The following is a 144,179-nucleotide window of genomic DNA, read 5'->3' on the forward strand; positions in this document are numbered from 1 at the left end:
CTCCCTTCCACTTTTACCGAAGTAGGCGTTGTCAACAGAACTTGGTATGGTCCGTCAAACCTTGGGTCCAAGGCCTTTCTTATGTGTCTTTATACGACCACCCAGTCTCCAGGCTGCAAGGAGTGAGTCCCCTCTTGGTTGTCAGGGTCTGGAATGAAGGAAAATACTAGATCGTGTGTTATTTTCAGTTTACGACATAGTTCTTGTACATATTCAATAACCTTATCACACCCCTGCTGCAGGGCCTGTGGATGGTACAGGCCTAATCTTGGCATAGAGCCAAACAACACTTCTTTTAACTTAAGCGTACCATTTTAGTTCTTTCAACTTTGTCTAAACTCTGCGGGTGATATGGAGTGTGAAACGCTTGTTCCACCCCAAGGGCTGACATCACCTCTCGCATCACTTCACCTGTAAAATGTGTACCTCTGTCACTCTCAATTGTCTCTAGTACCCCAAATCTACATACAAGTTCTGACACAAGTTTAGTCGCTGTACATTGTGCGGTGGCTTTGAACAGGTCCACGCACACAAGGACGTACTCATACCTGCCTGATTTGGGAAGCTGGATGTAATCGATTTGTAATCTCTGAAAAGGATACAGTGGTCTGGGTGTGCACTTCCGGGGGCAGGGTGCACACTTCACATGCCTTCACATATGCCTTCGCCAACCTGTCGAACCCTGGAGCATACCATACCTTGTCCACAACAGAAACCATGGTATTCCGAGAGGCATGCACTTTCCCGTGAGCTAGGATGGCGAGGTGGGGGTAGGCAGCCGCTAGTAAACACACTCTGTTTCCTAATTTCCATACATCATCTACGTACCTGGCTCCTGCCTTGGCCCACTGCTCCACTTCATCCTGTAGAACGCCAAATCCCACATCAACAAGAGTGGTGGGACCAAGATCCAACTTACAGCACAAGGGGTCTTGCGTCCTGTCCAGGAGAGCTGCAACCTTGGCTGCCCTATCCGCTCTATCATTTCCCTTGCTCTCCGGTGACTGCCCCTGTGTGTGTGCTTTAACCTTTATTATGGCCACCTGTTCTGGCAACATGATGGCCTGCATTTAATCTACCTACTAATACACCATTCTTAATGGGCTTGCCTTGTGCCGTGAGAAAGCTCCTGGACCGCCAGATGGGTCCATAATCGTGTGCAGTACCAAAGGCGTACCTGGAATTAGTGTAGATGTTAGCAGTGGTACCTTTTTCAATCGTACAGGCCTCAGTTAGAGCACGGAGCTCAGCCTCCTGTGCTGACATGTGTGGCGGCAGTGGTTTTTGTACAAGCATCTCATTCAGTGTGACTACTTCAAAACCTGTTACAAACCTTCCTTCGTCATTCAGGTATCTGGATCCATCCACAAAGATTTCAAGGTGGGGGTTTAGGAGAGGTTTGTCAGTGACATGTGCGAACCCAGCTGTCTCCTGCTCCATGAGCGCTGCACAATCATGCTGGTGTTCGGCGTCAAAGGCCTCCTCCTCATCAGTCAGGGAATTTGCAAAAAGCTGGTCCCCTGTACTTACTCCCCCATTTGAATCAGTGTCACCTAATGGTAATAAGGTGGCCGGATTCAAAGTGGTGCAACGTTGAAATGAGACGTTGGATGAAGAGTGTACTGCAAGTTCCATTTTGATCTGTCTAGCAAGGGACAGATGTCTACGGCTTACCTGTGTCAGGATACCATGTATGTCATGTGGGGTGTAGATCACCATGGTGTGATCTAAGACAACGTCAGAACTTTTTTCCAGTAGCGCCTGAACTGCTAGAACCGCTCGGACGCATGATGGAGACCCTCTAGCCACCGCGTCAAGATGGGCACTGTAGTATGCTACAGGTCGCTTTTTGTCACCATGCATTTGTGTCAGTACAGCGGTGGCGTGTCCCGCCATCTCAGTGACGTACATTTGGAAAGGTTTGTCATAGTCTGGCAGCCCCAGTGCGGGTGCACTGGTTATCTGTACTTTCAGCTGATGGAAGGCTGACTCAGCCTGCGGGGTCAGGGCAAATGGCCGTGAACCCAAACAGTCATACAAAGGCTGCATGGTCATGGAGGCAGAGCGTCCATGGCCAACAGTATGAAACCAGTCCCAAGAAGGTACGCAACTGGGTATAGGAGGTGGGAAGTTGCATGTCACTTACCACCTTCGTGCACTCCGGCGTCTGGTGTTTGGTACCTGGACCTAGGCAGTGGCCCAGGAACACTACGTGAGATTTACAGAACTGAAGTTTCTCTTTGTTGGCTTTGCAGCCATTCTACTCTGATGGAGGAAACACAAAAGGCTTAGTGATGCATTGAGGCAACTATTTGTGTCAGGAGTACATAAAAAGTAAATCATCAACATATTACAAGAGGGCGGTGCCCTCGGGAATTGGCCAGGCGTCCAATACCAGCTTCATGCATCTGGTGAACTGGTTTTGGGCTATTCTGAGCCCCTTTGTGGCAGCACTGTCCAACAGTACTGCTTTCCTCTGAAAGTAAATGCAAACAAATACTGAAAGTCTGGCTGGCCCTTTATACCCTTTTTCTTGATGGGGAACAAAGGGGTATTGGCTGGGGAGACACATTCCTTAAGGGCTTTAAGTTGACATAAAGAAAAGACGGTGTCTGCAGGTCCGTCTGACTGGTAACCCAAAGGCTCGAAGGAACGACACTAAGAGCTCGTGCCTCTGCGTGCGTAAGAGTGAAGACAGGGAGAGGTGTCGCTAGGTCTGCTGCCATCCGACAGAAGGTTGGGTGACTTTCAGACCCGGGGTGTATACGAGCCTCACCGGACGGGTGAAGTTTGATACAACATCCCAAGGGTCCCATCACGTCGGTTCCCAATATGCGTTCAGGACTTTCCAGAACAAGGAAGCGCATGAGGCATGGCAACCCTTTAAACATTACCTCTAGCGGTTCCGTTTCTGCCAGCTGAATCGGCACTCCTGAAACCCCTTGCACCGATTACTGCTAGACAATCAGGCTGGTATTCTATTTCAAATAGATCAGAACCTTGTTGCAAAAAAAAAATTAAAAAATTGCTGACCTGCAATACCTAGATCACCTATGTCAGATGTCCAGTTCCTTGGGCTAAGCAATGACCCAGGAGAACATCCTTTGTTTGGCAGAATTGGAGTTTGTCTTGGAGGTGGCTTACTATTTGTCAGGACCTGCAGAAAGCTGAGTTTCTGCAGTAGCTATCAAGACAAACACATGAGCCGGATCCACCAAGAGAGCAGTTAGTTTACAAACCTCTTCTGAACTGTCACCTGAGGTCTCAACCCGTACCGATCCATCTGGTGAGAATTTGATGGATGCAGATAAGGCTTGTAAGATATCAGTACAAATAACAGAGACATGAATTACAACAGGGCAGAATAATCCACAAACATCTAGCCACATTGGAATATGATATTCTTTAAGCAAATTCATTATTAATCTGATCCTGCCTGCAATGTCTCATCAAATTTGAGAAAAAAAAACTTTTCCTTACTGCCCAAGCTTCTCACCTCCTCCTTTGTAGACAAAAGAGGGATAAAACATTACGTACTTTTACATCATCTAGCTCCACCCCTTCGATACTGGTCGTTTGCATGTCTCTCCTACAGAACATTCTCTCAGCGACAGTACAGTACTAACAGCATTTAGCAGTGATACAGACGTCCAACCAATCACAGAACTGACATTTACACAGAAAGCAAAAATATACCTTAAAATCCCTATATGTTTTCTATTTTTAAGACCGTATAATTCACGTAATTCATTACAAGTTTCTTATTTCATCAGCATTTGTCCCTCTCTCTATGACCCTGAATTTTATCTCTCTATGAAACAGAACAATAGCTAAGATTTTAGAAAACGGCCAGAACATTCAGACTTTAAACAACCTTAATCATTAGTAATTACAAGAGGTATATTTCTCTGAGGATACGAATAGTTAAACACATAGAAAAGAAAACATGCTAAGCGCTTCTAACAGCGCAACATTTTCTGCATTTTTAACCCTTGTATTCTTAAAAGCCCCCACAGATGTGAGTGGGGTATAACTTTCTTACAGTTATATGAAGAAGACTAAGATGTACAACAAAGATTAGATAACATAACATCAAGACATACAAGACAAACAATAATGGTTATTTGTGGAAACATAATTGTCCACAGATTTTTGCATGGACTTGCTTTATGTCCCAAAGGAACACAAACTATAAGAGGATTCCCTTTCTCTGATAACTTTCATGTGTTTTTCCCGTCCCTTTTTAAGTCCTATCTGCTTGTATATTTTATAAGCTTTTCTGCAAACGTCTCCCCTTCCCGCCTTGATTATCTCCATGGGAGTCAGATAGGTCTTAGACTGTTCAGCCCCTATTTTGATTTGTCACACAGACCTTATTTTTATTATTTTTTTAAATTTTTTTATTTTTTCTCAACCATGAAGGTAATTTATTTCCCACTATTCATCACTACGTATACAGGACCTTATTTCACACAGTACACTAAGGGCACTTAGTCCCTGGTCCTGGAATAGTTTTACGGAACTACTACAGCAGTCAGACTACTTGGGGGGGGGGGGGGGTTTAGGGGAGACCAGACCTCTCTTCTAAGGGAACTTTTGGTGATATTATAACAGATCCAGTTAAAGCAAATTATGGCTAAAATGACACAGACTATCAATGTACAGATTTCAACAATTACTACAGGCAACATGGCATGAAAATATCCCAGTAGTGAGTTCTTCCGTCTAATACAGTTTCATGAACAAACTACACAAAGAGGCGGGGAACCTGAAAATAACACATGCAGCGACTAACCTTCTGTCAACAGTAGACACAAGTCAGGGGAGCCCAGAGCTGAAGATGGCAAGTAAAGGGCTTACCCTACATCGGTGTTTTGTAGATCTGGGGTCCCGTCATCCTGGTCCTGGGGTGTTGGCAGTTGGTGTCGTCAGGTATCGGCTGCAGGTGAAGAGGAGTCCCGCCCCACGTTTCAGGGCCAAATAAACTGTCGGGGGTCTTCAACGGAGACCACTGCTGATGTTGCCAAAGTCCTCGTTCCTTTGAGTCCAAATTCAAAGGAAAGCTATAACGAGTACTCAGAGAAGAACCATAAGAAGCCACTACACACACAGTCTAGTGAATCAAAATGAATTCTACTTTATTGTTGAACATTGCCAGTTCTTATACAAGATGAAAAGAAGGCGTATCCAAATGTTGCCTGGTACAAAGCTTAGTGTTACAAAAGGTCAAACTACTTTACATTCTAATATTGCTGACCAAGTCCTCATTCCAACAGATTACCATATGGCTGCAAACCAAGGCCTTCTAAACAAAGAGGTACCAGCACATTCCTGCGTGAAGTGGACATCAAACAGTTGCATATGGTCATAAATATTGACTCCACATTGTCTGAGTACAAACTTAATTACAACTCTTCCTAGACCAGGATGTAATCTTAAAAGTCCATCATGTTAAGTTCAACCTTGTCTCCAAGTCAATCGAATTTGCACATCAAAAGAGGGGACATCTCTTCTGATTTGCACATAGAACTGGTTTAGCCACCTACTCAGTATATTCTGGTCAAAGGCTAAAAATTGTAATCAAAATAGCTGAATGAAATCTAAATAATCATACATTTAGTATTTTAAAATCATCATCCAATTAAACGCTTGAATATACCTTTTGACATATGATTCTATATCCAAGTTCTATTAGCAACTTCCGAATGTTTTCCATATTTTTCATTTCCATAATACATAACATATACAACCAAATAACTGATGTCACATTTATTACACTGTTTCCTTATCTTTGTTATGTTGGGTTATTTAGAAATAGGATTAACCCCTAACAATGATACAGATCCTCCTATCTGATTAGGAGAGTGGTTGGGGTATCTATCACTTAGGGTGCATTCCCACGAACGTATATCGGCTCGGTTTTCATGCCGAGCCGATATACGTTGTCCTCGTGTGCAGGGAGGGGGGGTGGAAGAGCCAGGAGCAGGAACTGAGCTCCCGCCCCCTCTCTGCCTCCTCTCCGCCCCTCTGCACTATTTGTAACGAAAGGAGGCGGGATGGTGGCGGGGCTAAGTTCCGAGAATTAGCCCCGCCCCGCCTCTTCCCCTTGCAAATAGTGCAGAGGGGTGGAGAGAAGGCAGAGAGGGGAGCTCAGTTCCTGCTGCTGGCTCTTTCATCCTCCCCACCCTGCACACAAGAACAACGTATATCGGCTCGGCGTGAAAACCGAGCCGATATACGTTCGTGGGAATGCAGCCTAATGATGGTAAACGATAGTAGTAGCTGATTTGCTTCTGATTCTATAAGTCAGCCACTACAGAAGAAATTTCCGTCTAGGAGGGAACACTAGAAAGTGGTATACTCCTATAGGTAAAGGACTTATAATAATTATGTCGATCCCCCTATCTGATTAGGAGAGTTGTTGGAATATCTCTTACTTATGATTATGAACAATAATAGTAGCTGATTTATTTCTGGTTCATCTCTCACTTATGATTATAAAAAATAATGATAGCTAATTAGTTTCTGGTTCGACGCGTTTCAGTCATATAAGTGACTCATCGGGAACCCTAAATGCTTCTAGATTGATTTTAGTTTTAATAACACTTTGGATGTAGGTGAAGATGACTAGATACCGTCTTAAAATAACTAGAGCCGATAGAAAGATGCTAATCAGGAGAGTCTCATCGTGATTATTAACGAGACCGTCCTAATAAATTGGATTAGTGGATAACATGGAGGTCAATTATAACGATTACTGCGCTAAAGAGTGCTTAGATCGTTAGAGACCAAAGGTCCATCTAATCCAATGCACAGGTTAATAGGAAACCTTCCGGAATCTACCCTAAAGGGTTCATGGAGCAATGATGTAGTAGCTTCATAGGTTCCTAATTCAATCAAGCCAATACTTTTCGACCTTTTGGATCTATCTCTTGTTTTGTAGATGTCTTTTGTCTTATATGTTGTTTTAAGGCACTATATTTTAAGTTATCAATAAAGGTTAATTTTTAAGGGGTCAATACAGTGAATAAGTTTTAAATAAAAGTTATGATTTTTTTAAAAGGGGGGAAGAAAAATCGAAAATGGGGGAAAAAGAGGGCTGTGTCCTTAAGGCGGTAAGAAGCATTTATTTGGCTGCTATGGCTTTTTTATCCAACACTATGAATGTGGGAAAAGCAGTCAGGGATTCAGATTCTTCACTTATTCTCGGCCTCCGTCTTACTTAGAAAAGTGTCAGAAACTATAACGCCATATTTATTTAACAAAACACAAAAGTCCGCCCGGTCTTCGCACAGCAGCTGACAGAACTACAGCTCTGAGGTGACTGGTATGAAGCGGCTCCAGCCTACAAAGCTCAGTACTGAAGGGAATAGAGCCAGCAGGAAGTGGAACCGCTGCATGCCGGACGCGTCCTCTGCTTAACTACATCACTTGCCAGATACAAACATGGCGTCCGAGACGCTCTGAGTTCTCAGAACGTCACGTCTAGTGACGTCAGCACGCCGGCTGTCACGCTGTCAGGATGACGCGGTGCTGGAGGATGCCCAGGCCAAGCTCTGAACTAAACGTTTCCCGACACTGAGAGTGGCCAGCTCGGTGGTCGGGATGGCGGAAGCGGGGGGCGCTGCCCCTACGGACGGTAAGTGCAGCTCTGCCTCGGTCTCCGTAGGTCCGCTAGTGAGGGGCTTGAGCCGGGCCAGATAGTGCTGAGTGTCCGGTGCGGGAGGCGGCTGGAGGTGGGAGCCCCCGACCGGCTGGGCACAGACACATGTCAGCTGGGGAGCGGCTCCCAGCCTGTCGCTGTATAGTGGAGGGCAGCCCGTTATCTGTCACTTGTCGCCTGATCAGCTGAGTGGTGGCTGGTAGCCTGCAGCCCTAAGAAGCCACCAGTGCATGTGCTGGCCACACTGGTGCTACTGGGCATTGTGCCTTGTGTGTTCTGGGGTCCTTACGGGGCTTTTCTGGGGGCTTGAAAATGAGCTATAAGCAGGGAACAGTATAAATAATGGCTGCAGAATACATGTGCCCGCTGCAGCCCATCGCTGGCCTTGGGGATCATGTGCTCTACATGCTGGCCTCACCGCCGAGGCCAGCGATGGGCTGCAGCGGGCACATAAATGATGTACGGGACCTTTAACGGGCGAGTAATGTGTATTTTATACCTTTTCATTCTGATGGCTTTTCTTAAAATTATTTTTACATATCCCCAAAAAGCCCTCTAAAGCCACATCCACACGTTAGTGGCCGCCCGCTGTTCAGCTACATTCTGGTAGCCAAATTATGGCAAAAATAGAAGTGCTGGATGTGGCATGTGCCATGCCTGACCCGGGCAGAACGGCATCCATTAACTATAGTGGGTTCTGTTTGGCCCCATTATGTATTCTGGCATTCCCACGGATGGAATGGCGCTGCGCCGGGCCTCACTGTGGCCACTGAAATCTCAGATGCTGTTTTATTGATTTTTTTTTTTTTTTTTTTTTTTTAAGCCACACGATAAAATCTCTCTCGATGTCGATAGAATCGGCACCAAACTTAGTGCCCGCAGACTTAATGAAGGCGTTTTGGCGCCCGTCCAGGATGGTATCATTGGAATCAGTTTCCCCGTTACCCTACAGTACAGGTGCTGCTGCACAAGACTAGCGGCCACCAGTAGGAGTAGTCGGACCCGCAGAATATCTCCACCACGAAGCGAGGGGGAGCTCCGCTCAATACGGCCGGCAGCGGGACTTGCTCTGCTGTCTGAGTTGTTGAGTCCAGTTGCTGTCCGGCAATCAGCAGACCTCTGTGTTTTGCCAGGGGAAAACGCCGTATCGGCGCTGTAACATTTGGGTCTATCACTAATTGTCAAACTGATGCTGCTCGGCTATTGGCAGTAAATGCTGATCGTTAGCGATGGCCGCTGTCACTTGTGTAATGGCACCATAACAAATCTCAGACTATGGACGCCTCTAGGGCAATTTTACCTAAATGTGTATAGTTTGGGCTTTAAATCCTTTGCAGTAGGGTTCCATGACATGCTTTGTGCTGTGTGTCTTTTGTACCTGCTATAGTTATAGTGCCCCCTACAGGTGTTCACCTCTCCATTCATTGGATGGGTAATCCAGATCTCCTCTGGGCAGGCTAAACCTGTCCCCATGCCCGGTGGCAGTAAATAATACAGAATTATTGGAGGAGAATTGATGTTTTCAACGCCCGCTAAAACCACTGCACCAGGCCTCCATTTATTTCGATGGGGCCTCTTAGATGAATGTATTAACGCAGCATTTGTAGCACGCGCTTAATTGAACACTATGTTTTTACAGCATTGCAGGGCGTTTTTGATGCCCTGCATCGCCCATTAAAATGAATGGGGCGCGTTGCTTACAATGCAGCTGGGAGGGGATAAAAGTGGTGACATCATCAGCGTACTTCGCCTGCATTGTTACTGGACGAAATATGCAGTCAAACGCGGTGTGGGCGTGGCCTAAGGATATGTGCACGCAGTGAAATCCGCACAGATTCCGCATCTCGGAAGTGCCCCATAGCTGTCTATATGAATCCTCGCTGTCGTCTATACGCTGCAGATTTTTTCCGCACAGAGATTTCAAAAACAAAAAATGACACTTTTTGTCACGGGTTCCGTGCTGGGAATTCCGCATACAGATTTTCCTTTTGAAAAGGTGTAAATCGGCAGGTGTAGAAGTATATAGTGCATATGGTCTAATATTGAATGCTGCACCTCCTGTAATAAGTATATACCGGTAGTGCATATGGTCTAATACTGCGTGCTGCACCTCCTGTAATAAGTATATAGTGCATATGGTCTAATACTGCATGCTGCACCTCCTGTAATAAGTATATAGTGCATATGGTCTAATACTGCATGCTGCACCTCCTGTAATAAGTATATAGCGCATATGGTCTAATACTGTATGCTGCACCTCCTGTAATAAGTATATAGAGCATATGGTCTAATACTGCATGCTGCACCTCCTGTAATAAGTATATAGTGCATATGGTCTAATACTGCATGCTGCACCTCCTGTAATAAGTATATAGTGCATATGGTCTAATACTGCATGCTGCACCTCCTGTAATAAGTATATAGTGCATATGGTCTAATACTTCATGCTGCACCTCCTATAATAAGTATATAGTGCATATGGTCTAATAGTGCATGCTGCACCTCCTGTAATAAGTATATAGCGCATATGGTCTAATACTGCATGCTGCACCTCCTGTAATAAGTATATAGAGCATATGGTCTAATACTGCATGCTGCACCTCCTGTAATAAGTATATAGCGCATATGGTCTAATACTGTATTTTGCACCTCCTGTAATAAGTATATAGTGCATATGGTCACTGTATGCTGCACCTCCTGTAATAAGTATATAGTGCATATGGTCACTGTATGCTGCACCTCCTGTAATAAGTATATAGTGCATATGGTCTAATACTGCATGCTGCACCTCCTGTAATAAGTATATAGCGCATATGGTCTAATACTGCATGCTGCACCTCCTGTAATAAGTATATAGCGCATATGGTCACTGTATGCTGCACCTCCTGTAATAAGTATATAGCGCATATGGTCTAATACTGTATTTTGCACCTCCTGTAATAAGTATATAGTGCATATGGTCACTGTATGCTGCACCTCCTGTAATAAGTATATAGTGCATATGGTCACTGTATGCTGCACCTCCTGTAATAAGTATATAGTGTATATGGTCTAATACTGCATGCTGCACCTCCTGTAATAAGTATATAGCGCATATGGTCTAATACTGCATGCTGCACCTCCTGTAATAAGTATATAGCGCATATGGTCTAATACTGTATGCTGCACCTCCTGTAATAAGTATATAGAGCATATGGTCTAATACTGCATGCTGCACCTCCTGTAATAAGTATATAGCGCATATGGTCTAATACTGCATGCTGCACCTCCTGTAATAAGTATATAGCGCATATGGTCTAATACTGTTTGCTGCACCTCCTGTAATAAGTATATAGAGCATATGGTCTAATACTGCATGCTGCACCTCCTGTAATAAGTATATAGCGCATATGGTCTAATACTGTATGCTGCACCTCCTGTAATAAGTATATAGTGCATATGGTCTAATACTGCATGCTGCACCTCCTGTAATAAGTATATAGAGCATATGGTCTAATACTGCATGCTGCACCTCCTGTAATCAGTATATAGCGCATATGGTCTAATACTGTATGCTGCACCTCCTGTAATAAGTATATAGTGCATATGGTCACTGTATGCTGCACCTCCTGTAATAAGTATATAGTGCATATGGTCACTGTATGCTGCACCTCCTGTAATAAGTATATAGTGCATATGGTCTAATACTGCATGCTGCACCTCCTGTAATAAGTATATAGCGCATATGGTCTAATACTGCATGCTGCACCTCCTGTAATAAGTATATAGCGCATATGGTCACTGTATGCTGCACCTCCTGTAATAAGTATATAGCGCATATGGTCACTGTATGCTGCACCTCCTGTAATAAGTATATAGCGCATATGGTCACTGTATGCTGCACCTCCTGTAATAAGTATATAGCGCATATGGTCACTGTATGCTGTACCTCCTGTAATAAGTATATAGCGCATATGGTCACTGTATGCTGCACCTCCTGTAATAAGTATATAGTGCATATGGTCACTGTATGCTGCACCTCCTGTAATAAGTATATAGTGCATATGGTCACTGTATGCTGCACCTCCTGTAATAAGTATATAGTGCATATGGTCTAATACTGCATGCTGCACCTCCTGTAATAAGTATATAGTGCATATGGTCTAATACTGCATGCTGCACCTCCTGTAATAAGTATATAGCGCATATGGTCACTGTATGCTGCACCTCCTGTAATAAGTATATAGTGCATATGGTCTAATACTGCATGCTGCACCTCCTGTAATAAGTATATAGCGCATATGGTCACTGTATGCTGCACCTCCTGTAATAAGTATATAGTGCATATGGTCTAATACTGCATGCTGCACCTCCTGTAATAAGTATATAGTGCATATGGTCTAATGCTGCATGCTGCACCTCCCGTAATAAGTATATAGTGCATATGGTCACTGTATGCTGCACCTCCTGTAATAAGTATATAGTGCATATGGTCACTGTATGCTGCACCTCCTGTAATAAGTATATAGTGCATATGGTCTAATGCTGCATGCTGCACCTCCTGTAACAAGTATATAGTGCATATGGTCTAATGCTGCATGCTGCACCTACTGTAATAAGTATATAGTGCATATGGTCTAATGCTGCATGCTGCACCTCCTGTAATAAGTATATAGCGCATATGGTCTAATACTGTATGCTGCACCTCCTGTAATAAGTATATAGAGCATATGGTCTAATACTGCATGCTGCACCTCCTGTAATAAGTATATAGTGCATATGGTCTAATGCTGCATGCTGCACCTCCTGTAATAAGTATATAGTGCATATGGTCTAATACTGCATGCTGCACCTCCTGTAATAAGTATATAGTGCATATGGTCTAATACTGCATGCTGCACCTCCTGTAATAAGTATATAGTGCATATGGTCTAATGCTGCATGCTGCACCTCCTGTAACAAGTATATAGTGCATATGGTCTAATGCTGCATGCTGCACCTACTGTAATAAGTATATAGTGCATATGGTCTAATGCTGCATGCTGCACCTCCTGTAATAAGTATATAGCGCATATGGTCTAATACTGTATGCTGCACCTCCTGTAATAAGTATATAGAGCATATGGTCTAATACTGCATGCTGCACCTCCTGTAATAAGTATATAGTGCATATGGTCTAATGCTGCATGCTGCACCTCCTGTAATAGACCGTCTGCAGTGTCCTGTGTAGATTGATGGGAGCGGTCTGATAATAGTAGATGTTTTGCAGTGCCGGTGTGATAATTTCCCTGCCCACGTGTGGTGCAGACAGGAGATAATGACATATCTGGTAAACTCATTGACATTTTGTCTTCCACTCGCACACACAGATTTCCTTGTCTGTGACACGAAGCATGGCTCATCTAATTGTTGATCGCACCAAATGATAGACTGCGGATTGTTCTCCTAATTACTGCTTGGATGACGGCTTTATTTGTGACTAGAAATAGTTGACATTTCTTCTGGTTGGTGACATCTAGCACTGGTCTGACAGCTTGGTGTCGCTCCGGCTCCTGCTCACGTTGTAGGGGTTGGCCCAGCACAGGAGGAGCAGCGACAATAGTTACAATAGTAATTATTCTGCTGTTTTCCAAATAGAAGGCGATAACATTGTTTCACTCGTGTTTATGGTTTCTCATTTGCAAAGTCAGCAACAACTGAACACTAAACAGGAAGTGTAATCGGGCCGGGAATATATATTTTTTTAAAGTGTACTTTAGGGCCTTTTCACAGCAGCGTCTTCACTTCATTTTGCTGCCCTGTCGTTGGAACAACATAGAAAATGTTTCCGTTTTCAAAAGGTCTTCAGTTTCAATGTTTTTGTGTGTTTTCCACCTTCATTCCGTTTTTTACACAGGATCAAAAGCGCAGACTGATGCACTCTCGTTTCCAGTTTCAGAAAAGGAGTGCAGATGGATCCTCCTTTAACTCAATCTGTTTGTCATTTCCAGTTTTGGCTGTCTTCTATGTGGGGGTGTGGTGGCTCAGTGGTTAGCACTGTTGCCTTACAATGCTGGAGTTCTGTGTTCAAATTTTCATCGAGGGCAGCATCAACTTTAAGAAACTCCATACAGCCATCACCCATGGTCAGATTTGCACCTACAACTCCAGCAGTGCAGGGCAGTAGTGCTAACCACTGAGCCACCACACTCGTTCTTCAGTCAGATTTGAACCTATAATTCCAGCACTGAAAGGCAGCAGTACTAACAACTGAGTTATCGTGCTTGAGAAGAGAAGAATGAACACAATGAGAACCTACAACTTTCACACAGATGTTGTCCATAGTCGGGCATGAACTTAGAATAGTGCAACCTCACTAGCCAATGAGCATTAAACTGCTTCCTCCTTCTGCTTCTTCCTCATCTTCTTTCACTTCCTTCTTCTCTGAAGGAAGAGAAGGAAGAAGAAAGAAAACATATGGTGGCTTAGTCATTACCACTGTTGCCTTGCTGTACTGGGGTTCTAGGTTTCAAATTTGACATCTGCATGGACTTTGTATGTTCTCTTTGTGTTCTCGTCCAGAGAAAAAAGGAAGAGCATGCATGGTGGCTCAGTGGTTGGCACTACTGCCTTGCAGTGCTGTAGTTGTATGTTCCAATAAGGCCAACGATAATGGCTGTATGGAATTTTTCAAAGGCGATGTTGCCCTTGATGAGGCGAGGCAACAGTGCTAACCACTGAGCCACATTCATTCAAGAATCGCCAGCACTTAAAGGGGTTGTCCCGAGGCAGCAAGTGGGTCTATACACTTCTGTATGGCCATATTAATGCACTTTGTAATATACATTGTGCATTAATTATGAGCCATACAGAAGTTATAAAAAGTTTTATACTTACCTGCTCCGTTGCTAGCGTCCTCGTCTCCATGGTGCCGACTAATTTTCGGCCTCCGATGGCCAAATTAGCCGCGCTTGCGCAGTCCGGGTCTTCTGTAGTCTTCTATGGAGCCGCTCGTGCCAGAGAGCGGCTCCGTGTAGCTCCGCCCCGTCACGTGCCGATTCCAGCCAATCAGGAGGCTGGAATCGGCAGTGGACCGCACAGAAGAGCTGCGGTCCACGGAGCAAGAGGTTCCCGGCGGCCATCTTCACAGGTAAGTATAGAAGTCACCGGAGCGCGGGGATCAAGGTAAGCGCTCCGGTAAGCTGTCTGTACGTCCCTGCATCGGGGTTGTCTCGCGCCGAACGGGGGGGGGGGGTTGAAAAAAAAAAAAACCCGTTTCGGCGCGGGACAACCCCTTTAATTAGCTCATCAGTAGTGAACACCCTAATCTCTTATGGTTTTCAAGATCTGTTTTGCAGCAATGCAGTGGGAACAATTGTAGAAATTGAATTTAGTTTCTAGAATCCTAGAATAGTAGAGTTGGGAGGGACCTCCAGGGTCATGTGTTCCACCCCCTTGCTGAGTGCAGGATTCACTAAATCCTCTCTAGACAGATGTCCAGTCTTTGTTTGAAGACTTTCATTGAAGAACTCACCACCTCCCGTGGTAACCTGTTCCACTCATTGATCCCCCTCATTGTCAGAAAGTTTTTTTTCTAATATCTAATCTCTCTTCTCCCTTTCAGTTTCATCCCATTGCTTCTAGTCTTTCCTTGTACAAATGAGAATAGGGCTGATCCCTCGGCACTGTGACAGCCCTTCGGATATTAGTAGACCACTATTAAGTCTCCTCTCAGCCCCTAGGAGCAGGTCCAAAATCATACATGGGAGGGGGTGCTGAAGCAAGAAGCGAGGTTCTAACAAACTCTTATGTGCAGAACAATGCTATCAGCAGGCTGCGGGCACTACTTCTGGGACTTGCCAGGGCGACCGAGAGCGGCAATTCAGTGCGAAGTGATGCAGCCCAATGTATCCATGGATTCTGACTGGTGGTGGAGTTTGAGGAGAAGGTGTCAGCAGGTGCAGTGAGATGCAGCTGTGGAGTTCCTGTATAACTACTGTATAGTAGGTGGCCAGGAGGGACACGTTAGAGGAGGCTGCCCTGGACATTTCTAGTCTGCAAAATCTGGTAGATGGAGCACGGAGGTACTTCCTGTCCCATGTTAGCAGCCCAAACACTAAACTTGAAGTTTCTGGGGTACTGATTAGGCTGTGTGATTGAAATTAGGTTAAAACTAGAGATGAGCAAACGTACTCGGTAAGGCCGATTTCGCAATCGAGCACCGCGATTTTCGAGTACTTCACTACTCGGGTGAAAAGATTCGGGGGTTGCAGAGGGGAGTGGGGGGGAGAGAGAGCTCCCACCTGTTCCGCGCTGCTACCCCCCCGCTCCACCACGCCCCGCCCCCCGGCGACCCCCAAATTCTTTCACCCAAGTAGTGAAGTACTCGAAAATCGCGGTGCTCGATTGCGAAATCGGCCTTACTGAGTACGTTCGCTCATCTCTAGTTAAAACCCCTATCAGGAAAACCAAATCTTGTAAAAAAAAAAAAAAAAAAAAAAAACATTTTTTTTTTCTTTCTTTCTTTGTTTAGCAAAAAACAGTTTTTCATATTAAAATTGAAAAGAAAATCCAGACATTTTTTAGGCCTTACTTGAAGGGGATGGAAATCTACTGCCGGTCATGTGGTGTGCACACAGGACCAGGTACAATGCAGCATGTATGTCCAACTGAAGGCCCGAAATGTCATTTTATGTGGCCTGTCAGGTCCATACGCAGAAGAACCTCCACTAGATCTGAGGGTCCTGAGTTCTGCTGGGAAGCCCCCCTAGCACAGTGTGGACTTGTTTGCAGCCTGCTTTTGGGTACCAGAATTGCCATCTTGGTCCAACATTGCAAGAGCTGTGGCTGTTACTGCAGAACCCGGGGTCTTTGGTGTGCATCCCGTCTACTTCTCCCGCTGAATCTATCCTGCAGTACAGCACCGCTTGCCGAGGCTCAGACCATGAGGCGGGTTGTACATCCTGGCTGGTCCTTCCCACCATCCTGCAGAGGTCAGTTTGTTCCAGCCTGCCTGGCCATATACTTTGAGCATGTCGCATGAATCAGAGAACGTTGTGTAAGTGTACATGCACACAGTGACGTAAAAGTTGCACCCGAGAGTCGATGCGCCCGTCTGCTGTCCGATGTGCTGAACACCGCACATTGATATATAGGACATGCTAAAAAAAATTTTTGTCTGTACGAGTAAAAAAAAAAAAAAGCTCAGGTGCTTTTCAATGAACAAGTGCTATTTCTGTCCAATTCTCAGACCAAAGGTAGGACAAAAATATTGTCCATGCGCATGTACCCTTACGCCTCATGTCCATGGTTTTCTTTTTTTTTTACTTTACTGCGGAAACGCTGGCTGGCGCACATGCGCAGTAGAGATTTTTTTTTTTTCAAACTCCTGCAAATCAGACGGCTTCCATTGACTTCAATTGAAGCTGTCCATAGTGCATGCTGCGATTTGATTTCCGCATTCGAAGATCCGCAAATCAAATCTGCATGCTGTAATTCAGGTGTGGGCGCCTATGTTTCCCTATGGGCGGCCCGAACTACGGATCATCTGTGTGGTTGCCCCGCATGGATTCTGCAATTGAAATCTGCCCGTGGACATTGGGCCTTATACTGCTTTTTAACCCATTGATTAAAGGCTCTGACCTAAGGAGTTTTTAGGAACCTTCCTCCAGGTTCTACTAACACCTAGTCTTTCCTGTTCTCTGACTACCTGGCAGTTGGGGACTTGGGCTCCAATTTTTCTTGACTTGAACCTTACTTTGGTCTATTTATTCTCCCCTCCCTCTGTTTTTAATATATCCTTTTAAAATGCAGTTTAACAATTGCAAACTGCCCTTTTTGAATGCTGATGTGGCCCTTGGTGTAATGGCCATGCACCTGTATATCCATGGGGGTTATCCTCTAGGAGTGGACAAAGTACCAAATAAATGAGAAGCTGGGAGGAATTAATACAGAAAATATAGTGGAAAATTGTCTAACCTCATTACACAAAGAGTAACACTTGCAGAAAGCAGGATCTCCATGTAACATTACACTTACAGAACCTTCTCTTGTACTCCCTGCATTGCATCTACAGTGTTCATTCTGGAGATCAAACAATTACTTGTCTTCCTATTTCCGTGTCCATCATGTAGTAAGCGGAGAAGGGACAAGTAATGCAAAGTTCCTGTTCCAATTGCTAGGTGTGACGTTAATATGATCGCTTCTGCGCTCCGTTTTCCATCAGCTGTGGTTTGTGGGATTTGAATAAAGGTCAGAGTTGTTGCTTCCATTTAGATATAGTGAGTTGTGTACGTGGCTTACTGTGCTCGGTCCTTCATGGGACTCTGCTGAAATTGTCTGCAGCTCTCTCATGGTCATTGTGGAGGGACGATGCGTGTAGGATACGGAGGTCAGTCCCAGTAGGGGTGCGTTCTTATCACGCCGATTCGTTCAATTCTAATTTAACTGAAAGGGTTAAATCATCTACTGATCTGCAGCAAATCCGTGCCGTGGGAAGGCACCCCAAGACTGCCGGTGTCATGCTTGCCCTCTATAGTGGCATACATCACCCATTAGTCCCAATGTTTAGAGGGCACACGCTGCACATTATACACTTTGGTTTTTGTAATGACCCACTTATAGAAAAGAATGCTGAATATTTTTACCTATACAGTATATTGAAAGTGTGCCAACACATACCGGTCTGACAGAAGCCAGGACAACACCCTTGTGGCTATCGGGTGAACTGCAGACTATGGATGCATGTGATTGTATACAGTGGGAGCTTTAGTGCATATGCCGATCATAAATGTAAACCGCTATGTGAGCAGAGTATAGGAAGCACTGAGGAATGACACATGCAACCATACTATACAGTACAGTCAGTATTAGGTGTACCCATGAGCTGCCTTTTATTGATGCCCTAAAATAAAGGTGACTGCCCCTTAGAATTAGGCTGTATGCACATGGAGGGAGCCCTTTTTTTTTTTCTTTTGGTCGTGAAAAATCAGTCCAATTTCTTGTTTTGACTTTCATGTGTTATTTATTTTTTTTCACATGTGATTCCCATCCATTTTTCATGCACTCATCAATGTACAGGCTCCGTACGTTTTGGTTCTTTTTTTTTTTTTTTTTCCCCTTAATGGTCTCCATGGTTACATGCATTAAAAACAGATTGCACTTGCATCATATGAGTGCAGTTAGTATTTTTTTTTTTAACCCATTTAGGACCAGGCACTGTAAGGCCTCATGTCCACGGGGACAGATCCGCAGCGGGTCATCCGCACACGTAGTCTGTGCCCCATAGGGATGCATACACCCGCAGGTAACTAAATACCTGCGGATGTCATTTTCCCCTGAGGTGCGGATTGCGTGTGTGGGAAAACACCAGCAGCATGCTCCATTTTAGTGTGGGTCTCCCCCGAGGACGGCTCCCGCAGGCTTCTATCAAGGCCTATGGAAGCCTTCCGGATCTGCGGCACACCTGCAGCTGAATTCCTGCTCTCGGGCGCAGGAGTTAAAAAAAGAAAAAAAAAAAAGTGCACGGCACGCTGCCGGAGTGCCGAGCACATCCGCCGGGCTTTCTGCCTACTCCCTTCACTACACGTTGCTCAATGAGCAATATGTATTAAAAGTGGAAGTGTTTCTTCCACTCCGGAAGCCCAGGGGTCACGTGACCGCCGTGGTTCCCTGCTACAGCAGAGCTGTGGGGTCATACTAGACGCTGGCCACCTCTGCCAGTGACTAATGTCACTACAGGGGTTGTTTTCTCCTGTAACTGGGGATCCTATGGATGCCCCAGCTACAGTGGGAAAGTGTCAAACAAAAACATGTGACTGTCCCCCAGAGATCTTATATGACGTCATGGGGGACATAGATAGTAAAAAAACATAATTACCGTATAAGCCGTGTCAATAAGTTTTACCACAAAAAAACTGCTAAAACTTATTGACTCGAGTATAAGCCTAGCTATAATCGAGTGTATACTAGGTAAAAAAAAACGCAATACTCACCTCTCAGCCAGCGTCTGTGTCCCCTGTGCAATGCTCTCCCTGGCGGTGCGGCAGGCTGCTTCAGACTTCTCTCTGCTGTCATCTCCCTGGCCTGGTTTTGAATACCCTTGCCATCAGCACTATGTAACTAAGCACTGTGATTGGATCGAGCACCAGCCAATCACAGCCGGCGCTCGATAAACCAATCACAGCCATTCAGTGGTGTCCTTCACTGAATGGCTGTGAAATGATCAAGTGTTGGCTGTGATTGACTGGCACTCGATCCAGTCACAGCGCTTAGTTACACAGCGCTGATGGCTGGGGAATTCAAAACCAAGCCTGGGAGAAGTCTGAAGCAGCTTGCCGCACCGCCGGAGACACAGACACCGGCTAAGAGGTGAGTTGCGTTTTTTTTGTTTTGTTTTTGTTTTTGTTAACCTCACTAGAGCAAAAGTCTAGGAGGTTTTTCAGCACATTTTTTGTGCTAAAAAACTCGGCTCATACTCGCGTATATATGGTATAAGTGCATAAGTTTAAAAAAAAAAAACCAGTATAAATCAACAATATATACATAAGAAAGAAAATAACGCCAACCAGAACCTTCGCTACATGTAATCCGAAATCATACATATTATATATTGAAACGTCTGAACCAAAATGAGGAACCCGTTCCCATACTTTACTTTAGCATAAATATACTAATAAATAAAAAAAATACCTGGAAATGTTAAAAAAAAGCTTTCTTTAGTTTTTACCCCCCAATAAAACTTAAAAACAGAAAAAGTCAGTGAAAGAGATATTAAAAAATCACCCTATAGGTCATGGGGGGAAAAAAACGCAGCAAAAATAATTTTGGTAGCTAAAGGAAAAAAATAGGGCAGTAAAACAATCACATGGGTAAAATCTGTAAAAAGTGTCTGGTCTTTAAGGGGTTAATATATCCATTGGCTTTAGAAAATCACATGAAAATAGGACATTCTGAGTCTTTTGTACTCTGGATTGTTCATCTAATTAAAAAAAAAAACCAAAAAAAAAAAAAACCCCAAACCTGTAAATATCTCCATGCAGATAATGTGTTCTGTTTCTGTGTGATTTTAGATACCCCATGGAAGTCATCCGTATGACTATATACTGATACTCGGGGTTCTTATATGCTATAATCCTCTTATTTGTCACATCCTATAGCGAAGGGACATGTTGCCTTGTTCTTCAGTTCTCTTCTTATTAGTATCCGCTCTGTTGTGAGTATGCTCTACCAGGTTTTGTTTCCCCTGATCCATCTTTAGTCCTGTTACCTACTGAAGTCACATGAAGCTATTCTTGCTGCATTGCTCAAACTGGCCGTACCTGGTAAATACTCAGTTGGGCAGACATATCCATAGATGTGCTGGCAGCTCTGTATGCTAAACACCAGGGCCCCAGTTTTTAATCTTTATCTCCAAGTTAAATTGTGCTACAGACTTTTTTTTTTTGCTGTAAGAAGTGGTGTAAACTCTGGCCTTTCTGCGGTTTGATTCCACAGGAATCGTGGCAGCAACGACTAGATGAGACTGCACAGAAGCTTGCAGATTTTTCTGCAGAAGCCAACAAGGAGTAACTGATTGCAAAATCACTATATTACTGGGGAATCTCATTGCAAATATTTTATTCTACATTAATAGGGGAAAATCCTCACACTCAAGTATCTGAACTGAAATGGTCTGCAGAATGGGCCTTATATTTATGCAAATGTGCAAGGAAAACCCGCAGCAAGTCCATCCTGTTGGATTTACCCTAAAGCTACCATGGAGTTTTGTTTTTTTTTTCCAGCTTAATCTACATCTAGTTCAGCCTGTTACCCCTCCCCCTCTTCCTTCCCCAATGTTGATTCAGAGGAAGGCAAAAACTCCCATGAAGTAAGAGCCAGCTTTCCTTAGTTTAGGGAGAAAAATAAATTCCTTCCCAACTCCTACCTGGCAATCGGAATAATCCCTGGATCCTTCTGAAGTAATTGCTGACTATAACATGTAATATTGTTATACTCAAGAAAGGCATCCAGGCATCTCTTGTACTCTGATAAATCTTTTGATGCACCACATGGTACTATTTGCCTTGGGATTAAAGCCTTTACTGCACTTCCTGCCCTGACCACCGATGGCGATGTCCAGCTTTGCCGCAGTCACAGCCGATCAGAGGATCAGCTGGGATCCTGAGTGGCAGACTCCCACCGCTTAACTATTGATGACCTACCTATCCTTAGGTAAACGCCTGGAATATCCCTTTAAGTTTACAGTTAACGAAGATCTCCAAGTCCTTTTCCATGTCCGTTTTTCCCATTAAGCATGCAAAGGTGACATGTATTACCCATGTGCACAACCTTACATTTATCAGTATTAAATCTCATTTGCCACTTTTCTGCCTCGAGTTATCATTCACATGAGCGAGCCGGCGAACGATAAGAGTTCGCTTGCGCAGCCTGTTTATGCAAGCAGATTAATGGTTCACTCACAAATCGTTCTGTAGTTCACATTCACTGCACTAACGAATGAGAATGACACTTAGTGAATGAGCAGGGAATAAATTGTTCATCGATCGTTGGTCGTGTTTACACTGAACGATCATTCAAATTCGAACAATCCAACAATTTTGGAGTGATAACCTTATCCAGCAACCATATACTGTACACTGTTTGGTTAATTACTTCACCCCTTTTTAAATGTTGGCACCACATTGCTATGTGTCAGTCCTGTGGAGCAGTCCCCATCACTATTGTGTCCTTAAATATAAGAAGCAAGGGTCAATCTGTCACAATTCTTAATTGTCTTAGGACCTAGGGGTCTACACCATCAGGACCCCGCGATTTAATCCCCCCCCCCCCTTCCCCCTTATATTTATCTTTTTAAGAAAAATCTACGCTTTTCCTGGGTTAAGGCCTATTTAGTCGCAACAATTATCACTCAATTTGGTCAAACAACCGCAGATGAACGATCGTTGCGTATAAATGCTGCCATCGTTTACATTTCGGCTGATCGATGGTTTTAAGGTGAGCTTAAAATCGATCGCTCAGCCAGAGCGGATAACGCAGACCACACGCTGTGCTCTGCACGGGAGTCGGAGATTACATTGTGTTCTGCCGACAGCCCATGCAAGAGCAAAGGAGCTGTGTGCAGAGCTTAGACTGCATGCTGTGCTCTGCAAACAGTACCGGAGGCCCCTTTACACGCAAATGAAGCTAATAGTCTTAATGGACATTAGTGTCCATTAACACCTTATGCAAAATGATCGCTGAAACTGTCAATCGTTTGAAAGATTGTTATTGCGTGTAAATGGGCCATTAGGCTGGTGACTTTTAATGAAGAGTTTATTTTATCACTCTGCATTTCACTTGATATATCCTTCTCTTTTGGAATACAGTGGAGAAAAAAACTATTTAAAAGATTTGCTTTCGCTTCATAACCCCCTACAATTCTTCCCACTGAAGGGCTAATGCTCACGGACAGATTATCGCTGCAGAAATCGCGGTCAGGCACCCGCCGTGAATTCTGCAGCAATGTCTGTCCATGGACATGCTGTGTTAAATGATTCTCCCCTGTCCATGAGTGGAAAACAACTGTGATTTATTTATTTATTTTTTTCTTCCCACTTGCGGGGGGGAATCGCAGCATGTTCTATTTGCTGAAAAATGCACGAATGGCTTCCGTTGCAGTCAATAGACACGATACTTCCACAGTGTGAGCACAGAAGAATCGTGGGAATCCGCATCACAGTCCAGCGCTGGCGCGTCATACCCTGCCCTGTTCATGCGCGCTGACCCGCTGGATGAGACACTCGTGGCAGATCCGGAGAGGTGAGTATAGGGTCTGTGGGGGGCACCGGGTCTAATTTCCCTGCAATATTTTGCAAGCGGAATCCGACCCAGCCGTGTGCATGAAGTAGTCTAAAGTGACTTTTAAGTTGGGAGCTCAAAATTGATATGTAAACCAGTATGTACTAGTGATGATTAGCTGCTATTTATCTTTCAGCAGATCTTGCTCCTGGGTTATTTTTTAACCCAGTTCTATTAGGACAGAGTTGTAATATGTGACTATTTAGGTTAGCTACAGTTCAAATCTGAAGTAATCTGCAGGACCCACCTTCCCCAAATAGGTACTAACTTTACATATTGATTTCGAGTTCCTGAATGAAGATGAAGGGTCAATCTAAAAGGCCAACACTTCCAGTTTTTAAAATCATTTTACTATTTGTATAGTCGAACAGTTTAGGCCGCCTAAGAGAATTCTCGCAGCAGGACACGACCCGCGCCCCTGCAGAGACCAGTGCAGTGCTCACCTCTCCCGCGGCTCCAGCTCTGTGATGTGCCGGCCAGCCGGCGCATGCGCAGAGCGGAGTCGGCGGCCCGGGAGTGACATTTCTGTGTGGGCCTCTGCGAGACCTGCACAGAAATAGAACATGCCGTGATTTGTTTTCCGCCCGTGTTTTCACGCAGACAAATCGTGGCCGTCTGCATAGGATTGCGTATTGTAATGCAATCCTATGCAGGCGGGCAGGGGCGGAAATTCTGCCGCAGAATTTCCGCCCGTGTGCAGGGGGCCTTAGGCCTCATGTCCACGGGGAAAATCAGATCTGCTGCAGATTCTCCATGGAGAATCTGCAGCGGGTCCCTCCTGCCCCGCGGACATGAGGGCTGAAAATAGGAATAAATCAGAATTAACTTACCTCTCACACGCTCCGGATACTTCCTTCGCTGCCGCGTCATCTTCTCTCGTCGCGGCCGGATCTTCTTTCTTCGGCTCGGCGGATGTGCATGATGACGTCGGTGACGTGCCCCGCGCATGCGCCGGGCTGAAGCAAAATGATCCGGCCGCGACTGAGAGAAGATGGCGCCGCGGCGAAGAGAAGAACCGGAGCGGGTGAGTAAAATCAGATTTTTGTGTCCCGCGGATCCGGACGGCTTCCATAGGCTTCAATAGAAGCCCGCGGGAGCCGTCCCAGCGGGAGACCCGCATGAAAATGGAGCATGGTCCAGATTTTTTCATGCTCCATTTTTTTTAAAATCCCTTTTATTGACGATCCGCGGGTATTTATCTACCCGCGGGTGGTCACTGCATCCCTATGGGGTGCGGATCCGCGGGCAGGAGAAGAGTTAAAATCCGCTGCGGATTTTAATTCTTATTTTGCCCGTGGACATGAGGCCTTAGGGTTAGATTTGCTCTTTGTCAATTAGTCTCTCCTCTTCCACATTTGCTGCTTTTATTTGCTTTTTACATAGTTTTTTTTTTTTTTGTCTTTTATAGCTATTTAGTGCTTCTTCACTACCTGCCGATTTTAGTAGTTTAAAGCCGTCTGTTCACGGCCACGACTGAATATCGCTAGCGATATTAAGCCGCAGGGGAGGAGGGGGGAGCACTACAAGGTCTCCGCGATGAGCCTGCATTAACGATGGTCTCAATGTGGAGAATCGCAGCATAGCTGATTTTCCACTCGTGTGCAGTAGACCGCGCTTTCCACAGTTATCCTTACTGCAAGGTAGAAAAGTGTTGTCAGTGGCACTCCAAACGAATCCACACCGTATGGAAGCAATCAATATAGGTCCATGCTGAAATCAAGGCCTCAGATTCCTTGGCCCTTCATACATCATCCAGAATTAGTAAATAGATGCAGCACTCCCTAAAATGCATGCAGCATTTCGACCGTGAGGAAGGTCTCGCTCACGGTCGAAACGTTGCATGCATTTTAATGGAGTAAAATAAAGTCTACAACTTTTAAACTGCTTCACCTGGATTGAACTCCTGAGTCCTGCACCTATTTGCTGATTTTTGGATGTTCCATAGTTATCCTATGAAAAGCATGTCATGCGAGCTCCATGTGAAATTTATTGCTGCGGATCTCGCAATGACACCCGTGGGCAGCCTGCCTTAATGTTTTCTTTCTGATATTTATTGCCCTCCTTAACATTGTTTAAGCAACATTAGTTTTATTCTATTCCTTTAATCCCTTAAGGACCAAGCGCTAGTTCTGGGCATTAATCCCAGCAGGAGCAGATCAGATTTTCAGCTGTTAGTCATAGCGAAGAACCCGGAGGAGAAGGGAGAAGTGTTTTTAACCACTTCTGCCTTATCCTTTCCTGCGTACATGGCAACCAATGAGCGCTATGTACTAAAAAGTGGAATTGTAACTTCCACTATGCAACCCGGCTATCATGTGACCATGGGGTCTCCCTGTTACAGCACAGCTGCAGGGTCCTACCAGACACTGATCAGCTCTGTTAGTTGCTATCCCCTTGTCACTACAAGGGGATGTTTTCTCCTGTAACTGGGGCTCCTATGGATGTCCCAGCTACAGTGGAAAAATGTGAAATAAAAAAGCCCATATGAAAGTCCCCCAGAGGTCTTGTATGACATCATGGGGGTTATAGATGGCAAACAAAAATAGGTCAAAAGGAATTACAGAATAAAATAAAAATATATACATAAAGGAAATAACCGAAGGCCGATGCCAACCAAAACAGTCGCCATATGCTCCCTGTAATTCAAAACTATACATATTGTATATCAAAAGTCTGAAACAAAAATGACAAACCCATTCTTATACTTTACTTTAGCGTAAATATACTGCTTCACAGAAGGGGAAATCAAGAATTAAAAACAATCACAGAAAATGGCCGTTACTTACTGAGTGAGGAGTGCAGGACACCGATAAGACAGCCACTCACACTGCCTCCTGATAATGAGGATTGTGATGCTTGGCGTACACTCCCACACATAGTGGATACAGGGTGCCAGACCATTCTGATATATGTAGGTCACCATGCAGACCAGCAACCTATTAATGACGCCATGATAATTTGGCAGGTTACGCTGCATTTCCAACAGTGAACCACATTGGTACTGACACCCTGGGCTCCCCCTAGAGTCTTAAAGCCACACTGCATGTGAATGATAGATAATAAATGCAAGGCATTGGTTGGATGTTGGCCAAGATACATGAGCCCACTAACCACTTCACGGTTCCTTGCGTTGTAGTGGGTCCCTAAACTAATATAAATGCATCACAGAAGGGGGAAATCAATAATTAAAAACTATCACAGAAAAATGGCCGTTACTTACTGAGTGAGGAGTGCATATAGATGCATCCTCCTCTCACCATGCAGGTAGCTGACTACCAAATGGAGGAGCCAATAACACCTGTGCAGGACACCGATATAGCAACCACTCACACTGCCTCTTGATAATGAGGGGGGTGGATGCTTGGTGTATGCTCCCACACATAGTGGATACAGGGTACCAGACCATTCTGATATATGTAGTTCACCATGCAGACCAGCAACCTATTAATGACGCCATGATAATTTGGCGGGTTGCCCTGCATATCCATCAGTGAACCACATTGGTACTGCCAATAATTAAAAAAAAATAAAACTATAAATTACAGGGGGAAAAAAGCAGCAAAAATAATTTTGGCAGCTAAAGGAAAAAAACACTAGGGCAGGAAAACCACCACAGGGGTAAAATCCATAAAAAGTGTCTGGTTCTTAAGACCTCATGTCTACAAGCTTGTCGGAATCCAGCCCTGCTGTCCGCAGCCAGTGTCCCATGCTTACCAGTATTTTCCCGGCAGAGGTGTCCATGCGTGTCTCCATTTCTGGATTTGGAATTGAATGGCTGTGATAGGTTCCTCGAGTGCTGGCTTTGATTGGCTGAGCCGCACGCTCGGTAACCAATCACAGGCAGAGCTTCCTGGAGGCGGGGATTTTCAAAGTCCTGACCAAGAAGCTCCACAGGAGAACTTCAAGCACCTGCCAGAGAGCTTCAGGGGAGATGTGTTGGAAGATGACCGCGCCAGAGAGCTGATGTATTCTTTTTTTACGTTTTTTTTTTTTTGAGGGTCAGGCTTAGTTTAGGGCTTTTACGGTAGGATTTCCTACTGTAAAAGTTGCATCGCACAAAAACGCAGCAAGGTTCCATAGTAAAACAGGCTACAAAAAAATTGCAAATCGCGGCTGTATAGAGCATGCTGCGATTTTGTAGTCTCGCAGTGTCACAGGCTACAAAACCTCGCTTGTGTGGAAGAACCCATAGGAAAGTATGAGCTCCACATACATGTGAGAAAATTACCCGTGTGTAAGCGGCCTTAAGGTCTGCCGGGGCTGGTCACAGAACAGACTTTACAGACCATTTTAAGGGTATTTTCCTATTTCTGAAGAGTGTGGCATATCTAGTGCACAGTAGCCAGCTAGTAGGAATGCCTTTGCCAGGTTTTGATGATCGTTTTATATGTAATTCCAATAGATGCACCCCAGATGTTCCTTAAAGCTGATATAACATTAATAATACCTCACAAAGTCTGTGCCGAAATCTGTATCAAATCCAACATGTGCGAACAGGCCTTCAGTTTTCAACATGTGCAAGCCCTTTGCCTAGGCAGGAGAGAAGTCAATGACAGCAGCTTGTTTCACTCCCTATTTTACAGTACTGAAGTCTAGAAATGATGTATTGTCTGAATGCTGTGATTCAGAATACCAGTACAATTAACTTCTATCTGTCTTATCAGCCACTCTGCAGAAACGGGTGGAAGAACTGGAAAGAATGAATGCAGAATATCTTCAGATGAAGGCGCAACTAGAGCAAGAATTTAATCAGAAGAGAGCAAAATTTAAAGAGCTGTATTTGGCTAAAGAAGGTAAATGTGTAACTGGACTTTTGAAGTTGTTACAAGGCTGTCAGTCTTGTTTCTCGACTTCTAATTTATTTAATTTTTTTTAACAACATGACAAAAATCACATTTTTACAGTAAAACAAAACAAAGAATGCTCAACATAATGTACAGCATCTCGGACACTAATGTGAATAACATTGCCAAATATGCAACACATTCATGGCTTTTAATTTACCCTTTGAATCTTTACACAGCGGAAATGCTTTCTGCCGCACTTTTTATATATGTTGAGGATTTTGGATGCAGAGTTGCATCATAGACTTCAATGGTATGTGAACTTCTGTACCGAAAACAAGAACACAGATCCCTACCAAACTCCAACAGTAATTCCGCTTATGTTTACTGTGGAATTATGTTACAGGTTGTATGCCAAATGTGAATTCACCCTATGGCAAACAGAGTTTAAAGGGTCAGTTAATGTTGCTGACACATGTGCTGTCTAAGACTAGTAAATATAACTGTAGCGCCTTATCATCCTGGTATGCCAGTCGACTGACTGAGGGAGCCGCTTTCCATTGTCTCACCACTTAGATGCCACTGTCATTATTGGCTGTGGCATTCAGGGAGTTAAGCTGCCAATATCGATATCAGTGATCTCTAATTTTCTCAGTTCTAGCAGGACCCCGGCACTCCTGCCACTGAGCTCATGAGTACAGTAGCCGTATCCACAAGATCAGGATCATCCTTTCTCATGATGGATATAGACATCGTGTAATGCAATGGGGTTATCTTTTCCCCAAATTTGTGCTACAGTAGTTCTATGGCTTTGGTCCAGATGGGCAAGCCTTCGCCCTCCACACATAAGGAGCCTTGAGCATCTAGTATCTGGCATTTCTGCAGTGGAATAAAGTACTTACCACTAGATTACCCTGTGTTTCACTCTATTTTACTGGCCACTAATCAAAGGGGAAAAAAACACAAATCGGCCAAATTGAGGTAAATCACATACCAATTTAGAGAAGGAAAAGTTAAATTTTACTTTCATGTTATTGCTCAATTTCACTACTAAATAAGTAAGATATGTCTATTAATGTACTGAAGGTAAATGTGAGGAAACGTAACCTGTTGACTTTCTCCGATGTAGAGGACTTAAAACGGCAGCATGCTATTTTTCAAGCATCACAAGAAGACATAGCTCAGTTGAAACTCCAGCTATCAGAAGCACAAGCAGAGATGGAGAACATCAAAGCTATAGCTACAGTGTCTGAGAACACTAAGCAGGAAGCCATTGACGAAGTGAAGAAACAATGGCAGGAGGAGGTGGCTTCTCTCCAGGCTATCATGAAAGGTATGGTACATTTGGCGCATGATTTAAAGCGACCCTCCAGTTTCAAGACAAAATTTTGTCTCTAGACCAGGAAGAAGGAAGGTGTATTTCTTGCATCTGTTCTTCCCTTCTGTCTCTCCGAATTACCAGTTGCGGGCACTGTTTTTTCCATCCAAGATGGCCGACGCAATGTTCAAACTACCTAATCCCCACAGTGCATTGGTACTGTCTGATTGGGCATTGCTGCTCATGTGATCAGTGCTACCTAGTCAGAGATCAGTGTGTGTTAAGTAGATGGAAAATTGCAGCCGCCATCTTGGACAGTAGAAAACAGGGCCCAGAACTGGTGGATCTGAGGAGGAGCAGAGATGACAAACTGCAGGTAATATACCCCCTTCCTCCATTCTTGAGATAAACCAGAGAATTGTTTCAAACCCCAGGTTCCTAACTAGTGACTTGGGAGCTTCCGGTAGTGCATTGTCCTCACACTTGGGATTCCTCCACCGGTGGCAACTATAGATACTCTTCTGTATAGTTGTCCTCTTCATCTGTCATAACATTACTGAAGCTTGCCATCAGGGCCAGAACTATATAACCAGTAGTTGGCACCAGGATTATCCTACTCTTTGCTTCAGGGATCACTATTTTGTTGCAATGGCATAGTTCCTAAAATATGGCACTGGCACTTGACATCTTTCATATGGAAGTTTCCTGGTTGCTTGTTTAGTTGTTCTTATAAATAAATTAATACATTTTTCTTGATTTCAGTCATGCAGCTTTTTGAGCTAAATAAGATTGGAACTTAACCCCCCCCCCCCCTCCTAACAGCTACTCCACTGTTTCCTCTGCCATTCCTGATGTTTTTTCATCTGATGCTACACTTGACCTGCAAACTGCAGCAATTGTTGTATCTCCACCATTCCTCTACCCAAACCCGGAAGGGCCCTATAATTTGTTGCTTTTTCTTAACTTGAGTACTGGAAAAACTGCTACAGACTGGATAAAAGCAGTAATGACGAATATATCAACAAACCATTCGCTATATACACAGAGCTTCTCTATATAGTGCTTGAAGTACCACTTTAGTGAAAATATTTTTACATCTCTGCCTCCCCCTAATCTGATTGCCTGTCACACTCTGCATATTGCAGTGCAGCCCCCTGTCTTATACTTATTAGGCACCATTTTAATGTTTTCACTTTCACATTGATCCCATGATGCATCAGCACAGCATTACCTGATCAGCTACTAAATGTACCATCTCCGCAATACTGCCATGACTATCTGTATTCTATATTGCCTAAATAAAGTGCAGACCATAAGTATACAGTCAGGAGGATGAGCTGTGATCTCTGATATAATGATTTGACAGGAGCTGTGTGATCATCATCCGTAACTTTGATAGGAGTGTCTGTGCCCCCCTCTAAGCAGTTTCTGTGGTAGGGTCCATGTAAACAGTATCATGCAGGCTGAGAAACTGACTTGAAACTGAACATACAAATCTAAGTAGATCTCTGCTGGTCAAAACTGAGATCACATGACCACCTAAGGAAAGAGGCCGGGAGTTTCAGATGGGAAGGGATAACTAACCAAGGTAGCACTAGCTCACTTACATAGGCTGGGGATAACTACATCATGAATGAAGAAAAATCACCAGAGTTGCCCTTTAACATACAACTAATGGTACCAAAAGGCAAAATCTCATGCTGGGCATTAAAAGTCAAGTACCTGGACGTGTATGTGTCTTTTTTTTTTTTTTGGACTGACTTAAAATAGTGCATTATATTATAATGTTCAAGCACAACTTTCTCTCCAAGACCCCATCCTGCAAGATTCCACAAGCTTTTTCTGTTTTATTCATGTTTTCATCCTTACTGGTTGTATCATGCTTTATTCTATATGTTCAATATTGCTCTTAGAGACCCTGCGGGAGTATGAACTTCAGTTTCATCGCAGATTGGAACAGGAGCGAGGCCAGTGGGGACAGTACCGGGAGTCTGTTGAGCGGGAGATTGCAGAACTTAGGAGGCGACTTTCTGAAGGTCAGCAAGAGGAAAACCTGGAAAATGATATGAAAAAGGTATGCAAGTGTTACACACTTTAATTTCTTGCTTTTTCGTAAGCTTGTTAAAGTTTTGGTTTTCCTTTACAAGCATATGTAGGATACATCGCATTTGAATTGCGACATTTAACTTGGATTTCACATCCTAGCAATACCTCAAGTAAAGAACGGTTGTCTAAAGATAATACAGAACACTCTGTCCTACAGCTTAAAGTGGCTACATTTACCAAATATCAGGTTGTGTTTAAAAGAGAAATTATCAGCTGATTATGTCATTTTAGGTGACCACTAGTACCAGTGTTTCTGGTGGCGCAGTGCTCCACTTACTAATATAATGTAGTAAAGGGGATTGGAATTGGTCACAGGTTCTAAACCAGCAGAGCCGAACAGCTGCCGTGTGCTAACAGGACCTGTGATGATGTCACCATCATGTGATCAGTAAACAGATGAACTGGATCAGCACGTCATTCTTGACAAAGACCTACTAAAGGTGGAAACGTTGCAGCTTTTTTTTGACTGCTGGTGAAATAAAGATTGGTGACTTTTGCTTCCTGCGTGCTGGTCCACTTCATCTGTTTACTGGTATGTGAAGGGTCTTTAAGTCCAGACCTCTTTAAAGGAATCATGCACCGACTGTGTGCGTGGAAGGAAAGGGTGCTAAACTAGATGCTCATTGCCGGTCAGTAGAGATGAGCGAGCATACTCGATAAGGCAAACTACTCGAGCAAGTAGTGCCTTATTTGAGTACCTGCCCGCTCGTCTCTAAAGATTCGACTGCCGGCGCGGGTGACAGGTGAGTTGCGGGGGGGAGGGTGCGGGGTGGGAGAGGGAGAGAGAGATCTCCACGACCCCTGCCGGCACCCGAATCTTTAGAGACGGGCGGGCAGGTACTCGAATAAGGCACTACTCGCTCGAGTAGTTTGCCTTATCGAGTATGCTCGCTCATCTCTACCGGTCAGAAGTCCGTTGGCATGGACAGATTATCTGAGAAACTAGTCATTGGATCAGAAGTCACCAACTTAAAGCAACCCTCAAGACAAACAAAGATGGCCACATCGCTTCTCTAATCGCCTCAGGCACACTGTGCATTTTTGTGCATTGGTAATCTAAAGATCCTTTTACACGCAAAAATAATCTTTCAAACGACTGATAGATATAGCGATCTTTTTGCATGAAGTGTTAATGGCTATTAACACTTTTAATGCAAATAAAGAGAATAAAGGGCCTCCAGGAGCTGTTTGCAGAGCCCAGCATGTGATTAACAGCTGCATTGTTCTCGTCGGGGCTGCCAGCAGGTTACAATGTTATCTGCCGGCTCTCCACGGAGATAACAGCCTTTCGTCTACTGAGAGATAAATGTGTTTGCTTTATCTCCAGTGGCTGAAGGATGGATTTTAAGTTCACTTTAAAATCATCGTTCAAACGAAAAGTGCCTGGGTTTACATGTAACTGTTATCGCTCACTTTCAGTCGTTTGAACAAATTTTCAGCAATAATCATTGCGTGTAAATGGGTATTTAGACACTTTGTCCATCTTTGTTTGTCCTGGCCTGGAGGGTTTCTTTAACTCAAAATAAAAATAAGTAAAGATGAGGAAAATTAATTAAATAACTAATGTATGTAAGCAGTGACTTGCATATAGGAGCCAAAGCTGGTGAAAGCTGGTTTATCACTCTTTGCACAACCTGTACTGCATTTCTCAAATGGCTTGTGCCATCTTGGTAAATATGGCTCATGCTACACCACACAAGCTTGATAAGTGGATACAATCAACCATTGAGCACTTCATCGTGTGTTTTATCGTAACAATATAAATTATATATTTCCTTTTGAAAAACAGGCACAAGAAGATTCTGAAAAGCTGCGATCCGTAGTGATGCCGATGGAAATGGAGATCGGTGCATTAAAGGAGAAACTTTCTGAGGCTGAGGAGAAGATAAAGGAGCTTGAGGCATCCAAGGTTTCACAGCCACCATTGTTTAGATTGTATTTTAAGTAACAGCCCAGAAATACTTGTGAGGAAAATGGGTAAAGTCTATGCAAAAGCCTTATGGCGGTTTGTGCCCAAATCGTAGGGTATATCGGTGTATTACAAGGGCTTAGCAGATGAAGACAAGCTTTCTCTAAAGGCAGCTGCCCCAGCAATGAGACAATTGCTGTAGGTTTGAGCTGTTGCAATCCTGGCCATGGGTATTTGGCCATAAAATGTAGAAGTTAGAATAAAGAAAATGAAACTAGACTTAAGGGAAGCTTTTAACCAGCAGCTACTGCAGGTCCGCCCAGGTGAGTGTCTTTCACATAGGGACCTCACAGATCTTACTCATAGGGCGGCTTCACACAAGCGTAATTCACTGTGTGCTGCCTGTATGAGTCATGTGCACAGCAAGTATGCAATGACATCTTGGTGTATATGGTATATGCATGTGTAATACACACCATGAAAGAAAATGCTGCGATATTTATTGTCCGTGTATTTTGCGCAATATCTGTGTGGCAACATGAGAGCCTACAGCAGATTGGTACTGCATATTACGTGCTCAAAACACACACGTAATACGCGGTCACCACATATTTGTGTGAAGGAGCCCATAGAAGAGCGATCCTGAGTGTAGAATCCTTTTTATGACATCCAATAGGACATATGGATTCTGTGTATACCAATAGGTCATTAATAGCTGATCTGCAGGGTTCTGCCCCTAGTATCTCAGCTGACCAGCAGTTTGTCAGGCTGCTGTCAGTGTATCATGCAGTGGCCTGGCATGGTATTGCAGATATGCTTCCCATTGAAATGGGAGCTGTCTACTTCTGTTTCATACACAGTTACAGCGCGTGGTGAACTGAAAATCCGCTGAGGCTGAGCAGCGGAGCCACTAGTCAGCTATTGACCTATCCTGAAGATAAGTCATCAGTTTTCCAGACCTGAAAAACCCCCTTTAAATACAGCAAGTACAAAATTGTTGCAGGTTCTGCTCATCCGATATAACAAGTAGATCTGTCCTTGATTATAGATACTAAAACTTTTAATAAAGTCAATTAAAATATAACATCTAGATACAGATTCCAAGAAAGGCCTATTGTCTTATAAACGTAGATTGATTGCTGTTACTACTACATTTTGTTGCTTTAGTCCTTACAAATCAATGCTGATGACTATTCTCAGCAGTAGGGGAGGAAGTTAGAAGCAAGATCAAAGTCATGTTAACAATTGTTACCACATCTCATTTGCTAACAAATGTGTTATTCAAGGTATATTTTGCCAAAAGGTGCAATTATGCAATAAATATACAGTTACTCCCAAAAATTCAACTCCTGAAATCAGTGAGACTCTTCAAAGGAAAATTCCTCAAACGTGTATATTTGGCTCATATTGTATGTAGTGCACATCTATAATCAGATTTGCTTGTATGTACATTTCGTATGAAAGGCTCCAATGGCTTGGGACCCACAGGGGGTTTTTGCTAGTCTTTTTAAGCTGCACACATTTTAATCACCCGATGCCAGGTGGTTCTGTGAAAATGATTCATAAAGTTCTGGAAGAAGTTTGCAGTTTTGTATTTTTTTTTTCCCCTCACCAGATGAAGGAAATGAATCATTACCTTGAAGCTGAAAAGTCTTGCCGGACAGACTTAGAAATGTATGTAGCTGTTCTGAACACTCAGAAATCTGTCTTACAAGAGGATGCTGAGAAGTTGCGGAAAGAGTTACACGAAGGTATTTAACTTCTAGCTTTATCTTCTTTTCTAATGTAGTATTTGGTTCTTGTGCTGTACAAAAAGTTGGTTATTTTTCAAGAACTTTCAGGTTCTGTTGTGCATGCCATAGTGTGTGTTGCCCCAATACAGGCTATTTGTGGTTAGTTAGTGTGCTTCTTGGGTAAGGGGACCAGCTCTCATGTTGTGGAACCGATGCCTGCTCCCTACTTATTCAGGTGACTGGCTGTAAACTTTATTTTTTTAGCCAGTCAGGTAACCCAAATGGCTAGTGCAGCTAGTAGAATTCCATTGCTGAACTGTTAGGTACACTGAAGGCTATTTGCATAGAGATTCAGACTGCCATTGTTGCGGACTACCGAGGAGGGTATTATGTCTGCTGAGTTCCTGAAAGTGCTTTCACACTGCATTTCTAAGTGCCGATCGAAGGTATACATCAAGAGGGTTTCATAACTCCGATGGGTGCCCCTGCATAGGTTACCGTTGCATCAGTCACCCATGGGTTCTTGTGTTTAAAAGGGAAAATGTAAAGGTTTGTATTGTTTTTCTTTGCATTTCTCTGTGTGGAATGGCGCAACAGTAAAAAGGGTGTACAGATATATACCAGCCCAATAGAGGCCATGAGGGCACACTTTTGACTTCTGTAGAGTGAATAGGGCCCTTTGTGACATGCAATGTGAAAGCAGCCTGAGTAAATTTGATTTTCCATGAGCAAGGGGAGTCGTAATTTGTCTTATCTGCTAAAGCAATGAAATGTTGAGCATCAAATAATCTTTATGATCCAGGTTGCCTTGTACACCTCTAGTGACCTCTTGTTTTTTCCCAGTATGTCATCTCCTGGAGCAGGAGAGGCAGCAGCACAATCAGTTGAAACACACATGGCAGAAAGCAAATGATCAGTTTCTAGAGTCTCAGCGTTTGATGATGCAAGACATGAAACGTATGGAGGCTGTATTGACGACAGAGCAACTTCGGCAGGTTGAAGAGAGGAAAAAGAAAGATCAGGTTGGGTGCATTAGACATAATTTTTTATTTTTGCTTACAGTTGCAAGCCTATTTTCAGAAATGTAAGAATGCAGTCTTGTCAGAAATGCCATGTCTGTTTGCTTAGCTTTTCTGGCCCTTTGCAGGACTGGCTTATTCAGAGTATTTGGGGGTCACCGTCCCTAGACAGCCTAGATATTTCACTGTTAAAGGGCTTGTCTGGTTACCGGATACCATTTCAGCTATAGCTCAAACTGTTAAAATAACCAACTGAGCTGTACCCATTCTCTGCCATGGGGATCCAGCGATGTTGCCCTACCGTTCTCTCTGTGATTCTCGTGGAAGATGTCGGTGGAAGTCAACTGACCGCTGCAGCATTTCCATTCTGAACTCCTGACATCATGGCACCCAGGGTGTTGGCGCAGATGCCAGGAGAATGAGCCATTGCATTGATTGGACATGTTTATGTGGAACTATTGTTTGCTTTTGGTTTTTCCAGCAATTGTTTGGAAGATGGTTGTCCCGTGTAAAGCCATCCCAACTCGGTCATCACTTCCTGCTGCTTTTCCGCACAGCAAAAACCAGTTGCTGCTGAGACCCTGCCCATCTGCAGTAGCCAATGTTCACAGGATTTTTCCGATAATTTGTCCGCATGATTGTGCGGCTGGGCAGGGATTCGGCTCCAAGTGCTTTCTGTTGTGTGGGCACGCAGCTTCAGACTGACTGCAGGCTTTTCAAATCTATACAGGTGCCCTCTTATCAAAGACCAGTGTTTCCCAACTCCAGTCCTCAAGTATCCCCCATGATTTGAGGATATCCTATAGAGAATACCTGCGGTTTTGCCGTGATCTCCTAATATAATGGCAAAAAATGTACCATGGCTGCGACATGTGACCCCATAGAGGAAATCCTGAAAGTTTGCAATGTTGGTTAGACTGCTTTACATCTGCGCTGGGGCTGTTTTCAGGGTTTCAATCTGTCTGCTCCGTTTTTAGAGAAAAACTGAAAGCCAATGGAAAGGCTTCCATTTTCTCAGGTCTCCGTTCTGAATAATGTTGCAGACTGCGCTATTTTCTCGTCAAAAAAAAAGGGACTCTAATGCAACGGAAGGCTTTCTGTTTTTTTTTTTTGTTTTTTGAACCTCATTGAAATGAATTGGAGGGGTGTAGAGTGGGGGAAAAGAGAGAGGGGATCCTTTTTCCTTTTTTCTCTCTTTTCCTGTCTTTCCTTTTCTCCAAAAACAAAGCGGGATGGAGACCATGTGAAGGCAGCCTTACTTTAGGACTGTAGTTGAGAAATGCTGTTGTAGACAAGTGAAACAGAAAATGTAAGACAAAAATTCAGGTGCACATATTAGAATGCCAAAAATGTTCCTGTATCTTGTCTCTATTTGAGCAGAGTGTGTCTGTCTCTGGTAGAAGTGTTATAGAGAGTGTCATTTGCATTAAATTAAGCACAAATTCCTTTTCATAGCAAGCTCTGCCTTCTGTGATGTTTTTTCTTTTGTACTGTGAAGAATACATATTTGTGAAGTCCCTTTTCCACCACATTGTAAAGCTGAATTTCCACTTGGTATATGCAGAGTGGTAGTGTGCCGCACGACAGAACTGCACAGACTTTACCAAGAAGCATGATGGTTTCCTGGCAAGTACAGATGAAGCATAGTAATGTGCTTTATCTGTACTTGCTGTGATACCATGGCAATTTGCAGTAAATATATTTGCAGGATATAAGAATAATTATGCTGGCTGAATTATTAGGCTATCTTTATTTTTAGGAGGAAGACGAGCAAAGAAATCGTAACATAAAAGAAGTAACTCAAAAGGAGGAAGAAGAGACTAAAGTGCTTGGAACAGTAACTCACAATGAAACGCTTCCACACCTCCACAGCCAAGAGGTGGCTCTTTACATTTCGTCAGTCTCTCATTATTATAGATGTCTGAACAGAGGGCAACTTGTTACAATGAAGTAGCTTGTTTTTTATATATATATATAAAATATATATATATAGTTGGGCATCTGTCTTTTATGACAAATTTAAGATGCAAGAAAGTGCATAATTAAGGGTCCATTCACACAGACATATGCGAGTTGCAACCAAGGTTCTTGAGTGCAACTCTCATCGGACAGCGCACGGACATGTGTCCGTGCTCTGCCTGATACCGCAGGTAGGAGAGATTACATGTCTGATTTTGGTCTGTGAAACAGACCAGAATAGGACATGTGTTTTTGTTTTTTTTTGGGTTTTTTTTCAATAGTCCAGAATGCCTGTGTAAATGAGCCATTAGAGTGTATTTTTAAAGGAGCTCTGTCAGCAACTTTGAGCCCTGTCAGTTAAAATTATGGGCTCAAAGTAGCAGACCCGCCAAGTCCGGGGCTGTTTTCTATGTGTAGAGCGGGAGGACTACTTAGAGCGTGCCTCAATAGATTCAGCTGCGTGTTTAACTGCAGGGCATACTTACATCTCCAGACTCAGTGGATATAATCTTAAAGTTATTTTCTAAATACCTCGCTTTAATTATGTACAGATCCAGAATTAGGACCCTCTTACACAGAACGATTATTGTTCAAAAAATCGTTGGCTCATGTAAATTTGAACAATGATTGTTCAGTGTAAGCACGGCCAATGATTGAATGACTATCGAAGATTTGTGTCTTCGTCATTTTTTAAATTCAGGCATTCAAATAATTCATTCGCTCATCCATATGTTGTTGCATGTGATTAGCAATCGCTTAGTCATTCACATTCACTAATACAGAACCAAAGCGTTATGTATATTTGTAGGCATTCTCATGTTTCCCTACAGATGTTAAACTAATGTCTGGACGCAAAAAACCCTGCAAATATCAGCATTCAAAAACCTGTGTAAACTATCTGTGCTTTTATCTTTATGCAAACTTTAACTTGGATTGCATGCCAAATAAGTAAAGAAGTCTAAACTGTTTGAAGGAGGACATTTGCTTTAAGTTATGGTGATGCTCGAATGCTGCACAGGAATAAAATATGTTGTCTGCGGTTTTACAGGGATTCTTGAATTGTTCTCACGGCTCAGTCCATTCCTTAGATGCTGACTTGGCATTGCATGAAGGAGAAAGTTTTGGTAAGCAGGAGGACTTATTTAAAGATGGACTTCGGAGGGCACAGTCAACAGACAGTCTGGGAACATCTGGGCCACTGCAGGCAAAAACTCTGGGCTATAATAACAAAGCCAAATCGGCCGGGAATCTAGATGAATCTGATTTTGGCCCACTAGTTGGAGCGGATTCTGTGTCTGAGAATTTTGACACTTCTTCCCTTGGATCTTTGCACATGCCAAGCGGATTCATGTTAACCAAAGATCAGGAGAAAGCAATCAAAGCCATGACTCCTGAGCAAGAGGAGACCGCGTCCCTTCTTTCAAGTGTCACTCAGATTATGGAGAGTGCATACGTACCTCCTTCTGGTTATCGTCTGGTCAGCGAGACTGAATGGAACTTGCTGCAGAAAGAGGTAAAATTATTCTTAATATTTATTGTTCTATGCTCTACACTATTTACTAGCCTTCCATTACTAGTATAGTATATCCTGTATACTACAATTGTCACTATATGCTCAGTATCTATTGCGCTGAATTTGCAAATCGTAAAGTTTTGGCATTTCTAATTGTTTGAAGTATCTTTCTAGTTATGATCAAACTTGATGTGTCATAGAAACTTTTTTGGAGAGGTCACCCATTGGAGCCTGTACTTTAACTACATCAATAGCTGGAACAAAAGAGCTATGGTGCTGAGTGTGGAGCCTTTTTGGTTCTTAGCTAGTTAGCTGGATGAATTTTATGTAAACGGTACTCCTAGTCTGCTGGACACATACACCTCTCCTGAATGAAAGGGGCATGCTGCACTTAAGGGGCTGCAACCTTATTGTTTCTAGTTGGTAGGGATCATGGCTCCTGTACTTCCACCAATGACTTTTCCTGACATGTCACAATGACCCATCCGGCTTTTTATTTTTTGTGACTGAAATTGTATTTTTAAAGAAATTTGATAGTTATAAGCTATACTGCAGATCCAGAGTATTGAGCCACGAAGAATAAAAGCTGGTTGAACAGGTCCTTACTTACCCTAGAGGGCAGCAACCCTAGTCTCTAACTTTTTTTTTTTTCTTCTTTGCAGTTTTCAGAGCCCAGTATAATGAAAGGGCAAAGGATTACCCCCTATTGTTTACGGGTAAATCCAGCCTATAATTAAACATATTTTTTGCATATGCACTTATTTAAAAAGCTGCATCTTTCACCAGATATTCCAGGAATGTTAGAATAGTGCCAACTGCTGTTTCTATTGTGTCCACCTAAATCATTGTCCTAAGGTGGTCACACCTGCTCAGTTATTCTTTCTCTGCCCCATAGGGTATATGGAGGGATACCTGGTGTGCTGAGCAGAGGCTTAAGAAGCTACAACACTGCCTCAGGTATTGCTGTAACTTGCTCAGCATCTCTAATAGAGAAGATGCAGCAACTTTAGAAGCAGCCGCTCAGTACACCTCTACATATCCAGTGGAGCAGAGAGAGAAGACGGAGCATGTGCGACCACCTTGAAAGAATTACTGAGGTGGACACATAATAGAAACAGTAGATCGCACTATTTTATCATTTAGTTATGGAGTATCTAGAAATAAAAAAAAATAATAATAAAAATTTCTAATAAGTGTAAAAACAAAAAATGTATAATTTTTGGATGTAACCGTAAACCGTATTTTTCATGGGACCACCCATGTAAAGTCTAAATCGCTGAAATCCTCAAAATGTTAGTATGATTGTAGCTGGCACTTCCTTCTCATTGGTCCAGGGGGCTGTGACATTGAGAGTAGTTTGTTGAGCTCCTCATTACTTTAGAGACAACTGTACCTCTGTGTAGGGAACAGTGTGGTCATTGGTTATTCCACCTTTTATTAACAAAGTGACTGTGAATTTATTTCTTATTCTTAAACCCTACAGGAATTTGTGAAAACTTTCCAGTATTTCTTAGTTTTTCTTTCTGAATCTTGGCACAGGCAGAAATTTGCTGGTAGGAAGTTCATCTTAGAAATTCGAATATTGTAAGCAGGTCTGTCACGGTGACAGCAGATGGTTGAGCGGGCATTGCTGGACAGTGGGTTTGGCTATGAGGGGTAATCCAGGGATTGAAATGCTCCTGGGTTTGGGTGGCTCACCTATTGAATGATGGCCTTCAATGCTTGTATGCTGAAACCTGGAAGCATTGAGTAAGGAGCCGCCAGTCTCATAATCAGAGTGAAGAGATTTAATGTAATACTCTTCCCACCAAACTACATATGAATATGTGCGGCAGCACATACAGAATGACTGATCTACACTCTTAATTATAGACCATTTAGGTGGTTGTCCCTTTAAATATTGGATGTGTCAAAAATGTATGGGAAGTTCTGCATTCCAAGTAATGGTAAATCGCAGGCTGCACTATTGATGTCAAATTACTGTGTAATGTGTTTATTTCAGGACTGATGAGCTGAAAATTTTGCTTTAGGGTGAGAACACATATAGCGGCAGCCGCAAGCCATGCTACATGTGATCATGAATGGCCATACGGTTTTGTGGGCTCTAGCAGCGAAAGGGCCACCTGTTTGCTGCGGCATGAAGGCGTGCCTTGTGGCTGCCGCTACATGTGCCTTCAGCTTTACATTTGTAGCTGATAAATCAATATGAAAGCATTTTGCCATTTTCACATGTCAATAGTCTTATGCAATGTGTTCCAGGTGCAAACAGCAGGTAACAAGCTGGGAAGACGCTGTGATATGTGCTCGAATTATGAGAAGCAGCTGCAAGGGATCCAGACGCAGGAAGCAGAAACGAGGGATCAAGTGAGTTGATATGCGCTCACAACCACGCTTCAGTTTGCCAGTACACCCTTTTACTGACGTCACTAACGGGCTTTTAAGTTGCACATACATCTTTTATAAGGCAGTGACTTAGCTGACTACTGACCGCCAGGCTGCCATGATCTAAGCTTTCTTAACATCTGGTGCTTAAACCCTTTGCATGTCACCATTGATGGCAACTGCAGCATGTAAGCAGATGACACCCATCGGCACCACACCGTTTATTGTAAGGTACCAATGGGTTATCATGGCACCCGGAAGCCTGACAAAGGCCTCCATGTTTGCCTGTAAGTTAGCCTGTTAGACTCCGGCAGAGTCTAATGGGCTGCAGAGTCACATCTTTAAGTCCCCATGAGAAACTAAAAATTTGTGTAAATTGTTGCATCAAGTGTCTCAGGCGCAGCTCTGCGGAGTGTGCATATAGGCTAATGGGGAGGGCAGGGATTCTCATACCTTGCACTGGCCAGCCAGCCTTGATTCGTTTGCTGATGGAGCCCACAGAATTGATAGGGTAGGGAATGTATAATAGAAGCTATTTTGGGTTTCTATTTAAATAGCTTACATTTAATACATCAAACATTGTTCCATTTCCACAGTCCCAAACTGCGTTCTAGAAGCCAACGAGTCAGTTTGTGACCTTTATAACGTATGACTGCATTTTGTCAGGTTAAAAAACTCCAACTTATGCTGAGACAAGCCAATGACCAGTATGAGAGAACCGTGAAGGACAAGCAAGAACTGGAGGACTACATGAAGCAGAACACAGAGGAAACAACTAGTCAGGTAACTGGGAGGCCTAGAGGTTCCTATACATTAGATATGCCTTCATAGAACTATCAGAAGGGACATATAACAGACCAGCAAAAGGAGTGTTTAAGCAGGAATTGTTATCACCGCATACTATGCCTGCGATGCACGGCCACGTGATATGCAGTGAATGAATTTTCATTGATGCATGCACATGTGTGTAGATGAACATGAGACATAGATGGCAGCATGCTCTATTTCTCTGCGTACCCCGCAGCATGAGCCCTATACATTTGCATAGGCAGCGTATGCAAATGCTGTCCATATGCAATACATTGCGTTCGATGGCGGTTTCATACACAACCCTGCTATGAAACAGACCGGGGGGGAAAAAAAGAAGACAGTCACACTGTGCATGACTGCTTGTGTGTGATACGCAGGCATGCACAATACACTAACTACCCAGACGTCTCTGCCCGCAGAGTCGGTATTTTTAAATGCTGGTAAAACAATGTGGGGAGACCCGCAGCGTCTTGCCAATACGCCCGTGAGCATGAGACCTCAGGCTGTAAATCCACGCCAAAGCCTTAGCAAAATTCGCATTCCCTTCATAGGATTTTATTGTAGATTTGGTTCCAAATTCACTGTGGACTTCACTCTAAGCCAATGCAAAGGATGAACTCTGTAGGTTACTCTGATATTAAGGCGCTTTTTTTTCCCACTACAAAAAGATGGGGTGTTGAAGAGTCCACTTGTATTGTACTGTAAATTGCTATGGATTTGGGGTGCAGAATTAACACCACAAACCCGCCATATCTAGACCTACCGCTGCGGGATTCCACATGGGGAATCCAGCTCTGCAGTGCGCAGGCGGCCTTGGTTAGACATAAGTTTCGTCTCAAAGGTAAGGCATCGGACAAGGATCCTGTTATTTGTTACCTCTTCAGTGTAACTTTACTGCCTGTATTTTATTTAGATATCGACCCTTACGCAGAGGGCCCAGGATTCAGAAACCCTGCTTACAGACTTACAGCAAGCTTTCTCCCTGGCTAAGAGAAGTGTTCAAGAGCAAATGGTAATAGCATGAGATGGAAATTGATAGTGCAATATTGAAGTTAATGATTGTTCGAAAGTACAACATAGTATGTGTCATGTTGAAATGGGTCAGTAAATCCAATAACATGTCTCATTTTCAGGCCGTTCTTATGCAGTCACGGGAGCAGGTCTCTGAGGAGCTGACTAGGTTACAGAAGGACAATGAGAGTCTTCAAGGAAAGCATAGTCTACATGTGTCACTGCAACAAGCAGAAAACTTCATCCTTCCCGATACCATTGAGGTATTTTGATAGTTTTTTTTTTGTTGTTGTTGTTTTTTTCTCCAATAAATTTCTCTTAAGCCCCATTTACACGCAAAGATGATTGCTCAAAATTAGTTCCAAAGATGAAGCGAATGACAGTTTGAGCGATCACTTTGCATAAGCTGCTAATGGACACTAAGGCCCATTAGCAGCTTATTAGCGTCATTTGCATGTAAATGAGCCTCCCTTCGCTGTATGCAGATAACATCAGGTGGTCCATTATCTGCATACAGCCCCTTTGTTCTGCCATGGGACTGCAGCTGAAAACCATGTTATCAGCGCTCCCATGAAGAATCACCGTGTTCGGTCCCTGCTATCAGTTTTCCGGCTGAACAATGGAGTTTAAACTCCGCTTTCGGATGAATGATGATTATATGTTAACCATGGTAGCATTTACATGCAATGATTATCGCTCAAGACATCGTTTGAGTGATAATCGTCCCGTATAATGGGGCTTTACTTTTTTGGATTAACATAGTTGGGTTTTTTTTAACTCAAAATTGTATATACTTAATGATTTTAATTAACCAGAGGAAGGGATAGGATGGAGGACGGAGTGTAAAGAGGAAGGAGGAAGGGAACGGATTTTCCTTTTTGAATAGCTGTCTCATGAAGGTCTTTGGTAGACATGAATATTCTACCTTTTAACTGACCCTTCTTCCTGAAGGATATGTTCACCTCCAAGCATTTTTTTTTCTATTTTATACATTCTATTAATGCATATGTAAAAGGTGGCTTTACTTTAAATGCTCTACATTGCATTCCTTGCCTTGTGCTATTTAGAGCTAGAGCTTGTAATCTACTTTTAGTATTGCTGATTGTTGGAAACAGACAGGCCCATCTACAGACGCACATGTAGCTTACCTGTTAGAATACAATGGGGCCACTTACAATTCTAGTTTAGAACAATACCAAAAATCTGCTCCTTTTTTGGTCTGGATTGTAATGCGAATCCACAGCAGATTTTCCCCTTTTCAAATGAAAGGGTAACGTTTGCTGAAGATCCCTGTCAAAATCGGCACAAATGGCGCAGATGTTCTGCTGCAGAAAATGTGTACCAAATCAATTACATGTGAATACACCTTTAGGGCGCATTCAGACGACTGTATATCGGTCGCCGGCCGATATACGGCATCTCTCTGCAGGGGGTGAAGGCTGGAAGAGCTGGGAGCTCTGAGCTCCCGCCCCCTCTCTGCCTCCTATCCAACCCCCCTGCACTATTTTCAATGAGGAGAGGCGGGACAGGGGGGAGCTAATTCCTGAATCTTAGCCCCGCCCCATCCCGCCTCCTCTCATTGCAAATAGTGCAGAAGGGCAGAGAGGGGGCGGGAGCTCAGATCACTGCTCCTGGCTGTTCCAGCCCCCCGCAGAGAGAGACGCCGTATATCGGCCGCCGGCCGATATACGGTCGTCTGACTCCGCCCTTAAACAGATCATCAGAACAATCTGTATGCAGAAAAGGATGGAAAAATGTAACTTTCAGATGAATACCAGTTGGGTATAGCAACTTATAAATGTAGATTGATTATATATGTATACAAGTGAACATGCCCAAGTGTATGAAGGTAGAAATGTACTTAAAATGGAGTGTACAGGAGACTGAACTACTCTTTAAAGGGTTCGAAAATTTCAGTGTTCTACCTTAGTCTGGATAAAGGAGTCATTGTTGCCTGGGAAAATTTGGTTTCAGGGGAGAAGCCCTAGTCCCAAAATGGCATGTTATCAGTGGAATCCTCATAACACAAGCCTATAAACTTCAATCTCTCTTTAAGCTCATTTCAGTAGTCATTGGAAAGGAACATTACTTTTTTTTCCCCCTCACACTGCCCTCCAGGTAAGATGTTTACACAAGTTTGCATATAAAATACAAATGTATCTAAGTTTGTTATTTTTTTATTTATTTTTTGGCTTTTCCTTTTATGTAGAATTTTATGCCATTTCTGTGCCACAAAATTCTAACATTTGATGGTAACTTTCTTTTACTATGGGTTCATGGGTTATTTTTTTTGTGTTTATAGGAATTACATGAATTAGTTTTGAAATACCGTGAAGATATTATTAGTGTCCGCACAGCATCAGACCACCTTGAAGAAAAGCTGAAAGCAGAAATTCTCTTCTTAAAAGAGCAAATTCAAGCTGAACAATGTCAGAAGGAAAACATAGAAGAAACCCTTCAAATTGAAATAGAAAATTGTAAAGAGGAAATAGGTAACCATGTCAGTACGTTTACCCGGAACTGCATCTCTTGAAATGTTATGGTAAAGTAAGATTACAGAAGTAACAGGCATTTGCTCATTGTTTTTTACAGCTATCATGTTGCATGTAGAAATTTAGGGAAAATTAAGGCAGTAAGTTTAGGCCGCCTGCTCACGGCACGCACGGATACCACTTGGGGAATCCCGCACAGAATCTGTCGGCGACCCTGCTTACCTGTCATTTCGTCTGTACTGCGGATGTGCCTCCGGCACACATACGTAGTACAGATTTCCCCGCGATGACGCGGATCCCACGACCCTTCTGCAATGCTCATTGCGGAAAGAGCCGTGGGGCAGATGACTTCCATTGACGTAGTTTCTGACATAACTTTATACATCTGTCTGTTCGGGTGGCCACGCTACTTCCAGACAAGCGTCATTACTTCTCGGTAAAGTGGCAGGGTCAGCGCAAAAAGGGGAAAAGTCACACATTTCCGTTCAAACAAATGCCAGAAATTGATATAAACAGTTTTGTAATTGTGTCCCAATGTCACAATTGTGGGTTATTTCTATTTTGCCCCATTTTAAAATGTTTTAAGTTTTTCAATATGCTATATGGTACATCACATAGTACTACTAGAAAATACAGCTGGTTCTGCCAAAAATAAGCTCTCATATGACTTTTTCCAGCTCTTGAAGCTGCACCTATCTGACTAGAACAGCACTACTTACTTTTGAATTAGCTTCTCTTCTTTTGCATAAACTGACATTCAGCAAAAAAGTAGTAGCTTTATCAGTTCCTGAGAAGCTCTTGCATTTCCTGCGATTCTCGCAGACTAGTCGCCAGAACTGATTAGGAAAATTCCAATATCTTGACGTAATTACTGATTTTTTACTAGAGTTAAAACTTATGACTTAAAGTAAAGTTTAGGATAGAAAGCCTCTTAAGAGACTATGCTAACCTTTGCAGCCAACTTTATTGCTCCATTGTATTTAAAAAAACAAAACAAAAAAAAAACTTTCTGCTATCCTTTTCCTTTTGGTTGATCTACTATGTTTTTCTTTCCTCCTTTACCTTTCACTGATCATGTTAAAGACATCCTAGAAGGTATGAGTTACTTGTCTCTTTAGCCTCTTGTTTATGTAAGAGAATAACTCCACTAGGCACAATCCTATAGAATGTCTGTGTTGTCCGGTGTCTTTGTTTCCATTGTCTACATGTCTCATCCTTCTCGATTGTATATTCTCTTATTACTAGATACATTGTAAGCACACACATAGATGGAGTTTTGCAGATAGATGTATATAATTTTTTTAAAATCTTGCCATATTGCGCTCAAAAATATTTTGGATTAAGCCGTTTTCATCCCTTCCTCCTTTCATGTGGTGCCAATACAGCTCTGGGCTGAAATCCTGATAGTGTAGTTGTTGGAGTGGCCATAAATGAAGCAGTAGTATGCTGCGCTGAAAATTTTGATACCTGTACATTTTGTACAGACGAAGCATGCTAAAACAAAGCATTCCACCTGTACAAGCAGCCCTGCCAAGGAGTACATCGCTAAAGCTTGTAGTTTTGCCACACAGTTCTTGAGCAAGTGGCACTCTACTGCTACGTGTAGGGGCAGCCTTACAGGTACCTTCACTAACAATTTGTGTTAATTCACAAACCAGTCTGACTCGGCTTACTTAGTTATTTAGCTTAAAGTTTTTTTTTTTACACGTAGCGAAAAAATCGTTTGTCAGAGCAAATGACAGTTTGCTCGCTTGTTCACTTAAAATACACAGAGAAATATATATGTATAATATTTTTGTTTGTTTCTTAACTGGATCGTTCAGTTCATTGTACCAGTGAATGACAACGACTAAACGTTGGGTGTTTGAAGCGAACGATTAGAGAATGAGCCAATGATGTGTTTTATGCTTGTATAAAATTAAATAAGTACATGAATCGGCGTCTGAATGTTGACTATTTACACTAAACTATTATTGCTCAAATGCAACTATTTTATTTTTAGGTTTTTTTTTTCTTTACTGTTCTGTGTAAAAGCACCTTAATAAAGAATTGACAGTTAAAGAGCCGCTCGGTGATTTGATTTTTTTTTTTTTTTTTTCTTTTTGATTTATGAAACTAGTTTATATTTCTATATAAATCGCCTAGTATTACTTTAGTTATTTCTTTCTATCTGAAACTCCTTAAGTCCTTCTCCCTTAGGAGGGCCATGTGATCTCCTTTTGGCTGCCAGAGATTTACCTTGTTTTATGTTCTCTCAGGGAGTCAGCATAAGCTGTGTGATGGACCCTACCATACAAGCTCTTTAGGGCGGGACAACAAAACCCTTATTACAGTTGTTGCTGATGATTAGAGGCTCCTGTCACACGTATAATGAAGGAGATCACAGTTCAGTGTCCTGACTGTATGCGTATTGACCTAAATAAGCTACAGGCCATAAGCAGAGTAGTGATGATAGCACTGTCCTCCCAGCAGGTAGAGATGACACAGACTCTACCTGGTGATGTGCTAATGCATCATGAAATTGATAGCACAGGATAGGCTTCATTATGCATAAGAGATGTCTAGATTGTGTAATAAAGCTAAAATCAATATACATTTTGTCTCTTAATGCTATCTGTTATAGTCATATTTTTTTGTAAAAACAAATTTAGGTGGGCAGTTTGCAACATATGAGTCAGTCTGACATTCAACGAAAGAACACTCGCTCATGCAGGTTGCGTCAGTAAGGTCTAGATCCTTGATTGGATATTTTGTAACATTATTGGTTGATGTATACTTTTTAGTAAAAGGTACATTTCAGTGCTGAACAAGTATCCAATATCTACTGTGGTATCAAGTGACAATGTTTCAATGATTCTCTGGCTTTGCTACAATGGATCAGCACTAGAGATGAGCGAGCGTACTCGCTAAGGCAAATTACTCGAGCAAGTAGTGCCTTATGCGAGTACCTGCCCACTCATCTATAAAGATTCGGGTGCCAGGGGGAGAGCGGTGAGTTGTGGGAGTGAGCAGGAGGGAGCGGGGGGAGAGTGAGATCTGACTCCGTTCCTCCCTGCTCTCCCCCATCCCCGCCGGCATAAGGCACTACTCGCTCGAGTAGTTTGCCTTTAGCGGGTACGCTCGCTCATCTCTAATCAGCACTTATTAAACTCCGTTTAGTATAACATGAAACGGACCCTTTTATTTACCTTTTTTAAAACTTTTTTTTTTTTCTCATATTTCCTATATTTGGAGGTATAATTGCTTAAAATTGCTCTTGAGCTTCTGATGAGTTGCATTGCCATGGACCCATCGAGGCATATGTGTGTTCTTATGGTTTTCTGGCACCAGACCACTTATTCCATTGGCAGGATTAGTAAATGTAGGCTATTTTGTCAATTGGCTTCACCAAATACATTAATGTTCACATGTAGCTGCTAGCATTTGAGAAATAGATATTCATGTGCAGTACCCTCCAGAAGTCTGGGGCAAAAAATGTAAAATTGGGGAAGAAATTGTCTAAAATCTTGATGCTTTGAGATCTATGTATTTGCAGAACTAAAGAATAAAAACTATTTACTCTTGGAATTTGAAAAAAACTTCAAATTTTGAAGAGTCATTTAGGACTCCTTGAAGTATCCACCCTTTAGCTTTCTATCCTACTCTTGACATGCCGTGGATGACCTGTAACACCTTAACGCTCCATGACTTACAGTTAATGTCATGGAGATTAGGGGTTTGTATGGAATCTCCATATCACATCTCCCCCCCCCCCCCCCCCCATCCTTCCCGATGAGATTGTGGGGTGCCGTGTGATTGCCATGGCAGCCGGGGACTTTCTGAAAGCATACAGGGCTGCCATTGCAGATTACCTACAAGCCATTCCTGTGTCAGATTGTGGTATAATGTAATACTATGGCATTACATCATGCTGCAGGAGCGATCAAACAATTGCAAGTTCTTGTCCCTGATGGGGACTAAAAGAGTTATTAAAAAAATGTCAAAATTAGTTTGAAAATGTTCTATTTATTAAATAAATAAAAGTTTCAAAAATTTTTTTAAATAAACCCCAAGCACATATTTGGACTTTTATGGATGCAGCAATACCAATCTAGCAAAGTAATGCATTATTTACCCCGCACAGTGAATGTCGTACAAAAAGCACAAATTCTGGCTTTTTCTTTTGGTTTTTCAGTCCCAAGTTTTTCTTTTGCTGTGCTACTTTTAAAAATTAAAATACATCTGGTGTCTTAGTAATCGTACCGACCCACAGAGTAAATTTTTGCTGTAGTTTGTATACCATAGAAAAGAAAAGCTTTGGGCTTTTATGTCTGTAACTTCAAACCATCATTTCTCAGAGACAAAGCTTTCTTTATAAGTATTTATCATGGGACAGAAACAGCAAGGCTGACTGTATAGCTCTATAGCCGCTGCGTTACTGATTCTCCTCCTTTGTCTGGATGGGCTTTTCACAAGTTGGGCCCCTAGCAATGTGAGTGTGTCAATCAAGGGTGAAGTTGCCCACTTGACACTGAGAGCACAAGGAGCCAGACCTAAGGCTGTCATCAGGGCGGTGGCTGCAGAACCGTGTACCCAGCCTAAAGCTGCTTTTATGCTGAACGACTTGGAATGAGAATAGTTTGCCAAAGTGAAGGAGCTCGTGACGTCCTCACCAGCTCATTCGCATTCGTGCAGCCTGTTCATTCCTATGTGAAACGCTGAATGAGAAGTGTTTAAATGCAACGACAAGTAAACAAGCCAGCAATGATTTATATGGCGGCTGAAGCTGGACGAATGAGAAGCGAACACTTCTCATTCGTCGTTGGCTCGTGTTTTGACCAAATGAGCAAAAGTGAATGACAACTGTTCAGTTTTAAGTGTGCCTTAACTGGCTGTAAAGAGGACCTGTCACTAGATAAACTGCTATGCTCACAAAGCAGCATGCCACATGGTGGTTGCACAGTTACAATGTCTCCTTGGATACGTGCAGAATTCCTTTGGTTTCTGTGACTATTCTACATTAAATCTAAAGATGAAAAGTTCCAATAACATTTTTAACTCTTTTGATTGTATTGGGCTTCACCTTATTTTGAAAGCAGGGTGTGTGGTCATTCTGGTTTATTCATTCTGTTTTGGTGCCATCATTTTGTCTTGTGTGTCCCTTGTCATACGTTCTTGTTGGACTCCTTTTTCAGTCATACGTTCCTGCGGCGCTCAGATGGTTTACTTCTCTTTTTTTACAGCTTCAATTTCAAGTTTAAAAATTGAATTGGACAGAATAAAAGTGGAAAAAGAGCAGGTACTAGTATAAAATGTGGGGTGTGGGTTGTTTTTTTTTGTGTGTGTTTGTTAATTGAAACATTTGTTTATATGCATTGGTACATGACCACCCTGGGAGATTTTGAGGTGTGGGTTAGGCTTTTTTTAATTTTTATTTAAAAAATAAATAGAAATAGAAAAAACAGCTTTATTATTGCATATATGTAGCTTTAACACAATTTGTAAGTACTTTATTCTGGATCGAGGCTAAGTAAATAAACTGTACATAGTCCAGAGCTGCATTTACAGTTCTACTCATTGGTTAACTATGGTTTTCTACATCATAATACTTAATAGTGCCTGGCAAACAATCCTGGGAGTTTTCAGCAGAATTGTGAATGCAGCTCTGGTCTATAATGCTAATCAGAATTTACTTAGTTGGAATTATGCTTATTCTACAGCTAGAAACCACCTTGCAGCAAAAAACACAAGAACTTCAAGGTATTCAAGAACTGAAAATCTCTTTTGAAGAACAGTTAAGAAAGGAGTCCTCAAGTAAGGTAAAGGTTAAATTATATTTTGGATTTTTTTTTCTATAATTTTTACATCTTAAAATATTTCAGTTTAATTTTTAATGGAATTGTACAGATAACGGGTCAGATTAAAGGTGGAAATCTGAAATGATTCAGCCTTGTCAGATTTTTTAACGTGACAAAAACATGGCATTTTAATAGGATATGTAGACTCTCTTCTTATCCCCGGTATGCCGTTATCAGGCCTGAGCTGATCAATTTTTACTTTTTGTGCGTTTTTTTTTTTTTTTTTTTTTAAATGAGGGTTGTTTTGGTGATCAACCCAGTTAATACTTAGTGTCATATTGATGGGTGATGATTAGAGATGAGCGAGCATACTCGGAAAAGCACTACTCGCTCGAGTAATTTGCTTTATCCGAGTATCGCTGTGCTCGTCCCTGAAGATTCGGGTGCCGGCACGGAGCGGGGAGCTGCAGGGGAGAGCGGGGAGGAACGGAGGTAAGATCTTTCTCTCCCGCCCGCTCTCCCCTGCTCCCCGCTGCGACTCACCTGTCAGCCGCAGCGGCACCCGAATCTTCAGACCCGAGCACAGCGATACTCGGATAAAGCACATTACTCGAGCGAGTAGTGCTTTTCCGAGTACGCTCGCTCATCTCTAGTGATGATTAAATATCTTGCAGTTTCTTTATTACATAGGTTTGTGTTCATTAATGACGAACCTTATATATTTTCAGACCAGCCTTGAACAATTGCTCTTTGAAGAAAAGAACAAAGCGCAGCGGTTACAGACAGAGCTGGATGTTAGTGAGCAAGTGCAAAGAGACTTTGTGAAATTATCGCAAACTCTGCAGGTAAAGACATTGAAATTATACATTGCTGTAACATCGGCATATGAAGTCTTCTGTTGCAGCAAAGTTATTGACTATAGTTCCATTTACGGCACAAAATAATTGCATAAATGACAGCCAGAATGTGGGAATTGGAAAAAAAAATGAATTCTTACAACCTATTGATAAAAGGACTTCTGAAGTGTTATGGGGCTCAAAGGTGCGGGAATGGTGGTTCCAGGGACTGCTTTTTACTCATCAGGTCCCCCCGATCCATCACTGTGCTACAGAGAAATCTGAACACAGCAGGACTCTTTTCAGAAGGCTATGTGCACCGGCTCTTTCATTGATCTCCATGAGAGAGTGCACACAGTGTGACTGTTTACAGCCGTCTGTGTGTGCTTATTTCCATAGCACAGGAGACCGACCAAGTGAGTAAAATGCAGCTCCCTGGAACCGCCATAACAGCTTATGGGGCTCAAATATGCTAATGGATTCCCTTTAAACAGTAGGTAATTTTCTGTCCATGTATTCCTTTTAATCTGACATACTGTACAATATTCAACATTTTAAAGTTTGCAACCCTTTCACGTTGTACAGCACTAATGTTCAAAGCAAAGCTTTACTATGGTCTGTCTCACAAGGAGACTACAGCCAAAGGTTATACAACTATTAGCTGCATTCTCTTGGTGAGACAAACTATATCAGTCTTCATCTCCAGCAACCAGAATATGGAATTTATATCTAGTCTGACCAATAAAGCAATCAATAGTCAAAATTGTATATATTTTTTTTAATTGTCAGTATATAATACACAATGAAGTTCATTTAATCCACCATTCAATAATACAGAAGTTCTGATAGTCTGGCACATGTTTCCTGAACTACATTAGAATATTGAAAGGATGTATATTCTAATTTAAAGAATGAATTGTATGTAGAGATGAGCGAGTATACTCACTAAGGCACATTACTCGAGCGAGTAGTACCTTAGCCGAGTATCTCCCTGCTCGTCTCTAAAGATTCGGGGGCCGGCGTGGGTGACAGGTGAGTTGCGGGGGGGAGAGGGAGAGAAAGATCTCCCCTCCATTCCTCCCCGCTCTCCCCGCCACTCGAGTAATGTGCCTTAGCGAGTATACTTGCTCATCTCTAATTGTATGCATGTTAAAAATTACCTAGGTGAAATAAAACAGTGTTGATTTTTGATTTCAAGTTCTTGTCTTTTCTCAGGTGCAGTTGGAACGCATTCGGCAGACCGAGTCAATAGAGGCAATCCGAGCCATCCTGAACGATACAAAACTGACTGACATTAATCAGCTTCCTGAGACATGACATTGCGATGTCACACGGATCTGTGGTTGCAACTGAGTTTTTTTTGTAAAACTCATCTTTCTAGTAACAATTAATTATTATTTAACTCTTCTCCCAGATCAGAGGACGTGGCTGTATGTGAATGAGAACACTGTAAGGGAATAAATCATTGTGCAGGTAGGCGTCTTGAAAGCTAGGAGCAAAATCTTTGTGAGGAACACTAATGACACTTGTTGCTTTCTCTGACCTAACAGTGGTGTCTCTCCAATAATAAAAGTATGCAGACTTTATTTTATTTTGGGGGTAACAAAAGCAAAGTAGAACCCTTATTTCAGGATATGGAGGACCTGGGGACAGCTTGTGCAGACAACATTCTGCTAACCCAGTCCTCACAAGTATAGTAGCGGTTCATTGTGCACATTATAATAGTAACACTCTCTTTTAGATGTGAATGCCCTTCTATAACTGAATTGCTTTACTTTCATGATGACAACTTTATGGCAATTTAGGAATTAACCTGGCGAATCCGAATTAATATATCACAAAGGTATCTAGGAGTGAAGATGGATGAAAAGGTTCTGGTGCAGACAGAGCTCGAGTCAATTATCAACCCAGATGCAGAAATGCTGTGCACATATAATGGGATTTTAATACCCTTCCTCTTTGGCTGGGGGTCAGCATTTTGATTCGCATCTCTGCTGTTTTGATGTATCTGCAGTGAAAACTGAGCATTCACATATGAAGAACATTAGCAATACCATTGCAATATGTTTTTTTTTTTTTTCTTTCTTCTTACGGACTCAAAGCGCGTAGTGCTGTGATCTGTTAATAATCCTGTTGTGCAGTAAATAGATATGAAAAACCATTTTCTTTCTGTATATCGCAGCATGCACTGCCGGTTTAATGTGTACAGCAGTAACGGTGATTCTGTCGCATGTCATGTTGTACAGCATATATAGTAAATGCTCATGTCATACTTTTGCATTTGTCTGTATAAACGGTTCAGTTCACTCATCAATGAATACTGCAATGTTCTGTTTGGACTCACATGGCAACCAAAAGCCCTAACACAGTTGTGCAGTTTTGCTTTAGCAAGAGAGAATTGATCACCAAGACACTCATTTAAGGGACTCTGTCACCTACTTTTAGCCCTATAATCTAAGTTTATGGGCTGAAAGTAGGTGACCTGTTGAATCTGGGCATGTACGTCTTACCATTGTTTCCCTGTTGTCAGCGCTGAAAGCCTTGATCAGCACTGCTAAGTAGTTTGCCTATTATAAAACTAGAACAGTTGGACTACTTTAGCATTCTGCTCAATGCATTGAATGGTGGCTTTCAGTACTGACAACGAGGGAGGTGAGTAGTATAACCCTTGCATCCTTGGACTCAGTGGGTACTGGTAAGCTGACCCCTCTGATGGACTATGTATGTTTCTCTGATTGACCATTTGGGGAGTGCTTTCTTAGAAACACTGTTTACATACAGACATGCTACCACGAGTTCCATGTTACTAGTGACCCTAATTTAAAGTGCTCTCTATGGTGGCAGATTCTTTGTCAATGATTTTGACACATAATTCACATTATTTTGGTAGCTGCATTCCATGATCTCACATGATATTGTCTTATCTGATTGTACAGCTGTCATTAAAGTAAGCAAGTTCTATATTTTTCTGTGCAACAATAGTTTTAACTTTCAGTAACAATTTACAGATCTATATTTATAAATTACAAATGTTTTAGTACATTCCTCACCTTGACGTTCTGCTTGAGTAGTAGCAAAGCCATTAGGTCCTTGTGAAGGATGCATCAAAGTAAGATGGAGGATCTATCAGCAGATAGACATCTTTTATCTTAGAACATCTATAGGGTGCCCTCATATCACTAGTATGATCAATGCAATATTGCCCAATGACCAGGTACCTGTAGTTCTAATAGGGTTTACGTAAAGAGCTTTTTGTGTGCAAAGCAGCCCATCTCTCTTGATTGGGTGAGAGGGAACACTGAAATGATTGATCCCTATCAGCCCTGTTTTGTGTGACTAGTGTAGTTCCTGCCACTTTCCCTAGGGAGTTGGTATATTCACTATGTGCTATTGCCTCCATTAGTGGCTGGAGGGCATCCTATCGAGGAATTCCCATATTTCTCTGACAGATTCACCTTGAAGAACTCCAGGATTTCTCATTTTGTTCCTTAGCATATCTATGGAAGTTAGAGGATGACGAAAAGAAACTGAACCGCCTGTGTAAAGATTACATTAATCATTCTGTCTTTGCTGTAATGGAATCTCCCCCCCCCCCCCCCCCCTCCATCTTTGGCGGGCTTGAGCTTATATACATAGAAGGTGATCTGGGTGAGGGACAGAGTAGCACCCTGTGATGGGGCATGTGCTGGATTTCAGATTATCTCAAAACCCTAATAAACAGCACAGCAAAGCCATAGTCACTAGTCAGTTGTTCTGCGCTGTAAGACTAAGGCTACTTGGTGACTTTGGCTGCATGACCAAAAAGCATTGTGTAGCCCTGCGACTGTGCGCAATCATTGAAGTAAATGGAGTCACGGTGTGACTGACAAGTTACTGCAACATGCGAATTGTACCCTGAACCCATTGATTTCAATGAGGATGGAAGCTTTGGTCACAGCCAAGGTTGCAGCATAGGCCTAGCCTAAAGCTGGTTTCACACTCGGAGCAAAAACACTGCGAAAACATTTAACTTTTTTTTTTTTTTTGGAAGGCTGGGTGGCCATAGCAAGAAATGAAAAAATATCTATACGCAACATTTGGTTTCACTTTTTTCATCGTGGGTTGTTTTTTTCTTTTTTTAATGCAGCATGGTGAGGGTATGAGTTTTTTTTTGTTTTTTTTTTCCTCTTGAGATTTTTCTTCATTGACCAAAAATGCCTAAAAAAGCACCTGTACAAAAGTCACGATGGAGGGAAAACTGCAGGTGTTTAGGGGGGTAAAAAACACCTTACAAAAAATAAATCCTGTATGAATCTGGCCAAAGTAGCCAACATTGTTGGTGAGACTTAAATGAGTATTCCAGCCTGAAACATCACCAAACCACTGCATAGGTTATAAATGGTACCTCAGGGGGGTCTGACCCCTGGAATTCCCACGTGTGCGAGAACACAATCCCCTGTTCCCGGGAGCCACGTTACTGTGGCTAGGAGTTATGTGAATGGAGCAGCAGTTGAGCAGGTTCCATTCAGCTCTATTCAATGTCTACAGTGCTGACAAATGTGTACCCCCCCCATTCTGATCCCCCTCGGACCTAGCATTTATCACATTTAAGAGGACTAACCTGCTGCAGCTGATTTTGCAGTACAGTTCTTGTATTCGTGAACTAAAATACGATTGTTAAGGGCTGACAAACGTAAGCTTATTACTAAGGGCTCATTTACATGTCCTTATCAAGGTATCCTCTTATTTCCGTTTCTGCCAAATACAGGAACAAAGGCCATCAGAAGGATTTGCTCTCTTCTCTCTGCTGGTATTCATTCCTGCTTGAGGCATAAGAATACACTAAAGACGTATTCACACAAATGCATTTGTGTTGTGTATTACGCATACAAAATTTGCACCTGCAATACCATGAATAGAACCCATTGATTTGAAGGTGCGCTTTTGTGTGCGCATTACGGTCACGCGGAAACCATCACAGCATGTCCTATTTTGGTGTGTATTATGTGCCAATAAGCCCATATTAAATGTAATTGGCCATTGAAATCAAAGGGAGGATTCTTGTGTGTTTTTTGTGCATGCAAATACGCAAGGCATGCATACGCAAAAAATACAGTAAAATATGCACAGATGCGTGCAAGAACGACGCCCAGCGCACGTAAATACGCTTACACCCGCGTGAAGCCAGCCTTACAAGTAAGTGCTTCAGACATGCTGTAGCGCAGAGTTCTCCAGGAATAGAGAACAGTGCCTGTGTTACAGCTGCTCGTCCTTTCCCATTTTTCTTATAACGGCTCTTGTGAACATTCCAGGTGCATACTGGTAATAAAACACAACGTATCGCTGGAGACATGGAATCGAAGTACCAAGATAACGGAGTTCAGCTATTTATTTTCAGACCCTTCCAGTTCATGAAGGAATATATAGCATTTTTATCCGAATGACTGTTAGGCTAACGATAATACATATATTTATGCCGTCACGTAATTCTACAAAAGTCAAGAGTTTGACAAACTTTTCATTTACTCGGAGAAGACCCTTATGCATAACTCTTTAAGTTGTATCTATCTTTACTACAGCTCACCACTCCTAGAATGCATGTAATCCGGATATCATGGGCCATTTCCTGTAGCGGCACATGATTTTCTGTTTAATTTATTAACTGCAAATGTAATATTACTGAACAGTTACCGGAACATTTCATGTAAAATACTACTTTACTGATCAGGGTGTACTATATGCAGTTTTGTGTACCAGGCTGAAAAGGACTGTAGTCTGAGCTCTCACCTGAAGTCTTCAGTGTCTCCAGCAGGATTATTCTTTTCTATAACCCTGTGTAACATATGCTACAGATGTGTCCTGTATTGAAAAGTGTTGACAATTAAAAAGCTGCTGAAGACTCGCCTAATGCTTGTTCTGTTTTTTTTTTTTGTCTTTTTTTTTTTCGAAGCATTAAAATGGGTTGCTTGATTTTCAGTTAACCCTACATACATTACAATGAATGGCCACTTGATTATGCAACTGTCCTTTCATGATTAAAACTTCCCTGTAGAGAAATTAGACATGTGACCCCCCCCCCCCCTTACACCCCCAGAGTGCAACATAAAATCAAGTGAGCAATTTCTAAAACTGCCAACTTTGTTTTACCATTACGTCCATCCTGACAGCACACATGGAGGTTGGCCCCTTCTGAGCTTGTTGGGACAGGAAGAGGAGAGTTCTTAAGGCCACCTCCCACCATCCATATCCAGTGTTCTTTCTGTCCCAACGGAATACAGAGGGAGTTCTCCATGTATACCGGGGGAAGCGCTTACCGTGGAAGTTCGGTCCCGTACCCTCTCACGAAAGCAGAGTCGGTCTGTGGATCGCTGCTCTCAGCAAATGCTGCGGCATCCCTGCAGAAGGGCCGGCGCCTAGTGGCAGCTGGATGATGGCTTGATGGCTCCACTACCCCAGAGAGCTCGCCCTGCGAGCCTATGAGGGAAGGTGGCAGGTATGAATCCCTATTGACCACCTCCTGTTAGAGCTCAGAGTTGCCTCCTAATACTATGGACAGCATGGAGGTAGCAGGGGAAACCTGCAAACTGTGAGTAGTTCACAGTTGGACAAAAAGCTCATTGCCTATGTTTGGTATAATGGCACTCACTTGTTAATGCAGGATAAAACTCCATAGCCACGGCCTGAAGAGCAGTTCAATAGAACAAAAGCTCATAGTATATGTGTGGTATAATGGCACTCAGCTGTTACAGGATGAAACTCCATAGCCACAGCCTGGTGAGCAGTTTACGTGAACAGAAGCTCATAATATGTTTATTATGGCATTTTCTTGTTAATGCAGATTGAAATTCTATAGTCAAGACCTGATGAATAGTTCACTGGAACAAAAACTCATAGTATATTTTTGTATAACGGCACTCGCCTGTTAATATTGAATGAAACTCCTTAGCTCCGCACCCCCCATTGCACCGAACGAGCGGGGAGGAATACTGGTAAGCCAGCATGGGGAAGGGGAGGAGAATAGAGGGAGGGAGTTTAGCAGCCACGCTGCTAAACTCTCTCCCACCTACGGCCGCTGCCATGGGCCCATGCAGCGGCTGACGTATTCCGGCCCAAACATAGTTCCAGAACTATGTTTTGGGCCCGAAGTAAAAACGCCCAGCGCTATATTGACTGGCCATGCGTTTTTACGTCTCGCAAATATGCCCATGTGATCTGATGCATTGGAATCCAACGCATCAGACTACAGCCCATGGCCGGCCGTGAATACGGCCGGCTGATATGCGCTTGTGTGAAAGAAGCCTATGGCTGTCATAGCTAGGAAACCATCTGAAGCTGGTAGGTGCCGCAGCAGAGCTCTACATTTTCAGCCAAAAAATGTACCGTTTGAAAACTATGCAAGGCGTGTCCTATGGCCTAAGACACCGTCTCAAAAAATAAGTTATGCTCCATTCCAATCTCAGGGAAAGTAGTTAAAAAAAGAGTTTTTTTCTTTTTGGAAAAAGCGCAGGCAAGGACAAAAAGCGTAGATAAACCTACCAAAAGATAACTAGCGTAATAGCCTCTCTTTGCCTCAAATCTACAGTATCCCTGGGATCCAAAATAGAAAGAATGTCTTTTTCTCCCAAAGCAGTTATAGTTACGCCAGACCCAGGCCCCTCTTCTCCAAGAGAGATTGGGGGTGGGAGTTCGGACTGAATACATTTGGAGCGGTTATCCAGTTCCTATAGTTAACGGTTCCTTTCAAACTATACTTAATTTAAAGTCCCTTAATCAGTACATTTCTAAATATCTAAAATGAAGACTATTAGGTCTGCAATTCACCAGGTTAATCAGGGCAGCGTCTTTGCACGTTGATCTCAAAGACCACACTACATATTCACATCCACCTGGCGTGCCAAAAATATATTAGATTTGCGGTTAAAATACGTTTGAAATCATTTATTTCTAGCCTAAACCCAGACACCAAAAAGTACTCGGGGTATTCCTTGATTCCTCAAAGGGTTCCTCAAACAAAACGAGGTTGTTCAGTCATAGGACCACTTGTCTGCAGATGGGTTATACTCTAGGTCCCTCCAGCAGGAAATCCTGTCAACAGGAGATAGAAGGCAATAGTCTTTAGACAAAAGCTTAAATTGTCCATCCAAAGAGGGCAGTGAGTCTGGTTGGGGAGCACAGGTGACAGCCGGGGAACAGTAGGTTTCCTGTACGACTTCTGTCTGAACTCCGTATGGCTCGAGGATTTAGAGCAGTTTGGGAAATGTCGATTCAAGGTGAAGATATAATTCGTGAGAAACATGTAAAAAAATATTGTCTGGCAGCAGTGTCTTTATTCCGCATCAGACACTCCATCTTCAAACGTCTAGCAAAAGAACATTCTCCTGGGTGCAGAACTAGATAAAGTTCTTATTGGCTATTTACCTGAAAGGCTTACAAAATAATATGACAGATTTTCTGAGTCGGGGAAGGTTAGATCCAGGGGACTGGTCCCTAAAATTTACACACATTCAATCTATGAGCGTCTCAGTTCGGTTACCCCCAGACAGACCTCTTGCATCAAAGACAAATTTGAAATGCAGAAATTAAATCCAGACAATCCCCTGGCCCTGGATGCACTTTCATAGGAATGGGACATGGATTTGGAGTATTTGACTTTCCCCCTTCCATTAATTTCTTGGACTCTGCATAAAATCCAGAACTGCCGGACCAGGGTTGTATTTATTGCCCAGCGTGGCCACAAGGCCCTGGTTCCCATTATTGTCTAGGCGATAGACACAGATTCCGCTGCCCTCACGCAGGGTCTTCTGTCCCAAGGTGGTGTTTTGCCAGGAGATCCTCTGCATGAAGCTGATGGCCTGGCCACTGAGTGACAGACATTGAGAGACCAAGGACTATCATCCAAGGTAGTAGACACTCTTAAGTTAAAAGAACTCTACTTCAGATGTATACTCTAGGGCAGCGGTGGCAAACCTACGGCACGCATTCCAGAGGCGGCACGCAGAGCCCTCCCTGCTGGCATGTGTCGATGTCGGCCGCTCACCACGATAGTGAATACCGGCAAAGGCCGCGGCTCTCCTGCCTGCATTCACTCAACAGCGATGCTATCTGCGCTGATCCCGGCGCACACTGTGACGTCTGTGTGCAGCCGGGATCCTCCTCCCCTGACGTTTCCTACTTAGTTCCGCGAGAGCAGGGGAGAAGGTGTCCGGTAGCACACTGACGTCACTGTGCACTGGGATCATCGCCGAGCAGAGGAGAAGGGGGTAAGTATGGGGGGGGGGGGGGGCGGCGCTGTGGGGTGTCACTAATATACTGTGGCCCCCCTGTGTGGTGTCACTATTATACTGTGGCCGCTGTGGGGTGTCACTATTGCACTGGGGGTTGCTGCAGGATGTCATTATTGCTCTGGGGGCCGCTGTGGGGTGTCACTATTGTACTGGTGGACGCTGTGGGGTGTCACTATTATACTGGGGGCTGCTGTGGGATTCACTATTACCGCTGGGGCTGCTGTGGTGAGTTCGCTATTGCCGCTGGACGGGGGTCACTATTATTGCTGGGTGGAGGGGTGTCACTATTACCACTGTGGACTGCTATGGGGGGGGGGGGGGGGTGGTAACTATTACCGCTGGGGTATGTTTACATATGGCGGAAATGGACAGGACCGCTTTAAAATAGACTGTGTGCAGATTTTGACTGCTTTCTGGATGCGGAAATGCTGCAGAATTTTCCACTGAAATTTCTACTGAGGACATTCTACAATATTTCCGCATCCAAAAAGCAGTCAAAATCTGCACGCTGTCTATTTTGAAGCGGCCCTGTCCTTTTTAGAAGGACTGGGGTAAAATCATACGTCGTGAGGAGCCCCGCCCCCTGACGGGTTGGCACTTTGTGATAAATGATTGGATTTTGGGTTGCAGTTTGGTTTGCCATCACTGCTCTAGGGTATGGAGGAAATTCCGCAACTGCTGTGGACCAGATGGTCCAGATCTCAGCAGCCCAGACCTTACAAGATCTGGGATCTTAGTTTAGCGTTAGACAGCCTCTGCGAACCTCTCTTTAAGACCCATACATTTGGTATCGCTTAAAAACCTATCAATTAAAGTACCCTTACTGATAGTTATTACAACCATGGGACGGATTAGTGAAATTCGGGAATTACCCTGTAGAGTTAAAGGTGCTTGACGATAGATCTAGTCGCATGACTATCCTATGTCTTTTTTTCTAAATCCGTGTCGTCGGCCCACATGGAACAGGGAATAATTCTGCCTTCCTTCTGTCAGGATTTTAAAATGATAAAGAACAGCGCTTGCACAGCTTAGATGTCTCAGGTGCAGTCCTGACCTATTTACGGGTCTCGCAAACCTTTAAAAAAATCATAACTTATTTCTTCAATTTCAGTGTCCGAATAAGGGAAAAGCAGGATACAAAGATACCATCGCTAGATGGATTAAAACATCAATGCAGGAAGCATATAAAGCCAAAGTTCAGCCTCCCTGTGAGGTGTTAAGAGTAGAGATGAGCAAGCATACTCGCTAAGGGCAATTATTCGATCGAGCATTGTCCTTAGCGAGTACCTGCCCGCTCGGAAGAAAAGGTTCGGCTGCCGGCGGGGAGGAACAGAGGGGAGAAATCTCTCCCTATCTCCCCCGCTCATTCCTGCTCACTGCCGCAACTCACCTCTCACCCACGCCGGCAGCCGAACCTTTTCTTCCGAGCGGGCAGGTACTCGCTAAGGACAATGCTCGATCGAGTAATTGTCCTTAGCGAGTATGCTCGCTCATCTCTAGTTAAGAGCCCATGCTAAAGGAGCTCTCACTTCCTCATGGGCTGAAGGTGGTGAAGCTCTACAGAACAGATTTGTAAAGCTGCAACACGGTCTAGCATGCCCACATTTTCTGGATGGATAGGGTGCTGGCCTTTTGGGCGGAAAATCCCCCAGGCCATTGTCGCCGTGGACCACCTACTGGAGTACTAAACTGCCTCTTGAAAGGATAGTAGCAGAAGAACTTTAAGGGCTCCCACACACTTGCGTTTTTTAACATTAGAAAGTCCCATTGACAATCGCGTTAACAAAAAATGCAAACGCAAGTGTGTGGGAGCCCTAAGGCTAGAGCTTTATTAAATGGGTTTCTATGGTCAAGCAACTAAACCAAGCCTACAACCATCTGTAGTGCCAAGACACTGCAAACTATGCCCCAAACCATAACTCCCTGCTGACCTAGTTACCATTGTACTTTTTGCTGAGGGAAAAACCCAGCATTTTCCGTAAAATCTCGATGTGGGGAATTCACAAAACAATCTGTGCCAGAATTATAGTGTTAAAAATAAAAGCTGCTCATTTTTGCACAAATGGGTACTTGCTCCAAAATTTGTAACACTTTGCCGTTTTACACTTCTCACTCCAGTTTTCCAAAGTAGGGAGCAGGGTTGAAAGGGTAGTGAACCTTTTAAAAAGTTGCAAAATGTGTTTCAATCCAGTAGAAGAGTGTGTGACATAAAAGTGACTAGTTGCATTTTTGAGTATGGCTGGAGATGTAGTTTTACCACTGTGTTGCATGCTGATGATAATTTGTTGCATATAATTGCTACATGGCCTCCAGCACAACAAACTTTTTTTTCCCACTGGTTAGCACTGAAATTGTTACTAACTTAAAAAGGTCCCAATCTGTAGTATCTTGGTGTGCTGAACACAAATATGACCATGAAAATGTTTTATTGGCTAGTTAGTTATTTCATATAGTTCATTTTCTATGTAAATCTATCCAGTAGCACTATAACATCTTTACAGTTACGATAACTTAAAGTGGCTACTGAATTCCATTGAGTACAGCTGGCACCTCTGTGGCGATTTGAAGGTAGTTACCCTTTTAATGGGACTGCAGCAGGAATATACAAAATTCATGTGTTTCTTGTGTGAGTGGGATAGCAGAGCAACGGAAATGCACTACTTGTGGAAGGAATGGACTTGCAGACCAAATGTAATAGTTGGAGAAAATATCCAGCACTCAAGGCTCACAAAATCCTGCTACCACCCCTTCACATCAAACTAGGTTTGATGAAGAACTTCGTGAAAGCCATGGACCGGACTTCACCCACTTTCCAATACCTTCATGGAAAATTCCCTCGACACAGCGAGGCAAAGATTAAAAAGGGAGTTTTTGTGGGTCCTCAGATTCAAAGAGCTCTTCAAAGATGACCGATTCAACAACTTGCTGCAGGGTGCTGCAAAACAAGCATGGAATGCTTTTCGCCTAGTATCTACGCCCTTTCTTGGGAATGTTAGGGCAGATAACTACCAGGAGCTAGTACAAGAGATGCTGATGCAGTATCAGAAACTTGGCTGCAATATATCTCTAAGGCCTCATGTCCACGGGGAAAATCAGATCCGCTGCAGATTCTACATGGAGAATCTGCAGCGGGTCCCTCCTGCCCCGCGGACATGAGCGCCGAAAATAAGAATTTAAAAGTATTTACCATCCGGCGCGGGCGGAGAAGATCAGCTGTTCCTCACGGCCGGATCTTCATTTTCGGCCGGCGGATGAATTCCTGACGCCGGCGGCACGTCGCCGGCACGTCGCCGACGTGCCGCGCGCATGCGCCGGGCACATCCGCCGAGCCGAAGCAAGGAAGGACCTTCCCCGCCCGCGCCGGATGGTAAATACTTTAAATTCCTATTTTAGGTCTCCCGCGGATCCGGACGGCTTCCATAGGCTTCAATAGAAGCCCGCGGGAGCCGTCCCCGCGGGAGACCCGCACGAAAATGGAGCATGGTCCGGATTTTTCCATGCTCCATTTTTTTTAAAATCCCTTTTATTGACGATCCGCGGGTATTTATCTACCCCGCGGGTGGTCAATGCATCCCTATGGGGTGCGGATCCGCATGCGGGAGATCCGCGGCGGATCTTAAATCATATTTTGCCCGTGGACATGAGCCCTAAAGATCCACTTCCTTCATTCCCATCTGGATTTCTTTCCAGACAACTGTGGTCTGGTTACTGATGAACATGGCGAACGTTTTCATCAAGTCATTGCAACAATGGAACAAAAGATACCACAGAAAATGGTCCACTACCATGCTGGCTGACTACTGCTGACACAGAGATGACCCAAATAGCTGGACAAGCGAGAGGCAAAGAAATCTAAGACGTAGTCTATGACTTTTTTTTTTTACACAGGTATTAACCAGAGGCCTTTTACGATTGGCATGCATTTCGTGATGTAAACAATTATTGCAGATTACAAAAAAAAGCAAAAACCAAAATTTTGTATTTTGACTGTCCTATTCGTGTTGAACACCTAAAAATTGATAAGAAATTACTAATTTTATTTCAGTAACATGACTTTTGTAAAAAAGAAATGTTGACGTATGTGTATATATATTTCCCTGTGTGTCAAAGCATGCTTATGGCATGTGAACTGGGAAGGGGCAGGAAGATTTTGTGGACATGTGTGGGCTTCTTGGTTGATCCTCTAAATAGCTATTACCTCAGTAAGTTGTACTCATATAAAAGATAAATTGGGGTCTACAGTCAGAATGGTCAAACACTTCTATATGTGTGTAGATCTCCTCTGAAAATGATATTCCAATCTCAAATATCCCATTTAAAATTTTTGCTTATAGAATCCTAGAATGGTAGAGTTGGAAGGGACCTCCAGGGTCATCGGGTCCATCCCCCTGCTCAGTGCAGGATTCACTAAATCATCCCAGACAGATATTTGTTCAGTCTTTGTTTGAACACTTCCATTGAAGGAGAACTCACCACCTCCCGTGGCAACCTGTTCCACTCATCGATCATCCTCAGTCAGAAAGTTTTTTTTCAATATCTAATTTCCTCCCTTTATTTCATCCCATTGCTTCTAGTCTTTACTTGTGCAAATGAGAATAGGGCTGATCCCTCTGCACTGCAACAGCCCTTCAGATATTTGTAGACAGCTATTAAAGGGGTTGTCCCACGAAAGAAAGTGGGGTTCAGTACTTCTGAATGGCCATATTAATGCACTTTGTAATGTACATCGTGCATTAATTATGAGCCATACAGAAGTTATTCACTTACCTGCTCCGTTGCTAGCGTCCCCGTCGCCATGGTGCCGTCCAATTTCAGCGTCTAATCGCCCGATTAGACGCGCTTGCGCAGTCCGGTCTTCTCCCTGGTGAATGGGGCCGCTCGTGCCGGAGAGCTGGTCCTCGTAGCTCCGCCCCGTGTGCCGATTCCAGCCAATCAGGAGGCTGGAATCGGCAATGGACCGCACAGAGCCCACGGTGCATCGTGGGTGAAGATCCCGGTGGCCATCTTGGTAAGGTAAGTAAGAAGTTGCCGCAGCGCGGCGATTCGGGTAAGTACTAAACCTTTTTTTTTTTTTTTTTTTTTTTTTTTAACCCATCCCTTGGGTTTGTCTCGCGCCGAACGGGGGGCCTATTGAATAAAAAAAAACAACCCGTTTCGGCGCGGGACAACCCCTTTAAGTCTCCTCTCAGCCTTCTTTTTTGCAAGCTAAACATTCCCAGATCCTTTAACGGTTCCTCATAAGACATGATTTGCAAACTGCTAACCATCTTGATAACTCTTCTCTGAACTTGCTCCAGTTTGTCGATGTCTTTTTTTAAAGTGAGGTGCCCAGAACTGGACACAGTATTCCAGATGAGGTCTGACTATGGTAGAGGGGAAAAATTACCTCACATGATCTAGACTCTATGCTTCTCTTAATACATCGTTAATGAAAGGTTATGTTTGTAGTTAGTGCAATCGATTTTCTGCAGCATTTTAAAGATATTGTTCCTCTTGTATCCCGTGCCCTCTTTGGAAGTGGATCCCAAACACTGGCCACCACCATGGTCCTACAGTAAACCTCAAGGATCGCTTTGGTAGCTTGGCCTATAGATATCTTAGTGTGAAGCAGAGTTAGCCAGAGCATGCATTGGTTGGTCTCCCTCTTCTGCAATAGCAGAGAACAGAACAGCTTACAGATATGTGCAGTGGCCAAGAAATGTCCGATCCAGCTCTTATTACCAATCTGATCAGAGTACTGCAGCGGAGCCCTTATTAAGCCTTTTACATTAATTTGTGCTACTGCTAATACAAGTTTGTTCCCACCTCTATACACAGTAAACAGGCAGTCATTCATTGTTGAACGACTGCCTGTTTACACAGGTCAATCGTCATTTCATTCTTATGCCAGCAGCAACTGGATGACGAATGATAAGCAAGTTATTGTTCAGTCAGATGCGGACAGCAGTTACACTGTACAAAGTCCCACAATTCAGCAAGAATCAGAAAGAGTATCGCTTAGTTTTAACCCTTTCCAATCCAATTTGTATCCTGGTTTTCCTAGGGGGCTTACTCTTTTTTCTGTCATTATACAACGGCGCTATATGTTGGCTAAAGCCAGTACTGCGTGAGGTGACACGTTGGATAGGCTCCAACAGCAGAGAGGCTGACAATATACAGTAAGAGAACCGCGATGGACGTCTTCCAACATCGGAGCTGTACAGCCTTAAATCATAATGTCTTTAGACGTCAGACAGAGGATTGGAGAGGGTTAAAGGTCACCAAGTGTGTTATTTCTATATAAATTAGAGCCAACAGCCCAGATTGTAGAGTCTGCACCCTCTGCATTGCACCAGCATGGGAGTTGAGCAGGATAAAATGTAGTAAGTGATGGTAAATGGGGACCAGGAGGGGGAAAGGAGGTGCCGAATGGCAGGGAGTACTGAAGAAGAGGGAATGAGGGAAGGGACAAGGCAACAATTAGTATAGTTGGAAAAACCATGCAGGGAGGTTTTTATAGTTCCCGCTATTCCTGCAGCTTATCCAAGGACAGCATGAGTGCATATGCAAGCTGTCAATCAGGAAGTTGATGGCCATAGGTGGTAAAATAGGGAGAGGAGAACACCCCTTTAAAAGAGAGACCTATAAATGCCTACAAGCTGTTCCTAGGGGTAGGTTACTGCATTTTATTACGGCATTCAGTAATGCAAAAACAGAAGTGATCAACAGACTCCTGGGCCTAGTAAAGTTGAAAGAAAAAAAAGTTGTGTTGGACATGCACATAATAAAAAGTTCTAAAATATATATGGAAATATTTTTAGCTGTTATGAGAAAAACAGGTTTTCTTCTCTGTAACCAGTACTTGTTTTCTGTGCTGAGGAGGGTAGCTATGGATTTCACTTGCTCTTCAAATTTTATCTGAACCACTGCTTATTGTAAAGCTAGAGATTTAAATAGGAAGTAATCTATAAGTCAAGAGTACTCAACTAGAAAACAGCAGTCCGCATGCAGACCAATCCCTGTAGACATAGTCAAACTACTCGTGTCCACTTGTACAGTGGGAGGGGGGGGGGGGGGGGGTTGGGATTTAGTCAGATACCAATTGTACAAGTTCTCCCACTTAAAGATGAGAGGCCTGTAATTGACATAGGTAGACCTCAACTATAAGAAACATGAGAAAACACATCCAGAAAATCACACTTAACGAATTTATTTGCAAATTATGGGGAAAAATAAGTATTTGGTCAATAACAAAAGTTCATCTCAATACTTTGTTATATATCCTTTATTGGCAATGACAGAGGTCAAATGTTTTCTGTAAGTCCTCATAAGATTGGCACACACTGTTGCTGGTATGTTGGCCTATTCCTTCATGCAGATCTCCTCAAGAGCAGTGATGTTTTGGGGCTGTCGCTGGGCAACACAGCCTTTCAACTCCCTCCAAAAGGTTTTCTATAGGGTTGAGACCTGGAGACTGGCTAGGCCACTCCAGGACCTAGAAATGCTTCTTACGAAGCCACTTCTTCGTTGCCCTTGCAATGTGCTTGGGATCATTGTCATTCTGAAAGACCCAGCCACGTTTCATCTTCAGTGCCCTTGCTGATGGAAGGAGGTTTGCACTCAAAATCTCATGATACATGGCCCCATTCATTCTTTCATGTATACGGATCAGTCGTCCTGATCCCTTTGCAGAGAAACAGCCCCAAAGCATGATGTTGCCACCCCCATGCTTCGCAGTAGGTATGGCGTTCTTTGGATGCAACTCAGCATTCTTTCTCCTCCAAACACGACGAGTTGTGTTTCTGCCAAACAGTTCTACTTTGGTTTAATCTGACCACATGACATTCTCCCAATACTCTTCTGGATCATCCAAATGCTCTCTAGCAAACTTCAGTCGGCCAAGGACATGTACTGGCTTAAGCAGGGGGACACATCTGGCACTGCAGGATCTGAGTCCCTGGTGGCATAGTGTTTTATTGATGGTAGCCTTTGTTACGTTGGTCCCAGCTCTCTGCAGGTCATTCACTAAGTTCCCCTGTGTGGTTCTGGGTTTTTTGCTCAACATTCTTGTGATCATTTTGACCCCACGGGGTGAGATCTTGCGTGCAGCCCCAGATCGAGGGAGATTAACAGTGGTCTTGTATCTCTTCTGTTTTCTAATTATTGCTCCCACAGTTGGTTTCTCCACACCAAGCTGCTTGCCTATTGCAGATTCAATCTTCCCAGTCTGGTGCAGGGCTACAATTTTGTTCCTGGGGTCCTTCGACAGCTCTTTGGTCTTCACCATAGTGGAGTTTGGAGTGTGACTGCTTGAGGTTGTGGACAGCTGTCTTTTATACTGGTAACACGTTCAAACAGGTGCCATTACTACAGGTAAGGAGTGGAGGACAGAGGAGCCTCTTAAAGAAGAAGAAGAAGTTACAGGTCTGCGAGACCCAGAAATTTTGCTTGTTTGTAGGTTACCAAATACTTATTTTCCACCATAATTTGCAAAAAAAAAAAAAATAGACAATGTGATTTTCTGGATGTGTTTTCTCGTGTCTCTCATAGTTGAGGTCTACCTATGACGTCAATTACAGGCCTCATCTTTTTAAGTGGAAGAGCTTGTACAATTGGTATCTGACTAAATACATACATTGGGGGAAAAAAGTATGTATGTATGTATGTATGTATGTATGCATGCTTGCATGCATGCATGCTTCTTATGCTCCACCCCTGGTGATGTCATCACTCCCACCCCCATCCCAGTGACACCATTGACGGTCCTACAACATATATGACCGACAGAAGAACACCACAGCTCTTGAAAAGGGGAGGACAAAAATAACAAAATGAGAATACAACTAAACCGTTATTATCTCAGACACAACTGAGCAGTCCTGACAGGAGACACCGACCTACCTCTACCACTGAGATCCGGTGGGCTGAAGGACTTGTGGTGATCTCACTGCTTTGGGAGGAGCAAAGCTGTGTTTGTCTTGTGTGGTAATCAAGGTACTGTGTGTGATGTGCGACCAGAAACACTGGTACTATAAATTTCCTAATAATTACCAGTACCGTGGATACTTAGGAGGAGAGCAGAGTCTCTTGCAAAGCATCTATGAGGTCAGTCAGAAGCAGAATTCTCACCGCTGCCCTGCACAAACCTCCTCTGTTCCGGAGACCAGACCTTGTGTGTTACAGCAGGAGAGAGCTGAAATGAACCGCTTTTTCCTCAGTCCAGGGAGATGGTGCATGTGTGTGCACTGGCTGTGTTCCCCATGTGTGTCTGCTTTTGCAGCTCTACAGCAGATTTGTCTGTTTGTAGGTCTGACCTGTCCCATAGAAATCTCAACATAAGAGATCCCAGTCTCCTTCCTCTCTGGTCTGTGCCTCAATCATCCCACTTTATGCCATAGGAGCCCTCAGCCTCCTCTGACTTTGTAATCATCAGTGCTCCTGTGTCTATCTACACTACTTCTAGTAAGATGCATCCTCTCTGCACAGTCTTACAGCTTGCCGTCTCCTAACCTTTTCCCTGCTTTCTCATCCCTATTTCTCCCTTAACAAAAGGTGTAATATCTCCTCTTTTGTTCCTCCCTTTGCCCTCCTTGTTGACTAGGCTCTGAATTAGTTTTAGGGATTTGAATTTTAGGGGCTGGTAAGGGTCTAAATGAGTTTAGGGGTCTGGTGAGTATGAAGTGTCAAATTTTCCCACTAACAAATATCAATAAAACTTGAAGTATAGCAGTACGCTAACAAGATGACAAACATGGCGTTGGTGCTCAGCTAGGACCTTTACCTGAACGTGAGACTGAGGTAAGTGGACCTTTACTAAAACTAGTTGAGTAACCTTGCTATAAGTCAAGTTTCACAAAGTTTCCTGCTTTTTTCCATAAAGGACCGTTTAGATCTTAATCACCTTCTATAGTCACATACAATGTACAGGATGGTCAATGCAAGACTCTGGACAGCTGGGGATGAGAATAATGTGCAGGACACACAGTGAGATATTACGAACAGCCAGGGAAGGGGATAATGCACAGGACGGCCAGTGCGAGACTATGGATGGCTGGGAGTGAAGAGAACCAGGTCACAGTTCATGTGATCTGGAGAGAAGAGGGAGGTAGTACCTGGTCACTGTTCATATGATCATGTGATTGGGGAGGGGACGTGCCAGGCTTTAGTTCATGTCACTGGGGAAGGGTAGAGGGGGCAGTTCATAATTGGGTGGGTGGGTCGGGTAGTAAGTTGCTGTCCACAGTTCATGTGATTGGGGAGAGGAGGGGGGCAACTGGCTACAGTTTATGTGAATGAGGGAAGCTCTGGATGTGTGGCACTGTGTACTTATGCATATACACATCCTAAATGAGTCATCTCCTTTCCCCACAGTATATGTAACTCATTTATAGTATGGCAGAGTATAATATAATACAGCAAGTCTTTGTTTTAACATTATTTATGTATTTAAATTTGGTAACTAGAAGTTCTGTTTGGCTCCTAAATTTTTTCAGTTTAGGAGCCAATTTCTCCTGGGTAATTTGTTTTTTAGTGTGGAGCCTGCATTGTGTCATTAAAGGTTAACAGAATCTCTTATTGCAGTAGACCTTAGATGTGAACAATATCTTATGAAGGACACAACACACTTGCTCACGTTAGTCAACAACTCTTTAAAGTTCTGTATTAGAAAAGCTTGAAAAAAAAAATACATTCCAAGTTGTTTTTGTACAAAGTCCTGTCACCGGATGAGAGAATTCAATAAATTTACTCATAATATGTACAATAATGGAATCCAGAAATTCACAAATTTGCAGTCCAAAATACTTTCCTGCTGCCACTTTCTTAATAACTGAAAGCCTCAAGTTTAAATATTATGTAGGGAAATCCTTTGCTGTTAAAAGCTGACGTGGTTCCGGATATCATTTATTTGTTTCACCATTTTTTGAATATGTTCATACCTAATATTAGGAAAAAAATACATAACAGTAAGTACACAGCAGTGGGTCAAGGAAAGAGGACATGTATGAGCAACTCTGCAAATACAAGGTATTACTCATCCACAAGTATATTGTGTTAAGAGTGTTAGAGTTATACTTACATGTGGCAGATTTGTTGCAAATTTCTGAAAATCTGCTCCATATCTCCAAATGGGGCAGTTTTTGCAGCAAACGCATAGATTTCTGCAAATACCGGTCAGATGAAAGGACAATCACATACATTTCTACAACATGTCAGCTGTGTGAAAGCACGCTGAGGGTATGTTCACAAGGTGGATTCTGCCATGGGATTTTCTGCATGGAATTCACCCGTAAAACTGCAGAAGAAATCCACAACTATGCCCATTTTACACCTTTTTAAAAAGTGCAGGTCTACATGAAGATATAGCCCCGTCAATAGGCAAAATCCGCATGTGGAATTCCAATGCGTTTCCACACGGATTGCTGCTAAGTAGTAACAGGTCCCTTTGTCATGCAGGTCTGCATTGGAATTCCACACAGATTTTGCCCATTGACCATGGAAATCTGTGTGCGATTCCATGGCGGAAATGTGAATTTCTACCATGGTTTTACAGCCAGATTCTAGGGTGAAATCTGCTGCGTAAACATACCTTTAGGGTGCATTCACACATAGTTTGTTTTGTTTGGATTTTTAGCTGCATGAATGGATCAAAAAAAATTATGATCTTGACCACACTGACAATTGGCCCAATACCAGCTGATTGGCAGGGTTCCAAAGCGGCGGAACCCACCCATTCGACTACTGCTGACCTCTCTTTAGAATACGTCATCAACAGAAAAGCCCCAAGAAACCCCTTTGACTCTACAGCTTGCAAATAAAGAATGTATTATTGATGCAAGACACGTGACAGAACTAGTCACAGTGAGTTTGCTGATCTGACAGTCCACACAGCTAATACTTACTGTTCTTTTAATACTGCCTGGATATTCTTCCGCTGGTAGTCACTGAGAGTTAGATTAGACTTTCTTGGGCTTTTTACTTTCTCCATCTTACGCTCTTGATAGTCCATTTTCAATTTGACCTGTGTACAAAAAAGACAAAAAAAAAAAAAAAAATTTGAAAATCCTGCAACTATGAAGGTACTAGGATTCCTCCCTTACGCTTTAGTACTGCGGCTCGTTTACCTGTTTTATAGCATTGTCCAGATGATGCAGCTGTTCATGTGTTGTAAGTAACTCTTTCTTCATATCTCGCTCACTGTCTGTCAACACTGGGTGTCGGGTGTTGAAGCTGTGCAGCACAGCTTTTAGCCTTAACAAAAAATGACCATGAGAAGATTACTTGCATGTTATATAATCAAGAAATGGCTATATTCATGTAGTGGAAAGTATCTCTAGTAAGTTGTAGCATTCATCCCTTTATAATATGAAAACAGACAGCTACTAGATCACTATTACTAAGGGCCTTTACGAAGCCATCCAATCAGGACGTTATAGACATTTTTTATTTAATACAATTTCCCTAACTAATCAGACTTCAGCTCTCACCTTTAAAGTATCACTAACTTTTCAAACAACTTGCACTTATATGATAGCTGATATGATAATTTGCAAAACTGCAGTGTACTTTATTTACCTAAAATTATGTTTGTGCTGAAAAATCCCTCTAAAATCACTGTCTCCCTTCCCCCCGCCTTGCTGTTCACTGTCTGCTAGCTCTTGATTGACAAGGGGATGCAAAGACACTACAGGTAGGGAAGAGTCATCATGCTCATTGAACTGCATGCAGAGGAGGCAGATGGAAAGACACTCAGAGAGCTGCAAGTAGAGATAATGCTGAAATCCTCTTATACACATGAACACTGCTAAATACTTCTGTACAGTGCTGCCTGGTGAAGTTATGTCTATATGCGTGTAATAGGCATTTAAGAAAGAAGGATCACTGCAATCTATATACAGTATATAGAAGACAGCACAGCAGCCACTTTCCGCCTACGAGTAGAGAGGACAGAGAGCAAACATACACCATGCTCATAGGAAAATGGGTTAAAATAAAGGATAAAAGTCTTAAAAGCCAGAAAGAGGGTCATTACACACAGAAAAGTTATCTGAAAACTTGGGTAGGTTTTAAAAAAGTAGAGAAGTTGCCAATTCTTTTTCTCTTTACATTCATTTTGATAAACTCTCAGTGGTAGCCATAATGATTTCATACTTTACCCACCCTCCCCAAACCTATTTGTCATCTCATGAATCTGGCAAGGCTGTTTATTGAACCCAGGACAACTTCCCTGAAGGCATTAATAAGCAAACTGACTGGTATAAAATGTTGTTTGAGGCACAAGTGTGAGTTCAATGGAGTATATTCTACTTCATTCAGAAAATAAAACAATTATGAATATCCATAAGGGGCACTAAAACCATAAGCAAAAAGTGAGAAGAATAGCAAACTAACCTGTTCATGAGATCATCTTGTTTTTCTTTGGCCTCCTCGTATTTCTCAGCAAGACGCTCAGCCATTTCTTTGAGGCTTTTCCTTCAAGACAGAAAAAAAAAAAGAAAGTTGATTACAACTAAAACATGAAGATCTATGCCCATCGTTAATGACAGATTCAGTGCCCATTTTCCAGGTGCAGTAAATAAAATGCCAACCAGTAAAAGTGTGCAACACATTCATGTGCTGGTGTTTCAGTTTACAAAGAGTAAATCTGAACAAGTTCACCGTATACACACATGCCTACAGGTCATGTAAAACAGAAATGCTTATAAGATGACCAATGTTTCTATGAGAGAGCGCGCAACATAGGAAAAGTAGGGGTGCGCGAAAACGCAAAACACTCAAATAGTTTAGTATGAACAGGGAAGAGTTACCATCGGCGCTTTGCCTTTAAATGATTCAAGCAATCTAATGTGTACAATCTTATAGAAGAACAGATTTTGCTTACCTTTCTTCATTACAGTACCGCATATCTTTTAGCTGCTTTTCTTTTTGAGCAATCAGCAATTTTACCCTATGGGAAGAAAGTTTGATCAAAGCCAGAATTCTCTAAGTGCCACCAAATTCACAACTATCAGACAACCACATATGACACACATTACCTTCTTTGAATCTCTTCTCTAGCCATATCCTGTTTGAGGACATACTCTTCCCGGAAAACTTGGGTTGCTCGACTTAACAGCTGAAGACATTCCTCAGGTGGAGGAGAAGAATCTTTACTAGATGAACTAGCAAAAAAAAAAAAAAAAATCCATTACTACAATTTATATCAAAATTGTTACAAGAATCGGTTAGTAAGGACTTGATTTGAATAGACCTTGAAACAGGGTTAGGAATAAGTTCATTGTGAGGATATACACATAGCATCTTAATATCACCGGCTGTGGTCCGCAAAGAGCCTTTTAAACATATGCATTTTAGAAGCCGTGCCAACTCCCTTACAGATAATAAATGTACTCGTAAATGACCTATAAGCACAATTCAGGTAACTAAGAACAGAGTACTTGTTTACAAGAAGGTAAGTCGCCATGTAGGTCTGTATAATATAGTGTTAAAAAGTTGCTCACTTTAGAAGCAAAGGATTTGCAGAAGTCCGAATAAGAATATTTCGAATGTGATTTTCAAACGGGCCTTTCACATCTTCCAAGACATGAGGGACAGACTCTGTGATGTGGCTGTCGGCCTGGGAGCAGAGAAGGGGTGGTGATGGTGGCCGGATAGTTGTTCTGAACAGGGGAAAAAAAATGTAAAAAAAAAAACACGAAAACTTCAGTATTAATTTTAGAATTTGAATGTTAAAATACCAAGAATTTGGAATTAGTAAAGTAGAAGACATATTATATTTGGCATAAAATACAATGTATACATACAGTAACGGTCTTGTGATGCATTCATAGCCACTAGTAAGGCAAATCATACTTGTCCCGAGTGAAAGGTCTGAAATGATCCAAAATCCCTGAATGGGTGAGGGGCGCCTAGAACAAGAAAAGATCAGAGATTTCTATAAAATAAACCATATTGTCATTTTCTATAAATTTCTAAACAGTTATAACTTTAAAGGGGTTTTCCAGGAATAAACCATTAAGGAGTTATCCTCAGGATAGGTGATCAGTAGTTGATAGACAAGGGTCCACTGCTTCATTAGTCACATGACCTGACTGCAGCTCAGTTTCATTCAAGCAAATGGGACTGAGCTGCAATACCGAGCAGAGTCTGTATACAATATATGGAGCTGTGCCTGGTATGGAATGAAGTGACAGCCGCACTCACTTCAGCAGCTGAGAACAGCTTCTATTCTGGCGGACTCGTATTACATGGACAACCATTCATTTGGATGGTCGCTACGCGATACTACAGCAGAGAAAATTCAAATGCCAGGCTAGCTGCAGTTTCGGTTAGCAGAATAAGCTGTTTGCGTTGGGGTGCCAAGTGTGGGACCTGAAATATTCATCGATGTGTCTGGATTTTGAAAAAGGTTCTTTGATGAGAAACTTTAGAAACCATCAAATGAAGTAATATTGATATCTCCAACAATAATTTACTATTTCCACCTCATATAAGAGATATTAACCTTTTTTCTTACTCTCTGACAGCTATAAATATATACATAATGAAATGGCCACATCAGCAAGAAATGAATTCTCATTCATTATGCAGGTAGCTCCCACGTATATATAAGTGGGCTAGTGTTACCTTCTTTGAATGCAATCGTTTTTATTATTATTAAGAATGTTATGATTTCTACCTGAGCATAAACTAAATATTAGTGTTACCTGCTTTAGTTATTCTTTTCTATCTGAAACTCCTGGCTTTCTCCTTAGGTAGTCATGTGATCTGAATTCTGACCACCTGAAATTTACTTTTATGTTCAGTTTCTAGTCAGTTGCTCACTTAGCATAACATCTGCGTGATGCCATTACATGGACTCTACCACAGAAACTGCTTAGAGGGTGGCACAGACACTCCTATCCCAGTTACTGATAATTAGAGGCTCCTGTCACACAGTTATAATAGTGGAAATCACAGCTCATCCTCTTGTCTGTAGCTTATTTAGGTAAATACAGAATGCAATGACAGTGTTTGCCTGCTGCACAGACGATACAGTCTCTAGTTGCAAGGTTGTGCTGATGCATGATGAGATTCACGTGAAAGTAGAAATCTCAGTATCAGGATTGTGTCCAATAAGCATTAGATAGGAGGCTGCACTGCATGGAAGTGACTGCAATATACAAAAATGACATCCAGAGTGTGACAGGAAAACAGACGAGAGGGGCCAAGATGTAAAAAAATATTTTTTTGTTTTTCCGGAGTGGCTCTTATACATTACAAGAAATGTAAATCAAGAGATGTTCTGCTCGGTATTTCCCGCAATCAGTTGGTTTCCCAGGCTAAGGGATTAATAATACAAATTACCAGTTACGTAACTATAAAGCATATTATGAACATGGAACATTAGTGAAACTGCTTTGGAAATTATTTCAGTAAGCAGACCACTGTAGCTAGCAATAGACCTGTGCTGCTACCACATGTTACAGTTCCGGACTATGTAGAGACCAGCAGCATTGGAGTGGTATGAGATTAAGAGAGAAACTAATTTAGACTGAATTATACAATATGGATCTAAAAGTACATTTTTTAAAGCTCTGGTAGCCCATTCAAGTTATAAAGAGGAGTACATACAAAAATCAACATACCTGAAGACCAAAAACAGTGCTGTAACATGCACTTACCTGCATGGCAGGGGCTTAGTACACAGAATATGCTCCACGAGGCACTTCTGTTCTGCGGCTAATTCTTGCAGACTGTCTTTATCCTCTTCACCTGAAGACACATTAAGAATAATTGTAAGCCCATCAGCAGACTGCACTTTGATTTAGCAGTGAATAAATCATAAAATGTAACAGTAAAAAAATATAAATAATAAAATACCTGCACTGAGAAATTTCTCCAGTCTGCTGAACCAAGCCAGACCTACGCTGTGAATGCCAGCCACATGAGTGCAATGATATCTCGATGGACACACGGGGTCTAGAATCAAACACAGATATTAATGTAAGTCTTTGGACTCGTTCACATTTGTGTTGGAGGTTCAGAAGGGGGAAGGAGGAGAAGTGACTGATAAATGGAGAAGAGGCATTTTTCTGTAATAAACTATAATTACAAAAGTTATTTTTGTTGTACTACTGATTTATGAAAAAATAAATAAATAGAAATATGCCTAGGCACATATAAGTATGCATGCCCTAACAAGCATACACGAAACTCCTCATCAGGTCCTAGGCTGTCTCCATGATGATGCTGGCCCAGAGAAAAAGGTTTAATAAAGAGGTCCTCCAACGATTGCAGCATTGGGTTAGCAAGAAGTTGACTGCAAATGCCCGAGTTATCTCTGACCAAAAGCAAGTATGGCACAAAGAGGGCCGTGGCAGTGCCCAACAGGATCAACATGCTGGAAATGTATTTCATAGTACAACAACTGAGAGACGATTTACAACACACTTTTTTTTTTTGTCATGGGGCAAAAAGTGGTAACGCAGCTTTGAAAAAAAATTATATTTTATACACGTAGCAAGAAAAAAAAAAAAATAAATAAATTTAGCAAGAAATTTTCATACCTAAGGCCTCATGTCCACGGGGAAAATCAGGCCCGCTCCGGATTCTCCATGGAGAATCCGGAGCGGTCCCTCCTGCCCCGCGGACATGAGGGCTGAAAATAAGAATAAATCAGAATAAACTTACCTCCCGCCCGCTCCGGATACTTCCTTCGCTGCGGCGTCATCTTCTCTACGTCGCGGCCGGATCTTCTTTCTTCGGCCGGGCGGATGCGCAGGATGACGTCAGTGCCGTGCCCTGCGCACGCGCCGGCTCGAAGAAAAAAGATCCGTCCGCGATGGAGAGAAGATGGCGCCTCGGCGAAGAGAAGAACCGGAGCGGGTGAGTAAATTCCTATTTTTGTCTCCCGCGGATCCGGACGGCTTCCATAGGCTTCAATAGAATCCCGCGGGAGCCCCGCACGAAAATGGAGCATGGCCCAGATTTTTTCATGCTCCATTTTAAAAAAAAAAATCACTTTTATTGACCATCCGCGGGTATTTATCTACCCCGCGGGTAGTCAATGCATCCCTATGGGGTGCGGATCCGCGTGCAGGAGAAGAGTTAAAATCCGCTGCGGATTTTAATTCTTCTTTTGCCCGTGGACATGAGGCCTAACAAGATACAAAAAGTCACGAGAAGTAACAATAAGTGTCATTCAAATTAAAGTAGATCTGTTGCCCTTTGCTTGCCAAGACCATTCAGGACCACAGAACCCTTCATATAACCATATTTTTATGATAAAAGCTACCTCTGTGTAGCTTAATTGGACATGAGAAGTCAGTCTCAATGGATTCTTCATCGTCCTCTGCTGTCAATTTCAGGGCAAGTTCAAGTTCAACGCACTCAAAAACATAGAGGGATGGGATGAGCTCAGAGCTGGGGTTCCACGACTTGTCAGACTGCAAAAATTAAGTATACAGACTGAGGTTAGAGGAAAGCCATAAAGCAAAGTGCCTTGTGTCATAAGGGATCAATAATGCTTAAAATGCATAAAATACAATTTCTAAGATGTCACATCGTTAACTGGCCACATAGGGTACAATTTTGCACCAATTAGATAACAAGAGCAAAGATCATGTAAAGTCAGCTTCTACATAGGTATATACAGCTATAAGATGGGAATTACATATCCAGATATACAAATGATCACCCAAATGAAGAAAAATAAAGTACAAAAGAAGTGTTATTTTTAAATGACAATATTTCACTGCAGGTACACCCGTTCCAGGAACTAGTACAAGGGCTAAACAGCAACATCTAATTGTATACAAAGCCCACAGAAGAGGAGTTGTAGTGAATCCACACGGTGCATTCGGATGCATGTGGTCAAACCATGACCGCTCACGGTGACCAACGGCCAAAATCATTAGTCACTGCCCACTGCTGGCGAATGTGGTTTGACCACAGGGTCCAGACACACACTGTGGATTCCCTCTTATACTTTTAATGTATGGTTCTACAAATGCTTAATATCCCATAATATATCCTTATAGAAATTAGGAATCTTTTATTTCTCTTCTCACAACCATACAAATAAATGCTAAAACCATTGGGGGGTGGGGGGGGGGGTGATAACTGAAGATGGATTTACACATCATCGCCAACTGAACTCAAATCAGCTCATGCCCACGGCTGTATACGTGAACTGCTGCAGGTCTCCTCGCAGTGTATTACACATTCCCAGCCATATGCCTGCATATTACACGCAGTGCGATTTTTAAAAAACATTGAAACAGAGCAGGGATGTGTATAAAAATGCTGCCCATACACAATGTATTACCTATGGACAGTGTTGCCCATATAAGTGTATGGGGCTCACGCTGCGTATGTACGCAAAGAAATAGAGCATGCTGTGATTTATTTCTCTTGCGTATTGATACGCAGTGTTCACACATCAATGAACGTCCATTGACTATCACTGACTCCATTCACAGCGTTTCACATGGCCGTGCAATGCACATGTAATACGCGGTGAAAACACGGTCGTGGACATGAGCCCTAACATTCAGCAATATTGTATGTCTTGGATGGTGGCGGCAGGCACACAATTTATCTTACTAGAGGGGATTTAAAAAGTTTAAAAAAATTTTAAAAAAGTAGCTGAATAGTAATTTCATTAAAATGAACTATAACATGCACGAGCATGCATCCTTTTTTCAGCACCAAGATGTCCTCAGCACATAGCCTGGGTGCAACACTAAAGTATTCTCGTCCAATCGATCTGCAATGTTTACTGTATTTTGTTATACTGAATAGATATTTTTGCATTCCTTAAGCAATCCATATATACTAAAAGGGTACTGGTGCATTTTGTCTCCACCGGAACTATGGGTGGAGACATGGGTTGGCGAGGTACAGTAGAAGGGAAGGTCCAGGCTGACAGCTGTACACACCCCGCCGGACTAAAATCTCCGCTCCTAGCACCTGCTGTTTCACAGTTCCTGGGTGCTGCATCTTATCTCCGCTCCTGGCAACCCTGTCACTCTTCCCCACGCCAGGGTGTCATCGCACTCACCACCCCACTGTGACTTTACCTGTCAGTCTCCCATTATTACATTTGCTGGCTGCAGCTCTTCCCAGAGGTCTCCCTTCTCCCCTGTTGCCTCCTGTTGCCTCCATGCGGCGCTCTGCTGTCTCCTCGCTCATAACACTTCTGGTCAGGACCCTGCTGTGCTGCCTCCTCTGTGCGGATAGATTTTGTAGTGGAGCTGTGATGGCAGCCCGGCACGCGGGCACAATGACCACAATGCTAGCAGTGGCCAAAAGAGCCTCACGGGCAGCTTACATGGCAGAAGACAGACAGCGCTGCTAGCAAGCACACCGCTTGCAGCAGAAAAAGTAGGGCATCGGGAGCTTACATGCCAATCAGCTGTGGACGTACCTTTCCCCCTTCCCAGGACAATCCCTGGTGTCATTTTTGTGGTGGAGACAAGAAGCACCAGAACCTACTAAATGTTTGATAAAACTGACAAAGTATTTAGGGAAAGAAAAAAAAAAAAAAAACACAAAAATATGCACAAATATAAATTAGAGTGGTGATCTACATACAAGCAAACACAATGGAGCTTTGCTACTGCTATTTGGCATGGAAGCTTCACAGTGAAAAGGGATTAAGTCTATGTAAATGAAGACAATGACTGCAAACCAATCCTAAGAAGTTTCAGAGAAGCGCTACTATTACTGGGGCAATTGCAAGAAACTTTCCAAATAAGTGAAATGCGCACAGGAGCGATCCACAGCCAACCGTCTATCTGCACACCACCTTACATTTATCTCAAATATGCTGCAGTGGTTTACAGGTAAACACCCAATAAGCCTACTTACTTAGGATGGTGAATACCTGTGATGGTGAAGCACAGTAAACTTAATTGTAATCTGAACATTTCCAAAATAACGTACTAATTAGTTTTATAATACCCTTATAGGGGTCAGAGCTAGGTTTAATGAAAAAATTATGATACATTTACACATACACACATAGATACAGCTCCTACTTTGATTCATACAGCCCAAAAGTGATAATATTCTGGCTTCATTCAGTAGTTGTAAGGACAATTACTCTCTGCTCAATACAAGCTACAGTATTTAATGCAGAGAGCATCCAAAGCCCGTTGATACCTCCTGTAGACGAGTATCTGAAGACTAACCTAACGTCCAGCTTTTGGATGCCAATTGGAACTCTGCATTAAAATCAGAACGGTTCAATGTTTATAGATAACAATTTTTGGACTAAACATTAAAAAGATTGATATATATAAAACTTACAGTCTGCTCATCATCATCTTCTCCCTCCAACACCACACAATGATATAAGAGACCAGATTCAGTTGCAATCACAAGGATGTTTGGGACGCAGGACAAGCAAAGCACTGAGCAAGCATCATATCCGTAGTTATCCTCTGCCGCGGGGTGCATAGGGAGAGGGCCGAGCAGCCGGCCAACACTGTTGCTACTGCAATATAAACAAATTCAGACTGTCAGAATCAGTCAGCAAATGAACAGCTTTCCATATTAAGGCCTCATGCCCACGGCCGTGTCGGACTCCGCCAGCGGAATATCACAGCGGAGTCGGACATAGCGCCCCCCCCCCCCCTCCCCAAGGATCCCATACTCACCACGAGAGTCCCGTCCGGCGAACCTGCACGCTATGCTCACAGCGGAAGTTTCGTGGGACAGGCTGCTTCCATTCACTATAATGGAAGCTGGCCACGCGTAAGATAGAACATGCCGCAGCAATCCATGGTAGAATTCTGCAGCGTGAGCATTGGAAGGCAGAAAGCGATTAGGTTCAATAGAACCTTACAGCTGCGGAATAACACCGCAGATTTCTGCCACGGGAAATGCGGCAGAAATCCGTCTGTGGGCATTAGCCCTTAGTGACCATTTCAGGCAGATTTGTGATATCTGAATCCAGCACCTTGACAGATAACCCATTTCTAACTTACTACAATTATAAAAGCTAAAGGGGTTGTGCCATGTATGCATAGCAGAGGGATTCGTGCTCAGGATTTCCCTCTAGGACCCAGAATGGGGAGTAGCTCAGTAAGAGCGGCTCCCGTTCTAGCAGATCTTGTGCAGTTCTGGCTTTACGGGACTGCTATTCATGTGAATGACCATTCTGTATTATGACATCTCACCCTGCAGCTAATCTGATTTTGCTGGTGGAAGCTGCATCCAGCCATACAGAGGACCTCCAGGGGTTTTGGGACTGGACTAAAATGAGTTCAGCTATTCACCCTTTGCCCGCATTCTGGGAGGGGGTCATGCATGTTGGCACAACCCCTTTTATGATTTCAGTACAAGTCTACTGTCCTGATGAGCCTCTAATAAGGAACTATACTGTGGATAAGAGCACTGCAACTCACCTGCCCTGTAAATCAATATACAGAAGGAAGGTTTCTCCATTCTCATAAAGTATGTAGAGAGGATACGCAGTGTTCTCCTTACTGTGCCGGCCAAGGCTCCTCGATACTGCAGCTAACGGGCCAAAATCAAACGCAACAGCGATCTCCCCGAGAGAAGCTTTGTAGGAGCGCCTGTAACCAAAGAGAGGAACGGATCTATTAGCCAAATATCACAGCTTGCAAAACATAAAAACAATTTAGGCCCCCTGTCCATGGGCGTTGTGGCATCCCGCGGCGGAGCTCCACCACAGGAGCCGCCGCCCGGGACCAGGAGCCACAGATGAATCTCCACCGGCCAGCCTAATCTGACAAATAGGCTGACCGCGGAGAATCGCAATGATTCTCCGCTCATAGCAATGCGATGGAAAGCTTCAGACGGCGTGAACAGGAGTGTTTCTTTTTTCTAATGCCCATTCATATTATAGACCACCACAAGACAATGGTACATACCTATTCTGAGGCAGCGAGGTCTCATCCGCATTGGAAAGTGGGATAACGTTTTCTGGAGACAAATGATCATGAAGTTTGTATATTCTGAAAAATATTATAGAATTATATTATAAATATAATAAAAAAACTGTTGCTTTAGCAAAGCGAAATTCATTTTATTTCTAATCCCCTAAAATATTAATAAACGTTACATATATTTGCATAATAAAATTCAGGGTGAAGCAGCAAGTGCTGATGTTAGGGCTTATTTAGCAAATGCATTTGTGTATTACACAGTGAAGAAAACTCACTGATTTTAAATAGGTTCGGTCATGCGCTTTTTTGCAAGCATGTCCTATTTTGGTGTGCATTACACACAAATAAGCCTATGTTAAACTTCATGCAGGCGCAAAAAATACAGAAAACACACACACACACACACACACACAATGCCCGTCACGCAAGTACAGAGCGCAAATGTGTTTCCCAAGATATTATTGAGGACTGAGGTTATTTGCCAGACCAAATTTTTAATGAAGACGAAAGTGTGCTTGTTTGGGGAAAAAAAAATGCCCAAGAGTACCTACACTTTAAAAAAAGGCCAAAAATGTGCACTTGGACGTAATGTATTTGGCGGATGTAAAGCTCAAGCTTATTCTAGTTTATCACTCCCTAAATCTGCAGGCCCTACGTAATGCCACTAACGCATCTCTTCCTCTTATTGGGACGGCAAATTCAAAGACTTGGGTTACAGTTACAATCTTTCAAGAATAGTTTTTGAACCACATCACTACTTCAGCCAATGGATCAGGGAGTCATCGTCTCCTTTAAGACCCATGGAGGACATTCTCACAAGCTGTCAGAGCTACCAAAAATGATGATATGACCTTAGGGGAGTTCTGGAAGAATTAGAACATTTATGATGTCATCAAAAATATTGCTGATACTAGGGATTACGACAAATATGAGAGGAGTTTCGAACAAATTGTGCCCCCAATTCACACAAGAATTTCTTGGCGTTTACAGATGAACTGAAACCAGTGGCTGCTTTTGGTAACCAACTGCAGATGGACATCCATGAAAATGTTTGTACAGAGTTACTTGGCTCCCATGGCAAAGCACTATGCAACGAAGACCTTATGGAACTAGAGAAGAAGATGATAGCGTTTAGGGAAGAAAACAGGGACCTAAAAACCCCAAACTTGAAAGTTTTCTACAAAAGTTAGCTAATGCTTTTCATCTTATTGAAGCAGGAATGGCAAGGTTAGAGGAGCAAGCTCCTGATCTAGAGAAGTTCACCGTAGAGTTACTGAAGGCCTCAGATGCTACATGGCTATTCATGATGAGAAAAAGAAAAGCTCTGTGCAAACTTCCTTTGATGCTTACTTAAGAAACTGACGCCAGCAGCAGAATCAGATTGACTCTCTAATACTAGCGTTCACCATCTAACAGGAAATGCCGAATCCTCAAACAGAATATCACCGCCAGTGCATACGCGTGGTGTCTTGCCGCGATTGTTCATACAGCTTATGAAGCAGACCGCCGAGGCTTTAGCATTCCCTACTAGGCAGTGAACTCTATGTCACTAGTGATGAAGCGTACCCTTCCCTGCAGGACCTGAAATGCAGCAAATGGACGCTACATCACCGGAAGAGGTGACCCGGGAGAAGATCTGGTAAGAAGACTGACGAAGGAGGAATAGGAAAGTATTGTTTTTTGCTTTTCTTTTTCTAAATGACAAAACCCCTTTAAGCATTTACATGCATATGAATGAATAGGTTAAGAAAAACATCTATCCAAGTTGCATTTAAGGTAGAATTTTTCCCCCCCTTTTTTAATTTAATTAGTATAGTGTGGAGTTAGAGCCACTGTGATATATTTAATGCTATCTACTACCGCATTCCTGTTCCTGAGAAGACAGGAAGTGAGGATATCTACCCATAGGAAGGGAAACGCACTCCTGTCCAGATAGCAAAACAAACACTACAGGGGTGTAACCCTTCCCTATGCTATCCAAAAATGTGTCTGTCCTTACACAAACCTACCTTCTTGTTCTTAACCTAAGTACACTGCCTGTATCCAAAACCCCTGGCATTTTCTTCTCAGATGGTCATGTGATCTCAGTTCTGACCAACTCAGATTTACTTGGGGCTGTGTACTCAGTTTCTAGTCAGTTTCTCAACCTGTGTGATGCTATTACATGGCATGTACCATAGAAACTGTCTATAGGGGGGTGGAGACACGCCTGTCACAGTTACTGAAATTGATTACACAGCTCCCATTCCACGGTTATAATAGTGGAGATCACAGCTCACCTTCCTTCCTGACTTATTGTCTGTAGCTTATAAAGGTGAATCTGAATACAGAAGGAAATAGTGTTGCAGAGATGGTACAGGCTACAGCTGATCATATAATGCTGCGCTGATTTATTATGCAATTGATGTAAAAGCAACATTAAGATGGTGGATGCAATGCATAGAAGTGACTGCAATGAGAGATAGGATAGGATCTCCAGACTGTGACAGGCAATCAGCTGAGAGATGGGGGGGGGGGGTCAAGATAACACTAAAAAAAAAAAAAAGTGTGTTTTCACCAGAGGGACCCTTTACCAGCTGTTCCCCGCTCCGAGCGCCCGGCTGTTATACAGCCGAGCGCTCTGAGGGGAGGATGCAGAAGACAGGCGGGTTGTCCCCACCTGTCTTCTGGATCCAGCTGTTCTCCACTCCGAGCTCCCGGCTGTTATACAGCCAAGTGTTCCGAGCGGGGTATGGAGAACAGAGCTGGACCGCTCTGTTCTTTATACCCAGCCTGTCATCAAGGAGTGGGATACAGCTGAAACAATAGTATCAGCTGTATCCCGCTGTGAATCCCCGATAAGGCTCGTTGTCGTCTTTCAGCATGCGGAAAGACAACGATGAGTGACGGGATAACGAAAACTGCACGATGTCAGTGCAGTTACACACAACGATTATCGCTCAAAAGACGGCTTTTGAGTGAATTTTGACCGATAATCGTGTCTAAATGGGTCTTAAGACATCAAACAGGCGAGACCGTATGATGCACCAGCTTACCTTATTGTATTGTCAGAAGTCAGTAAGATCAGACGAGGCTCTTGAGTCTCACTAGGGTACCATGCCGCCTGCTTCAGAACCAGAGACGTGGAGCTGGTGAAAATCCTCTCAGCGATAGGGATAGTTCTAAATGGAGAGACGATAGAATTTATAATAATGTGCAAGAGGATATGATGGAAGTACGACACCATACAGCTCTAGGTTTCACACGCGGTACGCAGCATTTGTCTGTTAGATTGCAAAGTATTAAAGAAAACAATCCCCATTCTCCATCTTGGAAGTAACGTAAAGGCTGTGGACACATTTTGAGGGAGGGAGAGTGGGAAGGGTTTTTCACTTCAATGCATTTAACGTATTTTGTGTTCACCTGCAATTCACAGTCTTTTCACCTCCTTCAAATTCAGAGTTTTTGCCCCAGCGTTTGGGGACGTCCAGGACCATCAGCCCTTTGCTTCCAATCAGAGCAATATGTTGTTGAGAAGGGTTCAGCAGAACTTCCGTCACATCAAACAGAGGGGGGTTGATACACAGCAGAGTCTGAGGAGAGAGCGGCACAGGTCAATGCATCTGTACTAGATCTGGCAACAGCCGAATACATAAGGACTGGACAAAAACGGAACATTTAAAAAAAAGTACATTTTCATATTCAGAAAGCCTCGTATAGGAACCAAGAGCAGAGCGCTCCATACCCCATCTTTCCCCACATTACAGCCTTCATACATGACATATAGCATCAGAAATGGCCGTATCGAGCGCTACATCATTTCCATAGCGCGTTGCTAGCTGGACACAGCAGAGCTCAGACAACACTACAATGGTCTGCTCAGAGCAGCCCCCAATGCTAATAGGAGAGGGGCTGATCAGATAGGCTTATTATACAGGGAATGTCATGGTCATGTGATCACAAGTCCAATTAAAGAAAACTTGCCAACACAGGTATATTGCTTGAGCCACAGGTTCCACGACATCCTGACAGCCGGCCATATTACAGACCTCTGGTTTACACATTTCAGTGAAAATATATTTGTAAAACTGTCTGTCACCCTCAGCAACCAATCACAGTTATAGTGTTCTTGATAAATGAGAGCTGTGCTGTGATTGGCTGCTGTCGGCGGCAGAGACAAGAGTTTCTTTTAGATAGTTTCATAAATCTTCCCCATTTCCCGGGGTCCTCCAAGCTTTCAACCAAACCCACTTAAATCGTAGGGCGGCACCTACAGCCCGTTGCCGGTTTCTCTTCCAAACACGCGTGCCTTTATGCAGATGGGCTCATCTTCTATCTGACTCCTAGCGCTGTCAATTTGTCAAGTGGGAGGTGCCCAGCGCTGAGCGACGTCGGACGTGACGGATACTCCAATGTCACCCACTGAGGATAAGTGGCGGAGACCATGTCCACGTAGATCTGTACCTATAATGGAGCGCAGCGAGATCCGCCTGTAACACGCCCAGGCGTCGCCCTACTTACCATGAGGGCAGCCACTACTGTAGTGGTAGTCGCGTCTGGCCCCGGGATGTCACCTGCCCACCAAGACTGAAGGGCCAACAGCCCCCTGTGTTGCGGCCACCCCCCCCGTTAGGAATCACTGCTCTGGAGGTAAACTGCGGACGCCGCTACTACGCAGTGTCAACAAGCAGAGAGTTTGAAGGCACAAGGCTCTATCAGCTCTCTGATACGGGCATCCTTATATGGCGCGGGGGACACAATGTACCGCGCACCGACAACCCCCATACACTATGTTGGCGTGTCTGCGTACACATGATACACGCCAACACACTGCATGCTGCCATCTTTTCCGTGTGCGAGAGGCCCCACTGGAGGAATGTGAAGGTTATCACCGCCTATGATGAATACGCTGTAAACTGCAGAACTTCCAGCACACGAGGAATAGCTGGAAGCACAAGGCACACCCCAGCTACTCATTCATCGCGCGGGCTGCCGCCAGAGCGGAGGACGGTCGGGCTCGGGGTGCCGGCTCTCACCTGCTCGTGCTCCGCGCTGCCGCCGTTAAGGCTGCGGAGGCGGATGGTGTGGAAGGCGCAGTCCTCCTGGCTCCAGGTCAGCAGGTCGCCGTCCACGCAGCACACGAGGCTCTTCAGCGCCGCCGCGCTCCTCCCGCCCGCCTGCGTCCTCAGCTGCGGGAAGAGCCGGTGCTCACTCAGCGTGCTCTGCCAGCCATCCCCGCCTCTCCCCACCGCCGCCATGTTCAGCAGGTACCGGCCTGCGCCCCCGGCTGTGATGTCAGTCTCCAGCGACCGCGGCGGGGGAACACCCCATGATTGGAGGGGACAAAAGGGGGAGGAGCTCTATGCCCCGCCCATTGTCCTCCTGAGTGGCGCTCAAGTGCCAGCACAGGGATCCCCCACAGTCTGGAGCCACTGCAGGCCCGTAACGAGCCCGTTGTTCTTCGTGGCTGCTTGTGGGAAAATAACCGATTCGTTAGTGAATACGTGCCGGCGCGGGAACGCGCACTACAGCACGCACTGCAGCCGGAGCTCTACAGACAGGGGAGCAGGAGGCTATACTCCCCCATAGCACATATACTGTACAGCCCGCAGCCGAAGCTCTACAGACAGGGGGAGCAGGAGGCTATACTCCCCCATAGCACATATACTGTACAGCCCGCAGCCGGAGCTCTACAGACAGGGGAGCAGGAGGCTATACTCCCCCATAGCACATATACTGTACAGCCCGCAGCCGGAGCTCTACAGACAGGGGGAGCAGGAGGCTATACTCCCCCATAGCACATATACTGTACAGCCCGCAGCCGGAGCTCTACAGGCAGGGGAGGCAGGAGGCTATACACCCCCATAGCACATATACTGTACAGCCCGCACCGCAGCCGGAGCTCTACAGACAGGGAGAGCAGAAGGCTATACTCCCCATAGCACATATACTGTACAGCCCGCAGCCGGAGCTCTACAGACAGGGGGAGCAGGAGGCTATACTCCCCCATAGCACATATACTGTACAGCCCGCAGCCGGAGCTCTACAGACAGGGGGAGCAGGAGGCTATACTCCTCCATATCACATATACTGTACAGCCCGCACCGCAGCCGGAGCTCTACAGACAGGGGGAGCAGGAGGCTATACTCCCCCATAGCACATATACTGTACAGCCCGCAGCCAGAGCTCTACAGACAGGGGAGCAGGGGGCTATACTCCCCAATAGCACATATACTGTACAGCCCGCACTGCAGCCGGAGCTCTACAGACAGGGGGAGCAGGGGGCTATACTCCCCCATAGCACATATACTGTACAGCCCGCAAAGCAGCCGGAGCTCTACAGACAGGGGGAGCAGGAGGCTATACTCCCCCATAGCACATATACTGTACAGCCCGCAGCCGGAGCTCTACAGACAGGGGGAGCAGGAGGCTATACTCCCCCATAGCACATATACTGTACAGCCCGCACCGCAGCCGGAGCTCTACAGACAGGGGGAGCAGGAGGCTATACTCCCCCATAGCACATATACTGTACAGCCCGCAGCCAGAGCTCTACAGACAGGGGAGCAGGGGGCTATACTCCCCAATAGCACATATACTGTACAGCCCGCACTGCAGCCGGAGCTCTACAGACAGGGGGAGCAGGGGGCTATACTCCCCAATAGCACATATACTGTACAGCCCGCAGCCGGAGCTCTACAGACAGGGGGAGCAGGAGGCTATACATGCCCATAGCACATATACTGTACAGCCCGCAGCCGGAGCTCTACAGACAGGGGAGCAGGAGGCTATACTCCCCCATAGCACATATACTGTACAGCCCGCACCGCAGCCGGAGCTCTACAGACAGGGGGAGCAGGAGGCTATACTCCCCCATAGCACATATACTGTACAGCCCGCACCGCAGCTGGAGCTCTACAGACAGGGGGGCAGGAGGCTATACTCCCCCATAGCACATATACTGTACAGCCCGCAGTCGGAGCTCTACAGACAGGGGAGCAGGAGGCTATACTCCCCCATAGCACATATACTGTACAGCCCGCAGCCGGAGCTCTACAGACAGGGGAGCAGGAGGCTATACTCCCCCATAGCACATATACTGTACAGCCCGCACCGCAGCCGGAGCTCTACAGACAGGGGGAGCAGGAGGCTATACTCCCCCATAGCACATATACTGTACAGCCCGCACCGTAGCCGGAGCTCTACAGACAGGGGGGCAGGAGGCTATACTCCCCCATAGCACATATACTGTACAGCCCGCAGTCGGAGCTCTACAGACAGGGGAGCAGGAGGCTATACTCCCCCATAGCACATATACTGTACAGCCCGCACCGCAGCCGGAGCTCTACAGACAGGGGGGCAGGAGGCTATACTCCCCCATAGCACATATACTGTACAGCCCGCAGTCGGAGCTCTACAGACAGGGGAGCAGGAGGCTATACTCCCCCATAGCACATATACTGTACAGCCCGCAGCCGGAGCTCTACAGACAGGGGAGCAGGAGGCTATACTCCCCCATAGCACATATACTGTACAGCCCGCACCGCAGCCGGAGCTCTACAGACAGGGGGAGCAGGAGGCTATACTACCCCATAGCACATATACTGTACAGCCCGCAAAGCAGCCGGAGCTCTACAGACAGGGGGAGCAGGAGGCTATACTTCCCCATAGCACATATACTGTACAGCCCGCAAAGCAGCCGGAGCTCTACAGACAGGGGGAGCAGGAGACTATACTCCCCCATAGCACATATACTGTACAGCCCGCAGCCGAAGCTCTACAGACAGGGGAGGCAGGAGGCTATACTCCCCCATAGCACATATACTGTACAGCCCGCAGCCGGAGCTCTACAGACAGGGGGAGCAGGAGGCTATACTCCCCCATAGCACATATACTGTACAGCCCGCAGCCGGAGCTCTACAGACAGGGTGAGCAGGAGGCTATACATCCCCATAGCACATATACTGTACAGCCCGCAGCCGGAGCTCTACAGACAGGGGGGCAGGAGGCTATACTCCCCCATAGCACATATACTGTACAGCACGCACCGCAGCCGGAGCTCTACAGACAGGGGAGCAGGAGGCTATACACCCCCATAGCACATATACTGTACAGCCCGCAAAGCAGCCGCAGCTCTACAGACAGGGGGAGCAGGAGGCTATACTCCCCCATAGCACATATACTGTACAGCCCGCATCGCAGCCGGAGCTCTACAGACAGGGGAGCAGGAGGCTATACACCCCCATAGCACATATACTGTACAGCCCGCAAAGCAGCCGGAGCTCTACAGACAGGGGGAGCAGGAGGCTATACTCCCCCATAGCACATATACTGTACAGCCCGCAAAGCAGCCGGAGCTCTACAGACAGGGGGAGCAGGAGGCTATACTCCCCCATAGCACATATACTGTACAGCCCGCAGCCGGAGCTCTACAGACAGGGGGAGCAGGAGGCTATACTCCCCCATAGCACATATACTGTACAGCCCGCACCGCAGCCGGAGCTCTACAGACAGGGGGAGCAGGAGGCTATACTCCCCCATAGCACATATACTGTACAGCCCGCAGCCAGAGCTCTACAGACAGGGGAGCAGGGGGCTATACTCCCCAATAGCACATATACTGTACAGCCCGCACTGCAGCCGGAGCTCTACAGACAGGGGGAGCAGGGGGCTATACTCCCCAATAGCACATACTGTACAGTCCGCACCGCAGCCGGAGCTCTACAGACAGGGGGAGCAGGAGGCTATACTCCCCCATAGCACATATACTGTACAGCCCGCAGCCGGAGCTCTACAGACAGGGGAGCAGGAGGCTATACTCCCCCATAGCACATATACTGTACAGCCCGCAAAGCAGCCGGAGCTCTACAGACATGGGGAGCAGGAGGCTATACTCCCCCATAGCACATACTGTACAGCCCGCAGCCAGAGCTCTACAGACAGGGGGAGCAGGAGACTATACTCCCCCATAGCACATATACTGTACAGCCCGCAGCCGGAGCTCTACAGACAGGGGGAGCAGGAGGCTATACTCCCCCATAGCACATATACTGTACAGCCCGCACCGCAGCCGGAGCTCTACAGACAGGGGGAGCAGGAGGCTATACTCCCCCATAGCACATATACTGTACAGCCCGCAGCCGGAGCTCTACAGACAGGGGGAGCAGGAGGCTATACTCCCCCATAGCACATATACTGTACAGCCCGCACCGCAGCCGGAGCTCTACAGACAGGGGGAGCAGGAGGCTATACTCCCCCATAGCACATATACTGTACAGCCCGCAGCCAGAGCTCTACAGACAGGGGAGCAGGGGGCTATACTCCCCAATAGCACATATACTGTACAGCCCGCACTGCAGCCGGAGCTCTACAGACAGGGGGAGCAGGGGGCTATACTCCCCAATAGCACATACTGTACAGTCCGCACCGCAGCCGGAGCTCTACAGACAGGGGGAGCAGGAGGCTATACTCCCCCATAGCACATATACTGTACAGCCCGCAGCCGGAGCTCTACAGACAGGGGAGCAGGAGGCTATACTCCCCCATAGCACATATACTGTACAGCCCGCAAAGCAGCCGGAGCTCTACAGACATGGGGAGCAGGAGGCTATACTCCCCCATAGCACATACTGTACAGCCCGCAGCCAGAGCTCTACAGACAGGGGGAGCAGGAGACTATACTCCCCCATAGCACATATACTGTACAGCCCGCAGCCGGAGCTCTACAGACAGGGGGAGCAGGAGGCTATACTCCCCCATAGCACATATACTGTACAGCCCGCACCGCAGCCGGAGCTCTACAGACAGGGGGAGCAGGAGGCTATACTCCCCCATAGCACATATACTGTACAGCCCGCAGCCAGAGCTCTACAGACAGGGGAGCAGGGGGCTATACTCCCCAATAGCACATATACTGTACAGCCCGCACTGCAGCCGGAGCTCTACAGACAGGGGGAGCAGGGGGCTATACTCCCCAATAGCACATACTGTACAGTCCGCACCGCAGCCGGAGCTCTACAGACAGGGGGAGCAGGAGGCTATACATGCCCATAGCACATATACTGTACAGACCGCAGCCGGAGCTCTACAGACAGGGGAGCAGGAGGCTATACTCCCCCATAGCACATATACTGTACAGCCCACACCGCAGCCGGAGCTCTACAGACAGGGGGAGCAGGAGGCTATACTCCCCCATAGCACATATACTGTACAGCCCGCACCGCAGCTGGAGCTCTACAGACAGGGGGGCAGGAGGCTATACTCCCCCATAGCACATATACTGTACAGCCTGCAGTCGGAGCTCTACAGACAGGGGAGCAGGAGGCTATACTCCCCCATAGCACATATACTGTACAGCCCGCAGCCGGAGCTCTACAGACAGGGGAGCAGGAGGCTATACTCCCCCATAGCACATATACTGTACAGCCCGCACCGCAGCCGGAGCTCTACAGACAGGGGGAGCAGGAGGCTATACTTCCCCATAGCACATATACTGTACAGCCCGCACCGTAGCCGGAGCTCTACAGACAGGGGGGCAGGAGGCTATACTCCCCCATAGCACATATACTGTACAGCCTGCAGTCGGAGCTCTACAGACAGGGGAGCAGGAGGCTATACTCCCCCATAGCACATATACTGTACAGCCCGCAGCCAGAGCTCTACAGACAGGGGAGCAGGAGGCTATACTCCCCCATAGCACATATACTGTACAGCCCGCACCGCAGCCGGAGCTCTACAGACAGGGGGAGCAGGAGGCTATACTGCCCCATAGCACATATACTGTACAGCCCGCAAAGCAGCCGGAGCTCTACAGACATGGGGAGCAGGAGGCTATACTCCCCCATAGCACATACTGTACAGCCCGCAGCCAGAGCTCTACAGACAGGGGGAGCAGGAGACTATACTCCCCCATAGCACATATACTGTACAGCCCGCAGCCGAAGATGCACAGACAGGGGAGGCAGGAGGCTATACTCCCCCATAGCACATATACTGTACAGCCCGCACCGCGGCCGGAGCTCTACAGACAGGGAGAGCAGAAGGCTATACTCCCCATAGCACATATACTGTACAGCCCGCAGCCGGAGCTCTACAGACAGGGGGAGCAGGAGGCTATACTCCCCCATAGCACATATACTGTACAGCCCGCAGCCGGAGCTCTACAGACAGGGGGAGCAGGAGGCTATACTCCCCCATAGCACATATACTGTACAGCCCGCAGCCGGAGCTCTACAGACAGGGGAGCAGGAGGCTATACTCCCCCATAGCACATATACTGTACAGCCCGCACCGCAGCCGGAGCTCTACAGACAGGGGGAGCAGGAGGCTATACTGCCCCATAGCACATACTGTACAGCCCGCAGCCAGAGCTCTACAGACAGGGGGAGCAGGAGGCTATACTCCCCCATAGCACATATACTGTACAGCCCGCAGCCGGAGCTCTACAGACAGGGGGAGCAGGAGGCTATACTCCCCCATAGCACATATACTGTACAGCCCGCAGCCGAAGATCTACAGACAGGGGAGGCAGGAGGCTATACTCCCCCATAGCACATATACTGTACAGCCCGCACCGCAGCCGGAGCTCTACAGACAGGGAGAGCAGAAGGCTATACTCCCCATAGCACATATACTGTACAGCCCGCAGCCGGAGCTCTACAGACAGGGGGAGCAGGAGGCTATACTCCCCAATAGCACATATACTGTACAGCCCGCAGCCGGAGCTCTACAGACAGGGGGAGCAGGAGGCTATACATCCCCATAGCACATATACTGTACAGCCCGCAGCCGGAGCTCTACAGACAGGGGGGCAGGAGGCTATACTCCCCCATAGCACATATACTGTACAGCACGCACCGCAGCCGGAGCTCTACAGACAGGGGAGCAGGAGGCTATACACCCCCATAGCACATATACTGTACAGCCCGCAAAGCAGCCGGAGCTCTACAGACAGGGGGAGCAGGAGGCTATACTCCCCCATAGCACATATACTGTACAGCCCGCATCGCAGCCGGAGCTCTACAGACAGGGGAGCAGGAGGCTATACACCCCCATAGCACATATACTGTACAGCCCGCAAAGCAGCCGGAGCTCTACAGACAGGGGGAGCAGGAGGCTATACTCCCCCATAGCACATATACTGTACAGCCCGCACCGCAGCCGGAGCTCTACAGACAGGGGGAGCAGAAGGCTATACTCCCCATAGCACATATACTGTACAGCCCGCAAAGCAGCGGGAGCTCTACAGACAGGGGGAGCAGGAGGCTATACTCCCCCATAGCACATATACTGTACAGCCCGCAAAGCAGCCGGAGCTCTACAGACAGGGGGAGCAGGAGGCTATACTCCCCCATAGCACATATACTGTACAGCCCGCACCGCAGCCGGAGCTCTACAGACAGGGGGAGCAGGAGGCTATACTCCCCCATAGCACATATACTGTATAGCCCGCAGCCAGAGCTCTACAGACAGGGGAGCAGGGGGCTATACTCCCCAATAGCACATATACTGTACAGCCCGCACTGCAGCCGGAGCTCTACAGACAGGGGGAGCAGGGGGCTATACTCCCCAATAGCACATACTGTACAGCCCGCACCGCAGCCGGAGCTCTACAGACAGGGGGAGCAGGAGGCTATACTCCCCCATAGCACATATACTGTACAGCCCGCAGCCGGAGCTCTACAGACAGGGGGAGCAGGAGGCTATACTCCCACATAGCACATATACTGTACAGCCCGCAGCCGGAGCTCTACAGGGGGAGCAGGGGGCTATACTACCCCATAGCACATATACTGTACAGCCCGCAGTCGGAGCTCTACAGACATGGGGAGCAGGGGGCTATACTACCCCATAGCACATACTGTACAGTCTGTAGGAGAGATGGCCTCAGTAGTAGGCAAGCGAAGAAGGGGCATACTAAAGAGTGCAGGAAAGCAATGACCAATATGCATTACCAATTAGTGAAAGTATAAGAAATGTATACACATTTTGCTGCAAAAGAGATGCAGAATGAACAGGATATATAGACTTTGTAAAAAAAATCATGCACCTGGAAGTTGTCATTTTGCATCAAAACTCGGCATGCAGTTACATCTCAGGCAGATGTGTAAACAAGAAGTATGAACAGCACCATTAGGTGCAATAATAAAAGTTTACATCCGCATGGATGTCACTATGTTTTTCATTGGCATAAAAAACAGGCGACATTTGGACTGCACAGCCGCAGTCTTTGTCAAGCTCAGGGCGCGGTCACACGAGCGTAGGCGTATTTACGTTCGTACGTGCGCAACGTTTAATCGCCGGAAAGAACGTTTTTCGGCGATCATGACCAGAGCTAGAAAGCGTATTATCGTTGGTTCCTACTTTGCAAACTATCTTTTCGGCCATCGAATATGCGTTGGCGCGTATTTCGGTCGCATATGTTCCGTTTTTTTTTCGGGTTGCCGTTTTTACGCGCCGTAAAATCGCCCGTGCGAACGAATACATTGGAAACCAACGCCTCAGATGGTCACGTTTATACGATTGGGCGCAAAAACGCGCCGTTTATGCGCTCGTGTGAACGCACCCTCAGGCAGATGTGTAAATGATTGGAGTTGTGGTGTGATTAGATGAACGGTCTTGTCACCTGAGCCCCTAAAAGTGGTTCCACCGTTGGGCTGTAAAAAGGCTCTTAGAGGCGCCTTGTTAGTGGACCGCTTTTTCCGTTTATGTATAGCTTGTTGACCACTAGACAGGACTATGATGCAATTAACGAGTTTTCACAGTTAACAGCGTTTGAGAGGGGCATTATTGTAATAAGAGAAGCTGGATGGTCGTATCGACAAACTGTCCACCTGGCCTGTTCTGATCAGGCAACTGTCCTAAGTCCGGTTGCCTTGCACACAAGGCTCCCGGCCCCTCTCTGCCTCCTCTCCGCCCCTCTGCACTATTTTCAATGAGAGGAGGCGGGACGGGCGCGGGGCTATGGGTTCCGAATTAGCCCCGCCCCCGCCCCTCTTCATTGCAAATAGTGCAGAGGGGTGGAGAGGAGGCAGAGAGGGGGTGGGAGCTCAGTTCCTGCTCCTGGGCTCTTCCAGCCTCCCCCCCTGCACATGAGGACAACGTATATCGGCTCGGCGTGAAAACCGAGCCGATATACGTTCGTGTGAGTGCACCCTTAGGACGCCCTCGACAGACCACCAATAGAGAGGATTGTCTGATCATCCAACAAGCAGCTCCAACTGTTTTGTTGTCCACCAACCATCATTACAGGCCCATGGGTCTGTCGGTGTTATTTCCAGACGCTTAGCTGAAGGACATTTGGTCTCACAGCACTCATTATGTGTGCTGACTTTGACACCCGCCTACCGTCGCCTTTGTTTGCAGTGGTGTCATGAACAACTAAATTGGACTGTTATGGAGTGGAACCAGATTGTCTTCAGCAACAAATCCGGCACTGACAATGGCAGTGTTCTTGTCTGGAGACCTCGGGGTGAGCGCCTCAATCCTGCCTTTGCGGTAGAGTGGCACACTGCCCCCTGCTGGTGTGATGGTCTGGGGGGCCATGGTATACGACAGTCGGTCACCCCTAATAGTGGTACGAGGGACCATGACAGCTCAGCGATATGTTCAGGACATCCTGCAGCCACATGTGTTCCTCTCATGGCGGCTTCCAAGAGGCATTTCCCAGCAGGATAATGCTCAGCTGCACACACATGGGGGTCACAGGAATGTCTCCACAACATTGTCACATGTCTGTGGCCTGCCCAGTCACCAGATTTATCACCAATAAAATTTGTATGGGACACCAACTTTACAGTCTACAAGTGTGCACAATTTAGAGGCTCAGTTACAGCAAATGTGGATTGATATACCACAGGACACCATACAGAACCTGTATGGCTCCATATCTGCCCGAATCACAACGTGTATCCCAGCTAGAGGCGGTACAACAGGGTACTGGAGCCTCCTTTCAAGGGGTCAGCTTTCCACAATAAATTATCTTTTTGCTCTGATATTGTAATCACTTTTTTATATCAACATTAAAATCACAGTTTTATTCGATTCCGACAACTTCTTCTAGGGGAGGGATATTTTTTACAATGAGTGTATGTTTAGTTTACTTTGGAATGAACAGATATTGCAGTCTTAACACTCCTAATAATCTGGTCATTATAGCCCAATACGAGCATCTAGCTTTGCGGATTCCAATAATGCCCCTCTCAATCTGCTAACTGGGTGAAATCTCTTCCATTGCATCGTAGAGTCATGTCTAGTGTTCAACAAGCTCTATGGGAGCTCCGGCCGCAGCGGAAGAGCGAGCGGCCGGGCCCCTTCACAGCCGCCGCATGTTTTGCAGCAGCGGTTCTCCTGGTGGAAATCTCGCTGTTTTTCGCTGCGGCCAAACCGCGAGATTTCCGCCGAGAATCTGCCCTGTGAGAACCCAGCCTTAAAGTGGTTCTCCAGGACTTTTACTATTGATGACATATCCTGAGGATAGTAAAACCCCTTACCAGACAACCCTGCTTTAATAGGGCTGCCTATATTAAAATTATAAACTGTGATGTACTTACTTCTCCGTGGCGGTATTATTGTATCTTGTCACCACTGGAAGCTAGGGGTTTGACAGGGCTTAGATGAAGGAACGCCCCTCTCACACCCCTAGCTCCTTATTGGGTGAATTTTGTAAGGTCCTAGCAGCTGCGTGTGTACAGCTTGTTGGCAGTCCTGGATGGTTAAGGTTTCGTGTTCAGGTTAGGCGTAGATTATTAGCTGTAAATACAGTAATGTTCAGGGGTTACATGCAAGCATTTACCATTAATAATCTACACCTAACCTGAATACCATACCCTAACCCTCCAGCCCAGGCAACAATCTCTACACACGCAGCTGGTAGAAGTCTGGCTGCTGCAGCAGTGTCCCTACCATCTCCCCATGACAACCGGTAGCCGACACAGCCTCCGCGGCCTCACAGATCCAGGTGTTCTAGCCTCACTGCCATTGTGTCTCCTGGTGGCACAGCAGCAGTTCAGGGTTATAGGACGCTGGTGCCTCTCTTCTGCCAACTCTCACTGTCCATGTCGTGCCGCTGCTCCTGCCGCTGACTCTCCATGTGCCATCGCTCGCACGCTTGTCACTCTCTTCCCCTGTTTGCGCAGCCTCTGCATCCTGTGCCACCGCTCCCAGGTTTCCCCATCTCCTCCCCTGCCAACACTTGGTGTGCATGCTCTGCATGTGGTCCCCACATTGGCGCTCGACCACTCACTGCTTTGCCGCTGTCCTGCCCTGCCAACGCTGACTGCGGATGCTGTGCATGTCCTGACCCCGCCAGTGCTCCCAATTCAACCGCTGTGGGAGAACCTTAGTGCCCTTGCAGGACCTGAACAGCAGCCAGCTGTGAAGCCAATCAGCTACAGAGGGAGTCTCCCTCCCCCTGTCAGTCTTGTCTCCACCAGTACTTCCTTGTGGTGACAAGATACAATAATACCCTCCATGGCTGCCAGGATCCAGAGCCGCCCCTCTGTGGCCTGGATGATTGTTATGACAGAGAAAGTCACAGGAGATGCGGTGACCGCTGCAGCCAATGAGAGGCTGCAGCGACATGTTCTTGAGCTCCTGGCATCATGGCGGTAACCAGATAACGCCTTTCAGTATATGGTCATCTTTATGCTTGGACTCCTTCGTGACTTTATTGCAGACCTGCATGAGTTTTCCCAGGCGACGGACCCCAGCCAATCAACTATTGATGACCTATCCTGATGATAGGTTATCAATAGTATTTCACTGGAAAACCCCTTTAAGAACAGAGTGGTCTGCTTCCTGCAGAAATCAGCTCAAAGCATCAGTGTACCAGCCCGGCAAACAGCTGAGTCCTGGGTGACAGACCCCCTGCCAATCTACTATTTATGACCTGACCGGAGGATAGACCATCAATAGTTTACAACTGGACAACCCCTTTAACCCCTTCCCATGATAGGTCGTACAGTTACGTCCTGCGGGGTTGGGTTATGTATGAAGAGAGATTGCATCGCTAGCCCTCTTCATACAGCACGGGCGCCGGCTCTTTATTATAGCCGACACTTGGCGGCAACAGCTGCAATCGGCCGCGTGGCCGATCGCGGCTGTTAACCCTTTAAATGCTGCTGTCAATTCTGACAGCGGCATTTAAATCCCCTGAACGATATTCGGGGGTCCCGTACAGCCCCCCGCGATGACAGGGAGCCGTGTGGGTGTCATGGCAGCTGGGGGCCTTCTGAAAGGCCCCAGGAATGTCTTGGCAGAACGCCTATCAAGCCGTCCCAGTTGGCCAGACTGCCTGCCTGATCACAGTATGATATAATGCTCTGGCATTACATCATACTGCAAGAGCGATCAAAGCATCACAAGTTGTTGTCCCCTAGGGGGTCTAAAAAAAAAGGTAAAAATAAGAATAAAGTTTTATTAATTGTAAAAATAAAAAAAAGTTATAAAAGTTAAAAAAAACCCTTTTGCCATATTTACAATAAAAGATTCTAAATAATAAAATAAAAATACATATTTAGTATCACTGCGTCCGTTAAAGTCAGCTCTATTAAAGTAACGCATTATTTACCCCACACGGTGAACATCGTCTAAAAAAAAAAAAAAGGACTGCCAGAAATGCCGTTTTTTGGTCACCCTGTATCCAAGAAAAAATGCAATAAAAAGCGATCAAACGGTCATATGTACGCCAGAATGGTACCAACATAAACTACAGAGCGTACTGCACAAAATGAGCCCTTGCACAATTATGTTGACGGAAAAATAAAAAAGTTATTGTGCGCAGAAGATGGTGGCAGAAAATAATTTTAAGAAATTAAATGTCTAAAAAAAAATAAAAGCAGTACGGCAAAAAAAAAAACTATACAAGTTTGGTATCGTAGTAATCGTACTGATCCATAGAATAAAGTTATCATGTCATTTTTGTTGCAGTTTGTGCACCGTAGAAACAAGACGCTTCGAAAGATGGTGAAATGTCATTTTTTTCCTTTTTACTCCACTTAGAATTTTTTTTTAACGTTTTTCAGTACATTATATGGTACATCAAATAGTACCATTGAAAAATACAACTTGTCCCACAAAAAACAAGCCCTCATGCAGCGACGTCTATGGATAAATAGAGGAGTTACGATTTTTTTAAAGGGGTGAGGAAAAGACATAAATGGAAAAAAAGGACTGCGTCATTAAGGGGTTAAAATTGCTATAGCCTAATATTACATGAAATGTTAATTAAACCTTCTGGGAGAAGGAACTTACATGATTTTCCATTACTGCATATGGAAATAAATTACTTTTGATTAGTAGTAGAGATGAGCGAACGTGTTCTTAACGAACACTTACGCACCCGAACACCGGCTTTTCCGAGGACTTCCGTGTTCGCGCGTAAGTATTCGGGGGGCGCCGGGGGGCGGGGAGAGGCGCGGCGGCGCGGGCGGCAGCAGCGGGGAACAGGGGGGAGCCCTCTCTCTCTCCCTCTCCCCCTCACTCCCCGCCGCAACCCCCCGCGCTGCCACGGCGACCCCCGAACTTTTTTCGCCCGAACACGGAATTCCTCGCGAAGTTCGGTGTCCGGGCGAAAAGGGGCGGAGCCGAACACGTTCGCTCATCTCTAATTAGTAGCCTATGGCAGATTGGCACAACGTTTTTCATACGCTGTCACCACACACCCCTGTGGAGGAGCCCTTAGAACAGTAATCACAGCCATTTAGTCCCTATGAGGCACGGCTGTAGGGATCTGAGTGTGCTTGGGGCGATCTGACAGCCAACTGTACTGCAACACAAGTGTAAGCTGGTCTTCGCCAGCCAGCAACTCCTGTTCTCAGCCATGGCGCAGTGTTACCATACTGGCTCTCTGTGGACAGGGAGATCCTATTTAGTTTTATCTATTTGTAATATGCAAGGTAATTCTCCCTTTTTATACAGGCTGTATGACGATGAGTACTGCAGGGAACTACAAGTCCCGGCATGCATTGCGGGGTGACCGCCGCAGTCATCACATGGGCGGGTATTTAATCTGGGAGCTGCTGGCCGGACGAGGAAGTGAAAGGATGGAGGCGGCTATGAAGCATCGAGCCCTCTACAAGGGAACGACCCCTCCATGGAAGGAGACGTATAGGAAGGTAAGCGGTGCGGCTGCTAGCGGCTCCGTGCTGTGTGTCCAGCGCTCTAACCTCCTGCCTTGTGTCCTAGAGATGTGTGGAGAGACTGAAGAGTAAGCGCTCCAGCCTGCTGGACAGGTTTCGGCAGGTTGATGACCGGGTCCCTGCAGGTGCTGGAGGCTCCTTCCTAGTGCAGGAGGTTATGGAGGAGGAATGGCGAGCTATGCAGATGCCCAGCAGCAGGCTTCCATCACTATGGCAGAATGAGTCCTTCTCACAGGTAGGTGGCCTGCCATGGGGTGGATAGGGTGGTGAGAGTGCAGAGCCTGCAGGTGTGCACTGACTTGGTGCTACATGGTGTTGTGTTATTCTTTTGTGCACTCAGCCTTTTTGCATTGTGTAACCTGGTGTGGGTGTCTGCCTCCAGGTTCTGCAGGAAATAACTTTCATAGCGTGCTCTGGAAAAGCACTGTTTCCTGCAAATGAGCCGAAATCAACTGATCGTGCGCTTGTGGAGGAAAAAAAATTACATCATGTTCTATTTTAGTACAGATGGCTTCCATTAAAGTCAATGGAAGCTGTCTGGCCTGTTCATAATTAAAGGGGTTGTCCCGCGCCGAAACGTTTTTTGTTTTTTTTTTCAACCCCCCCCCCCCCCCCGTTCGGTGCGAGACAACTCCGATGCAGGGGTTAAAAAAGACCGCACAGCGCTTACCTGAATCCATGCGCTCCGGTGACTTCTTACTTACCTGCTGAAGATGGCCGCCGGGATCTTCTACCTCAGTGGACCGCAGGGCTTCTGTGCGGTCCATTGCCGATTCCAGCCTCCTGATTGGCTGGAATCGGCACGTGACGGGGCGGAGCTACACGGAGCCCCATTGAGAACAGAAGACCCGGACTGCGCAAGCGCGTCTCATTTGGCCATTAGACGCCGAAAATTAGACGGCCTCCATGGAAACGAGGACGCCAGCAACGGAGCAGGTAAGTGAAAAACTTCTTATAACTTCTGTATGGCTCATAATTAATGCACAATGTACATTACAAAGTGCATTAATATGGCCATACAGAAGTGTATAGACCCACTTGCTGCTGCGGGACAACCCCTTTAACATTGCAGACAGGTTGCGGATTCCATGTGGGCCATACACAGATAAGACAGGTATGTGGGGTCACCGGCCGGGTATAGGGTCAGATTTTGCAGTGCGATCCAGAATCTGAACTGGTCATGTGCAGCTGGCCTTATGCTGCTCTGTAAGCAAAGCAGGAGTGTTAAAGGGCAGGGCTATAGAAAGCAAACTTGTGTTTTTTTTTATTTTTTTTATTTTTATAGCAAGCAGAGGTGGGTTATTGAGGGTTCATACTGATTGGCTCACTGTTAATATTGAAGTACCACAGGGGCCCTGTTCTTTCTGCTAGGATTGTGCAGTTAAATATCAATATTTGCAGATGACAAACTGTAAAGTAACAGAACAGAATGCTGTTGCGGATGGATCTGGATAAGTTGGCTTGAGCAGAAAAGTGGCAAATGATAGGCCTCCCTCACACAGGGCGTTTGCAGAAACGCAGCGTTTACTACAGATTCCGCCCGGTTTATGCCAGCGTTTTGGCTGTGTTTTCAGCTCAGCTGAAAACGCAGCCAAGGATGCTGAAAAGAAAAGCAATACTTACCTAGCCGCTGCAGTCCGGGTCGCGGCCGCTGGTCTCTGCCGCTGATACGGGCTTCCCCTGCACTCCCAAGTCTATTGTCGTAGGCCAGGTTTGAGAACCACGCCTCCAGCAATAGTGCTGTGATTGGTTGTCGGCGCGCTCGATGCCCAATCACAGCCCTTCATTGACTGTCTCAGCCAATCAGAACTTGCCGACAAGAAGGACATATTAGCGCTTGAGTGGGTACAAAGGCAGGCTACTAAAGTAATAAATGGAATGGGTGGACTACAATGCCCAGAGATGTTTAGTTTAGAAAGTAGGTTGAGGGGGTGACCTAATAACTTTGCATAACTATCAGGAGATGGTACAGAGATCTCGCCTATGATCTGTTTATACTAAGGACTGTGACTGTAAGGGCTTCTTCACACAGGCATATCTGCATGTGCATTTGTAATATGCAGAGAGTAGTACTCATTTATTTCAGTGGGTTTGTTCTCACTACTTTTTTTGCTCGTGCAAAGTCATGCTCTTCTGCGCACATTTGTGCACCAACGTTCATAGTCTATAGGAGGTGCGCGACGGGATACACAATTTCGTGGAACACACATCTGGAACTTGCTATGCTAAATAGCCATTTAAAATGGGGGGGTGTCTGCAAATGAACATGCCCTGCTAGTGCAGCAAAATACACCAATATGTGCGCAAAAAAGCCTTGCTCACTGAGGCGTGCACAAACACATAAGCCTGTGAAGCCACCCTAACAAGCAGCATCTTCATCTAGAGGAAAGACGGTTTCTACATCAACATAGAAGGGGGTTCTTTACTGTAAGAGCAGTGATACTATGCAGATGTGGTGATGACAAATTTGAAAAGCACTTGAGGGGCCTGGTCACCTTTCTTGGATAAGTTTGGCCATCATCTGAGTACATTCTTTTGGAAAAACAACTTCTGATTGAGTTACTGAAAAGTATTTTAAAACAGAACCCCAGATGGAGTCGTTGACTTTAATTGGACCAACTGAGACCCCAATGTTGAAAATGTGTGGGTGTTTTGTTTTTTCTTCCTCCCCCCTCATGTGATGTGGCATGAGGAGAAAAAACTGGTCTCCTGGCTCCTCTAGCCCATGTCTCTCTAGAGCCTACTTTTTATCACAACGCACAAACTTGTAATTTTCATGCGCTGCGTTAACACTAGAAATTTCTATTGATATTTATGTAGCAATCGCAGGTGGCAGCAATGCATGATTTTTCAGAAGAAAAAACATCGCTGATGCTCAAAATTTACACAAATGCAACTTTTTTCTCCAAGCGCTTTCTGCTCTAATTTCATGCTTTTTAACGCATTAAAATGATGGGTGCCTTACAAAACTGTCAAAGGCTACGATGCGCATTCAGAAATTCTGCTTGAAATCATGGTAAAATTCCTATAGCTCTTCAGGCGTCCGCCCTGGTTCCACAGCAAATACTGTCCATACCATGCTATGGGAAAGCGCTTTTCCTTGTACACGAGTGGAAATCAACTGCAGGGGGTTTTATTTATTTTTTTCTGCTCGGAAAACTACAGCATGTTCTATTTGTGTGTGGTTGCCTTGAGACAGTGTGGGAGAATCTGTTCTGCGCATGTCCAATGGCTCACCGGATGGACCATCCACAGTACAGAAGGCCGCCTGCACACAACAAGAAATAAGTCATGTGCAGCCAGCCTATAGCAGATTCTGATTGAAATACTTGACAAGTTATACTGCTTCATGAAGCTGTTACATAATAACCTATACTTCCCATTTCATTTTTTCTGTTAGGCATTTGGTATATCATATGACCCTGATCTGGTTACTCTAGAAGAAATCAAACAGGAGCTTCTCTTGGAAGGTAAATCTATCTCTGGACTTTTCCCCCCGAACCCCAGCAGATGCACCTTTGCTGGGAATGGGGAGCAGAAGCAAGGAGCCAGCCAGCTGTAATTGGGGGAGCGCCTGGCACGGATCAGTCACTGCCGTTGGTGGCGGAGAGCAAGCAGTGACGGTGGCATGTCAGCAGGGGAGTGTTCTCCACCGACCTGACACTCATGGCAGCGGAACACAAAGGCTGGGTTCACACAGGGTGGATTTGCCGTGGAAATTCCGTGCGGAATTTCGCAACGGCAAGTCCGCCTGCAGCCGCTAATCTTGGGGATAACCAGCCAAGTGGACGAGATTTCTCAGAAATCTCGTCCACACCGGATGGCCAATCCGCTGCGGTTAATCCGGCAGAAACTGCAGCTGCGGCGCGGCTTTGCCGACCGCGGCATGTCCATTCTTTTTTTTTTTTTTCCCGCTGCTGCCGCGCTCTCCTCTATGGGAGCGCCGGCCGCAGCAGAAGAGCAAGTGGCCGTGCCGCTTCAAAGCTGTCGTGGGTTTTTGCGCGGCGGTTTTCCCGGCGGAAATCTCGCGGGTTTCTGCTGCGGCCAAACCACAGGATTTCAGTCGAGAATCCGCCCCGTGTGAACCCAGCCAAAGACTGTTGCCGGCAGCTTGAACGGGGGGTGGGGGGGGGGGCAGAGATGGAGGTGACAATGCACGCAGCACTGCCGAAGCAGTGAGTCTGGCAGCTGTGAGCGGGGGACCTTAGGATGCGGGTAACATTTGTGATGAGGCTTATATTGGTAGATGGTAATGCTGCTATGTTACAGTGGTAACATGACAGCATTTGTAAATGTAAGCCCCATCACAAATGTTACCCTGAGACAAAGGCTGCAGGTAACGCTGACATTTCTTCCAGTGTTCTACCAGCACCTTACACCCTTGGCCCTATCGGGGCGTTCCTCCTGTCAAATCCCTAGCTTGCAGTGGCGTCAAGATACACTAATGCCTTCTTGCTCTAGTCTTGAGAGGTATAAGCTTGCAGACCCCCAGTGTTGGTCAGAAGATGTCTTTTGAACTTTAGACACCTATTTGATTCTCAACAGCCACAGTTTGTGCACACGTACACACATATATACACATAGTTTCCCTCTGTATCTTAACAGGTTTTATTCTGAATTGAATCTTTAATAGGCTTTCTTTCCTTGCAGAACAAGCAATGGTTGAAGAAACTGAAAATGTCACTCAGTTTGAAAATAACTGCCTGGATTCTGTAGTTGGCTTGAATAATGAAAGTGTAGTATGTCCTGTTTGTAATAGGTGAGTGAATATACTTCTGGGGAAGGCATAGATGTTGTCTCATTTCATAAATTAACTATTTGTCTTGCAGGAATAATCTAACAGTAATGAGCTGTTTTATCTTGTGTCAGTGTGGCGTGTACATCAACTGTAAAGTAAGTTGCTATTTTTTTTCTTTAACGTTGTAGGCATCTTTGCAGATATGCATGGTGGCTCTTTAACTTATTTTTTTTCCTGGTCACTTTCTTTCTCTAGCATGTCAGTAGAATCTTGGGACTGGTCGATTATAGCTAGGATGTAAGGGTATTCCCATCTCTGCTTTTCATAGCCAAGATTGGGGAAAATGGTGTTCTGTTCCGACAACCTATTGGGCAAAACAGCAGAGTGTGTCAGCCAAACAGTTTTGGTAGCCCTCAGTAAAAGTGAATAGGAGCTACAGAAACTGCATTGCTCCCACTTATTTCAATGAGCTCTACAGAAAAAGCGCTTATTTCTTTGTTTGCTCCAGACAGGTGTCCAGTAACCATGGCAACAGTTCCCAAATTTCTTAGAGAAGCCAATATGGGAAACACCCCTTTATGGCCAGATGTAGACAGCAACTGGCCTTAATCCTTGACTTTTCACAAAACTAAACAGTACTGCTTTTCCAGAGTCACATGACCCTTGTTTTGTCCCACACCAAGCAGTTTCAGGGAATCTCAGACTACAAATGTGCAATCTGAATGCACAATTACCTCAAAGCTAAAGTATTGCAACATTTTATCTCAGTGTATGTGGTGGGGGATTTAATGACGCTAGATGTACCTATTGATTTTTCTTTATGATTTCAGTCTCAAAACATGAACACTGAAAAGTTAAAAGCATTACTAGAAGAAAACCTATTGGCACATGCTGGCTTTTGCAATGAACAACCAGTATTCTCAGTTGGCTTTGGAGCAGAAGGCATGTCCAGCATGTTCATGAGTTGTTCTGTAAGTAACTTTTTACTGCTTATATAAACTGAGTACAAATTCAAACTTGCAGGAGAATTCAGTTTCACAAAATTAAATGTTTCTCTAGTTATTGGGATAAGGGTGGTTTCACACCTGCACTTGGGATTTCACTTGCCTGCTCAGTTCAGGCAGCAAGAAAGGGGAATCCCTGCAGGCAAACATCTCAGTCTCTGGACAGAACCAAACTGCATCGGACAGACCCTATTGACTATAATGGGGTCCATCTAGTTTCCACCTGACCTTTAGACATAAGAAAAAGAGCTGCATATAGCAATTCTTCCTCCTCTGGTATTTTGAGCCAGATCTGTGAGGTTCCCATGCAGATGTGAAACTGACTTGGTTATAAATTGCAGAAACAGTATGGGGGGGGGGGGGGGATGGACGAACTGACATCAACAAGGCTTCTTTTGCCTTGCTGTTCACAATCTCCAAGTCGTTCATTAAATGCATCCATTGTTTACTTTCAGGGGATAATCATCCCTGGTCATGTGGCAAATAAATGTAGGCCTGGGTACAATACATGGCTTTGATAACTTTTGCCGAATTCATTTTACTTAAAGCAGTAATGTAATGTATCTTCTGTTTCCATTTAGGGGTGTGATGCTGTTGCAATAATAGTCTGAAAAGATTTTCTTCTGGACTGGCTGAAATTGTTTGCTTTTGTTGTATAAACTTGTATATTTTTATATTTGTCAATAAACTAAACTAAAGTTTTCTTTTTGCTTTTTAGTTTGACTTTTTTTGCATGCTTAGAAGAACTTGCTACCTGTTCTGTGGTGTGTAGAAGCCCTAGTTCCCTCACCCACCCTTCACAATACACAAGAAAGTTGTAGGCTATTAGTTTAGTGCCTTCTGGCTTCTTACAAGCAGATCTCCTATAAAGACAAGTTTTGATACTTTGTGTTTTAACCAGTGCAATCAAATAGTATACTAATGTGGTCTTCATTCAAAAACCACATTCGCATCTGGTGGATTTTTAAAGTGTGCAGCATGCAAATTTCTCTTTAAAAAAAATTTCCTACTTGTCAACCCTGTATACATAAATGAAGGGCTCATGTATAGTCCAATTACTGCTCAGTACATAGTTCTCTGTGGGCACTACTCCATAACGTTAAGGCTAGGCTCACACTGGCAGATTTGACTTGTGTATTCCACAATTGGCACCTGTGTGGACATTACACAGCCATTGAAAGGCATGATCTTTTGCAGCATCACTCAGACATGCAGATAGGAATTGCGGTTTCCGTGAATAATTAAAAATCATAGCATGCTCTGTGCAGATTCCTCACACCTGGCTCCCTTTGAAGTCAATGGATGAGTGTTCTGCCACCCATGTGCAATTAACATTGTGTATCAGCAGTGGAAAAGCTGGAATGACAGCTGGAGAGGAGAGATCTTCCACATGGACAATATGCTGTGCATAGCATACATCCGTGTGGAAAAACTCTTGCATCCACAGTCACTCGCAATTTCCACAAATGATCAAGTCTGACCTATGTCTGTTACTCTCACACGAAGGCATACAGAGTAATGTCTTGGAGTGTCATCGATGATGAGGGTGACCTGAGGATGAATTGGTAGAGCTTTATCAGCCAGTAATCAAGATATGGAATTACAAAGATCCCTTTCAGCCTGAATCTAGCTGTAGGAATTGCTGCAATCTTATGAGAACTCTGTAGAGCAAGGTCAAATGGGAGGCTCATGAGCTGCTAGTGATGAATTTGGATTATGAAGGTAAGAAGTGGCCAAATCTATTACTGCCATAAAGGCTTTCTGTTGATGAATGCAACTGCTGATCTGATAGGCCTCCTGCGCACACAGGCAGATTTGCATTAGAGTCCATGGTGGGCATCTGCCTCTGGACTCCACAGCAAATACTGCCCCATAGCATGCTATGGCAAATTGCAATGTCATCGCCACAAGCAGAAATTGTCTGCTATTTACTCAGAGAAGTAATTGCAGCATGTTGTCAAAGTGCAGAAAGAAGCTGCTGGACAGGTAAGCTAGGGCTACAGCTAGGGAAAAGTGATATGGAAAAAGAGCTGGGGTACTAGTAGATTGTAGACTTAACTGGAGTAACCAATGCTAGTCAGCTGCTGCAAAAGCAAATAAAGTCTTGGGGTGTATTAAAAGGGGTATAGGGGCAAAGGATGAGAACATTATTCTTCCACTATATAATGCACTCGCGAGGCTCCACATGGAATACTATGTACAGTTCTGGACACCGGTGCTCAGGAAGGATGTTGCAGTCCTTGAGGGGATCCAAAGAAGGGCTACTAAACTAATAAATGGAAGGACTGGAATACCCAGAGAGGCTATCACTATTAGGATTATTCACCCTGAGGGAAAAAAGATGGTTAAGGGGTGAGCAAATAACTATGCATAAATACATGAGGGGACGATACAAGGATCTCTCCCATGATCTGTTTATACTGAGGACTACGTCAGTAACAAGAGGACATCTGCTATGCCTAGAAGAAAGGGGGTTCTTTACTGTAAGAGCAGTGAGACTGGAACTCTCTGCCTGAGGACATGGTGATGGCAAAATCCATAGAGGAGTTTAAGAGGGGACTAGATGTCTTTCTTGAGCGGAAGGATATTTACAGGATATAGACATTAGGGAATCAGTGGATTTGTAGTTCTGGGTCTTAGTCCCTCCCTGACTATCAAAGTTGATCCAGGGATTATTCTGATTGCCATTATGGAGTCAGAAAGGAATTTTCCCCCACATGGGCTAATTGGCTTCTGCCTCTTGGTTTTTTGCCTTCCTCGATCAACTAGAGCGTGGAAATGGTGAATGAAGACCATGTCCATCTAGGTCAGCCTAACATACTATGTTACCATGTTGTCCCTGAAATGTATTTTCAATCGCAGGTTTTTATTTTTTTCAAATAGTGTTTTCACTATCACATATTGGACCTTAATCCTCTAGTAGCTTGGCGTTATGCCTTCACACCAGTATTTTTCCCCATTTTTTTTTTCTATACTCACTCACCTTTTGGTGGAGTGTAATCTGGTTGGCAGCACCTCCATTTGAAATGCACTATTTCACCTCTCACTGGATCTTGCTCCAGCCTCCTTTTTTTTATCTTCTCACATTCGCCAAATCATTGGCAGTGCAGCAATTAAATTTTCTGTTCTTAAATATAATCCTGGTTGATGCACTAGTGAAGGTGCATGCAGCATAGTTTTAACAAGGGATTGTGCCAAACATTCTGGGGTTGCCAAGCTATGATCAGAGATACATTGATTCAGATGACTTATTCAGTCTATCCTGGATGTTGCCACCTCAATAAAAAGGTTATGGGTGGGGACTCAGGTAAGAGAGCTTTGAGGTCATCTTCCATGGTGTTCCAGGATATGTACTTTGGACATGACATTCTTCTCCCCCTCTGAACCTGGTTAGACTTCAACTTAGGCCTCATGCACATGGGATCTGCTGTTCAAGTCACCCATAGGAAAGCATGGAGCACTCTCAGCTCCACACTTGCAGATTCCACAAGTGGAAACTAAATTGCAGCATGCTGCAGTTTAGCATAGATGGGCTTAATTGGTCTCTGTGGATGGTTTTGGTCTGCAATTTCATGCCAGATTTGTAGGCAGCTATGTCTCAGGCTACTTGGAGACCAGACAGGGAGGTGTGGAAGGCACAATTGAGCTTGCAAAATTTTTTTTTTCCCCCTGCATGGATAATTTGCTATACATCCCTGATCTCCTGCAAGCATTTAAAATTCACTTACACAATGCCTCGCAGGCCATCTGCTGCAGAAACCTGTGCATGAGGCCTTAGTTGGTCAGCTACAATGTTGCATGAAGCTGGAATATGCACAGCAGCTAGATGGTGTGGGTTCAGCTCTGTCCAGGCAATGATCCTTCCCACTTGAAGGGGTTTTGCTCATAAGCCACTTTGCTTGATGTAGATAGCTTTGCTCAGGAGGCAGGCCTGTCTTCTACAGCACTAAGCCAAGAATGAATTCAGTGTCTGTAGGAGGCACATTGCTGGTCAGAGTAATTAGCACTTTGTGCTTACTTGGTGCCAACACTAGACAGAGCGTCACTTTGTCCCCTAATAACACACCCCAGAAACTATCAAGAGAAAGGGGCATGGTTAGCAGAGCTTGAGTCAGCATAACTCCTCCCAGGCAGAGGACTCCTATCATTTGCATACAAAGTGGGATAATTTTGGAACCTAACTGCAGATGTACATGAGCTTATGAGAAGCACGGTCATTAGAAGTAATTGATATTTCATTCGCTGCTGGCCAATGAGTTTAGTTTTAACGGCAAGAGGTTCTTTAACTCCTTAGTGACAGCCAATACATCTTTTGATGGCCTGTATCGACAGGCTATGTATGAAGCTAAATCATGGCAATCTCCATACAGTGCAGGGGTTGGCTGTTTATTACAGCTGACACTCGGCAGTAACAGCTCATCAGAGTTAACCCTTTAAATGCTGCTGTCAGTTCTGACAGCAGCATTTAAGTCCCCTGTGATGAGATTGCAGGGAGCGGTGCGAGTGTCATGGTAGCCAGGGGCTTTCTGAAAGGCCCCAGGGCTGTCCTGGCAGAATGCTTATCAAACCATCCCCGTGGGGTGGCTTGATAGCAGTATGATATAATGCTATGGCATTACATCATACTGCAGGAGCAATCAAAGCATCACAAACTCTTGTCCCCTCTTAGGACTAAAAAGATCAATTAAGTTTCACTAATTAAAACAAGTGAAAGTTTAAAAGAAAACCCTTTTGCCATGTTTATAGTAATCTAAATAAATTAAAAAAAATACATATTTGGCATCAATGTGCTTGTAAAAGTCCAATCAAAAGTAACACATTATTTACCCGACACGAACGTAGTCAGAAAAAAAAGACAAATGCATTTTTTTGGGTCATCCTATCTCAAAGAAAAAAAAAATGCAATGAAAAACAATCAGTCATATGTACTTCAAAATGGAACCAAAGCAAACTACAGGACGTCTGGCAAAAAGAAGAGCCCTTGCACAACTATGTTGATGGAAAAAAGTAGAAAAAGCTATTGCACGCAGAAGATGGCAGCAGAAAATAAAATAACTGAAAAAGTAGAACAGCGAAAAAGACTATATAAGTTTGGTATCATACTGATCCATAGAATAAAGTTATGTCATTTTTGTTGCAGTTTGTGCGCAAAAGAAACAAGATGCACTGAAAGATGGCGTAATTTCATTTCTTTCCCATTTCTCTCCACTTGGAATTTTTAAAAAAGTTTCAGTACATACTATACATTAAATAGCACCATTGAAAATTACAACTCAGCCCGCAAAACAAGCCCTGATACAGCAATGTCGATGGATAAATAAGTGTTACGATCTTTTTTTTTAAAGGGGGGGGGGGGGGGGCTGTTAGTGTGTGGAAAAAAATTTAAAAACCAAAAAATGTGGTCCCTAAAGGGTTAAGAAGTTTAGGGTGTATTCAAATACAGATGTTGAAGTTTCCATGATTTTCCCACTTATCTGATTGGGCCTTGCAGATATCTGCTTGCTACTAACCCTTTCCAATTCAAACGAATGTGATTTTTTTTTTTTTTTTGGAAATATGAAAATATGCTACCTTTTAGGTCAATAATTACAAGTCTAGTAGTCTAGCTAGTTCTGAAACCATTTTATATGCTGTCTATATCAACTGCAATTACCCATCTTCAAGTATTGCAACAATGATTTTATTGTGCAGTCCCCCTTTCCAAAATAAGCAGTTTAATTAAAAAAAAAAAAGGCAAAGTCAGCAGAATATGGTAATTTTTTTTTTTAAATTGGGTTTGTAGAAAACAAAGTTGAAAGGAGGTACTACTAAAGAGAAATTTGCTAGAATAAAGTAGAGTTAACACTTTAATACACTGGTCATACATGGGAGTAATCTCACTGATCTTATCCTCTCTACTTCCAAAAATGTTTATGTTCCGTCTGCCCTTACAGACCAACTGGCTAAAATTTACAGAAGTCTTTAGTGTGAAGCCCATTTACAAAATGAAACTATTTTAATAGAGAATTCTGAATGGTACTTGTACCTCTCAAATGAATGGAAATGTAGCCAGAAGCATTATACAGTTCTTGATCACATCGACAAACACAAAATTAAGATGCTATTATGGGGATGGCATAGAGACTGTACAATTTGGTGTTTGTAACATAAGTGAAGATAAGCTAATCACACTGCACTTAACATTTAACAAAGACTTTAAGATTTTCAAGGAAACTGATATATTCTTGATGTTCCAAAGCAGTGCTGAGTTCTACAAGCTCATCAGCAAAAGTGTTGTCTATTCCACGGTCAGCCATGAAATCCATCAGATGATCGTACAAAGCCTGGAAAGAAATAGAAAACCTACTGTTATAGATTTCATTTTCCGCACAACACTAAATAAGTAGGGGAAAAAAAAAAAAAAAAAGTGTAGACTTTATATTTCAATACGTCTATTGCACTAAAGAACAAGCATGAATGTTCATTTACGCATTAGCAATATGCTGATAAAGTTAAAGCACACCTAAACTTTCGGATGATTTTTCGGAATAAGCTGCCATGTGTATATAAGGTACAGTATTTGTGGTCATTTAATTGACTTGTCCTGCATTTTCTAGCAATTTTCCATTTTGTTAGCTTAAAGGAGTTAGCCTATACTCCCCGAGTCTCCCCTCCGATGTATTGTTTACAGGCTGTAGCAGTCTGACATCCTGTACACATAGAGCCCAGCAATACTCTGCAGTAGCCGGTCACATTCCATATACAGGCTGCTGCAGCCTGTAAACAATAAGTCAGAGGGGAAACCCATAGTGGTGGCACTAAATGCACTGAGCAGCCAGCAGAGAAGAATACAGGCTTGTCTCTTATTTTTATACACACAGAGCCTGTTTAAATTAAAAAAAAAAAAAAATCAATCAAATCGAATAACCCCTATAATCTGTCAGTTTTTTCTTAACTTCACTCCAGAGGGGGTAGAGACTAACTGCTATGATGTCACCACACCCTCAAAAGCAACAGTTGCATGGAGGACATGATATAGCAGTACAGATGTGAAACAGACTGGGGTGAGAGCGTTTTGTCTGTCTCTCCACTCTCCATAGACTTGGAGCTGCAGCTATAATCTGATCTGTCAGTGTTTGAACTTGTGTATGGATTCCATCAATATATTCTGAGAGTTATCAGTGTGGGGAGGGTACTCTTTAAAAGAAGGTGGCCTTTAGCATATGTTTGTACGGTTGTGTAACAGTGATTATCTGCGGTTTGTAATCTGATTTGAAGCGCAGGATCTATGCAAGTTTTCGGCACCAAGCAGCTACAGCCATAGATAGCACTTTAGTGTCTACAGCCACAGATATTGATTTGCTTTCAGTACATAGTTCAAATCAGTATCCTGGTCAAGAAACGGCACTAAACCTACTGATGTCAATGAAGCTGTAAAAATAATTGTTAAAAATGATGCTGTACCAACCCAGTCAAGGGAATCTGTGCTCAGTGTATAGCTGTTCTCCTTCCAGTCTGTATCTCCAGTTGTCTGGAAGCTAACTTCTCGAATAGTGAAGATGTCACTTTCCTCATCTTCTTCACCATGTGCAACCTTTATTAAAAGGCATGTCAAGAAGAAAAACAAAAATACAGTTTTAAAATGTAAACTTAACATAAAAAGTTATCTAAATTCTGACAAATCTGACTTTTTTTTAAACAAGCTGCAGCCCTTTAATTTTTTTTTTAATACACAGTTATAGCTTGGCCCTGCAGTTCTATCAAAGAAGGTGAAAAGTTAAGCCAGAATCTAGCATAAATTATAGTTGAAATCAAAGCCAGTATTGGCTTCATACTTTATGCACAGGCAGATAGATGTGCCAAATGTATTACGAAAAATCACTGAAAGGGTCATAATTACCAAAGCAAAGATACATGGGCAGTTATGAACAACAGTTCCCAGTAGCATGCAGAAAGGCAAAATGCTATGTGTGAGGTAGCTCAGGTGCAATATACTGACGAACAGCCATTCACACACCTACTATACATTAGGAGGGAGGGGTCTGCTTTATAAGGTGCTTCCACATACAGAAAGGTGCAAAAAAATAAGTGGAACACATGCTCAATTCGGTTTTTGGTACTAAAAACAAAGAAGCAGCATAAAACCTCTGAGTTTTTGTTTTTTTAAGTTAAATGAAAAAAATAAATTCTATTTACAACAATTCACTGAGTTTTTATGCTGCTTACTTACAGTTTTCATTACCAAAAACCGAAAGGAGCAAGGGATGCAAATTTTTTTTGCACACCGCTGTAAAGAACCTGCATAGGGTGCCAGTCACACAGGTACATGTAGTGAACTACGCAGGCTTACAGCCTGTGATGCCCATACTATTAGATCGGGGAAGGCGGGGGGGGGGGGGGGGGGGGGGGGGGGTAATCTGACACATTCTTAGGGTGCCACACAAAGCACGGGCTCTCCCAGCACCTCAGGGTCAAACTGCTTCTGCAGATAAATGAGGTATTAGTTGATATTTTGACCAAGATACACAAGCTCACAAGCTGCCCTCACATCTGGCAAGTCTCTACACCAACAATACATACAAATAATCACTCAAACTGGATCAAATTCATACAAAAGTCACTTAAAAAGGCCACACTTCCTGCTACAAAAGTACTGCGGGGAAGCGGCGTTTGTACCTACCCATGGCCTTTTCTGTGATTTTTTTTGTATGCATTTGCCCTTCAACTAGCATTTATGCACTCAAACAGCACATTACCTCCTCTTCAGGGTAGTGACAATCCAGCACCAAGGTCTGGTGGTTTTCTAGTTTTGTAACTTCTACAACAAAGTTAGGTGTGGAAACAAGATCAGGCTGAAGGAGGAAGAAGAAATAAGAGAGGGTCACATTAATACTCCAAGGACTTTGCTTAGGGTTCTAAAGCTGGGAAGTACGGCCACAACACTGTAGTATTATACCTCCTCGTTGTCTCCCTTCTCTCCCTCTTGTGGTTCTTCGTCGTAGGATGGTGGAATGCTGTTGTTTGTATTGAATGTGACAGTGATCCTTGAAGACAAAACATGAACGTTTATTAATGCCTTTGAATTCTTCAAAGGAAAAACAAAAAACCCACAAAAAGGTATATTCATACCATGGATTTCTAAATTCCCTTTTATATTTCTTGTTACTTTCATACTGACACGTCCCTTTCAATTACTAAAGCTACTGATCTGCAAAGAACCTGCTGGTGAAGTTTTCAGAGGACCATATAGCATGTACAAAGAAGGTATATGATGGCTACAAGTTCTATACAGTACTCAAGTGCAGCGCACATGACAGCAGGCTGCACTTTGTTGTAAAAAAGCTTATTACATGGTATGTCAGCATCTCCCATTAAAGGACTGCTTCACATGGACATGTACAAATGAAACCTAACCAAATTTATAAAAAAAAACAAAAAAAAAAAACTCTTTACCTCTTTCAGAGTTTAATTACAACTTTTCTGTATGGCTGTTTTATAAGTCACAAAATCAAAAGTGTTTATTTCCAAGGTTATACATCATGGTGAAGACGATCAGAGCTCTGCCCCCCCCCGGTGTCGGCATGGGTAATAGCATTTTTATTTCAAGGTCGGACGCACCCCACAAATTCATTTGAAACAAAGGACTCATGCAAAGGACCGTACCTGCCATTAATTGTACCACAAAGTGTTATATCTTGGAATAGCGCCCCACAATAGTTCTGTTCGGTCAGCAAGGGTCCACAATGGAGCCATTTTTGCTAGTAATCTAGTTACACCACTTAAGTATTGCCATCCAGTAAGCTTTTCTGGATGGCTTATCTGCCTAAGAAGCTACTTCTATGGAAGAATTGGGCGACAACCCCAATGGCAGCTGGGATTGTGGACATTACAGCTTTGAAGTTTTATAAGACAAAAGAAGATAGATATAACAAAAAAAAGTTGAACTTATTTACAACTTCTTCCCCACATCTGCTGGCTTTTATATTAAAGGCGCTGTAGGAGACTTTTACCTATGGAGGACCTGTCCTAATGATGGGTCGTTAGTAAATGATCAGCAGGAGGCCATTGCGCAAGAGCATTCACACTTTAATGAGTTTTTTGGGACTTCAGACCCCCCCCCCCCCCTTCCTTTAGTGATGATCAGGATAGATCATCAATAGATGATCCATGAGGGTTATCACTCAAGATGTCCACCTTCACAATCAGCTGATTCCCGGTACGGTTATCTGTAGCAGGAAGCAAATTACATCATCTGTAATGCAGGAGGCCATGTTGTTAGTACAGGTGCTGCTCATATTGAATTCAACAAGAGCTGTGCCTGTAGTAGCAAACCAGGCCGCTACTGCGGTACAAATGATGCAATCTGTTTCCTTCACTGTCGAAGGGTTTAGGCCGCTTGTGGTTTATATAGTGTGGGATTGCATCCTAAAGCTAGTCACAAATACAAAAGACCATCTTCACCAAAGGCTGGGAAATGGGAGATCATTGGCAGCCAGGTGCCTCGGATGCCGCTCATCTAAAGGGAAATAACTTAGACAGAAGTCCAACATGTATCATATCAGTAAAACCTGAGACCATATATTAGGGATCTGGTTACCCTCAAACATCTGATTATCTTGTGTACTCGAATTTCATGTATTAACGGTACTGTACTGTAGCTCCGGCCGCACTCACTTCTCTCCAGAGACTTTTCTGGTCAGTTTAGCTTCTGTGCCAATCACTTCCAGCTCCCACCCTCCAGACATCTTAGGGAGGTTCTTGTGTTTCTGGATCTTCTTTTCTTCTTTGATTTCATCATTTAGAAACTCTGCAAATGCTTTGTCACCTGCAGAGAAAGTAACCATGTGCTCATATTTAATAAGGATACATTCATGTGCCCTCGGCGCCCCCTTGCCACCTCTTTTTTAAGACCAACTATTTTACTCCTATGACGCATGAGGTGTCAGCCAGTCCCTCCACATTGCCGGGTGGTAGTTGGACTGGAGGAATGAACTAATCTCATCACATCAATCGGGTAGCAAAGCCAAAGCAATCCATCAAAACAGACCTCCCCCAAATAATATCGCATCACATGTAGTAGAACATCTCTGTATGCTGACATTAAGCAGACATTGCAGCACTACAGACTTCACAATTCCCATAAGTCAGCATTATCACATGGGGGTTTACAGGGAAATACAATTGATGACCTGTCCTCAGGACGGGCCATCACTAGCTGATCGGCTGGGATCCCGACCAATCAGCTGCTTAGATGGCCACAATACACAGGTGATGGAGTGGAACTTGCTGCCCTGACCCCTGTGTAGTGGGTGGTGGATGTAACTAAGTGCAACGCCTATGGACTTTAATGAGGCCTCAGCCAGCAGTTACAAGTGCCAATCACCACTGGGGTTTCAGCAGCTTCCACTCTGTACCCGGGTATAGCGGTGCTGACAGCGGGCACCAGATCAGTCAGGGTCCCAGCCATAGACTACTTATGAAGACAGCTTGCAAACAGTATATCCCTTTAAGGCAAAAAAAGTAACAAAAGTTTAACTGTTCAGACATGTGATTAACTTCTACAGGCTTACAGTCAGATGCATGCGGCCCTCACCTTCAGTGTGCAGCCCCCCGCAGGCACATGACACAGCCGGGAACCCCCTGTGCGGGTTCAGGAAGGTCGGTCTGAGAGCGCCGCCGTGCAGCCATAGTGATCGGCTGAGCGCTCGGACGGGACCCTGACTGCTCAGCAATGGCAGCGGCCGAGCGACCAATACTCTGCCTGCAGCAGAAAGCAGGGAGCGCGACAGAGAGGCGAACATGGTGCAGCCCGACCCACGTGTGGAAGACGAGGACACTGTGACACGCCTGAACTTTCACCTCCGGAGAAGGAAGCCCAGCAACAGCGGAAGTGACGAAGAGCCAATGGGAGGTGAGGGGGAAATCTCGCTTATGGTCATGTGACCAGGGGAGTAAGAGGCGGGAAACAGTCTGCTTCTGTGAGGAGGTGTTGTAGTGTCTGCGGTGCGCTAATGCTGGCGCTCCAGGCTGTCCGAGCAGATGGCGCGGGGTGTGCTGACGTTATAAGCTAAAGACTCCATACATAGTGACTGACGAGTGTGCAGGAGAGGGCGCTGCCATTAGGGCACGTGGCCTGCTATGTTCGGCATCCTCTCATGTATGAAGGGAGGCTTCTGCTTCCATGTTATTTCCTGTAGAATGAAGAATTGTAGTTCGGCCTTCTGATTTCAGCTGCAGTGATGCAGCAGGGTCCCCCAGAGGGTATAAGTGAGGGGCTCGTCACCTCGTGTATGTGTATCGTATATATTTTAACATACATGAAGCAATATACGCTGTTTTAGCATACCCGTACTGCGTCAATCAGCCATACGTGTCCACACATTTGTGTTCGTTGTTTTTTATTTTAAAAGTATACGTTTTTCACTATGAACTGTTTACTTAGTAAAGTTTTGGAGTCTAACACTTGTTTCCCCCTTTAACTTAAAGGGGTTGTCCCGCGCCGAAACGGGTTTTTTTTTTTTTCAACCCCCCCCCGGTTGGCGCGAGACAACCCCGATGCAGGAAGGTAAAGAAAGCTTACCGGAGCGCTTACCTTAATCCCCGCGCTCCGGTGACTTCAATACTTACCGCTGAAGATGGCCGCCGGGATCCTCTGTCTCCGTGGACCGCAGCTCTTCTGTGCGGTCCATTGCCGATTCCAGCCTCCTGATTGGCTGGAATCGGCACGTGACGGGGCGGAGCTACACGGAGCTGCATTCTGCACGAGCGGCTCCATAGAAGACTGCAGAAGACCCGGACTGCGCAAGCGCGGCTAATTTGGCCATCGGAGGGCGAAAATTAGTCGGCTCCATGGGAACGAGGACGCCAGCAACGGAGCAGGTAAGTAAAAAAACTTTTTATAACTTCTGTATGGCTCATAATTAATGCACAATGTACATTACAAAGTGCATTAATATGGCCATACAGAAGTGTATAGACCCACTTGCTGCCGCGGGACAACCCCTTTAAGGCAGGCGTGTCCAACTCATTTTTCACTGAGGGCCACATCAGCATTAGGCTGCATTCCCACGAGCGTATATTGGCTCGGTTTTCACGCTGAGCCGATATACGTCGTCCTCGTGTGCAGGGGGGGGGGGTGGAAGAGCCAGGAGCAGGAACTGAGCTCCCGCCCCCTCTCTGCCTCCTCTCCACCCCTCTGCACTATTTGCAATGAAAGGGGGCGGGGCTAAGTTCTAAGAATTAACCCCGCCCCCGTCCAGCCTCTCCCCATTGCAAATAGTGCAGATGGGGCGGGAGCTCAGTTCCTGCTCCTGGCTCTTCCATCCTCCCCCCCTGCACATGAGGACGACGTATATCGGCTCGGCGTGAAAACCGAGCCAATATACGTTCGTGGGAATGCAGCCTTATGGTTGCCTTCAAAGGGCCATTTATAAGGGATCATTTACATGGGTGTATTTGCGGGCTGTATTGCACGTGTATTTTTTACATATTCAGACATGTTTTTCATAAGTGTAATTTATGCACGTAAAAAAAATTGCAGCATGACCTATTTTTTACCGTTAGGACTTCTGCCTTACACATGAGGTTACCCTTGTTGATAGGGATGCCATGTCTCACACCTCTCCTTTACTCCTACCACACCCTAGATGGGTACTGGTGCACTATGTCTCCACCGGTACTGGGGGTGGAGATATGGGTTGGCCTGAATCAGTGATGGAATGCCCACATTACGCACCAAGATGTGGTTTGGCTGCTGCTGCTGTGTTCTACTTCGGGTGCTGTGAAGCCGGTGCTCCGACCACCAGTCCGAAGCTGTGGCTTTTGGACTGCATCCATCTATCACAGGGTGGGTGACAACAGTGACAGTGGATCTGGAAACACAGATGGGAGTCTGATGGGGAGCCTGACCGTTGTCCCGTGAGCGGACAAATGGCAGCGAGCCAGGCACTGTTACAGTCGGGCTGGCAGCGGAGAAAGGAGGCTGTCAGGGACTGTGACATTGGGGCCGGGAGCGGAGATGGGAGGGCATCGGAGAGGACGACAGTGACGGAAGCTGGGAGTGCGCCGGCTGCCAGAGTCACATTGAGTCCGGGAGCACAGCCAAAGCAGATGGTAGGGCTAGCGGTAACACTGAGACTGGGGTTGGCAGCACAGATGGCACACTCACAGCAGCAGCGTCGCCAGGGAAGACAGGAGGCACAAACACTAACAGCAGCAGGGCAGACCAGAGTAAAGACACAGCAGCGCAACCAATCAGCACCTGGGAGCCAATACATTTAGAGCAGCGCGGCCAGTCAGCACCTGTGGGCGTCACCTGCCTATCCATGCATGTCAAACCGGCCAACCCATATCTCTACCCTTAGTCCCAGTGGAGACATAATGCACCAGTACCCCCTAGATGCTAGTGTGCTTGACAGCCAGAATTGTGACACAATATACTAGGGATAATGTACTTATGCTCGTGTTCACTATAGGAAAGTGCATGACTGGCATGGGTATACATTCTTGCAACTGATTTAGTTCCCTTTCTTGTCTGCTTTACACACGTATGGAATACCACATATGATCAAGTGAATAATTATATAGTCAGCAATGCAAAGCAACAAAACCTGAAAAAAATAGCCTGTATTATACCCATACACCCCCCATTTTTGCAGGATACAACATAGAGAAGCTGTCTGTTGAGGCGGTTCTGGAATCACTGCCCTGCTGATAGTCTTGTGCTGTTTTTGGATGTGTTTCTACATCTTCTGGCTCAGTGGCTATCATATTAGGTGTGACATGCTTGGTCGCACCTGTGAGCTATTCTAGGATTATTCTGTCCTGATATTGAGCTGAACTGCAGTTGATTGTCAGTCTCTGTTTGGCTAAGCTAGCATTCAGAGCTCTGATCCTGAAGCGTTCAGTTACCTGCATCTCAAGCTAAGTACTGCGCTTGTTTTTATATCTACTTTTGGTTTTCCTGTGTTTTCCTTTTCCCACGAAGGGTCAACTAGCGACCAAGGTACGTGGTCAGGGCCCTTTGTCATCGGGGCGATTGCCCTGTGTTCAGGCAGGCCCTTCCCTTTGTTAGGTTATATAGGGACAGTGTTTCCCATATTTTGGTTCTATCCCTGTTTTGTTATTTGTTCATTTGCATTTGTGGAAGATCTGCGGGTGACACATCCAGTGCGTCTTGGTTGGACGTAACAACGTCACTCCACCAGGTATCCTGATTCACCTCATGCTCCTTTAGCCACTCTATCTCTCATTTCCTGGATTACAACACTAGCCCTGACCTGCATGTTGCCCCTTGGATCTATATAATGGCAGCAGGAAGATCCTATGATCTCACACATTCCATCCTGAGCAGCTGTAAGGTAATTTAGCACTATTGTGTGTTCATTAGTAACAATTAAAGGGGTTGTCCCGCGCCGAAACGGGGTTTTTTTTTTTTCAACCCCCCCCCCCCCCCCCCCGGTTGGCGCGAGACAACCCCGATGCAGGGAGGTAAAGAAAGCTTACCGGAGCGCTTACCTTAATCACCGCGCTCCGGTGACTTCAATACTTACCGCTGAAGATGGCCGCCGGGATCCTCTGTCTCCGTGGACCGCAGCTCTTCTGTGCGGTCCATTGCCGATTCCAGCCTCCTGATTGGCTGGAATCGGCACGTGACGGGGCGGAGCTACACGGAGCCTGCATTCTGCACGAGCGGCTCCATAGAAGACTGCAGAAGACCCGGACTGCGCAAGCGCGGCTAATTTGGCCATCGGAGGGCGAAAATTAGTCGGCTCCATGGGAACGAGGACGCCAGCAACGGAGCAGGTAAGTAAAAAACTTTTTATAACTTCTGTATGGCTCATAATTAATGCACAATGTATATTACAAAGTGCATTATTATGGCCATACAGAAGTGTATAGACCCACTTGCTGCCGCGGGACAACCCCTTTAAGCTTAAATTGCATTAGTTTAATTACCTTGCCCTAATAATGCAAAGATCTGATTATCTAGATGTACTGTAGCTTTCGCTAAAGGCCATTTTACACGGGACGATTACCATTAGTAGTTGTTAAAAGCCCTGCTCTCCCACAAAGTTTTGAACGATAGTCGTCCCATGTAAGTGCATGCAGAGACTGAACAACTGAGCGAGAGTCGTTCAGTTTCAGCATGCTTGAAAACTGAACGAGAAGCCGTTCAGTGCAAACAGCAGCTGTTCAGTACTGAACGACTGCTGCTTACAGTGAATGGAGGCAAGCGGGCGAAGAACTCTCCCCCAGCCTCCCTGCTGGCTGTGCTATGAACGATCCAGTGATATTCGCTCCTGTGTAACAGTACGGGAGCGGGGATACACAGGGATGCGCTGTCAGACATCGTTTGCCCGGCACTCGTCCCATGTAAATGGACCATAACATATCCCACATTTGTAGTATGAAAGGGTAAATAAACCATTCTGTTAGCTATGCTCTTACATGAGGCTAACCATTTGGCTTTGGCCAATTATCCGCAGCTCTCTTGAAGAGTGTCTTCAGGGCTTACCATTTATGACAGACCATCATGCGGTAACACAAAGTGGCATGGCTACTACCGTGTGATTTAGGATTCCAGACAACTGACATCCAAAGCTGAGGTCATCCTACATTCTGGCCCAATTTCTTACTGTGTTATGTTGTCCAACCTTGAAACCTACTTTCTTTGAGTAATTTAAACAATGTAGGGATTCACCTAATGTGTGTGTGTGTGTATGTGTGCTTAACTCCCACACATTGTACTCGTTTATTAGGTAACCCATTGCAATCTCCGTAGGGGGTGTGATTCGAAAACAGTCACTCCATTATTTGGAACCTCCACACGCACACTTTGTTCAGGAGAGATAACAGTCTGTAGTTTTTCCTGAGCAAATGAGATGGCATGATGATCTCCACTCCATGAGTCGTTAAGAAACAACCAGGGTCACCGACTCCAATCATTACCGTGCGGTTGTGCTCTGGTGTATTTGTGAAGAATTTTATTAAACCATGACCTGATCTCCACAGTAAGGTATAGCTACATAGGACATAGAGGAGGATGCTATAGGAGCATGAGCAAATATCTAACAATTTTACAGTTCTTCTGCAACATCAAATGCTGCAGTCAGTAATTCATGATGTTTAACAAACTTATTGTCCCAATTATTTTCTAACATATTCAAGCCGAAAGCCCATGGTACCATGACCATAACTAGAAGGATATGCATGGTTCTAGCAGGTATTCGATTCTTCTTTTTGGAGATTCGGAGACTCACTAACAATGGTTGCATGGACCCAGTTGTCTTTTTTTGCTTCCAATTTGACCAAATAACAGTTGTCAACTGGATCTGGAATGGTCATCAAATCTCGCTTCTAAACTTTTTCCAAAAAGTCCTTTTGTCACCTGAAAGCAAAACTATGCATCTCATTTTTTGAGTCTGGATCTGGAATTGAGGAAAATACACATTTATAAGTGACAGTTAACTCCTGATTAGAGATGAGCGAGCATTGTCCTTAGCGAGTACCTGCCCGCTCGGAAGAAAAGATTCGTTGAGCGGCAGGGGGGAACGGAGGGGAGATCTCTCTCTCCCTCCCCCCCCCCCCCCCGCTCCCCCCACCATGCTTATTCCTGCAGCTCACCCGCGCCGGCACCCGAATCTTTTTTTTCCAAGCGGGCAGGTACTCGCTAAGGACAATGCTCGCTCGAGTAATTGTCCTTAGCGAGTATGCTCGCTCATCACTACTCCTGACATAAGCCATTTACGGGGGAAGTGAGGTCCTCATGCTGGAACTGAAGAAAGTGTAGGCCTGTTACGGGATAGAGGACTAAAAAAAATTTGTAACTCTATTATTTTCTATGACTTCTGATACCAATAATTTGGGCATTGGCATTTTTATTTATTTTATTTTACAAGCCACGGCTCTAGATGACACAAGAAGAGGTCTATGCAAACCAATATAAACTCCAAAACACCTACCTTCAGTAGCTGTTTGCAGTCAATCTGCAGTCGCTGAAACATATAGTCTGGCTTTCAAGTAACAGCAGTGTTGATCCCTGGCGCAAGCCAAGCAGAATATATTATACCACACATTTCCTCTCTGGATTGATGGGTTCGCTCATGGCTCAGGTTTGACATCATGGAGTAGAGTGCGGGGGAGGCACAGGAAATGATCCTTCCTTCAAACCCAGTCAGTGTTTTGTTCGCATTTTTTTTGTCACTCTTCCTTTTCTCCTCTTGAGGCCTGTTATTGCAATTTAGGCCTCTTTCACACTGGCGACAGCTATATCACCGCGAGAAAATCACAGCGATAGGGTTTATTTTAGGGGTCAAACTATAGAATTTCCTGTTGCTTCCACTGCATGAAAAACCACACTTTCATGCAATGCGACACATAGGAAGGCTCCATAGGGAAACATGGGCTACAAAGCATCGCAAATTGCCGCTGTATAGAGCATGCCGTGATTTGGTATTCTTGCAATGTAATAGCCTACAAAACATCACTAATATGAAAGAATCCATTGGAAAGCATGGGCTTCACATACATGTGATTTGTAGCACTATCGCATCATATTTCGTTGCTCATGTAACACCGGCCTTAAGCAACAGAGAGATATCTACACCCGCCTTAGGTGCAACCAGGTTAACAGCTGTTACCTCAGTCAAGGGCATTAGGGCTTCTGCGTCTATTCTCCAGGTTTTTAGAGCCTCAGGAGTTGCTTACTTGGTGTGAGCCTGGACATTCATGACAACTACCTGTTTGGAAAAAGCTAAAGCTTTGTGTAACAAAGACACTGCTTTTGCGTTTTTGAATGGTTTACCTGATGATCCAACAAAATTTCCACAAGGATGTAAAATCGAATGTGATTTCAAAAGCGTACCTCAAGTCGATGCAGACATTAAAAGTCTTACCCTCAGCCAGTCTACACATTGTAGCGAGCACCATCAACTCTGGTCTCTTAGGCCGCCTGCACACGGGCAGAAATCCTGCGGCGGGATTTCCGCCGCTCAAAACCTGCATAGGAGTGCATTACAATACGCACTCCTATGCAGACGGCCGCGGTTTGGCCGCGCAAAATGTCGCGCGGCAAACAAACCGCGGCATGTCCTATTTTTGTGCGGGGCTCGCACTCACCCGGCCGGCGGCTCCGGTCTGCGCATGCGCCGGCTGCCCGGCAGCCGCCACATGAAAGAGCCGGGGCCGCCGGGCGCGGGTGAGTACGCGCTCGTCTGTGCAGGCGCTCGGGTTGGGTCTCGCGGCAAGAATTCTCGTCGTCGGATCCGACCCGCTCGTCTGCAGGCGACCTTATGCAGGCTTCCCAGGAAGGTAGGTTTTTTTTTCTACAATTACCAATATTAGTTATCACTGCATAACCTTTTCTGCTTCTCCATCATCATAACATCTGGAACATTTTACTAAAAATTCTAAATCCGCATTAGCAATTGGTTCATCTTTAATATGCTCAAATCCAACAGTTTCCTATGTCATAAGGGCAATGCAATCATATTGACATAAGGCATCTGGTTCTGTGGGCTATAGTGATTTCAAATACAGAGTATTTTCAGGCTACTCAGTGGTTATTGTTTCTATTTTCACCCCTTTGAATCCAAGCAAAAGCAATGTAGTGGGATTCAACATAATTTCTTTTATGGCCCTGGGCTGTAGTAAGACGTGAATTGTTACTTCAGTGGCTGCCTCTTGTACAGGGCTCAGGGGGTACTGAGATGTGTGAGGAAGTGCAGCCCTTTCTTTCAGCTTGACCAAGACAGGTGGGACCTGAAGCTTCCCAATGTCTGTCTTGCTTGTTGCCCATAGCATCTGTGGGATCTGAGTAAGCTGGCCTATATCTACAGGGGGTGTGGACTTGTTGGATTTTTTTCAAGAAAATAAAAGCTTTTAACAAGCAAACTGTTCATCCACCTTAGAGCCGAGGGTAACGGTACCATCAGGTGAGAAGTGGATAGTACCTTGCAAGGCGTGTAGCACATCTGCCCTAATCAGACTTAGGCCGCCTGCAGACAAGCGGGTCGGATCCGGCGGCGAGAATTCTCGCCGTGGGACCTGACCCCAGCGCCTGCAGGGACGAGCGCGTACTCACCCGCGCCCGACGGCCTCGGCTCTTTCATGTGCCAGCTGCCGGGCAGCCGGCGCAGGCCGGAGCCGGCGGCCGGGTGAGTGACGTTTCTGTGCGAGGCTCTGCAAGCCCCGCACAGAAATAGGACATGCCACGGTTTGTTTGCCGCGCGAGATTTCGCGCGGCCAAACCGCGGCCGTCTGCATAGGAGTGCGTATTGTAATGCACTCCTATGCAGGCTTTCAGTGGCGGAAATCCCGCGGGAAATACCACCGTGGGATTTCCGCCCGTGTGCAGGCGGCTTTACAGATGCAGTGTTGCTAACTAGGAATTGTGTTAGAATCTTATGTGCAAGGAGACAATTTTGCAACCCCAGTCAATATCTGTATTAGGAATGGGAGTTTAAACAACATTTTCAAGACCCCTAGTTTCACTTTCATTAATTTCAGACAATCATGTGCTTGAAATTCAATGTCGTGGTCTGACCCTGCTGACCCTACCTCTCCTCCCCCCTTTTCAAATTCTGCAGAAGGATTGAAGCTGTATTTAGAACTATATTGATTGTGATGTGGGGGTGCTAGCAGGGCGGTCTCACACTCCGGTAACTGAAGGATTTTTAATTTGTGCTCAATGCCGTGACCATGACAGTAAGGGGACACACAACACCTCTGGAACCTGTGCAAAAACTTGTTGCAGATAGGGGGAAGAATTCACAATCTATTACCATAAGAACTTTTCAAATTGGGATTAACTGCTGGTTCATTAAGGGCCTAATACTCCAAATACCGTTTGGGGTATATTTATTTTCTGTTTGTATCACTGTAAGTATGTCTGCCCCTAACAAGTTGACTGGGTAGGTCTCTAACACCATAAATGTACCCACATTGGAATTGTGATAACCTTGTGTGGTATAATAATATTGTTAAATGGTCTTGCAGCTTTCCGTGTCAACTTGCCATCCTTCTGGACTAGGGGAAAGCTGGGTTAAACTCAATATTCATTCCCCCCTCCTTCACATCTGCAAAGGTCTTTGATGTACATTTGTCCCAGGAAGTCTTTTATCCTGATGGCCAGGAAGCTACCAGGTGACAAGAGGATGTTAATTACCTCCTCCCCACCAAGCATTTGTTCCATCATGGGGCTTGTGTATTCCAATAGCCACAGGTCTGGAGAATGAGCAAGGAAAGCCAGGAGTCAATAACTGTAGATCTCGTGTTGCAGTACAAATGGAGGAGGCGCATAGCATTCTCAGGAAGGAAGCCAAAGATCAGTATCAGGAGGTTTGTGTCGCTATGCAAATGAAGGAGGCGTGTAGCATTGTAAGGAAGGAAGCCAGAGGTTGGTATCAGGAGGTCTCGTGTCACGGCACAAATAGAGGTGGGTAGCGTTGTCAGGAAGGAAGCCAGAGGTCAGTATTAGGGGGTCTTTAGTTGAAATAGCAAAGGAGTAGAAAGGAGTGAGGCTTGATCAAGGCTGTGGAGCACAATAATCATTCGTTGGTGCTGTAGCAGTGTCAGGCTTTTATAATGAGCCTGATTAGAAGCAAGGCGGAGCCAGGACAGGGAGACAGCAACTAGTTTCACAGGAACATGGAACAAGGCTAGGTTCAGCGGGGGAGCTTGTGCAGCAAGCTGGATAGCTCACTGGGGAGAGACCCCATCTGGAGAACAGGAGGTCCCAGGTTTGACTCCTGACAATTGCCCCCCTCCTTCCAGGATGACAGTTGCCTAGGGGCATGGACATTGGAGACTGACTCCTAGAAAATGTCCTCTGGCTCGTATCGCTGCCACTGCACCAGGTACTGTAGTCAGCCTCGGTGCCCTTTGGAGTCCAGGCTCTTTTCCACAAGAAATTCATCTTCTCATTGAACTTTTATGGGAGGAGGAGGTACTTGCTTCTTCCAGTGAAGGTGTTCTGTTGAAAAGGTTTCAGTAAGGAAACATGGAAGACAGGATGGATTCTGAGGCTCTCCGGGAGCTTTAAACGGAAAGCCACCTTGCTGTAATTAGGAAGGGTCTCATGAATCTTAGTCTAAGTTTGGGAAAAGTTACATGAGGCTTTACATTTTTGGTGGATAACCACACCTTATCACCCACTTTGAGGGTAGGGCCGCTTGGTGATGCCTGTCTGCCACCTTCTTATAAACATCCTGGGCTTCCCGCAACGTTTCCTTCAACTTCTCCTGTGTCTCGGACAACACTGTCAGTCTGTGATTTACTGTTGAGGCAGGAGTGTTGATCAGAAGGCCAGGAATGAAGGTGGGAGGAGTATCATAATTGGCATAGGATGGGATCTGGGTGGTTGAGCTGTCTTTGGCATTATTGTAGGTGAACTCTGCCATTGGTAAATAATCCACCCAGTCGTCCTGGAGATGAGGAATGAAGCAGCGGAGATACTGCTCCAGGGTCTGGTTCATACTCTCGGTCTGGCCGTTAGACTGAGGATGAAAGGCAGAGGAAAGATTTATTGTGGTTCCCAGAGCAGTACAAAAGTGTTTTCTATAATTTTGACGTGAACTACCCCCCCCCCCCTTCCCGTCAGAGACCACATCATCAGAAATTCCATGTAGCCTGAAAAGTTTTCAAGATCATCAACTCCGTGGTGAGAATTCCTTGGATGGAATGAAATGGCCATCTTCGTAAGTCGTTCCATCACAACAAGAATGGCAGTCATAACCCTTTGCCAGGGGCAGATCCACAATGAAGTCCATAGATATAGATCCCCATGGTCTGGATGGAACTGGAAGGGGCTGTAGAAAACCCAGAGGGCAAACTCGTGGTGTCTTGTTCTGAGCCCATACTTTGCAAGAGGTGACATTCCTCTTCACATCCCTACCGCAATCGAGCCACCAGAAAGAATGAAGCAAGAGCTCTAAAGTCTTTGTGACCCTAAGGTGACTGGCGACCTTGGAATCGTGGACTTTGAGTCGACTCGCCTTGGTGGACAAATATTTAGCTTTTTCACATCCATAATCCATTCCTAAAAACAGGCTCCACATCTTTGGAGGGACGACTCAAGAAAGTGTCATTTTTGTATCCTTCTTTAACCTTAGCTAGTAGGTTTTCTGAGTGCATAATTTTACGGTATACTACCCTTCATACACCAGCACGGGTGCCCCTAGATCTCACCCACAACCCCTGTCCCTGCCTACTTGCCTCCACTCCTGACAAACCCCAGGCAGGCAACTGGGCGGCGATCCCTACTCTCACTAGGGACCGAAAAAGGGACGCTGGCGTACCTGGATGGAAAGGGTAGAATACTGACAGAAAAGGCAGATGTAAATAACCAACACGAGAAATACTAAGCAGAACTGAGGCAGATGGAAAAACCTGGCGGATAATAGAAAAATATAGCAGACAAGATGACAGAAGCAGGAGACCAACCAAGGCAGACTAGCTAGAACACTGAGGAAAACCAATAACTGGCAGTGATTGCCAGTCTCTGCCCGACCTTTAAACAAAAGCCTCCGCCCAGCGGCGGAGAGATGGAGACAGCCAACTCCCAACAAAACCTAATAAAAGGGAGCTCGTGCACGGCAGCTGCACTTACAGGTGCACGCGTGCACGGCGCCGTGCGCCACCAACACCACTCTAGCAGCCAGGCAACAAGCCGGGGGACGTTCCTCAACCGCCGCATGGTAACACATAATGCCCCCCAAATTTTTCCAGAGTGCATAAGGCTTACGGGCGAGGCTTTATGTCTGACAGGAGGCGAATGAAATGGTAGGAAGGCTCGGCCCACACCATTACCTCACCGCACGCAGCAAGTGCTGATTATTGTTGTCAGCAACTGTCTGCTCTGAAGCATGAATCAGGGGCCTGCGACTCATAAACACTCAAGTGAATATGGGCCACACAGGTTGGTTGAAATGGCTTAGCATGAACAATAGATACTGACTTTTCCATGTGATGCCCATTCCACCTGTTTAGTCTTTTCTCCTTTCTAACTCTTTTGTTTTCCTTTACCTTTGACATTCTGACTTTCTTTGTATGCATTCTTTTGTCTTTAACATATTCTTATCTCTATCCACAGGACCTTTTTTTTTGATTATTCACTTTTGGATGTTAGCCATATCTAGACTGAATTCTGTTACCTATAACCCCTCATATTTCAACTTTCCTCATAAGGTAAATGAAACAATGTTGATATATGTACTTTGGCTAGTGTCTCATTACATATGTTTTGTCTCACCATGTTTTGTTTTGGATTTATGTTTCTGTATATCCCTTTAATGTAGCCTAATAGAGGGCATGTTAGCCCAAAACGTTGCCTTATGTGAGCATCTGGACTGCCAGAATAAATTTTACATGTATTCAAAAACTATAGTCTGTGCTGTCCAAACCGTTTATTTTTTATACCGATATAGTCTTGGACGGAGGGACGCTAGGACACTGCACCACATTCGACCTGCATGAGTAAGTGCTACCAAACACGGTTTTAGCCATATGGAGTGTAGTTGGCATATCTTGTCTCTGGTTTTGCTTGTAATGGTACCATACTCTGCCAAATGCAGATGAATAGAACTTTTCGACCTCTGGAAAACCCATAGAATGATCCACGGCAAGCAAAATCTTAACTCATTCGTTAGATGAGATAGAACTCTTAATTCTTTTTAGTTTTAGCTTTTGGATACAGAAATAAGACTGGAGGTGCACCGGTCCTGAAGTACTGCAATACCAGTTCAATGTGCAGAGTGGACAGAGCAAACTCTTTTTTTCAGCTCCCTGTTCTAAAAATCCATTTAATATATTCCCTATCTGGGGCCCATATATCAGATATTAAACTGAGAAGAACATAGGAGCCAGCAGCCGACCTGAACAGATGCATGGTCCACGAGCTCCACCCCCTAAGTGCAAAATTCTCCAAAAAGCTGAGAGCCCCAAGGCATCTGGGTAGCACAGCTACCTGCAACACCGACCACAAGGGATCCAAGCGTGTTTCTGCAGGTGGAAAGACTCCCGTATGGTCCCCACGAGCCACCTACCTTGAGAGGAGAGAGTGCGGCCTGCTCACCATCTTGAGACTGGGGACTAAAGTACCAGCGGGCAACCTGGTGGGAACTGGCAGCTCCTTGGTGTCAGGTTTGCTAAATCCCCTGTGACTTCTTCAGGGGAGATCCTGATCCCGGGGCTTCTACTGACCCACGAGGACCACAGCACAATTTAGGCACTGAAGCCACAGCCTCATGTGTTGACCGCCGACCGGGTTCTCTGGCTGCAGTACAGTGGGACTTCTGTAGGGCTTTCCGCCTGGCAGCAGTGAGTTTACTAGGGGAGAGGGAGAAGACTGAGCCACGGGGTTAGACTTGGCAGAGTTAGAATCCACCGTGGACCCCCTAACAGTGACTGCGCAGATTTGCCACCTACTGGGACACTAGCGCGGGAGGGCACCTGGGACCCCCACCGGAATTCACGGAACTGACCCTGAGGACAGAGGTGAAGATCGGGGGAAGTCTTTGAGCACCACAGGAGTGAGTCCTATAGTGCAGCATAACTGCAGACAGTTGTTGTGTCCTGCATCACGGTTTCCCTAGTCTTAGCATATCGTGGAATTGAAGAGGTGCAGTACCGGAGATAACCAGCAGATAGCGTTGTCTGACCCCTCTATGCTAGTTAGTAACTTCACAGGAAAAAAAAATGAAAATTTGATTTCTAATTGAGAATAATTTTTATACACAAACCCTTTTGCACTAAGTAAAGCCTCTACTGTTCAGGGGATATTCTCTTATAGCCTGAAAGCAATCTTGAGAGCAGGCATCTTGCACAACTTTCATATTTTTGATACTGCAACCCCAGCAGATGCTCGGGATTCTGAATGAAAAAGGTTTCTGACTCCCACAAGGGCACATTTTTGTAGCTCATTCAGGTGGCAATGTAGCTGCCAAGCTGCGTAGCTCCTCATCGCCCCACACAGTAAGCAAAAGTTTTCTTTATTTTTTGCTTCAACAACTCTGACCACGCATAGGCGACTCCTGAAGGACCCACTGAAGTGCTAACAGTTAAGGATAAATGGCCAAGGGAGGCCCTAATAGGTTCAAGGCATCCCTGAGCAGGAAGGAACAGTCTCTCAAGGACTAATCTGAAATGGCTCCCAACCGTTCACAATTATCTGACCATCAGCGCACAGCGTCTGACACAGCAAATACCTCTGCCCTGCAGGGACCAGCCCCGGATATGTCCCCTCTACCGCCAGACAGTCCAGGAGCTGATTCCCTTTTTCATAGCTCATCCTCTCCAGGGCTATGACATACTCTATCAGCGGGGCAGCCTAACCAAGACCTGCTTCTATTTACCCCAGAACTAGGAGGACCAACTCGTTCCAGATATTCACCAGATGCTATACTCCTTGATAGATTCAGGGATTTGCTTGCAAACGAACTCTTTAAAACAAATGCAACTATAACTAAGACCCTCCAGAAGGATCTTTCAGACATAGGAAGACGCCTGGACTCTCTTGACTCCAAGGTAGATAGCACTGTATCCAGAGTTAACCAAAATACCAAGATGGTTACAGATCTACATGAGCGGCTCGAGATGGCTATCCTGAACATAGAGGATCACAAAATAGATTTAGGAGAGAGAACTTCAGAATAATGGGACTTCCTGAGAGTATTACGGACATTCCCGCAACTGTTGCAGAGCTCCTGAGGGTGTTGATCCCAGATAAAGATCCAGTTCATATGGAGATCAATAGAGCCTATGGCATCCCTTCTAACGGACCAGGAGGAACTTTTTGATCTCGCTTGGGTAGCCTGGTACCAATATTCCCTAGCCATGCGAATCGTGAACCCTATGTTTCAAAATCAAATCCTCCCTAGCAATCTTAGTCAGCCGATCAGTACCTCCTCTACACCCCCTATTTAAAGGGAAGCTGGCTGAGTGAATCCAAGAGGGTGGAAGAACTCTGTAGGACATAAAGAGATGAAGACGCCCAACTTAAACTTAACCCCCCTCCCCCCACTACATACCCCTCGTGTCTTAACCCCAATTACCCTTTTATATGTTCTTGCAGTCAAATATTTAGAAATTTACTTCTATAAACAATATCTTTGAATGGGTAAAAGAGGAATCTTACCACCAATAATGTAATTATGTACGAATGTTTTTTACAGTTATAGTTCTTCTTGATATGTATTAAGCCGATTGCTCATTCATTATTAACTGCTTTTTTCACCTACTTTTTTTGAATGCACCATTCTTTCGAAAATTAATAAAATTCATCAGAAATAAACTGATAAGAACAGATACTATACTTAATCTTAACCAAAAGGCTGAGAAATGATAATCCGAAAAGGTTTCACCAGGACCCTGGCCTTCCAACCATGCCTTCCCCTTCTACAGGTAATGTCAGGTTCACTAGCAAGCAACAGGCACTTCAGGCCTTTTGCAGTGGCCCATAATGCTGTGTTGCAGCTTTAAAATCTGCATAGCACCACCTAATCGTTCCCTTGCCACTTCCACGCATTTTAGGCTTGCCATGCATGCAGCACCCTTCACCTCCCTATGCAGGATGATGGGGCAGAGGTTTACGCTGAATTCACTAGTTTGCCTCTGGTTCGTCGGTCAAGGGGTTTATTTTGATTGCCACATTTGGAGTCGGAAAGGAACATTTTCCTTAAAATGAGGAAAATTGGCTTCAACCTCATGTGCTTTTCTGCCTTCCCCTGGGCTAACATTAATAGCATTAATAAGAATAATGATAATGATATTCAGCAGCAACATAGGCTGAAGAAGTTAAACATACAGTATCTCTTCTTTTTTTAAGCCTTACATAACTATACAGGGGGGGGGGGAGTATTTAGTCAGATACCAATTGTACAAGTTCTCCCACTTAAAAAGATGAGGCCTGTAATTGACATCATAGGTAGACCTCAACTATGAGAGACATGAGAAAACACATCCAGAAAATCACATTGTCTGAGTTTTAACAATTGTATTTCCAAATTATGGTGGAAAATAAGTATTTGGTCACCTACAAACAAGCAAGATTTCTGGGTCTCACAGACCTGTAACTTCTTATTTAAGAGGCTCCTCTGTCCTCCACTCATTACCTGTAGTAATGGCACCTGTTTGAACTTGTTATCAGTATAAAAGACACCTGTCCACAATCTCAAGCAATCACACTCCAAACTCCATTATGGTAAAGGCAAAGAGCTGTCGAAGGACACCAGAAGCAAAATTGTAGCCCTGCACCAGACTGGGAAGACTGAATCTGCAATAGGCAAGCAGCTTGGTGTGGAGAAACCAACTGTGGGAGTAATAATTAAAAAATGGAAGAGATACAAGACCACTGATAATCTCCCTCGATCTGGGGCTCCACACAAGATCTCACCCTATGGGGTCAAAATGATCACAAAAACGATGAGCAAAAATCCCAGAACCGCACAGGGCAACCTAGTGAATGACCTGCAGAGAGCTGGGACCAACGTAACAAAGGATACCATCAGTAACACACTACGCCGCCAGGGACTCAGATCCTGCAGTGCCAGACGTGTTCCCCTGCTTAAGCCAGTACGTGTCCGGGGCCGACTGAAGTTTGCTAGAGAGCATTTGGATGATCCAGAAAAGTATTGGGAGAATGTCATATGGTCAGATGAAACCAAAGTAGAACTGTTTGGCAGAAACACAACTCGTCGTGTTTGGAGGAGAAAGAATGCAGAGTTGCATCCAAAGAACACCATACCTACTGTGAAGCATGGGGGTGGCAACATCATGTTTTGGGGCTGTTTCTCTGCAAAGGGACAGGGACGACTGATCCGTATACATGAAAGAATGAATGGGGCCACGTATCGTGAGATTTTGAGTGCAAACCTCCTTCCATCAGCAAGGGCACTGAAGATTAGAGATGAGCGAGCGTACTCGGAAAAGCACTACTCGCTCGAGTAATTTGCTTTATCCGAGTATCGCTGTGCTCGTCCCTGAAGATTCGGGTGCCGCTGCGGCTGACAGGTGAGTCGCAGCGGGGAGCAGGGGAGAGCGGGCGGGAGAGAGGGAGAGAAAGATCTCCCCTCCGTTCCTCCCCGCTCTCCCCTGCAGCTCCCCGCTCTGTGCCGGCACCCGAATCTTCAGGGACGAGCACAGCGATACTCGGATAAAGCAAATTACTCGAGCGAGTAGTGCTTTTCCGAGTACGCTCGCTCATCTCTACTGAAGATGAAACGTGGCTGGGTCTTTCAGCATGACAATGATCCCAAGCACACCGCCACGGCAACGAAGGAGTGGCTTTGTAAGAAGCATTTCAAGGTCCTGCAGTGGCCTATCCAGTCTCCAGGTCTCAACCCGATAGAAAACCTTTGGAGGGAGTTGAAAGTCCATGTTGCCCAGCAACAGCCCCAAAACATCACTGCTCTTGAGGAGATCTGCATGGCGGAATAGGCCAACATACCAGCAACAGTGTGTGCCAACCTTGTGAGGACTTACAGAAAAATGTTTGACCTCTTTCATTGCCAATAAAGGATATATAACAAAGTATTGAGATGAACTTTTGTTATTGACCAAATACTTATTTTCCACCATAATTTGCAAACTTGTTAAAAATCAGACACTGTGATTTTCTGGATGTGTTTTCCCATGTTGTCTCTCATAGTTGAGGTCTACCTATGATGTCAATTACAGGCCTCTCTCATCTTTAAGTGGGAGAACTTGTACAATTGGTATCTGACTAAATACTTTTTTTTCCCCATTGTATATGTATAGATAGATAGACTGCATACAATAAGTTGGATGTCTGGCACTTCATTTCAGTCAGTCTCCACTGGAGCTGGAAGTGGGCATACACGTCATCTTCTGTCTTCCCCAAGAAGCTGCAGGAGCCAGACCATGTGTCTGCTTGACGTAAAAACTTTTTTATTCGGCCCACAAGAGGGAGACATGGGAGCAGCCTACAAAAGTCAGATGTGTTGCTGATGCTGACATTTTTCGAGGTAGGTGTAATTCTTCCAGATAAGGATTGGGTGCAGTTGTCATCTGTGCACAAGTGTAGATAAAGCTAGATCTGCTCATTTCAGGGGAGTGATTAAAGATTTCTTGTAGCCGAAAGTATCATGTCCTGGGTCATAGGGTAATGAAACTTTAGCATGATATCTTTAGGCGAATTAGAAGTGTGCGGTTTGGTCAGAGCTCTATGGATACAATCCATTCAGAATACTCCAGGATCAACCTAGAGGTTGAAAAATATCCAGTGTGGCATCCTTAAGTGCAGTGAAGTGTTCAGGCAATCCGTGTATGTGCATCTACAGCAGTTTTCAAGGTCCTCAAGATTAAGCTCAAATTGCAAAATGTTTGCTTCATTTCATCAATATGAGATCTGTCGGCATCAAATAGAGTATTTTGTTGGTTCTAGGCTGCCTGTCCACGGGCATTATTGCATTGCGTTCCCCACGACAATAATCAGTCCACGGGGAACACAATGCATGCTTTCCATAGTGTTGCTATGGAAAGCGCAGCCCCCCTGTCTATGAGTAGAGAATCATAGCGATTCTCCGCTCAAAGCTCGCAGATCACAGCATGCTGCGAATTGCCGGGATTTTCTGCGGTGAGCCTATCTGTCAGATAGGCTCACCGCGGAGATCCGTCTGCTGGCTCCTGCTCCCGGGCGGTGCCTTCCGTGGGGGGATCCGCCGCGGCATATCGCAACAACCGTGGACAGGCAGCCTCAGACTAAACAACATCAACTCTCGCAAACTTCCTGCAGTTGTTTAGCGAACTTGAAAACGGCATTGTGAACTTTCTGTTTAAACAGTTGCTAAATATTCTTATAGAGTTCATTGGTATTGAAGCTTTGGGAAAGGCAGATATTAACTTGAGAAGCTGGTGCTATGTTTCCAAGTTCAGAGACTGGAGATGAGGGGATTTAATCCTGTCCCACCATGTTCTGAAGTAGTTTGGTGCAGAATATTTCCCGGATCCCGGGTGCGGGTTGTGACCCGTGCCCCGGTATTGAGCTTATACTTATCCATCCGGCGTCTTCTCTCTCTGCACTGCGATATGCCGGCTGGCGCACAGCCGCACATGCGCAATGCACAGCCGGCGCGTCACCAGGGACGTTTCTGTGTGAGCCTCTTTGAGGACATGGGGCGATTTGTTCACCATGTGAGTTTTTACGCGGTCAAATCACGTCTGTCTGCATAGGATTGCATTATCTATTGCAATCCTCTGGCAGCGTGCACAGGCGGAAATTCTGCGGGAAATCCTGCTGCGGAATTTCCGCCCATGTGCAGGAGGCCTATCTGAGAGGTGTTAATAAGTGGAGATGTGGGTTTTTTTTTTTGCTTCCCATATTTAGGCATTTCTGTGTGAGTCATAAGGAGATATAGAGCTCTACTTGCCAAAAAGGAGGTTCTCTTTCTAATTTTATCTACCACTGTGGGAGTGGAGCTCAATGCAGAAGCATATCACCTCCTACCAACTTGTGTTTTGTTTTTTAATGCTGCATTTTTATAACGCTACTGTCAATAGGACTTTCTAATGTTAAACATTAGAGATGAGCGAGCACCAAAATGCTCGGGTGCTCGTTACTCGGGATGAAATTTTCGCAATGCTCGAGGGTTCGTTTCGAGTAACGAACCCCATTGCAGTCAATGGGCGACTCGAGCATTTTTGTATATCGCCGATGCACGCTAAGGTTTCCATTTGTGAAAATCTGGGCAATTCAAGAAAGTGATGGGAACGACACAGCAACGGATAGGGCATGCGAGGGGCTACATGTTGGGCTGCATCTCAAGTTCCCAGGTCCCACTATTAAGCCACAATAGCGGCAAGAGTGGGCCCCCCCCCTCCCAACAACTTTTACTTCTGAAAAGCCCTCATTAGCAATGCATAGCTAAGCACCACACTACCTCCAACAAAGCACAATCACTGCCTGCATGACACTCCGCTGCCACTTCTCCTGGGTTACATGCTGCCCAACCCCCCCCCCCCCCCCGCCGCACGACGCAGTGTCCACAGCGCACACCAAAGTATCCCTGCGCAGCCTTTAGCTGCACTCATGCCACACCACCCTCATGTCTGTTTATAAGTGCGTCTTCCATGAGGAGGAACCGCAGGCACACACTGCAGAGGGTTGGCACGGCTAGGCAGCGACCCTCTTTAAAAGGGGCAGGGCGATAGCCTACAATGCTGTACAGAAGCAATGAGAAATATAATCCTGTGCCACCGCCATCAGGAGCTGCACACGTGGGCATAGCAATGGGGAACCTATGTGCCACACACTATGCATTCTGTCAAAGTGTCTGCATGCCCCAGTCAGACCGCGTTTTTTTATAAATAGTCACAGGCAGGTACAACTCCGCAATGGGAATTCCGTGTGCACCCACAGCAACGGGTGGCTCCCTGGAACCCACCGGCTGTACATAAATGTATCCCATTGCAGTGCCCATCACAGCTGAGGTAACGTCCGATTAAATGCAGGTGGGCTTCGGCCCACACTGCATGCCCCAGTCAGACTGGGGGTTCTTTAGAAGTGGACACATGCAGTTACAACTCCGTGTGGACCGACAGTATGGGTGGGTGCCAGGAAGCCACTGGCGGTACATAAATATATCCCATTGCAGTGCCCAGCACAGCTGATGTAACGTCAGCTTTAATGCAGGTGGGCAAAAAATTAATTGGATTACACTGTAGGCGAGGGCCCCCGAAAATTGGTGTACCAACAGTACTAATGTACGTCAGAAAAATTGCCCATGCCCAACCAAGAGGGCAGGTGAAACCCATTAATCGCTTTGGTTAATGTGGCTTAATTTGTAACTAGGCCTGGAGGCAGCCCAGTTAAAATAAAAATTGGTTCAGGTGCAAGTTTCAACGCTCTAATGAGCATTGAAACGTATAAACATTGTTTACAAAAATTATATGACTGAGCCTTGTGGGCCTAAGAAAAATTGCCCGTTCGGCGTGATTACGTCAGGTTTCAGGAGGAGGAAGATGAATATTATACACAGATTGATGAAGCTAAAAGGTCCACGTTTTTGATGGTGATAGAGAACAATGCTTCCATCTGCGGGTGCAGCCTACGTATTGTTTAGGTATCGCTGCTGTCCGCTGGTGGAGAAGAGAAGTCTGGGGAAATCCAGGCTTTGTTCATCTTGATGAGTGTAAGCCTGTCGGTTAACAGGCGGGTACGCTTATCTGTGATGATCCCCCAGCCGCACTAAACACCCTCTCTGACAAGACGGTAGCCGCAGGACAAGCAAGCACCTCCAGGGCATACAGCGCGAGTTCAGGCCACGTGTCCAGCTTCGACACCCAGTAGTTGTAGGGGGCAGAGGCGTCACGGACGACGGTCGTGCGATCGGCTACGTACTCCCTCACCATCCTTTTACAGTGCTCCCGCCGACTCAGCCTTGACTGGGGACCGGTGACACAGTCTTGCTGGGGAGCCAGAAAGCTGTCAAAGGCCTTAGAGAGTGTTCCCCTGCCTGTGCTGTACATGCTGCCTGATCTCTGCGCCTCCCCTGCTACCTGGTCCTCGGAACTGCGCCTTCGGCCACTAGCGATGGGAATTTTACCATCAGTTTGTCCTCCAGGGTCCTGTGGTATAGCATCACTCTCGAACCCCTTTCCTCTTCGAGTATGAGAGTGGAAAGGTTCTCCTTATACCGTGGGTCGAGCAGTGTGTACACCCAGTAATCCGTAGTGGCCAGAATGCGTGTAACGCGAGGGTCACGAGAAAGGCATCCTAACATGAAGTCAGCCATGTGTGCCAGGGTACCTGTACGCAACACATGGCTGTCCTCACTAGGAAGATCACTTTCAGGATCCTCCTCCTCCTCCTCAGGCCATACACGCTGAAAGGATGACAGGCAAGCAGCATGGGTACCCTCAGCAGTGGGCCAAGCTGTTTCTTCCCCCTCCTCCTCATGCTCCTCCTCCTCAACGCGCTGAGATATAGACAGGAGGGTGCTCTGACTATCCAGCGACATACTGTCTTCCCCCGCCTCTGTTTCCGAGCGCAAAGCGTCTGCCTTTATGCTTTGCAGGGAACTTCTCAAGAGGCATAGCAGAGGAATGGTGACGCTAATGATTGCAGCATCGCCGCTCACCA

The 144,179-nt window shown here is 44.9% G+C and overlaps 4 protein-coding genes and 2 pseudogenes across 4 annotated transcripts; 2 read left to right on the plus strand and 4 right to left on the minus strand.

The window, feature by feature from the left end:
- The first annotated feature begins 7,504 nt into the window (after positions 1-7,504).
- On the plus strand, positions 7,505-58,994 carry RABEP1 (rabaptin, RAB GTPase binding effector protein 1). The gene is made up of 18 exons (XM_066578880.1): positions 7,505-7,639; positions 28,123-28,251; positions 29,372-29,575; positions 31,474-31,634; positions 33,456-33,575; positions 35,191-35,326; positions 36,152-36,330; positions 38,087-38,206; positions 39,335-39,799; positions 42,059-42,163; positions 42,848-42,964; positions 43,905-44,003; positions 44,125-44,265; positions 46,305-46,494; positions 51,717-51,772; positions 52,194-52,292; positions 53,000-53,116; positions 54,323-58,994. Exons 1-18 carry the CDS (start codon positions 7,606-7,608, stop codon positions 54,422-54,424), a joined length of 2,574 nt encoding a protein of 857 aa, XP_066434977.1. The 5' UTR covers positions 7,505-7,605; the 3' UTR covers positions 54,425-58,994.
- Positions 58,995-72,978: 13,984 nt separating this feature from the next.
- Positions 72,979-90,525, minus strand: NUP88 (nucleoporin 88). The gene is made up of 17 exons (XM_066578882.1): positions 90,260-90,525; positions 88,647-88,816; positions 88,280-88,405; positions 85,230-85,313; positions 84,741-84,911; positions 83,641-83,827; positions 80,624-80,774; positions 79,210-79,308; positions 79,011-79,101; positions 77,151-77,255; positions 76,848-77,006; positions 76,383-76,508; positions 76,229-76,294; positions 75,739-75,819; positions 74,472-74,598; positions 74,250-74,368; positions 72,979-73,286 (listed from the first exon to the last, which is right to left on the minus strand). Exons 1-17 carry the CDS (start codon positions 90,479-90,481, stop codon positions 73,223-73,225), a joined length of 2,148 nt encoding a protein of 715 aa, XP_066434979.1. The 5' UTR covers positions 90,482-90,525; the 3' UTR covers positions 72,979-73,222.
- A 13,673-nt stretch (positions 90,526-104,198) lies between these two features.
- On the plus strand, positions 104,199-110,807 carry RPAIN (RPA interacting protein). The gene is made up of 7 exons (XM_066578886.1): positions 104,199-104,338; positions 104,409-104,597; positions 107,763-107,832; positions 109,013-109,121; positions 109,192-109,255; positions 109,931-110,071; positions 110,686-110,807. The coding sequence occupies exons 1-7, from the start codon at positions 104,216-104,218 to the stop codon at positions 110,713-110,715; spliced, it is 726 nt and encodes a 241-aa protein (XP_066434983.1). The 5' UTR covers positions 104,199-104,215; the 3' UTR covers positions 110,716-110,807.
- A 5,045-nt stretch (positions 110,808-115,852) lies between these two features.
- C1QBP (complement C1q binding protein) lies at positions 115,853-121,956 on the minus strand. The gene is made up of 6 exons (XM_066578890.1): positions 121,677-121,956; positions 120,758-120,908; positions 119,040-119,127; positions 118,840-118,935; positions 117,552-117,677; positions 115,853-116,427 (listed from the first exon to the last, which is right to left on the minus strand). The coding sequence occupies exons 1-6, from the start codon at positions 121,882-121,884 to the stop codon at positions 116,281-116,283; spliced, it is 816 nt and encodes a 271-aa protein (XP_066434987.1). The 5' UTR covers positions 121,885-121,956; the 3' UTR covers positions 115,853-116,280.
- Positions 121,957-134,786: 12,830 nt separating this feature from the next.
- On the minus strand, positions 134,787-134,965 carry LOC136594306 (U2 spliceosomal RNA; annotated as a pseudogene).
- A 2,358-nt stretch (positions 134,966-137,323) lies between these two features.
- LOC136594189 (U2 spliceosomal RNA) lies at positions 137,324-137,424 on the minus strand (annotated as a pseudogene).
- Positions 137,425-144,179: the final 6,755 nt, after the last annotated feature.

Source organism: Eleutherodactylus coqui, chromosome 1, assembly GCF_035609145.1.
Source record: "Eleutherodactylus coqui strain aEleCoq1 chromosome 1, aEleCoq1.hap1, whole genome shotgun sequence".
Lineage (NCBI taxonomy): Eukaryota > Metazoa > Chordata > Amphibia > Anura > Eleutherodactylidae > Eleutherodactylus > Eleutherodactylus coqui.

Bases quoted from the DNA above. Each gene is read 5' to 3' on its own strand.
- NUP88 (XM_066578882.1), bottom strand. From the start codon at position 90,481: ATGGCGGCGGTGGGGAGAGGCGGGGATGGCTGGCAGAGCACGCTGAGT. The intron at 83,828-84,740 runs GTGAGTTGCAGT...TTTATATTGCAG, and splicing joins TATATTGATTTACAGGGCAG to TAGCAACAGTGTTGGCCGGC. The intron at 76,509-76,847 runs GTGAGCAACTTT...TTTTTTTGCTAG, and splicing joins GCAAATCCTTTGCTTCTAAA to TTCATCTAGTAAAGATTCTT.
- C1QBP (XM_066578890.1), bottom strand. From the start codon at position 121,884: ATGTTCGCCTCTCTGTCGCGCTCCCTGCTTTCTGCTGCAGGCAGAGTA. The intron at 118,936-119,039 runs GTATAATACTAC...TTCCTCCTTCAG, and splicing joins AGAAGGGAGACAACGAGGAG to CCTGATCTTGTTTCCACACC. The intron at 116,428-117,551 runs GTTGGTACAGCA...ATTTCTTTCCAG, and splicing joins GCACAGATTCCCTTGACTGG to GCTTTGTACGATCATCTGAT.
- RABEP1 (XM_066578880.1), top strand. From the start codon at position 7,606: ATGGCGGAAGCGGGGGGCGCTGCCCCTACGGACG. The intron at 42,965-43,904 runs GTAACTGGGAGG...TATTTTATTTAG, and splicing joins CAGAGGAAACAACTAGTCAG to ATATCGACCCTTACGCAGAG. The intron at 44,004-44,124 runs GTAATAGCATGA...TCTCATTTTCAG, and splicing joins GAAGTGTTCAAGAGCAAATG to GCCGTTCTTATGCAGTCACG.
- RPAIN (XM_066578886.1), top strand. From the start codon at position 104,216: ATGGGCGGGTATTTAATCTGGGAGCTGCTGGCCGGACGAGGAAGTGAA. The intron at 109,256-109,930 runs GTAAGTTGCTAT...TTATGATTTCAG, and splicing joins GCGTGTACATCAACTGTAAA to TCTCAAAACATGAACACTGA. The intron at 110,072-110,685 runs GTAAGTAACTTT...GTTTCCATTTAG, and splicing joins GCATGTTCATGAGTTGTTCT to GGGTGTGATGCTGTTGCAAT.